The 123,954-nt window shown below is 46.0% G+C and overlaps 1 protein-coding gene across 1 annotated transcript; it reads right to left on the bottom strand.

Annotated features, from left to right (window-relative positions):
* Positions 1–2,391: 2,391 nt before the first annotated feature.
* GAP43 (growth associated protein 43) lies at positions 2,392–73,954 on the bottom strand. Its single transcript, XM_040421737.1, has 3 exons — positions 73,708–73,954; positions 32,064–32,598; positions 2,392–3,281 (listed from the first exon to the last, which is right to left on the bottom strand). The coding sequence occupies exons 1-3, from the start codon at positions 73,735–73,737 to the stop codon at positions 3,193–3,195; spliced, it is 654 nt and encodes a 217-aa protein (XP_040277671.1). The 5' UTR covers positions 73,738–73,954; the 3' UTR covers positions 2,392–3,192.
* Between the last annotated feature and the right edge of the window lie 50,000 nt (positions 73,955–123,954).

Below are 123,954 nucleotides of genomic sequence, written 5' to 3'. Positions count from 1 at the left end.
CCACATTAACAGAAGATGAAAGCATTGCCGTGTGCAAGATCTGCAGGCTGAAAATAAGCCGTGGACACCATAGTTCCATAGCAGCATCAGTTACTGTGGGGAAAATAGAAGTGGCCAACAGCTAGCTCAACAAGAGTGTCCTCCTTCTACCAGTCTCCTTTGTGGTAGCCAGGCTGCATCCACATGCAGTACAGTGTCCTTGTCATCCCTTCATCATCACTTACTGCTTGTCCCACTCAGACTCCTCCTCTCCTACTTCGCTCCGTCATCAGGCATCGATAATGGAATGTTTGGCCAGGAAACAACTTTGATGGGTGTTTTATCTGCTGATGTCCTTGTCATGTTGCTGGCGGTGCAGTTGCTGCCATACCATTTAGTAGAGTCTGCTGCCTTTAGGGTACTGATGGTGTGCTCTTAGCCTCGCTGGAAGATACCTAGCTAGCATTATTTCTCCCAAAAAGGCATCACTTCCTTGTGTTCATGGCGGAGAACACAGGCTGATCCTTGCGTTGGTCGCTGTGCGGCAAGGTGCACGCCACAGTGGACAACTGAAGCAGCTGTTATGGGCAGGGACAGTACATTTCTTTCATGACTGATTGGGTCAGTGTTGAGGAATGTTTTCCTCCAGCTGAAAGGGAGGCCAAATTACATTATTACCAGGAAACACTGTGTACACAGCCTGCCACTAGCATGTATGCACTGGGAGGCTCCCGGAGAGTCAGCCACCACCCACTATATCCAGTGCAATGAGCAGCAGAAGCCGCAGTATCGCAAAGTTCAGTATCATCAACATGATGGAGAAATTTTTCAATGATGGAGACCTCCCGCCTCAATGCCCAGATTCAGTCCTACCTGGACTCTACTCTGTCTCTAGCGCAGGGTTCAGCAACCTTTGGCACCCCAGCTGTTGGGAAACTACAACTCCATTTATTTCTGTGAGAGCTCTGAGATGAGCAGAGCAAGTATGCATTGTAGTTCCACAGCTGGAGTGCCTGAGGTTGCCTACCCCTGCTCTAGCGCATACCTTGTTGTCGAACCCCATGGACTTCTGGGAAGGCAGACTAGAACGGTCCAGTAGGCCTTCTCTCTTCTCTCTTGCACAGCCACCAGTGTCATGTCAGAGATGGTTTTCAGTATGGCAGGGATTGTTGTGACACCTAAACGGACAAAGGTCTCCTCCACCGGTGTTCAAAACATTGCTTTTGCCAAATTAACGAGGCATGGATCATAGAGGATTTATACACACCTCCAGCTAAAACCAATAAATAGATCTGCCCTTGCTAACAGTGCACGATCATGCTTCATGTTCTGCACCATATGACTGCTGCTGCTGCTATCATGCCAATGCCGCTGTCTGCCGGCCTACCATCATGTTTCATACCATATGGCTGCTGCTTATGCTGCCGCTACCGCCACAGCTGCTACTCCCTGCCGCTAATCCACTACTGCTACTACCATTACTCCTACACAGTTGCCACTACTACTATTACTACTACCCCTACACAGCCATACACACATTTACTGCCTTGTCTGTTCCATGCTGTGCTGGCACTACTATTGCAGCCATATGCCACTATTACCATACCCTTTCCACATCCACACTGCACTGCTGCCTCTCACAATTAAAGTGGGAATTTTTCTAGGTTTATTCAGAATTATCCACTCTTTCTTCTGACAATTAACAATTGTGTGCGTTTTATGGGCATATATTCTGACCCCGTTAAGACATCATTTTTGGACACTTGTGCAGAACAAGCCGCTGTTTCTTCTGACATTAACATGTGTGTGTGTATAAACAGGGAAAAGAATTTGCCTCTGTTGAGGCATCATTTTTGGACACTTGGTCTGAACAAGTCACAGTTTTTTTTCCCATAACACCATATGTCTTTAAACACCATCTGGCCAATTTTTGGAAGCTTTGGAATATGAAAAAGCTTAACACATGTGCCGGCACGGTGTGTTTTTAAACACACTGTTCATTAACGCCGTCAAATATGCATTTACCCATATGTATGTCAGCGTCAATTTGACATGATTACCATTGCTGTCATTGTGTTCAAGAACTAAAAGCGGGGTGGGGAAAAAGAGAAAAATATCATTAAAAAAAATTAACAAAAAGAGAGAGTCCTAAGAGATTAGCGAGTGTTATATGCCAATTTCCAGGGCAATTGGAGCAACTTCGATTTGTTCTGAATCAAAAATTTGCCAAATTGGACAGGAAATGAATCCCATAATGGTTCACCTAATGCATCCTAAAGGTGGTTGGCTGGTTGGTCTAGTAGAGGACTCCAATTCACCAATTTTCTGGATCCATTCACCCATCTCTTCTAATAACTTGGTATCAATTTAACATGAAATTTATTGGAACATATTGCACATGACACGGCCCAGAACTGGAGATCAAACTATTTATTACCTCTGTGTTTGCCAAAAACCAGACCATACATTCTCAATGCCTTGCGAGTGACTGTGTTCCTCATTCACAACATATAGGACTAACATCTGAAATACGATAGAAAACATAGGCAGACTTCTCAGATCTCCTGAGGCGTCAGAGTCAAGACAGCGAGCTGGACAAGAAAAATACACGGGTGACTGCCGGATATAGACGCTAATTGGCACATCGCTTTATTTTGGAAAACAAACCGTAGGGAGGGCTAATTAGTTTTGAGAAGTTCATTCCATCACATTGAAGAGGAACAAGAATGTGATAAAATAATAATATCAATAAATGTATAAAAAATAAGAAAACAAAGAAAATGAAAAAAACAAAAGACAAACTTAAGAGACGCTTTTTGAAATTCACTGGATTGATTTGTAACCCATAGAGTAACGGAACATTGCACACAGTGTAACAGAGGGAAAGAGAGAAGAGCGAGGGAGCTGGAAGTAAACTTGGATACAGTGCGAAAGAATTGTCCAAAATGAATCGGATTGGACCATACTGGAAAACTTGCCATAACAACACCAAGAAACACTTAAAATGTTTAAGCCACACTGTTTGACTGAAACTTTCCTGCTTTTTTTTTTTTTTTTTTTTTTTTTTTTACATGTTCTGCCACACAGAGAAAGAAGAAGAGGGAGTGAGGTGGAGGAACCCACGTGAGGAAGAGAGTCGAAAGGTCAAGGAGGAGCCGGGAGGGTAAAACGATGGAGTCCAAGAGGAGAGTAACAGGGGGGATTTCAATGTGTTCAGGCATTTTCTTGGTCCGCCTTGGGCTCTTCACTGGTAGCCTCTTCTTGTTGGGCACTTTCACTAGGTTTGGTTGCTTCTACGTCATCTGGAAAATAAATAAAAGAAAGGTTGTGAGTGGTCAACTCGCAGGATGTTTTTCCTAACATTTTGGATTTCATAAAAAAAATTAAAAAAAAATCCCCTAAATTTTGCTTTAAAAAAAATTACAGTCCGAGCAGATTTGTCAGTGTGTACAGACAATTTAATCACTCAGCACCACGGATAAGGGTCATTAGCATCAACCACCTTGTGGATGATTTACTCTGCTTTCAGATTCCTCTTCTCCTCTCCCCTGTCCTACTGTTAAGGGTAAGAATATTGGAGAGGCTGTCAGAGACTGGTGACATCACTAAGAATGCAGCCTATCCACTCACTAAAGACTGGTGACATCACTGAGTACATACTCTATCCATTCACCAAAGAACAGTGGTGACATCACTGAGAATGCAGCCTAACCTTTCTCTATAGAGTGATGACATCACTGAGAATGCAGCCTATCCATTCACTAGAGATCAGTGCTGACATCACAAGAGTGCAGCCTATCCATTCACTAGAGATCAGCGGTGACATCACTGAGAATGCAGCCTAACCTTTCTCTATAGAGTGATGACATCACTGAGAATGCAGCCTATCCATTCACTAGAGATCAGTGCTGACATCACAGAGAATGCAGCCTATCCATTCACTAGAGATCAGTGGTGACATCACTGAGAATGCAGCCTATCCATTCACTAGAGATCAGTGGTGAGATCAGTAAGAATGCAGCCTATCCATTCACTAGAGATCAGCGCTGACATCTCTGAGAATGCAGCCTATCCATTCACTAGAGATCAGCGCTGACATCACAAGAGTGCAGCCTATCCATTCACTAGAGATCAGCGGTGACATCACTGAGAATGCAGCCTATCCATTCACTAGAGATCAGTGGTGAGATCAGTGAGAATGCAGCCTATCCATTCACTAGAGATCAGCGCTGACATCACAAGAGTGCAGCCTATCCATTCACTAGAGATCAGCAGTGACATCACTGAGAAGGCAGCCTATCCATTCACTAGAGATCAGCACTGACATCACGAGAGTGCAGCCTATCCATCCTCAAAGATCAGCGGTGACATCCCTTTGAATGCAGCCTATCCATTCACTAGAGATCAGTGCTGACATCACGAGAGTGCAGCCTATCCAATCACTAGAGATCAGCGGTGACATCACTGAGAATGCAGCCTATCCATTCACTAGAGATCAGTGCTCACATCACGAGAGTGCAGCCTATCCATTCACTAGAGATTAGTGACATCACTGGGAATGTAGCCTATCTATTCATCAGAGAGCGGTGACATCACTGAGAATGTAGCCTATCCAATCACTAGAGATCAGCGGTGACATCACTGAGAATGTAGCCTATCCATTCACTAGAGATTAGTGACATCACTGAGAATGTAGCCTATCCGTTCACTCATACACTTGACTCATTTCCATGAGTAAATTACACTTCCTGCAGACCTGGAGGCACATATCTCACCGAATTCGGACCATGCGTGAAACAATGTATCAGCACAGTAGAGATGCAACCAATACCGTGGCTCCAGTGGATTCAGATAACATGCCTTCACATACCCAAGCTGAAGGGTGTGAAGCAGGGAAATGATTGGCACTTGCATCATACCAACCGCCCTTCCCGCCTTGAAAATCCACAAATAAGATTACAGCTTCTCCGGGGGAAAGGATTACATTAATCCCGTGTAATCTGCTGTAATGTGGACAACACTACGCAGGGAAAATGAATGCAATCAGCAGAGCAGATTAGGATTTTCCTTCTGGCAATATGGATATTTCAGTAGATCACCAGGTATGTTATAGACACGGAACATACATGTATACTGCCATCCAGAGCAACATACAGAATACACAAAAAATAAAACCTGTATACCATTATCATTGGGGCACACTTTATTATATTTGTATCATTGTGTAGTCATGTCGAATTATTACATGTGTAGAACCATTATTAATACTGTTTGGGAGTGTGGAGTAAGCAGACATTGCTGCACAGGTCTGGCCCCTGGTACGAGCGCACTCACATCAGAAAAAAACTTTATATATATATATATCTATGGCGTCATATGTATTAGTGTCTATAGAGCCAAAGACCCCGTCATAATGGGGTGTCTGCTCGCATTGGGTCTACTGCTCTAGAGATGCTTTTGAACACTTTTCCTCTTCCCCAGGGAATTTCTGGGAGACTAGAAGTAGGTGGCTTCCCAGGAATACAATGGTATTACTAGATGGCAGTGTGTTACCAGAATACAGCGCCACCGATGTGTAATGCTGGGCACAGCAAACCTGGTATTTGTAGAGGTTTCTAAAGTGCCTCCTAAAGCCAAGGAAACCTTTAAACTGTCAATAGTATCTATCATAGTTTATTTGCACAGTTCAGCTCGGTGGAGCCACAAAGAAGGTTACAATTTTCCATCAAATTTTAGAAACATTCTTGGTCCACTGATCAGTGAAATTCACATTATATAGAAAAATATTATTAATATTTTATCAATACAGTAATCAGAGTAAGGCCAGGCTTCCTCCGGCGGGCGGGGGTGGCTGTAGATTTTCTGTAGTGGAAGTGAAGCTTATGTAAGATAACATAATGCAATTAGACAGACATTTGTGCCTAACCTAATTGTTCTCCATTTTTCCACTTGACAAGTTAAAAATACTCTCATTCCCCTCGTTTGTCAGAGGCGATCACCCTGGGACACGCAGAAGAGTGTGGTGTGTGTGTGCAGGACCCTGGGCTGAGGATATAAAGGGCATGACGCCAACAGGGACCCACAAAGCACAGTGTCTAGACAACAGCTGCATGGTTGCTGTGGAAACTACCATCTTTTAGCTGGTGGACCCGATTAAACAATTTTCTAGGAGGACCAGGAAGGAAAAAAAACAAGATCTGTTCCTTCTTGGCCATTTGGGTGCTGGATCTGAGCTCAAAAGCAATACAAATCTACAACAAAAATACAAATCTGCGATAAAACATAAATCTACAACAAAAATGAAAATCTGCAATAATATAGAAAGATCTACAACAAAGATACAAATTTGCAACAAAAATAAAAATCTGCAAAAAATACAAATCTGCAACAAATACAAATCTACAACAAAGATACAAATCTGCACCAAAAATGCAAATCTGCAATAAAAAAAATTCAATTTTGCAATAAAAATGCAAAAATAAAAATTGTTTTCTACAAATATAAGTATTTGCTATTTAATTCATGTATGCTTGCTTGTTTGTTTTCTCCAAGTTGCAAATGACTAAAACCTTATATAAAAAGCTAGGTGCAAAGGTTAGGGCTCATGCACACGAGCGTAATGACTCAGCGCCCATATTGCAGACCGTAAATGGCCGGTCCTCAATATACAGGCAATGGCCGTGTGTACTCCATGGTGCAGATGTGGACCCATTAACTTGAATGTCCTATTTTATTGCGGTATGGAGTCACGGGCCTGAAAGCCCACTGAAGCACTTTGTAGTGCTTCCATGGGCTTCCAATTCATGCTTCCGCCCTGCAAAAGATAGGTGAAGTCCTATATTCAGTCATATCTTGTTGGTCGGGGACCCATTCAAGGTAATGTTTCTGCATCCGCACCACGGAGTGCACGCGGCCAGTGCCTGTAAATTGGGGACCGGCCTTTTACGGTCCGCAATATGGGCACTGAGCCACTACGCTCGTTTGCATGAGCCCTTATTGTGATGGTGAATCCCAGCTCTATGCCATTACTTTATCAGATAGGAACACCCTATCAATTTTTGAAAGGGCCCAGGCAAAGTGCACCACAGTGGTGTGTAAATTGGGAGCCATTTGTAGGATGACTTTCCATAGCCCCCATATTGGCTTCGTAGGTGGAGTTCCCCACTTGGGACCCCTCATACTAGCCAGAGTGGAGCGGTGGCAAGTAGTGATGGACGAACATCGGCCGGGACGATTCGCGAACGCTATCAAATGTTCGCGAACCGCAAGTTTGCGGCGGGCCCCATTCACTTTAATGGCAGGCGAACCTGAAAAACCTTCAGGTCGTAGTTGCAGCCACCAAATACTTACTAGAAGTGCATAAATAGTCCCACGACATGGACAGTGACATACCAGATGGGGATTAATGGCAAAAATTCCCACAAAAAATATTTATTTTAATCAGGGGCCATTTTAATGTGTCTTAAAGGGAAATTCTCAAAAATGTGCCATGCTGGAGCCTAGAAAATTTTTATTTTAGGCCACGGGAGTACAGGCCCCAAACATTAGGCATTCACTGGACAGAAAACATCAAGTGATTATGTGGCTGGAGGTACATTAGATGGCCAGTGGATAACAATTTTACTTCCGGCCAGTGGACTACAGGCCCCAAAAATTATTAATTCACCGTACAGAAAAGAACTATTGATAATGTGGCTGCAGGTACATTAGGGGGTCACCGTATAACAATTTTACTGTTGGCCAGTTAGATTACAGGCCCCAAAAATTATGCATTCACCGTACAGAAAACACCAAGTGATTATGTGGCTGGAGGTATATTAGACGGTCATTGGATATCAATTTTACTGCAGGCCAGTACAAATAGATGTCAAATACATATGTTTAAAAGAACAAAAAATATAAAATTGGATTAAAAACATGGCTAACAAAATCCCCCTTCTTGAAAAAAAAACTAATGAAAATAGTTGAAATTCGATAACACGTGGTCGTCACAGGTGTTGAATTCCTCCGAGGCCCCAAACATTAGGCATTCACCGGACAGAAAAGGCCTTTTATGCCGCTGTATATGCATAAGGCAAGAACCATTCTTTGTTCTGGGTGGTGGCGGATATGTGTGGGCTGGCATGAGGAAACTCAATCAAACGTGGTCGTCACAGGTGTTGAATTCCTCCGAGATCCATGCCTCATTCATTTTTAGAAATGTGAGGTAGTCCACACTGTCGTGAGCTAGGCGAGTGCGCTTATCGGTCACGATCCCCCCCTGCTGCGCTGAACGTCCTTTCGGACAGGACACTCGACGGGGGGCAATCCAAGAGTTCCATGGCAAATTGTGCCAGCTCTGGCCACAGGTCAAGCCTGCACACCCAGTAGTCCAGGGGTTTCTCACTTCTCAGAGCGTCCACATCGGCCGTTAACCCGATGTAGTCGGACACCTGTCGGTCTAGGCGTCCCCTGAGGCTGGATCCGGAGGGCGGCTGTCGATGGGTTGGCTGCAAGAATGATCTCATATCCGAAGTGACCAACACATTTTCAAACCGCACTCTTCTTACAGGGCGGTAGGATTGGTACGCACAACTGTTTTTCTGTGGGTGGAAATTCCTCTGCCAGCGCCCGCAACAGCAGAATGCAGCATCTCTCGCAGCAAGGCCTGGAAATGCTGCATTCTGACAGCCCTCTGTGATGCTGGTAACATGTCCGCCATTTTGTGTTTGTACCGGGCATCTAAGTATGTTGCCACCTAGTACTGGTCCTTGCACTTTATGCTTTTTATACGAGGGTCCCTCTTCAAACACTAGAGCATGAAGGCCCCCATTTGCACTAAATTGGAAGCGGTGGAGCGGCCTGGCTCCTGCTCATCGCCCAGGAGAATGTCGTCCTTGGTCTCCTCCTCTGACTTCTCTTCACCACCATCCTCCTCTGACTTCTCTTCACATTCCTGCTGACTTGTCTCAGATGGAGTAGCCCCCCTGGGAATTCATTCAGCCTTGTGACTTCCTCATCTTCCTGCTCCTCGACGGCTTGATCAATGACACAACGCAATGCACGTTCCAGAAAGAAGGTGTAAGGTACGATGTCACTGATGGCGCCCTGGCTGCGACTGACCAGTTTGGTGATCTCATCAAATGGCCGAGAAGTCTGCATGCGTCGCACATGAGCAGCCACTGGCGCGGTGAAAAAAAAACAAGCTTCCCAGAACCTGTCCTGCCGCAGAGTTCGTACAGGTAGTCGTTAATAGCACGTTTCTGCTGGAGCAACCTATCAAGCCTATACAAGGTGGAGTTCCAGCGCGTCGGGCAGTCATAAATCAGACGTCTGAGGGGCAGGTGGTGTCGCCGCTGAACGTCAGCAAGGCGAGCCATGGCCGTGTAAGATCTAAAATGGTCAGAGATTTTCCTGGCCTGACGCAAGACGTCCTGGAACCAGTGGTATTTGGCAAAGAATCGCTGCACGACTAAGTTCAGGACGTGTGCCATGCACGGCACGTGTGTCCTTTTTCCCTGTTTCAGCGCGCTCAGCAGATTGGCACCGTTGTCGCACACCACTTTGCCAACTGTCAAATTGAGCGGGGTTAGCCACTGATCGGCCTGTGACCGCAGAGCTGAAAGGAGAGCAGGACCGGCGTGGCTCTTGGTTTCCAGGCACAACAGCCGCAGCAAAGCATGGCAACGTGTCACTTGGCACGTCGAATAGTTTCTGGGGAGCTTGGGGGGTGCAGCGGAAGAGGCGGCAGCAGTGGAAAAGGAGTCAGCCAAGGAGGAGACGGAGGGTGGAGTAGGAGGAGGAGAAGAAGAGTCAGGCCTGCATGCAATCCATGGCGGTAACACCAAATCCACATGGGTGCCACGAGTTACATGCTTGACGGCCGTCAGAAGATTCACCCAGTGGGCAGTTATGTAACTTCCCTGCCCGTGTTTGCTAGACCATGTGTCTGTGGTCAGATGTATATTGGCACCGACACTGTGTGCCAGAGATATATTCACTTGCTGCTGAACATGACCATATAGCTCTGGGATGCCCTTCTGGGAGAAATATTTCCTTCCGGGGACCTTCCATTGCTGTGTGCCAATGGCCACAAATTTTCTAAAGGCCTCAGAGTCCACCAGTTTATATGGCAGTAGTTGGCGGGCTAGCAGTTCCGACAAGCCAGCGGTCAGCCGTTGGGCAAGAGGGTTATCCTGCCTTGTTGCCAGATGAACGCGACGATGGCATGGTGGAGTGGAGGACAAATCGGAGGAGAGAGGAGAAGGAGAAGAGGCAGGACATGGAGCGCCGGGAGTGTGGCGTTGTGGGTTCTGATGGCGTTGCTCCCACTGGGCTCGGTGATGGGAGGCCAGGTACCTTGTTAAGGCGGTCATCCCTGGGTGAGTGTTGGGCTTACCGCGACTTATGCGTTGACAGCACAGGCTGCAGATGGCAATACTAGTGTCAGCAGCGGACACGTTAAAAAAAAACCACACTGCGGAGCCATGTGCTGGCGTCCTGGGAGCGCCAGATGTGACTGAGCATGGTGGACGGCTCACTCCAGATACATCTGCAGTCCGCTTTTTGCCTCCTGTGCACTGTGAGCTGTGCCTGCTTCTCCTCCCTATCTGCTGCTCCGTCTCTCCCTCTGAACTTCCCTCCTCTTCCTCTCTTGTGGGCACCCACTTGACGTCCATCGAACCGGCATCATCGTCACCTTCACCACCACTGACATTAGAGATCTCGGAATAGGCAGCAATAGCGGGGACCTCCGTCCTTGGGCTGATCTGGGTATTGTCGTCAGACCGCTGGGTGGCGGCCGTTGCTACCTCCTCTTCCTCATCCGATGCCAAGAAAGGCTGCGCATCGGTAAGGTCTGGGAATGGATAGGAAAATAATTCCTCTGACTCGAGTGGAGGGGCTATGGTGGTGGTGGTGGTGTCTTTAGGGGTGCACACAGCAGACAGTGAGGAGGGTGCAGATACAGAGGATGAGGAGGGTGCAGAAGCGGAAGGCTGAGTGAGCCACTCAACCAACTCTGGTGCGTCCTTTGACGTAATCGCACGCACCTTCTCTAACTTCCCACTCAGGCTCCGGCCTGGTGCACCTGCCCGACCCTACCACCCCTGCGGAATGGCCTGCCTCTTCCTCTGCCTGTCATTTTCAAAATGACCCTGTGACAAAGTCCCTATAGAAGAGCAGTATTTGCGGAAGTAGGTATATCACAGGCCTCAAACAGTATTTTATGGAAGCAGGTATATCACACCCCTCAATCAGTTTTTTTGGGGGCAACAGGTATATCACGCCAATTGCAATTAGTTGTTCCAATAGTGTTTGTCCCTTTATATACCTGCGGTATCGCAGCAGAACCGCACACAACTGCTGCACAATACAAATGCACTATAATATAATTTCTATGTTAGAAAGTATATTATCAGTATATCATACCCCTCTGTGTATCACACCTATCAATAGCACACCTATACCAGTCCTTAAAAGGACTTTTGTGGCCCTATTAGCCAGCGTTTGGTGTCCCTAACTGTCCCTGCTCCACACAGCATCCTCTCCCTACACTGGCAAAAGACTGAATGCAAAATGGCGGCCAGATCGGGTTCTGTTATAGGGTGGCTGCACGTAATACCTCTTGTGTAGCTGCAATTTTTAGAGGGGATCTCCACTTTGGACAATTCCTTTTTTGTTATAAAGTTCCCTTGACAAGTATTACACAATGTCCTGTCACATCAAAGGGATGTCTGTGTAATGCAGGACAGGACGTGTCCTCCAGAGAGAGAGACTCTTTACAGCTTCAGGATATACTGCATGTAAATGACTTCTGCTCAATGAGGGTGGGTCTTGTTGAAACACCTTTTTAACAATTATGTTACATGTCCTTATTAAGGGGTCCCATCGGCAATTAAATACTTGTGGTCCACAGTCTAGATTATGGATGACAAACTCATGGCCCTCCAACTGTGGCGAAACGACAACTCCCAGCATGCCCTGCATGTCCAAGCATGATGGGAGTTGTAGTTCTACAACAGCTGGAGGCTACCACTGCAGCAAATGTTTCTTAGAACCTCATTTTTGGTTCTGTCTACTGAATGGCGGTCAGCACTGGTAGGGGAGGAATGGTGCCGCTCGTATGAGACAAAGACCAGTTATCAAGACCCCCAGCTTAGACAGCACCTTTCAGAAGAATCAACCCTATTATACATGGTAGGATTGATCCTGCTGAGTAAAATGATACTTGCTTGGTAAAAATTCCCAAGAAAAAATACTTTTATTCTTTATACAAGTGAGAGCACCCAGCGGGCAGGATCAGCACTGGAAAGCTGAGGTAGACTGGGGGGCTGGTCTCTATCACTGAGGCCCTCGTTTTCATAAAGAATAAAAGTATTTTTTCTAGGGAAAGTCAAAACCGATTTTCACAAGACAGGTGTCATTTTAATCAGCAGGAACAACCCTAACATATAGTAGGCTTGGTCTAATGGGGCTGATCCTGAGGGTTGGTGCTCTTTAATTGCAAAAGACTTGACTTGCATCACACCTCACCAAATCCTGACAAGGGCAACATCTCTCATGGGGTTACTTGCAGCAGAATATAATCGGATACAATGTATCACTGAGAAGTGAAGGACAATACATCAGAGTCCTGAGTTTACTGCCTTTCCCTAAAGCTTTCCTGCCTGATAACCGTTTGTCATCTGACACGGTGAATAATACTTGAGATACAAAGGCTCATGAAGAACATAAATTCCGAGTGTATGGACATCTGGATAAAACTATGATGGTGGCAGGTGACATGGCAGTGTCCAGTGGTATACCTTCCATGGAGGCGGTCCACATGACTGTTATTGGGTCCGGGAGGAGGGGGCGGCACTGAACTCCTTCTGTTCCCAACATATAAAACACTGCATGTTCAGGCAGCTGCCAGAAGAGGGAGCTCAGTACAAAGAGACTATTGCAGCTTCCATTGCAGTCAATGGTAATTGTATAAAGTCCTATGCTCTGAGCTCCCCCTAGTCGTAGCAGTTTTATGATATACTGTGTGAAGGGAAGCAGGAGATTTATCAGTGTATTTTTGCCATTTGTCTGGTGTAAATACAGTGAGAAATTGTAAGGAATGCACCATCCAGGCTCCTGCGGCGCGATCCTTAGATTCGGCATGGCTTAGCAACCAGCGCAATGCTCTGTTTCTCCCCGCAGTGCGTGTGTGCTGAATGACAGTCCATCTGCCCAGCTGAACAACTATTGGAGCGCCAGGCCACTGGACCAATCAGGTACTGGTCAAGGGACAGTCTTTGTTGGCTCTAGCTGGTTCCTGTATTGCTATTTATTCCCAGTGTTCCTGACCCTGGCTTGTCTTCTGACCACCCTTTGTCTCACACTTTGGTACTGTGCAGCCCGTTTGGTTCTGACCCATTTTGTACTCTGCATTTTGTTGTCTGTATTGTCATTGTTTGTCCTGCACCTATACTAGTGTAGGGACTGTCGCGGTTCTGCCATTTAGGCTTTTACTCTGCAAGTAGGTAGGGAAAGTGGGCTGGGTTCTAGTTCAGGGACTCACTGTCCTCGTCTGTCCCTACCTACAGTCCCGACAGAAATATGGTGTACAGAAGTATTTATGAAGTATCTGTTCTACTATTTCTGACAATAAAGTGGGTGATGCATAGGGCGACTTTCTTATCACAATTTTTATTTATTAAAATTTCTTCCCCTTAATGAGCCAAGTTGTAAAATCATCAGAAATCGGGGGCATTCTACATGGCCTGAGGGTGTTTGATGCATTCATACTGGAAAACTTGGTGGGGTAAGGGGGGCCTATGCTATGTTTTGCTATGGGACCCTATGAGATATGTGTTTTGCCCCTTTTTCTTATGCAGTTTTCCCTGGTGGAAATGGTTCCCAGGATTTTGCCCTTTATATATGTCACCCCCTTCCCCAATCCAGGAGGGGGCACAATTAAGAGAAATTTACCTGTACACAACCCAGTACCTTGGCCAGACACAAGACCTCTCTACACCTGGGAGAGAGCAAAATAACTTTTATATATATATATATATATATATATACACAGGGAGTGCAGAATTATTAGGCAAGTTGTATTTTTGAGGATTAATTTTATTATTGAACATCAACCATGTTCTCAATGAACCCAAAAAACTCATTAATATCAAAGCTGAATATTTTTGGAAGTAGTTTTTAGTTTGTTTTTAGTTTTAGCTATTTTAGGGGGATATCTGTGTGTGCAGGTGACTATTACTGTGCATAATTATTAGGCAACTTAACAAAAAACAAATATATACCCATTTCAATTATTTATTTTTACCAGTGAAACCAATATAACATCTCAACATTCACAAATATACATTTCTGACATTCAAAAACAAAACAAAAACAAATCAGTGACCAATATAGCCACCTTTCTTTGCAAGGACACTCAAAAGCCTGCCATCCATGGATTCTGTCAGTGTTTTGATCTGTTCACCATCAACATTGCGTGCAGCAGCAACCACAGCCTCCCAGACACTGTTCAGAGAGGTGTACTGTTTTCCCTCCTTGTAAATCTCACATTTGATGATGGACCACAGGTTCTCAATGGGGTTCAGATCAGGTGAGCAAGGAGGCCATGTCATTAGATTTTCTTCCTTTATACCCTTTCTTGCCAGCCACGCTGTGGAGTACTTGGACGCATGTGATGGAGCATTGTCCTGCATGAAAATCATGTTTTTCTTGAAGGATGCAGACTTCTTCCTGTACCACTGCTTGAAGAAGGTGTCTTCCAGAAACTGGCAGTAGGACTGGGAGTTGAGCTTGACTCCATCCTCAACCCGAAAAGGCCCCACAAGCTCATCTTTGATGATACCAGCCCAAACCAGTACTCCACCTCCACCTTGCTGGCGTCTGAGTCGGACTGGAGCTCTCTGCCCTTTACCAATCCAGCCACGGGCCCATCAAGACTCACTCTCATTTCATCAGTCCATAAAACCTTAGAAAAATCAGTCTTGAGATATTTCTTGGCCCAGTCTTGACGTTTTAGCTCGTGTGTCTTGTTCAGTGGTGGTCGTCTTTCAGCCTTTCTTACCTTGGCCATGTCTCTGAGTATTGCACACCTTGTGCTTTTGGGCACTCCAGTGATGTTGCAGCTCTGAAATATGGCCAAACTGGTGGCAAGTGGCATCTTAGCAGCTGCACACTTGACTTTTCTCAGTTCATGGGCAGTTATTTTGCACCTTGGTTTTTCCACACGCTTCTTGCGACCCTGTTGACTATTTTGAATGAAACGCTTGATTGTTCGATGATCACGCTTCAGAAGCTTTGCAATTTTAAGAGTGCTGCATCCCTCTGCAAGATATCTCACTATTTTTGACTTTTCTGAGCCTGTCAAGTCCTTCTTTTGACCCATTTTGCCAAAGGAAAGGAAGTTGCCTAATAATTATGCACACCTGATATAGGGTGTTGATGTCATTAGACCACACCCCTTCTCATTACAGAGATGCGCATCACCTAATATGCTTAATTGGTAGTAGGCTTTCGAGCCTATACAGCTTGGAGTAAGACAACATGCATAAAGAGGATGATGTGGTCAAAATACTCATTTGCCTAATAATTCTGCACGCAGTGTATATATATATATATATATATATATATATATATATAGTGCAACCTCCTATATAGAAAGCAGATTGGATATACAGTATATAAAAGGCCCCTTTAAAGCAAGTTTTCTGGTAGTGACTACATATTGGGAAGTTTGGTTGTGACCAGACAGATGATGCATACAGTGTCCCGCCAGCATAGAGCTCCCCCCAGTGGTAGCTGCAGACAGAGAGGTCTTTGCTACTGTACAAACTATTTGTTTTTTTAACGGTCTGTTAAGCGCAGATCACTTCTTTGTTTCCTCGCCGTTCTTCGCTGTTGTAGTTGTCCGTATTCTTCTGGTTGACAGCCGGGTAGGATCTGTTGACAAGTTTGTCTAGAAATATTTCCCGCCCGTAACAACAATTTATCAGCAGCACTGACAAAGTGAGAGTAAATTAAAGGTTTCAAGCATTGTGAAACAGTTAATTTTATCAGATGTGCAAAACGTAAGCTTTGCGGGATGAAAAGATGCAGGATTCAGGGGGAGGGGAGGGATGTCTTGAAAGCAACAGAGGAAACGGAAAGTTCTTTCAATGACAAGGTTCTCATGTTCAGGACAAGTCGCGACAAAGAGCATTGCTCATTCTGGAGGACCTGGCGCATTCCTACATTATATGGAAAGCCTGTTGATTTCAATAAGAATTGTGCAATACTTCTTTTCTCCTGTGGGGGTGCTGCAGTAGAAATGGAAGCCTGCTGGTGACTTCTGCCACAAATTACAGCTCATTACAGGAGATGGCAGTAATAAGATACATTGTCATCAGCTCAGTGTTGGGGGGCCCTTCAAAAAGGGATTGTGAAGAACACTTTTAAAGGAGTTTTCCAGTATTTTACTATTGCTGACCTCTCCTCAGGATAGGTCATCGATATCACATAGAGCTGATCGGCGGGGGTGCCGGGCGTCAGACCTCCGCCGATCTGATACTTATGACCTATCCTGAGGATTGGTCATCAATATTAAAATCCCAGAAAACCCCTTTAAGCAACTTGTATAGACTTTACATTATCTTAAAGGGAAAGTCTAGCCTTGCTACCAGTGATTGTATTGTTCAAATTCATCTACAATGAAAAAAGTGGCATCCTTGCAATGCGCGAAACGCGTCAGCCGGGGTACGCCATGGAGTTTTAACATGTTAAATGAAAAGTTACGTTTTATTCAATGGATTGTCCTATTTTTTCCATAAGATCTTTCCAAATAGTCTTAATTAAAAAATAACCTACTGCCCAGTGTATACAGCTCCTGTGCGTCTCCCTAGTATCAGACCTCAAACACATCCTGTGTAGACTGATTTATACTCCTTTCCTTCCTCTCTCTCTAAGCAAGTGAAAATGAGACGACAGATGGATGGCAATATAACAGAAGTATCTGACTATGCAGCGTCTGTTTGTAGTCTGTTACCATGGAGACAAATAGGTCTGCTTGAAAATATTTTGAATGAGGACTAATTACAAAGTTGCTTCCTTTTTTTATTTTAGATGAATTGGAACAATAAAAACTGGTCCTTCCCCTAAAGTTTATATCATGACCTATATTTCAGTCCCAACCAGAACTTTGCAGCTTGGAAACTTTTAATAATTAAAGGTTTAATGTATCGTGTTATTCAAAGAGCAGGTATAAGCAGAATTGGAAATTCTAATTACTGAGCTGAGTGCTACAAACCATTAGGAAAATGAAGTCCTGTTGTGTAAATGCCACAGGATAAATGTCTGATGTCTGGGGACCCCCCATCCCCCTTCCCTAATCACTAATCCCATGTCCTCTACTTGAATGGAGCAGTGGTCGAGCAAGCTCCCTGCCAATCCAAAGTCTATGGGACTGAGTATGTACGCTGATGCCCCAGAAATCACTTGCACCCTATCCTTTTGATTCTGGGAAAAATTACCTATTATTACATCATGAGCGGAGGACGGACCTGAATGCGGACTGCCATACTGTATTATTATGCCACTGTGATGACGCAGGGTCATGAGATGTATCCACACCATGAGCAGAGGCTGTCAGATAGAATATTGATATCTTGTTGCAAAAGCGGTGATCAGAGACAATTCCTCTTTAACCCCCTAGATGCCAAGGTAAACGGCATCTATGGCATCTAAGGGGTTTAAAAGAGGTGTTGTCATCCCCACTAACACCCCATAAGACGATCGCAGAGCGCCAATGCCAACATATTGCAGTGCATTATAATAGTGGTTCACAAGGTGAGACCAAAAAAATTTAAGTAAAACGTTTGAAAGACCAACAAAACTGTGTTGTTCCCTCTAGTATTAGATGTATATATCTGTATGTAATAATCTCCTGAGCTCCCTCTAGTGGTGGCTGTATATATCTGTATGTAGTAATCTCCTGAGCTCTCTCTAGTGGTGGCTGTATATACCTGTATGTAGTAATCTCCTGAGCTCCCTCTATTGGTGATTGTATATATCTGTATGTAGTAATCTCCTGAGCTCCCTCTAGTGGTGGCTGTATATATCTGTAAGTAGTAATCTCCTGAGCTCCCTCTAGTGGTGGCTGTATATATCTGTATGTAGTATTCTCCTGAGCCCCCTCTAGTGGTGGCTGTATATATCTGTATGTAGCAATCTCCTGAGATCCCTCTAGTGGTGGCTGTATATATCTGTATGCAGTAATCTCCTGAGCTCCTTCTAGTGGTGACTGTATATATCTGTATGTAGTATTCTCCTGAGCCCCCTCTAGTGGTGACTGTATATATCTGTATGTAGTAATCTCCTGAGCTCCCTCTAGTGCTGTCTGTATATATCTGTATGTAGTAATCTCCTGAGCTCCCTCTAGTGGTGGCTGTATATATCTGTAAACTGTAATCTGCTGAGCTCCCTCTAGTGGTGGCTGTATATATGTGTGTGTAGTAAACTCCTGAGCTCTCCCTAGTGGTGGCTGTATATATCTGTATGTAGTAATCTCCTGAGCTCCCTCTAGTGGTGGCTGTGTATATATCTGTATGTAGTAATCTCCTGAGCTCCCTCTAGTGGTGGCTGTATATATCTGTATGTAGTAATCTCCTGAGCTCCCTCTAGTGGTGGCTGTATATATCTGTATGTAGTAATCTCCTGAGCTCCCTCTAGTGGTGGCTGTATATATCTGTATGTAGTAATCTCCTGAGCTCCTTCTAGTGGTGGCTGTATATATCCGTATGTAGTGATCTCCTGAGCTCCCTCTAGTGGTGGCTGTATATATCCGTATGTAGTAATCTCCTGAGCTCCCTCTAGTGGTGGCTGTATATATCTGTATATAGTAATCTCCTGAGCTCCCTCTAGTGGTGGCTGTATATACCTGTATGTAGTAATCTCCTGAGCTCCTTCTAGTGGTGGCTGTATATATCTGTATATAGTAATCTCCTGAGCTCCCTCTAGTATTAGATGTAAATATCTGTATGCAGTAATCTCCTGAGCTCCCTCTAGTGGTGGCTGTATATATCTCTATGTAGTAATCTCCTGAGCTCCCTCTAGTGGTGGCTGTATATATCTGTATGCAGTAATCTCCTGAGCTCCCTCTAGTGGTGGCTGTATATATCTCTATGTAGTAATCTCCTGAACTCCCTCTAGTTGTGGCTGTATATATCTGTATGTAGTAATCTCCTGAGCTTCCTCTAGTGGTGGCTGTATATATCTGTATGTAGTAATCTCCTGAGCTCCCTCTAGTGGTGGCTGTATATATCTGTATGTAGTAATCTCCTGAGCTCCCTCTAGTGGTGGCTGTATATATCTCTATATAGTAATCTCCTGAGCTCCCTCTAGTGGTGGCTGTATATATCTGTATATAGTAATCTCCTGAGCTCCCTCTAGTGGTGGCTGTATATATCTGCATGTAGTAATCTCCTGAGCTCCCTCTAGTGCTAGTGGTGGCTGTATATACCTGCATGTAGTATTATCCTGAGCTCCCTCTAGTGGTAGCTGTATATATCTGTATGTAGTAATCTCCTGAGCTCCCTCTAGTGGTGGCTGTATATATCTGTATGTAGTAATCTCCTGAGGTCCCTTTAGGGGTGGCTGTATATATCTATATGCAGTAATCTCCTGAGCTCCCTTTACTGGTGGCTGTATATATCTGTATGTAGTAATCTCCTGAGCTCCCTCTAGTGGTGGCTGTATATATCTGTATGTAGTAATCTCCTGAGGTCCCTTTAGGGGTGGCTGTATATATCTATATGCAGTAATCTCCTGAGCTCCCTTTACTGGTGGCTGTATACAGGGATGCACCTAGCCTTTTTGCTGCCTTAGGCAAAAACTGAAACAACGCCTTCCCCCCAAATGCCAATTTTTTAACCTAACCGCTTTGCCACAATGAAAGCGCTCATTGTCCATATCCCTTCTGCTGCCCCCCTCTTGTCCCTACTTGGTGCTGCCTGAGGCGATCGCCTCGCCTGACCTCATTGGTGGTGCTCCCCTGGCTGTATATATCTGTATGTAGTAATCTCCTGACCTTCCTCTAGTGGTGGCTGTATATATCTGTATGCAGTAATCTCCTGAGCTCCCTCTAGTTGTGTCTGTATATATCTGTATGTAGTAATCTCCTGAGCTCCCTCTAGTGGTGGCTGTATATATCTGTATGTAGTGATCTCCTGAGCTCCCTCTAGTGGTGGCTGTATATATCTGTATATAGTAATCTCCTGACCTCCCTCTAGTGGTGGCTGTATATATCTGTATGCAGTAATCTCCTGAGCTCCCTCTAGTGGTGGCTGTATAATCTGTATGTAGTAATCTCCTGAACTCCCTCTAGTGGTGGCTGTATATATCTGTATGCAGTAATCTCCTGAGCTCCCTCTAGTTGTGGCTGTATATATCTGTATGTAGTAATTTCCTGAGCTCCCTGTAGTGGTGGCTGTATACATCTGTATATAGTAATCTCCTGAGCTCCCTCTAGTGGTGGCTGTATATATCTGTATGTAGTAATCTCCTGAGCTCTCTCTAGTGGTGGCTGTATATATCTGTATGTAGTAATCTCCTTAGCTCCCTCTAGTGGTGGCTGTATATATCTGTATGCAGTAATCTCCTGAGCTCCCGCTAGTGGTGGCTGTATAATCTGTATGTGTTGAACTCCATCTAGTGGTGACTATAGGCAGATATAATTTTATCATGTGTCACAGGTATATTAAGAAGATAACCAGTGCAAAACCTTGACCCTATTTTGATTAATAAATTTGATATTTGTTTGCTGTCAGTGAATGAGGCCGTAAACCTGCACACAGCTAGTCCTGCTGTCAGCTAAGAAATGGATACAATTGCATCATTCTAGACAAAGCTAAATACATGAGCAGAATGGCAGATCTCTTGACTACAATGTATCAGTCTGGAGTCCAGGTTGTTTATATCACAGAGCATTGTCCAGACTGGATACAATTGTATCCACTTCTCAGCTGACAGCAGGACTAGCTGGGTACAGATTACTGTCTCTGAATGTAAGCAAGAGTGTTCTCATTCACTGACAGCAACCAGAGATCTTTAAAATTGTGAGGAAACCAAATATTTTAGAAAAATGTAAAACTTTTCATTATTCCTTAAATATAAACTGGAAATTCCCTCTCACACTGACATGTGGGCTATTACTAGATACTGGATGCTTGGTAGGAGTATATACAACGTAGTCAACAGTGACAGTGGATGATTTTACTGGAACATTCTGGTAATTAACATCCCAATAACGACCTGATGTGATTAGTTAACGACTCGTACTTCGGAGTATTGATGAAATGTTGTCGATAGCCAGGATGTGTTCATCGCAGATAGCGGATAATGGACTGGACACGAGAACGTGCTCAACAATCTATCCGGGCGATGGTATCACTTCTGTGCTCATCTTCCATTCAATACATTACCAACTCTTAAAGGAACACCCTGCACAGAACTATTACATTGTGTTATGCCTAATGCAGGACCTGAGTGGGCGGAACATGACACAGGAATTCAAACACCAAGGGTAATGCTCACTCAGGACCTGACCTCGGTATAGAGTGTTCCTTTATATCTAGTAGGTAGTCATGATAGATCACCATCACAAAATCACCATATGTTAAGAAACTTAGTAACTTGTGATGTATATGAAGAGCTCCTGCTGCAGAATGTGTGGGCACGGCCGTTCTCTGGTGCATCTAAAGTGAAAAATGGAGCAATTCTGCAAGATAGTCTTATTTATAAATCTCCTAGCGTTTTGTGTCTACAGCTCCTATGCAGACATATGTATTTTCATAGTAACAGACTACAAATAAGCCCGGTGTAGTCTGATCCTGCAGTCATTTTACCCCCAATCTCTTTGGCTTCAGGTCATGTGTATTATACTTCCATAGTAACACGTTATATACCTTAGGGGTCTAGTTAGATTGTCAGGGCATGCTGGGAGTAGTAGTTTTGCTACACCCAGAGAGACACAGTTTGGAAATCACTGGTGGTCTCCAACCTACAGCTCACCAGACGCTGTGAAACTACTACTTTCAGCTGGCATTTTGAGAGTTGTAGTTTCACAAGTTGGAGGTCATTGGCCTATAGCAAGCAGCCCCGCCGGAGCACTTGTTGAAAATACTTATTTACCTCCCCCAAATACAAATTACCTGGCTCAACAGTGGGTTATAAATTAATAAAATCAAGCTCTGGAGTGCCCTCTATTGCCTGGTGTGTGGTACTGCAGAATCACAAAAGTGAAATCCATAATCGTTATCCTGGATTTTTATGTACACTGATTTCCTTCTGCTTCTTCTCCTCTGTAAAGTACAAAGTTCATATTAAACAATACATTGACTGCGCCGCTGAGAGCGCATGAACGTTCCTCCTGTAAAAATAACTCTAATTACTCATGCTGTCACTGATTAATGGCTCCTTGCTCCATTATCAGCTCAGCCTGACGACATTTACCATTGACAAAAATAGTGAAGCGACTCGGAGGAATGGCTGTAAATGCTGTGTTTAGACCAAAATTATTTTCAGCTATTAAAAATCAATGGCATTCATTTTACATGAGAGAACACATAGGATCACAGAGATCTGCACGGAACGTCCTCATAAGAATCTGACGTCTGCAACATCCTAAACTCAGCTTATATAAGCTTATTTCTTCCTAGGATGGTATGAAATTAGAGAGATGGGCAAACCTGAAGACACTACAGGGAACTTATTGGAAATTTCATAATCCAAAGCTGCAGGTATCTAATATACTTTGTGCTGCTAGGCAAACTGTCCCTTCAACCATGGAACTATTAGCTGGTGTACTCCTATTTTTATCAGAAACCTCCTTAAAAAATAAAATAAAATAGTCTGTCCTGATAGGGACATTACTGCTGGTGAGCAAGGGGTGGGTAGGGGTATAATACTGCTGCCACTGCGGAAGCGGTGAGTAGGAGGACAATGCTTCTACCAGTAGAAGAGTGAACCGAAAGGGGGCAATGCTGCTGCCAGTAGAAGAGGGATATAAAGGGGAAAATGCTGCTGTCAGTGACAATTATGCTATCAGTGGGGACTGTTAAGAAGGTGTACAATGCTGCTGCCAGTGGGGAGGGATAGAAGGGGAATAATGCTGCTGCCAAGGACAATGTTGCTGCTAGTGGGGGAGTGGTGGAAATAGAAAAAATTCTACTGTCAGTGGTGGAAGAAGTAAGAGTGACAATGCTGTTGACAGTGAAGGAAGGATTGGAAGGCAATGATGCTTCCAATGGAGAAGGGTTATAAAGGGGGCAATGCTGCTGCCAGTTGGGGAATTGGTAGGAAGAATTGCTATGCTTCTGCCAGGAATAATGATGCTGCCAGTGGAGGAGTTATGGTAAAGAGGACAATGCTACAGTCAGCGGGGTCGGACGAGGAACAATTTTGTAGTCAGTTAGGAGGGGTAGAGAGGGGGGACAATTCTGTTGTCAGTGGAGGGTTAGAACGGGGGACAATTCTGCTGTCAGTGGAGGGTTAGAACGGGGGACAATTCTGCTGTCAGGAGGGGTAAAAAGTGGGGCAATTCTGTCAGTGGGGAGGAGTAGGAAGGGGGAAAATATTGCCAAAAAATGTAAACAAAAAGTTAAAATGACAAAAAACAAATCCATTAAAAAGTACTTTATTATGTCAAAAATATAGAAAATATAAAGTGCACATAATTGCTATCACTGTGTCTGTAATGACCTGAGATAATTTGAATGATGTCTCAGGTCTGAGAATGTTCAGCCCCTTTCCATCACCTGATGTACGTACACACCATAAAGCCGATGGGGGTGCATGGGGGGCTCTGGAGCTAAGCTGTCATACAACTACTGTCACATAGATAAAAAAAAATGTATTCCCCTTACAAATATTTGTTTTAGAAGCTCCTCAATACATTATATGGGACATTAGATGGTGCCATTACAAAATACAACTCGTCCTCAAAAACAAGCCTCTGTGTCAACGGAAAAATAAAAAACGTTGAGAAAATAAATACATAGTAGCCAAAGTTGGCTTGGTCCTGAATGGGTTAAAGGTGATTTCCATAAGACTGGAGAGAACCCACGTGCAGGTTTTGATGGAGTTTTCTTGGGCCAAATCCAGAAGTGGATTCAGCAGAAAGGAGACGTATAAGACTTGCCTTTATCCGGTCCTGTGTGAATCCAGCCGCCTGGACGGCTCTCCTTGGCAGCATTTCATTTACTGTTTTTAATTAACTAAAATTTACCCCTCGGTCCCGGGCAGCGAATTAATAATCAATTCAGGTTTATTAATTATAACTTAATGAAACTGCGCAAAAAGAATCCGACGTAACATGGAGACGGCAAGAATGTATCACTTCTGTCTCACAATGGTCCCAGCTCGTTACATTTTACTGGAGCCCAGACGTGACGGCGGGGGGGCCCAGTACTCGCTACGCCGGCGCCAGCCTTCCCTTAAGTAACCGCCATGAGATAGAGGAGGAGCGGCGAATATCCGTCACACCTCCGTAGATTAACAATAAATAGCGGGAAGAAACAGAAAGTTCCATAAATGATCTGCGTCTACGCCGTGCGCTGGAACAGGAAAAGCTCGGAGCGAAAATGCTGCAATAAAACAAACTCCTCCTGCATAAATATTTACATCCTTCAGTGTGTCCTTCATGGGTTGTGTCACTTCAGCAAATGGCACTTATGACGTAGAGAAAGTTAATACAAGGCACTTACTAATGTATTGTGATTCTCCATATTGCTTGCTTTGCTGGCTGGATTCGTTTTTCAATTACATTATATACTACTTGTTCCCATGGTTACGACCACCGTGCAATCCAGGAGCGATGGTCGCGCACACTATAGAAAAAAGCACCAGCCTATGATTGCCAATCACCAGAGAGGCCGCCACGCTTTCCTATAATGTGGAAGCGCGTGGCCACCGCTGAAGGATTGCAGGGTGGTTGTAACCATGGAAACGAGCAGTGTATAATGTGATGGAAAAATTAATCCAGCCAGTAAAGGAGGCAATATGGAGAATCACAATACATTAGTAAGTGCCTTGTATTAACTTTCTCTACATGATAAATGTAATTTGCTGAAGTGACACAACCCCTTTAAATTTTAAATTTCATCCGAAAAACGGTTCACCACCCCTCCTCTATTGGAGCTGTCTTAAAAATATATTAGGGAATTGCTAAACTAGCAATTCTCCAATGGTTTCCCTGCCAACCTTGGCAGGAGAAACCCAACTATACCCCTGAACTCCCATTCACAGGGTAGTTGCCCCCCGCACCTTTCCTGAAAGACACATCTTGGGCTGTTTGCCGCTGTTGGTTGCCTCCTGGGACTTGTAGTTCTCCTTGGACACACAGAACCGTGCTCTGTACACACCCCAGGCTGCAAACAGAAGTTCACGGTAGTTCAAAGATCTAGGGGCCAAGCTAGGGGATCCCATGCTCTTTATATGTAACACCCCAGAGTGGTGTTACCACTCCTTCACCCTGCTACTGTCTTTATTGGTCTAACCTGTATGTCATCTATATATTTATTTCCAGGTCCATCAACACTGTGCATTTATAGCAATGTTATGTAACTGTTCATGTAATGTGCCTGGTTCACAAACAGGTGGCAGCAAACACGGCAGAGCTGTACTTAGATAGAATGGAACTTACCATTCCATTCTAACCCCCCTCTGGAGATAGGTGGGCTAGTCCTACTTCCTTCAGGAAGGGTGGGGACCAGTTAGAGTCGGTTAAGTTGACCCCCAGCTAGGGGACAGGTGTGCAGGGGCATGTCTCTGCTGGAAGTGCCTATGCCAGCTAGAGCACCTTAAGCTCTGCTGGCCATGGAGGCCAAAGCTTGAAGCCTCAGGAGCCAGGAGGAAAGTTCCCTGGCATCACCTAGAGTCAGACTACAGAAAAGAAGCTGAGTTATACAGCCAGCCTGTCAGTACAGCAGAGTTAGGGAGAAACAGATATAGCAGGGTTGAGTTTGCCTGCCAGTTTAATGACAAAGCCTGAAACTGTTTGGAGAAACGTTTATTCAAGTAAAGCTGCCATTGAACTTCATCTCAAGGTCTGGACTCAAGTTATTTCTTCAAATCCCTCAATTATTCCCCCTATTTATTGCTTCGGAGCCAAAGCTCTGTACACACCCCAGGCTGCAATCCAGGTAGGAGCACCGTGACACACATAAAGAGACATTTTAGGCCGCAACATACCACTCGGCATTTCCTACACCTGGGACGCGTTGTATATAGGACCCTCATACTACTTATGGCGACCCTGCTACAATCTACAGCAGGGATCAACAACCCTCAGCACTCCAGCTGCTGTCAAACTACCACTCCCAACATGCACACTTACTTGGCAGTTCTTACAACTAAAATATATATGGTGTCTTTCCAGGATAGGTGACTGCGGGTGCAGTTCTCCTGGATACCGCTCAAAGGAGTGAAGCACAAGTGAAGAAGGGGAGCAGTAATGAATAAAACTTAACTTTTAATATGTCTATTCTCCCTGGGTAGGGAATAAAAAACCCCTTACAAACAAAAAAACACACAATGACAGACGTAGATCCTGGGCTGGTGTGCCGCAAGTGTTGTCTTGCACACCAAATCAGGTGTCGTCCTCCCTAGGCCTGCGAATGGCGTCGCAAAGGCCCATGGGGGATAGACCGTAAGATCCCTTAATCCTAGTCCCAAGATAGGGTATTAGGACCAAGCTGATAAGAAATGGAAAGGTCTTACCAATTCTTAAAGAGGCCTCACTTGTTGGCCACGTATAGTGGGTTAGTGCAGCAGGTCGGTCGTTCATCAGATGTCCATAGGAAAGAGGATATCCGAAATATCAGTCAGACCTGGTATTAGAGCAGGCTCACCAGAGAAACTTACCCTAGTACCACCCTGCTTGACCTATCCGGCCCTAGTGACCTAACACGGAGTCCGTGCCCCGCAAGGGGTGGCCCCGTCCAGAACCTTGCCCCGATAAGGAGTCCCTATGTGACCCTAAAGCAGGGTGACCAGGGGTGGAGCCCTAAGTATCAAGGCAAGTAGAGGTGTAAAACCCTAATAAATTGCGTGTGCCGCAAAATATGAATAAATGAAAATGAAGGGTGGACAAGCGCAAATGAGTTGCGCGTCCAGTGATCTGTGAGCGTGTCCCAACGCGTTTCATTGATCTAACATATCTTGGTCCGCTTTCATAAGTCTAAGGCCCCATAAATCGTCAGGGGACACGGGGCTTATTATTATGGCTCCTGTCAGTCTACCTATTGCAACTGTATAAGTATATGGGGGTATTACATTGAAGAGCCCCTCAAAGCATGGTAGACAGGTGACAGAATGAGGCATGTGGGATGATATCCATTATTGCTGGAACGGTATATCGTAGGTATCCAGAGTTGTGGGCATGGAGGTTCACCATACCAACCATCACAGGTGCACGAGTGATTTATGGGGCCTTAGACTTATGAAAGCGGACCAAGATATGTTAGATCAATGAAACGCGTTGGGACACGCTCACAGATCACTGGACGCGCAACTCATTTGCGCTTGTCCACCCTTCATTTTCATTTATTCATATTTTGCGACACACGCAATTTATTACGGTTTTACACCTCTACTTGCCTTGATACTTAGGGCTCCACCCCTGGTCACCCTGCTTTAGGGTCACATAGGGACTCCTTATCAGGGCAAGGTTCCGGACGGGGCCACCCCTTGCGGGGCACGGACTCCGTGTTAGGGCCGGATAGGTCAAGCAGGGTGGTACTAGGGTAAGTTTCTCTGGTGAGCCTGCTCTAATACCAGGTCTGACTGATATTTCGGATATCCTCTTTCCTATGGACATCTGATGAACGACCGACCTGCTGCACGTGACCACCTCCTGCACTAACCCACTGTACGTGGCCAACAAGTGAGGCCTCTTTAAGAATTGGTAAGACCTTTCCATTTCTTATCAGCTTGGTCCTAATACCCTATCTTGGGACTAGGATTAAGGGATTTTACGGTCTATCCCCTATGGGCCTTTGCGACGCCATTCGCAGGCCTAGGGAGGACGACACCTGATTTGGTGTGCAAGACAACACTTGCGGCACACCAGCCCAGGATCTACGTCTGTCATTGTGTGTTTTTTTGCTTGTAAGGGTTTTTTTATTCCCTACCCAGGGAGAATAGACATATTAAAAGTTAAGTTTTATTCGTTACTGCTCCCCTTCTTCACTTGCAGTTCTTGCAACTCCCATAGAAGTGAAGGGAGGATTCTGGGAGTTGTAGTTTCAGAACAGCTGGAGTGTCGGGAGTTGCTGATTCCTGGTCTACAGACTGTCAAGAAACAGTTGCTGAAGACATAGGTTACAATTGGTTACTTTGTTACTTTGCAATATTGAAAAATATACAGTAGGTTCCCCGGAGATAAGGTGGGATGTGTGTAAGTGGCCCCCTTGCTTCCTAGCGACACAGCTCTGTAGAGCCCCCGTAGCCCATGCTTCTAAACACAAGGCAGAGCTGTTATAATAATGTGACACAGGAATTGAGCAGTTGTCACCATGACATTAAAGGGTGTGTATACTTCTGCAATCACTGTAATTATTGGGCCTGTATTAAAACATGAACCATCTCTGCAAAGAGTTCTAAACAAAAATGTCCAACCGTTTTTTGTATACAGCTCTTATGCCGTATTATGGCTACAGATCCCAACCCCCCCCCCCCCCCCCCCCCCCAAAAAAAAACCTGCGTGTAGTCTGACCCTGTAGCCATGTGTTTCGTCACCCCTCTGACCCCTGCTCTTAATGTTGTCCATGGAGGTCAGTTTAAACTCCAAATAACTGTCTCTCACCAGCTTTGGTGGCACTACAACTCCCAGCGGGCACTGACAGATAAGGACAGGATCACCCGTGGACATAAAGTAGCACATCGAGAGGATCTATGTATCTGCTGACGCTCATTATGTCTGCTGTGCGGAGAGTCAGGTCGCCTCGCACGAACCCAGATCTGATGTGTGAAAATCAAACGTTTCATCTACATGACACACGGGACAGATCTACAGAAAGTGCAAGTCTTCTATCTAGAAAAGTATAAGCAGCACTGAAGTAATCACATGTATGCAGTGTGCCAGCATTTATCTATCTATTATCTATCTATCTATCTATCTATCTATCTATCTATCTATCTATCTATCTATTATCTATCTATCTATCTATCTATCTATCTAATATCTATCTATCTATCTATCTATCTATCTATCTATCTCATATCTATCTCCTATCTATCTATCTATCTATCTATTATCTATCTATCTATCTATGTATCTATCTATCTATTATCTATCTATCTATCTATCTATCTATCTATCTATCTAATATCTATCTATCTATCTATCTATCTATCTATCTATCTCATATCTATCTCCTATCTATCTATCTATCTATCTATTATCTATCTATCTATCTAATATCTATCTATTATCCATCTATCTATTATCTATCTATTATCTATCTATCTATCTTATATCTATCTATCTATCTATTATCTATCTATTATCTATCTATCTATCTATCATCTATCTATCTATCTATCTATCTCATATCTATCTATCTATTATCTATCTATCTATCTATCTATCTATCTATCTATCTATCTATCTATCTATCTAATATCTATCTATCTCATATCTATCTATCTATCTATCTATCTATCTATCTATCTATCTATCTCATATCTATCTATCTATCTATCTATCTCATATCTATCTATCTATTATCTATCTATTATCTATCTATCTATCTATCTATCTATCTATCTATCTATCTATCTATCTATCTATCTCCTATCTATCTCATATCTATCTATCTATCTATCTATCTATCTATCTATCTATCTATCTATCTATCTATTATCTATCTATCTATCTATCTATTATCTATCTATCTATCTCCTATCTATCTATCTATCTATCTATCTATCTATCTATCTATCTATCTATCTACATGGGTGACAAATAAGTGCAGTTAGTGCCCATGGGGGGCTCATCCAGCTTTTTACAGATTATCCACGGTATACACATTATCATTTCACATTGTTTTGCATTTCTTTTATTTTTCAGCTTTCTTTGAAAATGTCAGTCTTCACTGTAGTTCCGTCATTCCATTCCTGAGGCCAGGTGATCATGAGGAACATTACTAGAGATCTGTGTCCTAGAAGGTGTAATGAGTATCTAGCATCTATTGACCATGTTGTGTGATAATCTCAGAACATTGACGAGTCCAGCTCATGGTATTCGTGACATGAGAGCTCCGAGCCAATAAGGCGGACCCTGGGGGACGGCCAATACAATTCTGATTTGGCAGGAGTCGCGGAGAAGCCAATGTGCTATTAATTAGAAGATAAGGAAGCCTGGAAAGCGCCAGCTGATAATGTGATTAACGAGGACAGCGACCATCACGAGGAACACACACTGGGCTCTGCTGCATTAAAGGGCACCAGTCACCCCTAAAATGTACGGTCCCCTAACCTTAAACAGGGGGATGTAAAGGACACCTCGTATGTAAACGACCCTGAACCGTCCTCATGGGCCCCTTCTGCGTCACAACCCCTCTTCCTCCCTTAATTCTCTCCCTCCCCGAATGTAAAACATCGAAGGGGCTGAAAAGTCCTTCCTAATTCTGAAGTCACCTGATATATCGTATGATCCACACGTCCCAATCATCTCATTATTCATGGGATTGTCCAGTGCAATGGAACTCAGAAGGGGCGGGGTTTGGTGCAAATGTGCCCCAAAGTGGGCGTTTCTGCAAGGTTTTGTGGGTGACCACGGCTGGGGTATAAAATGTCCTGCTAATGGGGATCCTAATGTTGGGAGGTGTATGAGAGCCAATCAGCAGCTCTGAAAAAGGATCATGTGATGCAGTCTGTGACTGTAGGAGTCAGGAGTCCTTGCGCGTATGTCACATGATCTTTATCAGAGCTATTGACCGTAAGGATGAGAGAACCGGGTTCAGAATGGTAGACGAATCCGACTCTTTTCAGGTTTAGTTTTAGGACTAAGGGTTCTTTCACACTGGCGTTAGGCTTGTCCGGAAGGCTGTTACCCCGCGGAAATCCGTACTAACGCTTGCACACATGTGCAACGTGCTGCAGTATTTGTCCGGCATGTTTGCCATGCTGCGGCCGGATATCCGTCCCATCCCTATTATAGTGAACCCCCCCCGGCAGCACACGTGTGCAAGCGTTAGTGCAGATCCGGCAGGCTGTTCCCCCACCGGAACAGCCTGCCGGACAAGCCTAACGCACGTAGCGCCATTTTAGTGCACATGACGGCGGAAGGTCTCACATAACCCCGAGAGGAAGGGGGGTTTTTGCTCTGTTTGACGGACAGCCTGGATGAGCCAATCATGGAGACGGCCTAGCAGAACGAGCAGAAGGCCATTCTGTCCTGGGCTGTGAATGAGGGTGGTTGGTTGTGACGGTGTCTGCCAGCAAAACCATCTTAGGGAGTCAGAGAGAGTCAGAAATCAATCAGGGAGATAACCAAAAGAGATAACAGGTCTTCCTAAAAATTCTGAATCCTCGGAGGCTAGAGGGAGCTTATGTACCAGCTTTCAGGGCAACTGGAGCAACTTCTTTTCAGTCTACACCGATTCCGGGTCTGAACTGGCGAACCAGACCCGAAATTATTCTCTACTGGGTTCGCTTATCTCTAAGACGACAGTGAAATAAAACGTCAGTTAAAACGAATAAACTGTCCATTTTTAACGTACATTTTTTTTCACTGATACCTTTCTGAGAAACGGACGTTAAAAACTGAGCCATTCAATGATATGGGGGCAGTCGGTCAGTAAAAAACGGACAAGATAGAAAATGTTCTATTTTTTTTACATCTGTTAATAACCCTGTATGTAGACGACCATTGTTCTTAAAACTGACGTGTGATGGCCTTTAAAAATACGTCCATCACCTGTCCGTTTTTCACTGTCGTCTGCATGTAGCCTTACTGACTGGCTGAAAGGCCTCATGTGAATCCACAGAACTAATAAGTGACCTTTGATACAATAACTGCAAATTGTTACAAATAATGTGCTAGTTGCCTAGCAACCACTGTCCCTTACCTCCTTTCTTGTCGTCATCTTGACTGCTGTCTGCTGTGTCTTGTTTGGGTTGCTCTTTTGCAGGGGCGGCTTCTGGACTAGCGGCAGGCACATCGGCTTGTTTGGACTCATCCTTTGCTTGGTTGGCGCCTTGACCCGAAGACTTTTCTGTAGCTTCAGACTCCGTTTGCTTCTCCTCTGAAGGTTTTTTTTCTGTGTTTTTGGCCTCTTCCGCTGAACCCGCCTCCTGCTTTTTATCTTCTGAAGAACTATCTGCCTTCTTCTTATCATCTTCAGACAAAGGTCCATCACTGGTGGGTTCCTCTGTTTTTGGAGCCTCGTTTTCTTTCTTTTCGGCGTTCTCCTTAGCATCTTCTTTGTGGTTCTCCAGAGGTTCTCCACTATTCTCATCTCCTTTCTTGTCGCCCTTCAGTTTTTTCCGGATTATATGTCCGCGAAAGCTGGCCTGGATTTTGGTCGCTGCTTTATGAGCTTTGTCCTCTGGCTTGTTTGCATCTTGGTCAATTTTTTGGTCGCCCTCCTCATTTTTTTCCACCTTTGGGAGAAGACAGAGGAGAATTCAATCAGCCTGCCTCACAGCAAACATATCAGGCTCAAGTCACAAAAAATAAATAAAAAATCATTCAAGAATTTTAATATTTTTGAACCTCAGGGATTTTTTTCAACTATTAAATTAAAATAAATGACAATTCTGTACAAAGTGGAATGAATCATTCATGAGCTCCCAGAGCGCCACATTCCAGCGGTTTACTAAACGACACAGGAGTAATGATGTACTGACTACAAACCATTCATATACTTGTCATGTACAGGCGAAAAATAAGTAAAAATATCACAGAGGGGATTTCGAGCTTAGTAAAGATGCCTAATATATACAGTAAGCAGGGGTGTAGCTCTAGGGGGCGCGGAGATAGAGGTCACACCCAGGCACTGGTGCCTGGAGAAGCCAATGGACCTTCTGGTGCATTAGAAGACCCCAGTATTATAAAGAGTACCGGTAAAGCCAAAAGCTTCAAGATCCTCCTTCTATCAAGATTCCAGCCATTAGGAGATGACCAATATGGTCTCTATTACAGTTAAAGGGGTCTTATTAGTTAAAAAGTGAGGGCGTATGGTTGGCCCTATACTTCTTCATCATAAGGCAGTGGCCACTGTGAGTCGTATTCTTAGACAGTGCAAAGTACAACTCTATTAGTAAATCTGCCCCAATGTGTCCACAGAGGGCAGCGATTGGCTGCTGCGGTCACATGACATTTCACTATGGCCAATGCTACTAGAGGGCGATCAAGCAGAATTGGGCACATGTTCCTGCATAGTCATCTCACGTCGTCCTCATCCAAGAAGGAGAGGCAGGGGCTGGCCGAAGAAAGCCTTGTAGCCTGAGTGACTTGTGCCCGCCCCTGGTGCACTTAATTGCTCATTTGCATATGAGTTAAAAGTATTTTTTTCTGTTTCATTGTTTCATTTGAAAAGTAATTCTGCAGAGTCAGTGAACACTTCCAAACGTGATGCCGGAGAAGCTTTACTCTGCTGCTCCCCTTTCAAAGCGTTAGCCTTACACAAAGACTAAGGCAAGGTAACTGCAGCTGCATCCCCCTCCTCCCCCTCCTCCTCATCATCCTCCTCCTTACTGCTCCATTCCTTGGTCTTCAGTTAATGTGCTACAATCCCTGCAGGCAAGGAAAGAGGAGCTGCTGACGGCTTTAGGGCGAAGATGGCGCCACTTAATAAGATATACCGCTAAGTGCTACCAGTTTATGCAGTTGGATTACAATGGTGCAGGATTGTCACAATGTTTCTGTTTGGGGGATCTCATGACTTTTATCTGTTCACAAATCTATTGTGATCTGTTTGGATCTTTACCATCTTGGTTACTTGAATTAAAGAGTTCTACAGGATTGGAGGAACATGGCTGCTTTCTTCCTGAAACAGCGCCACACCTGTCCATGTCTGGTATTGCTGATCAGCTACAATAAAGCAAATGGGGCTGATCTGCAATACCAGGCACAACCTGTGGGCAGCTTCGGCACTATAGGCAGCAAGCAGCCATGTTTTTTAACCACTTTAAGACCTTTGGAGAACTTTAAGGACTACTTTTGAGTGTCGATCAAGCACCATAGTGCTCGGGCTGAACACATTGGGATGCTTGTGTTCTCTACCGAGCACCTGAGCACAATGGAATTCAATGGGAGAACCTGAGCAGTAAACCAGGCACCCCCTGCATTGAAGAGGGGAGGGTGTCTGGTTCATAGGAAAAGGTCAGAAATAGATGGAAACACCACTGAAATGGTTCGGGAACAGCAGGGGGAGGACGTCTGGATGCATCTTGGACTCCCAGGTCGCTGCTGGGAACGATGTTGTCCGAGTAGTACGCCACTTTTACAGACTGACAATAATACGCACAAAACCGAAGATAAAATCGATTTTAGAGGAAACATTCTTTCCTATATATTTACTTGTATATAAAGTGCAAGTGCTGCCAAAAATTACAAGGAGGAGGCACTCCGATACAACCTGTATATCACATAAAGGAGGCCCTCATTCACATTGTGGTACAATAGTTCAGGTAGTGGGACTCCTACACTCATAAAGCCTATGAACTAAGTGAAACGGCTGCCAAAAATTACAAGGAACCGGCACTCCAATACACCCTTTATTACACATAAAGGAGGGCATCAGACACACCCTTAAAAAACTATGATTGATGGCCTGCTGGTGACCCTCAAAAACATTTGGAGCAAGGGCCTGCTAATCTGACCATCTAAAACATTATGGGTGAGGGCCTGCTGCCGCTTTGGTGACTCTAGATAACCTGGGACCGATTGCATGTCCCCGTGACGGCGACGATCCATTCGGATGTCTGCCCTATCAACTTTCTATGTTCTTTTCAACGCCAACCACGGTGACCACGGGTAAGGGGGAATCAGTGTTCGATTCCGGAGAGGGAGCCTGATAAACGGCTACGGCTACCACATCCAAGCAAGACAGCATGCGCGCAAATTACCTATTAGCTATAATTAGGTGAGGGCCTGCAGGTGAGCTGACCCTCTAAAAGATTGTAGGTGAGGCCCCGCAGGTGAGCTGACCATCTAAAAGATTGTAGGTGAGGCCCCGCAGGTGAGCTGACCATCTAAAAGATTGTAGGTGAGGGCCCGCAGGTGAGCTGACCCTCTAAAAGATTGTAGGTAAGGGACTGCTGCTGAGTTGACTATTTAAAAAATTATGGGAGAGTGCCTTAAAGTGTTGAAAGCAGGCTGGGTTGCCTGAATACTTCAGCTAGGAATAATAGAATAGAACTCCGGTTCTATTTTGTTGGTTTTCAGAACTGGGGCCATGATTAAGAGGGACGGCCGGGGGCATCCATATTGTGCCGCTAGAGGTGAAATTCTTGGACCGACGCAAGACGAACCAAAGCAAAAGCATTTGCCAAGAATGTTTTCATTAATCTAAAACGGCGAAGGTTCGAAGACGATCAGATACCGATCGGATACAGTCGTAGTTCCAACCATAAACGATGACGGCCGGTGACCCGGAGGCGTTATTCCCATGCCCCGCCGAGCAGCTTCTGGGAAACCAAAGTCTTTGGGTTCCGGGGGGAGTATGGTTGCAAAGCTGAAACTTAAAGGAATTGACGTAAGGGCACCACCTGGAGTGGAGCCTGCTGCTTAATTTGACTCAACACGGGAAACCTCACCTGGCCCGGAAACGGAAATGATTGACAGATTGATAGCTCTTTCTCGATTCTGTGGGTGGTGGTGCATGGACATTCTTAGTTGGATAGTGAGACTGGATTTGTAGGTGAGGGCCTGCTGGTGAGCTGATTCTCCAAAAAATTATATGCGAGGGCCTGCTGGTGAGCTGACTCTCTAAAAAATTATATGTGAGGGCCTTCAGGTGAGCTGACCCTGTAAAAGATTGTAGGTGAGGGCCTGCTGGTGAGCTGACCCTGTAAAACATTATATGCGAGGGCCTGCTGGTGAGCTGACCTTCTAAAACATTGTAGGTGAGGGCCTGCAGGTGAGCTGACCCTCTAAAACATTATATACGAGGGCCAGCAGCTGAGCTGACTCTGTAAAACATTATATGCGAAGGGCATTATATGCGACGAATAAGCATGTTGATATGATGGTAGAGGAGGAGGAGGATGAGAAAAGGAAGATTCAACCATATACCCTTGTTTGTGATGGAAGGGGTGCAGGGAATACAGTGCATTCTGTACATTATAAACAACACATTTAAAGTGCCTTTATGTTCAGCCGCTTTCCTCTGGTGGAGTCGAGAAGTCAGGGGCAATCCAGGCCTTGTTCATTTTTATAAGAGTCAACCTGTCAGCATTTTCAGTTGACAGGCGGATACGTTTATCTGTTATAATGCCACCAGCAGCGCTAAATACCCGCTCAGACAAAACGCTGGCAGCAGGGCAGGCCAGCACCTCCAAGGTGTAGAGCGCCAGTTCATGCCACGTGTCCAGCTTGGACATCCAGTAGTTGTAAGGCACTGAGGGATCATTGAGGACGCTGACAAGGTGTGCTATTTACTCCTTCACCATCTTTCAAAAACTTTCCCTCCTTGTGACACTAGGCCGCGCATCAGGGTGAGGGTGCTGGCGGGGTGTCATGAAACTGTCCCAGGCTTTGGAGAGTGTTGCTCTGCCTCTGTTGGAACTGCTGTGTGTTCCCCTTGTCTCTCCTCCTCGGTTGGCCAAGGAAATACGGACTCTGCCACCAGCGTTGTAAGATGTAAATTTTTGGAGCAATTTTTCAACAAGGATCTTCTGGTATTGTACCGTTTTGCTCATCCTCTCCACCAGAGGAATGAGAGATGAGAAGTTCTCTTTGTAGCAGGGGTCGAGAAGGGTGAACAACCAGTAATCGGTGTTGTCTAAAATGCGTATAACGCGCGGGTTGCGGGAAAAGCAGCCTAACATGAAGTCAGCCATGTGTGCCAGAGTACCAACAGGCAAGACTTCGCTGTCGTCATCAGGAGGATCACTCTCAATATCCTCATCCTCTTCCTCTTCTTCTGCCCACCCACGCTAAACAGATGGAATTAAACTTCCGTGGGTATTACCCTCTGTAGCGGAGGCAACAGTCTCCTGCTCCTCCTCTTCATCGTCCAATTCGCGCTGAGAAGACAAACTGAGGGTGGTCTGGCTATCACCCTGTGTAATGTCTTCCACCATTTCCACCTCATCCACATCCAAAGTGTCGTCCTTAATTGTGAGCAGCGAGCGTTTGAGTAGACACAGAAGTGGGATGGTTACGCTGATAATAGCGTTATCGCCGCTCACCATCTGTGTTGATTCCTTAAAGTTGTGTAAAACCTCACAGAGGTCAGACATCAATGCCCACTCCTCGCTTGTGAATAGCGGAAGCTGACTGGAAAGGCGACAACCATGTTGCAGCTGGTATTCCACTACTGCGCTCTCCTGCTCACAAAGCCTGGCCAACATGTGGAATGTCGAGTTCCAGCGCGTGCTCACGTCGCACAACAGTCGATGAGCTGGCAATTTCAAGCGCTGCTGCAGCGTTGACAGACCGGCTGAAGCTGTCGATGACTTGCAGAAATGTGCACACATGCCGCGCACCTTCACCAGTAGCTCAGGCAAATTGGGGTAGGTTTTGAGAAACCGCTGAACCACAAAGTTGAACACGTGGGCTAGGCATGCGATGTGTGTGAGCTTGCCGAGCTCCAAAGCCGCCACCAAGTTACGGCCATTATCAGACACAACCATGCCTGGTTGTAGGTTGAGTGGCAAGAGCCACAGCTCAGTCTGGTCTCTTATACCCTGCCATAGCTCTGCGGCGGTGTGCTGTTTGTCCCCTAAGCATATCAGCTTCAGCACGGCCTGTTGCCGCTTCCCCACTGCAGTGCTACACTGCTCCCAGCTACCGACTGATGACTGACTGGTGCTGCACGCGGATAAATCGGAGGTGGAAGTGGAGGAGGTAGAGGAGGAGAAGTGGGGTTTGGAGTCACTAACGTAGGTGCTGGCGGAAACCCTGATCGACGTAGGGCCCGACGTAGCACCTTTGCCATCCCAGGGTACGACTCGCTCCCGGCTCCCGGCCTCCACAACATTTACCCAGTGTGCCGTCAGAGAAATGTAGCGTCCCTGGCCGAATGCACTTGTCCATGTGTCCGTGGTTAAGTGGATCTTCCCAGTAACTGCGTTGGTCAGGGCACGTGTGATGTTTTACAGGATACATGTTGGTGTAAGGCGGGCACGGCACACCTTGAAAAATAGTGGCGGCAGGGGACTGTGTAATGCGGGATGGCCGCTGACATCAGGCTGCGGAAGCCCTCAGTGTCCACAAGCCTAAAGGGCAACATTTCCAGGGCCAGTAATTTGGAAAACTGCACATTTAGTGCTATGGCCTGTGGGTGGGTGGCTGGGTATTTTCGCTTGCGTTCAAAGGCCTGGGGTAAGGATATTTGGATGCTGTGCTGGGACACGGAAGTGGATGTGGTCACTGATAGTTCTTGCGAAGGTCCAGGGTGGGAGGCATCTGGGCCTGCGCCTTCGACAGGGGATTGGCCAGCACATAACACAGGGGAAGAGGAGGCAGTGGTGTGACCCGCAGACACAGATTGTGGACCCAGGCGTTCGTCCCACTTATTACGGTGCTTGGATGCCATGTGGCAGATCATGCTAGGGGTGGTAAGGTTGCTTGTGTTCACGCCCCGACTTATTTTTCGTATGGCACAGGTAGCAAACTGCTATTTTTTTGTCGCACTTTCCTCAAAAAAGCGCAATACTGCGGAGCATCTACCCCTTGGCAAGGGAGATTTCCGAAATGGGGTCCTCCGTGGAACAGTTGCGGGCCTTCTCCTTTTTGCCACCCCACTGCCTCTTCCAGCCTGTTGTGGTGCTGCAGATCCCTCCCCCTCTGCACTGCTGTCCTCGCTCGGCTTTCCACCTTCCCGGGTTGGGTCAGTGACCTCATCATCCACCACCTCCTCTTCCACTTCCTCACTCTGATAATCCTCCTGATTTGTTGACCTAACCACAACCTCAGTGATTGACAACTGTGTCTCATCCTCTTCATCAACCTCTTGAGACAGTAATTGTGGTCGACTCATTGGCAACTGTGTCTCATCATTATCCACCTCATTAAACAGTAATTGCCATTCCCCACCATCATCTTCTTGTGACTGTGGATGCTCAAGAGGTTGGGAATCAGGGCACAATATCTCATGTCCCTCTTCAAGCGTGCTTTGTCGAGAGGGCCAAATCAAGTTATGGCGATGAAAAGAGGTCCTCGTAATATCCGAGTGTGGGATCACTTGTTTGGCCAGACTGTATATGGTGGGAGGAAGGAGGATCAGGGTGAGGATTGTGTTGACCAGACTCCTGGCTACTGAGACTGGACTTGGTGGAAGACAGGGTGGTGCTTAACTGACTGACTGCAATCCAACCGACCACCTGGTCACACTGGTTTGACTTCAAGAGCGTTGTCCTGCACCGCCCTGCAAACTGGGACATGAAGCTAGGTATCGTGGATGAGTGTGATTCTTGTGCTCTGGCAGCAGGCACAGTTTCTCCGTGCCCAGAGCCACGGCCTCTGAGTGCACCATCAGCATCACAGCCACTGCCACGTCCCTTACTGCTTGCCTTCTTCATTTTAAATGTGATATATGCTTAAAAGTATGTCACACGTACAGTAGCGTAGGATTTGGAAGTGTATTAGCAAACAAATTTAAAAATGTATTTGTGATTAGGAAACGTTATACAGGACAGGTACCTGTCACGATCAGTGTGGGGGGGAAACTCCACACTGAACCCAGGAGGGAAGGGGAACAGTAACTAGGCCTGGAAACTAGGGAAGGAACAGGTCACCTCCTAAACAACCCTAATCCAGCCCCTAGCTACCTATCAATATGAATAGACCTTGAAGGTAGGAATATTTATAAGCTGTATACCAAGGCCCTTATATCCCTATAAGGCCCTGGAATGAGGTTAGGACCAGAGACAACCCATTCCTCCCCAGATGTAGTGATGAGCGGCAGGTGCCATATTCGATTTCAACGAAATTCTCGAATATTCGATAGAATATTCGTTTCATATTCGTCGAAATCGAATATTCGTCATTATTCTAGTTATCGCGATTAATATGCGATTTAAATAATCGCTTATTGCGATTTTAACTTAAGGCTACTTTCCTATTGGTTTGATATCTAGAATTAGCGAAGATGACGAATATGACGAATGCATTCGTCATATTCCTCAAAACGAAGATAACGAAGTATTCTCCATCTTCGTTTTAGCTACCTATTCGTCAACTTCGCTAATTCTAGCAATCAAATAGGAAAGTTGACTATAGAGACAGCTGTGTTTAATTCGCTATGCGATTATATTACTTTGCTTTTTAAAAAATAAATTGAATAGTTAAATACTTGATTATTATAATGATTCTATTTATAAAAAAAAAAGAATATAATCGCATAGCGAATTAAACTTAGCTGTCTCTATAGTCAACCTTCCTATTTGATTGCTAGAATTAGCGAAGTTGACGAATATGGAGCTAAAACGAAGATGGAGAATACTTCGTTATCTTCGTTTTGAGGAATATGACGAATACATTCGTCATATTCGCTAATTCTACCAAGCCAACCATAGTAAACCAGGTCCAAGTGGAAATAGCAATTCGATTAATTCAAGTTATAATAATCGAATTTCGATTTTAACTTAGCACTGCTATATTCCATATTAGGCTAGAATTAACGAATATGGAATATAGCAGTGCTAAGTTAAAATCGAAATTCGATTATTATAACTTGAAATAATCGAATTGCGATATCAATGTAATTCTCAAATCCGACAGTACATTCTAGTATGGAGACGTTCCCATGGTGATGGGGACGCTCCATGAGCACGGAAGTCGTCAGAAGCGGCAACGGGCACTGACTGGAGCAGCGAGGAAGCCAGGAATCCTAAGGACAGGTAAGAACTACTTTTGGGAAGGAAGTGGGAAAGAAAAAAATATAACAATAAAAAAAAAACAACGAATATTCTAAATATCGAATTTATAGCACTATATTTGAAATATTAGCGAATTAGCGAAGTGCCGATATTCGCTAACAAAAATTCGACATTCGAATATTCGCGCTCAATACTACCCAGATGGACGAATGGAAGTCTCTGTCTCAGGCCCAGATACAAACAACAGGGAATATAACAAACACAAACAATAAGAAAAGACAAGACTTATCTGAAAGTAGAAAACTGGCAACTCCAGAAACACCACAGAGGACAACCGACCAGCTAGTTAGAAGGCAGGAAGAAAATCTATAAATCGCACCTCCAAGAGTGAGAAGCGGCTACTTATGGGAAAGGTAAATTACCAACAAGCAATACCTGAAGCAACGGGTGTGGCATTCACCAAAACACAGACACAATAAGATCCACAGTGAACTTGTCAATTTAACCCACGAGTTGCTAGTCTCTCCGATCTCCTGGTACCTGCCACGGGAACGTCATTGTTCACAGTGTCTACGGAAAAAGGTACACTGGATGTCACTGATATTTTAGGGATGCGCACACTTTAAACAGGAGATGGGGCGCAGATAATTTAACTGTCATGTTGAGTTATTGTAATCGTCTCGATCACTGGCATTTACAAAATCATTGAGACTTCCAGTAATAACGTCAGAGATCTCCCGACTACAGCTCCACCTAGTGGTAGACCATATATATATATATTTTAAAGGGAATGTCTCACACATATAATTTTAGTGAGCAATGCTGGATTTTTTGAAATTCTGGAGTTGCAGCTGCGGCAGAGACGTAAGTCGCTCTGCTAAACTGTGATATTTGGGCGTGCGACGGGTGTCACGCCCAAAATCGCCGTGTAGCCGAACCATAATTCCAAAAAAAAAAAACATTCAAATGAAAAGACACCCATGATATACATGGCAAGTGTTCAAGATGGGATTAGTTGCAGCTTTATGGCCCAATCCCATGGCACAATCATGTGTATTTTATATGGTTTTATTGTTTACAGTGTTTTACACAAAATTATTTTTAGATTAGAAAAATGAGATTTTTTTTTGCAGCAGTCTCTCTATATAAGGGCTTGTTCACACAAACGTGCCGTGTTTTGCGGTCCGCAAATTGTGGATCCGCAAAACACGGATGCCGCCCGTGTGCCTTCCGCAATTTGCGGAACGGACGGCCCTTTATATAAATGGACAAGAATAGGACATGATCTATAATTTTTGCGGGGCCATGGAACGGAGCAACGGATGCGGACAGCACACAGAGTGCTATCAGCATCTTTTGCGGCCCCATTGAAGAGAATGGCTCAGATGCGGAACCAAACCGCGGTCGTGTGAATAAGCCCTAATAATGATATTATTTCCTGTCGGGGTATCAGGCAATTAGACCTTGCCTTTGGTCTGTATGATCATTAGGATATGTTTTTCACCTCCTACTGTGGTTGGGGGCCATAATTAGGTCTCTTTTTTTGTAAAAACAGAAAAAAAAAATCAGTTCTGTTCTCCCAAAAAAAAATTGATATAATGTGATGCAAAAACTACAGATATTTACAATTATGTCAAGGGAGAACAGAAAGTGCTCTAGTGAAAGGGTTAAATAAAAACCTCTGCAGTTGTCAGACTTGCACCTAGAGGCTCAGTAGGCTTGTGCCTATAGGCAGCTCCGAAAAAGTGTGCCTGCCACATATCTGAGCCTTATGAATCCAGCCTAAGGTGTGGCCGGCATGATAGGCGGAGTCTAAGGCGACAGATACTCTGCGCCTGCAAGCTCCTGAGGCGTCTTGAGGCCGCTTCCTCCCTCCTCCCAGCGCATTGTATCCCCAGCTCTTGTAGAAATTATTCTTAAGTCTGAAAGTGAAAAATAAAACCAAACCAAACCGAGGCGTGAGAATGATTCACAGCGACGAGCCCTCAGTCTTTGTGTTAATTGCAATCAGGCGCAGAAAGTGCAGGCGGCTAATAATAGACGAGCCAGAGATAATAGAGGGGGTCTTGCCACCAATGTTTGAGAAGTGACATCAGGGATATTCCGATAAGCAGCACATGACCAGACCCCAGACCAAACCCCCTAAACTAATACAGGACCCTGGCAAGACCCCCTAAACCTGTGCTGGCTCCCAAAATGCACACTTGCTTGGCTGTTCTCAGAACTTCCATAGAAATGAATGGAGCATGCTGGGAATCGTAGTTTCACCACAGCTGGAGTGCCGGACGTTAGCCATCACTGACCTAACTGAAAGAAACCACAGACCAGACCTCCTAAACTGATACAGACCCCAAACCAGGGTTTCTCAACTCCGGTCCTCGGGACCCACCTGCCGGTTATGTTTTCAGGATTTCCTTGGTATTGAGCAGGTGATATAATTAGTGTCCATGCATCAGGACTTACCACAGGTCTTCATTCTGTGGGATATTCTCAAATCCTGACCGGTAGGTGGGTCCCGAGGACCGGAGTGGAGAAACTCTAACCCTAACCCTAAATAAATTCAGACCCTAGACCGGACCCCCTAAACTAATACTGACTACAGACCTGACCTCCTAAACTGATATGGACCCCAGACCAAACCCCCTAAAGTAATCGAAACCAAAGACCAGACCACCTAAACTAACACAGACCCCAGATCAGACACCCCTAAACTAATAACGACCCGAGACCTGATCCCTGAAAACTAATACATAACGCAGACCAGGACTCCTCAACTAAAACAGACCCAGACCAGACCCCCGAAACGGATACAGACCTCAAACAAGTCCCCTCAACTAATACAGACCCCAGACCAGAAGTCCTAAGCCAATCAGGTCCCAGACCAGACCCCCTAATCAGGCTGAGACCAAAACCAATAAATACAGAGCCTAGACCAAACCTCCTAAACTAATACAGACCCCAAACCAGACCCCCTAAACTAATAGAGACCCCAGCCAGACCTCCTAAATAAATTCAGACCCCAGACCAGATCCCCTCAACTAATTCTGACTACAGACCTGACCTCCTAAACTAATATGGAACCCAGACCAGACCCCCTAGATACAGACACCAGGTAAGACCCCCTAAACTAACACAGAACCCAGATCAGACCCCCTAAACTAATAAAAAAAACAGACCAGACCCCATCAACTAATACAGCACCCAGACCAGAAGCCCTAAGCTAATCAGGACCCGGACCAGACCCCCTAATCAGGCTGAGACCAAAACCAATAAATAAATACAGACCCCAGACCAAACCCCCTAAACTAATACAGACCCCAAACCAGACGGCCTAAACTAATAGAGACCCCAGCCAGACTTCCTAAATAAATTCAGACCCATACCAGATCCCCTAAACTAATACTGACTACAAACCTGACCTCCTAAACTAATATGGACCCCAGACCAGACACCAGGCAAGATCCCCTAAACTAACACAGACCCCATATCAGACCCCCTAAACTAATACAGACTCCAGACCAGACCCCTGTAACTAATTTTAAAAAAAACAGACCAGACCCCCTCAACTAACATACCCAAGACCAGACCCCCTCAACTAATACAGACTCCAGACCAGATGCCATAAGCTTATCAGGCCCAGAATAGAAAACAATAAATAAATACAGACCCCAGATCAGATCCCTAAACTAATCAGGCTTCAGGCCAGACTGCTGAACTGATACAAATCCCAAACCAGACCCCCTGAACTAATCAGGCCCCAGACCATACTCTATAAATAAATTCAGACCCCCAAAACAGACCCCATAAGCTCATACAGACCCCAGACCAGTCTCCCTAAATTAATCAGGCGCCAGACCAGACTGCTGAGCTAATCCAAACCCAAACCAGACCCCCTAAACTAATACAGACCCCAGATCAGACCCCCTAAACTAATGCACACCCCAGACTAGACCCCCTAAACTAATAGAAACCCTAGAATACACCCCTCAAAGAGATACAGACTTCAGATCAGACCCCCTAAATTAATCAGACCAGACCAGATCGCCTTAAACATTAATTTCCCCTTTAATTCTGGTGCATGGAGGGTCCATGGAGTCGTTCTGTCTTCTGTAAGTAAAGCTCCATCCTCATAGAATGAAAAGTTTCTCCACTTTCTAATAAACTCTAGGGGTCATTTACTAATATCGCTGTGCCAGTGTTTGGTGTAAAAAACCGCTGCATGACCCCCAATAGTTTGTCGCTTTCCAGGTGTTAAAGTTGTCAAAAAACTACTCCAGACGTACACCTCGTCATAATGTAGGCGCATCCCCCGGCAGTGTAGGGACTATAAAGGCTGGTGCAGAAAATCTATTTTCGATAAATGATACATTTTCAGGCTGTTTGCTGTCAGTGAATGGGAACATTTCTAATTAAAATCAGCTGACAGTAATATGGCAAGGGCGCTCTGCCACGGCACCGTTGCTGGCACATGGCACAATGCATTGGGGGGCCGTTGTAGGTTTTGTATTGTGGCCAGCCTGGCCAGTTGTCACTTGCATGACTCTTGCCCCATGTCCCCCATCTGTGCACCCACCCTTCATCCTGTTATTCCCCTGGCTTTAGATCCTGGCACTGCTAATTATAAAAGCTGGCGGAACCCATCCTAGGTGACATGGAGCCATCTGTAGCCCTGGAATTCCTGTCTCATCGTAACCTGGCAGCCGGCGCTGGAGATGTCGCCTGTCAGCGACTGTGCAGACGCTGCCGCCGGGTTGTCTCCATAAATCAGTGGCTGTATGAATGTCGGGTATGAATATTAGCCATGTGCTACACGCATTACCACGCTTTCTTTCCTTTTTATTGCTTTTTTTCCAGATTTTTAAAAAATATTATGTTTATGATTAAACACTGCACCAAAACGGCAAAACGTTTTCGTGCATTTACAGTTACAGCTGTGGGTGATCAACACCTGCAACATGCATGCTTCTTCTTAAAGGGCCAGTCCAGTTTTATGTAAATAAAGTATGATGGAAAAGTTCTGCAACTTTCTAACATACTTTGTGTTTGAAGATCTCTGCTTGCTGTGAGCAAATGGGAACCTTCGCGTTTAAGAAGCCCTCCTGACCTAGTCCAGCTGAGCCAAAACCAGGCGTGAAGCCTCCACAGACATAAGGTATAAGGGAAAGATCTGCACCTGTTCTGTGTTTAGAGTCACACCTGGTTTTGGCTTAAAATCACTGATGGATATCACTGATCGAACACTGACTGTGTGAGAATGAGGCTTAATGGAGCAGAGCTGCAATACCAGACACAACCAGTGTGCATGGATGGCGCTGTTTGTAGAAGAAAGCAGCCATCTTTTTCTAATCCTGGACAACCCCTTTAGAGAACTTCTCGTACTCCCATACAAAAACGTGTTGCCTATGACGAGCCAGTATACTGTAAAATATCCGATAGACGTTGAGTTTTACAGTATGTAAATATTCTGCTTGCTCTGGAGTTGCTATGGTAACATTAACATACTAACTCTGCAAAGATATCCTGCTTCATGACCTCCATGTTCCTAAGGGTGCATGCGCAGAAGAGATAATCCATGGAAGCTTCCCTGCCACCACGCCAAGCATCTCTGAGCAGCCCCAAAACGTTTTTCATTCTTACCATATAAAGGACACCCCTTGCCGCTGGCTTTTGGGGTCAACCTCCCTGACCAGGCTCCAAGGAGCCCCAGGGTCTAGACAATTTTCTGCAAGCAGCACAACCTGCCATGGACTCCAGGGTGGGAGCTCTGTCCCACACTGATACATTGTAACAATCTCAATTTGAACTATGTAAACAACAATGTTTCCAATAACTGACAATAATACTGTAAATGACATGGAAGGGAAATAGAGCCGGATGGGCCCTTTAACGACAGGTTTTGTTTGGCCCTGTTGCAGGTTTCATGAGTGGGACGTCCGTGGAGACACAATCTCCTTCTGGTTCTATCGTTAGACCGGCCGCTTTGGACGGGTGTGATCCGGGACGTCCAGGCTTCTTCATGTTACATTTTATGTGGGATATTAGATACAAGATTTTCGGTTGTGAACGAGCGTCCCAGCGGAAGCCAGGCTGTAAATCACCTTCCCCCTGCCTGCTCCCCACATCTGCGGACTTGGCAGGCTCAGATCCCAGGGCAATAATCTGTAGGTGGATCGGCCCGTCCGGAGTCATACAATATACAGCACATATCATATGAGCAGCCATAGATATTGGATGGCTCTGCAGTTAAGGGTTGTGTCATAAAACTATGAGGGCAGGGGAATGGGGCTTCCGTGGTATCTGCCCCAGGTGTTAAATTCCGGGGGGTGAATCAATACACAAGCATTGTGCCTTGGCCAGGGTACTTAAAGGGGAATATTTGCCTTTGGTGGGGAAAGCTTGGCTTCTTCTAAATAAGGGCTCATGCACATGAACCTATTTTCTTTCCGCTTCTGTTTTTTATTTGCGGTCCACAAAAACTCTGCGCATTCCGTTTCCGTAATTTCCGTATTTGTGTTCCACAAAAGAGTAGTGCATGTCTATTATTGTCCTCAAATCACGGTCCGAGGCCCTATTCAAGTGAATGGGTCCGCAAAAAATACATCCGTATTTTGCGGATTCATACTGTAGAAATGCTATGTATGCCCAGCCTGTAGTGCTCATGTGTTTGGTGATTAATAAGTTACTGTTTCCGTTTCCAATCCACAAAAAACGGATATGTTTTGTGGAATAACGGAACGAGAGAGGACTTAAATCAGAGAAAAAAAACCTCAGATATGAAATAACGGATCCGTAAAAAACAGACCGCAAAACAACAACGGTCGTGTGCATGAGCCCTAAGAGTAGTATTATACCCCCCATTGTCATGTCCCAGAAAACAGGGCTAGGGCTTATGCTAATGACCCCCAAAGTGTGGATTTCTGGGAGGTTTTTATGAACGTTCGCCAGTGGATTGGCGGAGCAGCTTGAAATGTCACGTGAATAGAGTGTGGTCATCATAGAGGGGAGTTTCCATTGCTCAGATGACTCCTACACAAAAGGGGGTGTCTACAAAAAGACGACCCATTATAAGGGATATTCCTAAGGCCTCATGCACACGAGCGTTGTGTGTATCCGTGTCCGTTGTTCCGTTTTCCGTGATTTTCTGCGGATCCATTGACTTTCAATGGGTCCGTTGAAAACTCGCGTCCGTGAGCCGTGTTTCCTGTCCGTCAAAAAAATATGACCTGTCCTATTTTTTTGACGGACAATGGTTCATGGACCCATTTAAGTCAATGGGTCCGTGAAAAAACACGGATGCACACAAGATTGTCATCCGCGTCCGTGATCTGTGTCCGTGGCTACTTTCACACAGACGGATCCGCAGATCCGTCTGCATGAAAGCTTTTTCAGATCTGAGTTTTCATTTCGTGAAAACTCAGATCCGACAGTATATTCTAACACAGAGGCGTTCCCATAGTGATGGGAACGCTTCAAGTTAGAATATACTACGAACTGTGTACATGACTGCCCCCTGCTGCCTGGCTGCACCCGATCTCTTACAGGGGGCTGTGATCAGCACAATTAACCCCTCAGGTGCCGCACCTGAGGGGTTAATTGTGTGTATCATAGCCCCCTGTAAGAGATCAGGTGCTGCCAGGCAGGATGGGGCAGACCCCCAGTTTTAAATTCATTGGTGGCCAGTGCGGCCCCCATCCATCCCCTGTATTACATTCATTGGTGGCCAGTGCGGGCCCCCTCCCTCCCCTGTATTTAATTCATTGGTGGCCAGTGCGGCCCCCCTCCCTTCCCTGTATTTAATTAATTTGTGGCCAGTGCGGCCCCCCTCCCTCCCTCCCTTGTATTTAATTCATTGGTGGCCAGTGCGGCCCCCCTCCCTCCCTCCGCCGTATTTAATTCATTTGTGGCCAGTGCGGCCTCCCCTCTCCCCCTCCTAATTAAACCCCCCCATCATTGGTGGTAGCGGAGAGTTCCGATCGGAGTCCCAGTTTAATCGCTGGGACTCTGATCGGTAACCATGGCAACCAGGACGCTACTGCAGTCCTGGCTGCCACGGTTACTTAGCAATTTTAGAAGCATTATACTTACCTGCGATGTCTGTGACCGGCCTGGCGCTCCTCCTACTGGTAAGTGAAAGGTCTGTGCTATAAGCAATGTGCCGCACAGACCTTTCACTTACCAGTAGGAGGAGCTCCCGGCCGGTCACAGACATCGCAGGTAAGTATAATGCTTCTAAAATTGCTAAGTAACCATGGCAGCCAGGACTGCAGTAGCGTCCTGGTTGCCATGGTTACCGATCGGAGTCCCAGCGATTAAATTGGGACTCCGATCGGAACTCTCCGCTGCCACCAATGATGGGGGGGGATTTTAATTAGGAGGGGGGGAGAGGGGAGGCCGCACTGGCCACCAATGAATATAATACTGGGGAGGGAGGGAGGGGGGCCGCACTGGCCACCAATGAGTGTAATACAGGGGAGGGAGGGGGGCCGCACTGGCCACCAATGAATGCAATTCAGGGGAGGGAGGGGGGCCGCACTGGCCACCAATGAAGTAAATACTGGGGAGAGAGGGAGGGGGGCCGCACTGGCCACCAATGAATTTAAAACTGGGGAAGGAGGGGGGTCTGCCCCCTCCTGCCTGGCAGCAGCTGATCTCTTACAGGGGGCTATGATACGCACAATTAACCCCTCAGGTGCGGCACCTGAGGGGTTAATTGTGCGGATCTCAGCCCCCTGTAAGAGATCAGGTGCTGCCAGGCAGCAGGGGGCAGTCATGTACACAGTTCTTTTAGTATATTCTAACTTGAAGCGTCCCCATCACTATGGGAACGCCTCTGTGTTAGAATATACTGTCGGATTTGAGTTTTCACGATATAACTCAAATCCGATGGTATATTTTAACATAGAGGCGTTCCCATGGTGATGGGGATGCTTCAAGTTAAAATATACCATCGGATTGGAGAAAACTCCGATCCGATGGTATATTAATAGGGACTCCTGATTTTACATTGAAAGTCAATGGGGGACGGATCCGTTTGCAATTGCACCATATTGTGTCAATGTCAAACGGATCCGTCCCCATTGACTTGCATTGTAAGTCAGGACGGATCCGTTTGGCTCCGCACGGCCAGGCGGACACCAAAACAATTTTTTTTTTTACTTTCCTTCATGTCCGTGGATCCTCCAAAAATCAAGGAAGACCCACGGAAGAAAAAACGGACACGGATGACGGAACTACGGAACTCGTTTTTGCAGACCGCAGAAAAAAAACGGTCGTGTGCATGAGGCCTAATATACACTTCATTCTCTTTTCTTTCCTCATTTCCTAATGGCTACAGTAACTATGCCGCTTGCTCTGGGGTTGCCATGGTAGCGCCAGCAGACTAAGGCAGCAAGGACTTTTATAAAATTGGAAGTCACGTGACAGGAAGTTCATGCACAGAAGAGTTATTTTGCTTCTGCAACTCTAGCAACCCCAGAGCAAGCGTCGTGCTTGACAGGAGAAAACTACTCAAGGGATTTCTTATTCAGAAAAAATTCCAAATGGGGTGGAATTGGGGGAAAAAATGCAATTCCACCATAGTTTTATGACTTTCATTTTTACGCCTTTCACTATATGGTAAAACCGGCCTGTTCCCTTCATTCTCCAGGTCAGTATGATTACGATACCACATTTGCATAGTTTCTCTTGTGTTTTAATACTGTACAAATAATTAGAATTTATTTTTAATTTTTAATTCTCTTTAAGCTTTTTTAAGTCCCACTAGCGATCTTCAGATTGAAAATCAGTTCCAATCACCTGAATGGGGCTTGCAGAAATCCATGTACTTCAAATGAATGGAACTGAGTTTCAGTTGCAGAATTTTCTGCCACAAAATCTGCCATGTGTGAAGGCGCCCTAAGGGGAGTTCTAGGCTATTACAGAGCATGAACGGCTTCCCTGATCTCCGCGAGCGGACGCCATGTTTAACCCCTTAAGGACTCAAAGACCCAACTAGATGGTTGGGAAGGAGTTAAGATTTGGCCGCCCTGAACACAAGGTGGACATTCAGCCAGATGGCTTGCTTTTATTTTTCTTTCCTTTTTATCTTTTGTTCCCTCTTTTCCTGCTGGAAGACGTTTCATTTAGAGCCCAGATTGCTTTTAAGGTTTCTTTAGTCCTCCCTGGACAGTGGAATATAGATCCAGCTCCACTTCCTAACCAGCTGCCATCAGCAGATAAAGTGGAGAAATCAATGGCTCTATTGTCCCCGGTCACCTGGGACGGGCGGGGGGTGGAGGCGACGATTACTGCACTAGGTAATTTGCTGGACTCTCTCCTGGGCTTGCTATTCAGCATCGGCACTATCATAGCGGCAGCAGAAGGTGCAGCTTTGTTTAAATACGGGAATTTCATCCTAGTAAATTAGACAACACGGACGTGAATCTGACTGATGGCTCAATAGAGATCACGGCGGATCGCTGCCATGAAAGGGCGTGTACATTTACGCTAACAACCTTTCTGTTGCTCCACGACATCTAAAATAAGGCAACTTTGTAGCTAGCCTTGATTGGTGCACACAGCTCCTATGCAGACCTATAGGTCGCCATCATTACAGATCATATGTGTAGTCTGTGCGGTCATTCCTTCTGACCAAGAAAGACCAGAAGAGGTGGACTGACAGTTCTGAAGGATGAGACTGAGGGGCCTGTTTTTAGTCAATAACCATGACAACATATTTCTTCATAAGAGCTGCCGACACAAAATGATAGAAGTCCTCTTTCCTGTTAATGGATTGAATGTAAAGTTCAAAAGGTACACATGGACAAAAGGGAGACCACATCGGGTAAGATCCAGAAGAAGGACCCATCAGGTTCTAAAGCCATCAGCCATAATAGGGCTAATCAGGTCAGACAATGGACACCCGAAAATATAGATCATTACTCATGGCGAGCATTAATTCTGGGGCATATTTCACATGCAATTTATCATTCATTCTGTAAAACTCATGGTAGAGGGCGCTCCAGACTACACATCCAGACTGCTGTTATAGGGGGCGCTCCAGACTACACATCCAGACTGCTGTTATAGGGGGCGCTCCAGACTACACATCCAGACTGCTGTTATAGGGGGCGCTCCAGACTACACATCCAGATTGCTGTTATAGGGGGCGCTCCAGACTACACATCCAGACTACACATCCAGACTGCTGTTATAGGGGGCGCTCCAGACCACACATCCAGACTGCTGTTATAGGGGGCGCTCCAGACTACACATCCAGACTGCTGTTATAGGGGGCGCTCCAGACTACACATTCAGACTGGTGCTATAGGGGGCGCTCCATACTATACATCCAGACTGCTGTTATAGGGGGCGCTCCAGACTACACATCCAGACTGCTGTTATAGGGGGCGCTCCAGACTACACATCCAGACTGCTGTTATAGGGGGTGCTCCAGACTACACATCCAGACTGCTGTTATAGGGGGCGCTCCAGACCACACATCCAGACTGCTGTTATAGGGGGCGCTCCAGACTACACATTCAGACTGCTGTTATAGGGGGCACTCCAGACTACACATCCAGACAGCTGTTATAGGGGGCGCTCTATACTACACATCCAGACTGCTGTTATAGGGGGCGCTCCAGACTACACATCCAGACTGCTGTTATAGGGGGCGCTCCAGACTACACATTCAGACTGCTGTTATAGGGGCGCTCCAGACTACACATCCAGACTGCTGTTATAGGGGCGCTCCAGACTACACATTCAGACTGCTGTTATAGGGGGCGCTCCAGACTACACATCCAGACTGCTGTTATAGGGGGCGCTCCAGACCACACATCCAGACTGCTGTTATAGGGGGCGCTCCAGACTACACATCCAGACTGCTGTTATAGGGGGCGCTCCAGACCACACATCCAGACTGCTGTTATAGGGGGCGCTCCAGACTACACATTCAGACTGCTGTTATAGGGGGCACTCCAGACAACACATCCAGACAGCTGTTATAGGGGGCGCTCTATACTACACATCCAGACTGCTGTTATAGGGGGCGCTCCAGACTACACATCCAGACTGCTGTTATAGGGGGCGCTCCAGACTACACATTCAGACTGCTGTTATAGGGGCGCTCCAGACTACACATCCAGACTGCTGTTATAGGGGCGCTCCAGACTACACATTCAGACTGCTGTTATAGGGGGCGCTCCAGACTACACATCCAGACTGCTGTTATAGGGGGCGCTCCAGACCACACATCCAGACTGCTGTTATAGGGGGCGCTCCAGACTACACATCCAGACTGCTGTTATAGGGGGCGCTCCAGACTACACATCCAGACTGCTGTTATAGGGGGCGCTCCAGACCACACATCCAGACTGCTGTTATAGGGCGCGCTCCAGATTACACATCCAGACTGCTGTTATAGGGGGCGCTCCAGACTACACATCCAGACTGCTGTTATAGGGGGCGCTCCAGACTACACCTCCAGACTGCTGTTATAGGGGGCGCTCCAGACTACACATACAGACTGCTGTTATAGGGGGCGCTCCAGACTACACATCCAGACTGCTGTTATAGGGGGCGCTCCAGACTACACATCCAGACTGCTGTTATAGGGGGCTCTCCAGACTACACATCCAGACTGCTGATATAGGGGGCACTCCAGACTACACATCCAGACTGCTGTTATAGGGGGCACTCCAGACTACACATCCAGACTGCGGTTATAGGGGGCGCTCCAGACTACACATCCAGACTGCTGTTATAGGGGGAGCTCCAGACTACACATCCAGACTGCTGTTATAGGGGGCGCTCCAGACTACACATCCAGACTGCGGTTATAGGGGGCGCTCCAGACTACACATCCAGACTGCTGTTATAGGGGGCTCTCCAGACTACACATCCAGACTGCGGTTATAGGGGGCGCTCCAGACTACACATCCAGACTGCTGTTATAGGGGGCTCTCCAGACTACACATCCAGACTGCTGTTATAGGGGGCGCTCCAGACTACACATCCAGACTGCTGTTATAGGGGGCTCTTCAGACTACACATCCAGACTGCTGATATAGGGGGCACTCCAGACTACACATCCAGACTGCTGTTATAGGGGGCGCTCCAGACTACACATCCAGACTGCTGTTATAGAGGGCGCTCTAGACTACACATCCAGACTGCTGTTATAGGGGGAGCTCCAGACTACACATCCAAACTGCTGTTATAGGGGGCGCTCCAGACTACACATCCAGACTGCTGTTATAGGGGGCGCTCCAGACTACACATCCAGACTGCTGTTATAGGGGGTGCTCCAGACCACACATTCAGACTGCTGTTATAGGGGGCGCTCCAGACTACACATCCAGACTGCTGTTATAGGGGGCGCTCCAGACTACACATCCAGACTGCTGTTATAGGGGGCGCTCCAGACTACACATCCAGACTGCTGTTATAGGGGGAGCTCCAGACTACACATCCAGACTGCTGTTATAGGGGGCGCTCCAGACTACACATCCAGACTGCTGTTATAGAGGGCGCTCCAGACTACACATCCAGACTGCTGTTATAGGGGGAGCTCCAGACTACACATCCAGACTGCTGTTATAGGGGGCGCTCCAGACTACACATTCAGACTGCTGTTATAGGGGGTGCTCCAGACCACACATCCAGACTGCTGTTATAGGGGGCGCTCCAGACTACACATCCAGACTGCTGTTATAGGGGGCACTCCAGACTACACATCCAGACTGCTGTTATAGGATGCGCTCCAGACCACACATTCAGACTGCTGTTATAGGGGGTGCTCCAGACTACACCTCCAGACTGCTGTTATAGGGGGTGCTCCAGACTACACATCCAGACTGCTGTTATAGGGGGCGCTCCAGACTACACATTCAGGCTGCTTTTATAGAGGGCGCTCCAGACTACACATCCAGACTGCTGTTATAGGATGCGCTCCAGACTACAAATCCAGACTGCTGTTATAGGGGCTCTCCAGACCACACATCCAGACTGCTGTTATAGGGGGCGCTCCAGACTACACATCCAGACTGCTGTTATAGGGGGCGCTCCAGACTACACATCCAGACTGCTGTTATAGGGGGCGCTCCAGACTACACATCCAGACTGCTGTTATAGGGGGCGCTCCAGACCACACATCCAGACTGCTGTTATAGGGGGCGCTCCAGACTACACATCCAGACTGCTGTTATAGGGGGCGCTCCAGACCACACATTCAGACTGCTGTTATAGGGGGTGCTCCAGACTACACATCCAGACTGCTGTTATAGGGGGTGCTCCAGACTGCTGTTATAGGGGGCGCTCCAGACTACACATCCAGACTGCTGTTATAGGGGATGCTCCAGACTACACATCCAGACTGCTGTTATAGGGGGCGCTCCAGACTACACATCCAGACTGCTGTTATAGGGGGCGCTCCAGACTACACATCCAGACTGCTGTTATAGGGAACGCTCCAGACCACACATTCAGACTGCTGTTATAGGGGGTGCTCCAGACTACACATCCAGACTGCTGTTATAGGGGGTGCTCCAGACTGCTGTTATAGGGGGCGCTCCAGACTACACATCCAGACTGCTGTTATAGGGGATGCTCCAGACTACACATCCAGACTGCTGTTATAGGGGGCGCTCCAGACCACACATCCAGACTGCTGTTATAGTGAGCGCTCCAGACTACACCTCCAGACTGCTGTTATAGGGGGCGCTCCAGACTACACCTCCAGACTGCTGTTATAGGGGGCACTCCAGACTACACCTCCAGACTGCTATTATAGGGGGCGCTCCAGACTATACATCCAGACTGCTGTTATAGGTGGTGCTCCAGACTGCTGTTATAGGGGGCGCTCCAGACTACACATTCAGATTACTGTTATAGGGGGCGCTCCAGACTACACATTCAGACTGCTGTTATAGGGGGCGCTCCAGACTACACATCCACACTGCTGTTATAGGGGGCGCTCCAGACTACACATTCAGACTTCTGTTATAGGGGGCGCTCTAGACAACACATCCACACTGCTGTTATAGGATGCGCTCCAGACTACACATCCAGACTGCTGTTATAGGGGGCGCTCCAGACTACACATCCAGACTGCTGTTATAGGGGGCGCTCCAGACTACACATCCAGACTGCTGTTATAGGGGGCGCTCCAGACTACACATCCAGACTGCTGTTATAGGGGGCGCTGCAGACTACACATCCAGACTGCTGTTATAGGGGCGCTCCAGACTACACATCCAGACTGCTGTTATAGGGGGCGCTCCAGACTACTTATCCAGATTACTGTTATAGGGGGCGCTCCAGACTACACATTCAGACTGCTGTTATAGGGGACGCTCCAGACTATACATCCAGACTGCTGTTATAGGGGGCACTGCAGACTATACATCCAGATTACTGTTATAGGGGGCGCTCCAGACTACACATTCAGACTGCTGTTATAGGGGGTGCTCCAGACTACACCTCCAGACTGCTGTTATAGGGGGTGCTCCAGACTACACATCCAGACTGGTGTTATAGGGGGCGCTCCAGACTACACATCCATACTGCTGTTATAGGGGGCGCTCCAGACTACACATCCAGACTGCTATTATAGGGGGTGCTCCAGACTACACATCCAGACTGCTGTTATAGGGGGCGCTCCAGACTACACATTCAGACTGCTGTTATAGGGTCGCTCCAGACTACACATTCAGACTGCTGTTATAGGGGGCACTGCAGACTATACATCCAGATTACTGTTATAGGGGGCGCTCCAGACTATACATCCAGACTGCTGTTATAGGGGGCACTGCAGACTATACATCCAGATTACTGTTATAGGGGGCGCTCCAGACTACACATCCAGACTGCTGTTATAGGGGGCTCTCCAGACTACACATCCAGACTGCTGATATAGGGGGCACTCCAGACTACACATCCAGACTGCTGTTATAGGGGGCACTCCAGACTACACATCCAGACTGCGGTTATAGGGGGCGCTCCAGACTACACATCCAGACTGCTGTTATAGGGGGAGCTCCAGACTACACATCCAGACTGCTGTTATAGGGGGCGCTCCAGACTACACATCCAGACTGCGGTTATAGGGGGCGCTCCAGACTACACATCCAGACTGCTGTTATAGGGGGCTCTCCAGACTACACATCCAGACTGCGGTTATAGGGGGCACTCCAGACTACACATCCAGACTGCTGTTATAGGGGGCTCTCCAGACTACACATCCAGACTGCTGTTATAGGGGGCGCTCCAGACTACACATCCAGACTGCTGTTATAGGGGGCTCTTCAGACTACACATCCAGACTGCTGATATAGGGGGCACTCCAGACTACACATCCAGACTGCTGTTATAGGGGGCGCTCCAGACTACACATCCAGACTGCTGTTATAGAGGGCGCTCTAGACTACACATCCAGACTGCTGTTATAGGGGGAGCTCCAGACTACACATCCAAACTGCTGTTATAGGGGGCGCTCCAGACTACACATCCAGACTGCTGTTATAGGGGGTGCTCCAGACCACACATTCAGACTGCTGTTATAGGGGGCGCTCCAGACTACACATCCAGACTGCTGTTATAGGGGGCGCTCCAGACTACACATCCAGACTGCTGTTATAGGGGGCGCTCCAGACTACACATCCAGACTGCTGTTATAGGGGGAGCTCCAGACTACACATCCAGACTGCTGTTATAGGGGGCGCTCCAGACTACACATCCAGACTGCTGTTATAGAGGGCGCTCCAGACTACACATCCAGACTGCTGTTATAGGGGGAGCTCCAGACTACACATCCAGACTGCTGTTATAGGGGGCGCTCCAGACTACTCATTCAGACTGCTGTTATAGGGGGTGCTCCAGACCACACATCCAGACTGCTGTTATAGGGGGCGCTCCAGACTACACATCCAGACTGCTGTTATAGGGGGCACTCCAGACTACACATCCAGACTGCTGTTATAGGATGCGCTCCAGACCACACATTCAGACTGCTGTTATAGGGGGTGCTCCAGACTACACCTCCAGACTGCTGTTATAGGGGGTGCTCCAGACTACACATCCAGACTGCTGTTATAGGGGGCGCTCCAGACTACACATTCAGGCTGCTTTTATAGAGGGCGCTCCAGACTACACATCCAGACTGCTGTTATAGGATGCGCTCCAGACTACAAATCCAGACTGCTGTTATAGGGGCTCTCCAGACCACACATCCAGACTGCTGTTATAGGGGGCGCTCCAGACTACACATCCAGACTGCTGTTATAGGGGGCGCTCCAGACTACACATCCAGACTGCTGTTATAGGGGGCGCTCCAGACTACACATCCAGACTGCTGTTATAGGGGGCGCTCCAGACCACACATCCAGACTGCTGTTATAGGGGGCGCTCCAGACTACACATCCAGACTGCTGTTATAGGGGGCGCTCCAGACCACACATTCAGACTGCTGTTATAGGGGGTGCTCCAGACTACACATCCAGACTGCTGTTATAGGGGGTGCTCCAGACTGCTGTTATAGGGGGCGCTCCAGACTACACATCCAGACTGCTGTTATAGGGGATGCTCCAGACTACACATCCAGACTGCTGTTATAGGGGGCGCTCCAGACTACACATCCAGACTGCTGTTATAGGGGGCGCTCCAGACTACACATCCAGACTGCTGTTATAGGGAACGCTCCAGACCACACATTCAGACTGCTGTTATAGGGGGTGCTCCAGACTACACATCCAGACTGCTGTTATAGGGGGTGCTCCAGACTGCTGTTATAGGGGGCGCTCCAGACTACACATCCAGACTGCTGTTATAGGGGGCGCTCCAGACCACACATCCAGACTGCTGTTATAGTGAGCGCTCCAGACTACACCTCCAGACTGCTGTTATAGGGGGCGCTCCAGACTACACCTCCAGACTGCTGTTATAGGGGGCACTCCAGACTACACCTCCAGACTGCTATTATAGGGGGCGCTCCAGACTATACATCCAGACTGCTGTTATAGGTGGTGCTCCAGACTGCTGTTATAGGGGGCGCTCCAGACTACACATTCAGATTACTGTTATAGGGGGCGCTCCAGACTACACATTCAGACTGCTGTTATAGGGGGCGCTCCAGACTACACATCCACACTGCTGTTATAGGGGGCGCTCCAGACTACACATTCAGACTTCTGTTATAGGGGGCGCTCTAGACAACACATCCACACTGCTGTTATAGGATGCGCTCCAGACTACACATCCAGACTGCTGTTATAGGGGGCGCTCCAGACTACACATCCAGACTGCTGTTATAGGGGGCGCTCCAGACTACACATCCAGACTGCTGTTATAGGGGGCGCTCCAGACTACACATCCAGACTGCTGTTATAGGGGGCGCTGCAGACTACACATCCAGACAGCTGTTATAGGGGCGCTCCAGACTACACATCCAGACTGCTGTTATAGGGGGCGCTCCAGACTACTTATCCAGATTACTGTTATAGGGGGCGCTCCAGACTACACATTCAGACTGCTGTTATAGGGGACGCTCCAGACTATACATCCAGACTGCTGTTATAGGGGGCACTGCAGACTATACATCCAGATTACTGTTATAGGGGGCGCTCCAGACTACACATTCAGACTGCTGTTATAGGGGGTGCTCCAGACTACACCTCCAGACTGCTGTTATAGGGGGTGCTCCAGACTACACATCCAGACTGGTGTTATAGGGGGCGCTCCAGACTACACATCCATACTGCTGTTATAGGGGGCGCTCCAGACTACACATCCAGACTGCTATTATAGGGGGTGCTCCAGACTACACATCCAGACTGCTGTTATAGGGGGCGCTCCAGACTACACATTCAGACTGCTGTTATAGGGTCGCTCCAGACTACACATTCAGACTGCTGTTATAGGGGGCACTGCAGACTATACATCCAGATTACTGTTATAGGGGGCGCTCCAGACTATACATCCAGACTGCTGTTATAGGGGGCACTGCAGACTATACATCCAGATTACTGTTATAGGGGGCGCTCCAGACTACACATTCAGACTGCTGTTATAGGGGGTGCTCCAGACTACACCTCCAGACTGCTGTTATAGGGGGTGCTCCAGACTACACATCCAGACTGCTGTTATAGGGGGCGCTCCAGACTACACATCCAGACTGCTGTTATAGGGGGCGCTCCAGACTACACATCCAGACTGCTATTATAGGGGGTGCTCCAGACTACACATCCAGACTGCTGTTATAGGGGGCGCTCCAGACTACACATCCAGACTGCTATTATAGGGGGTGCTCCAGACTACACATCCAGACTGCTGTTATAGGGGGTGCTCCAGACTACACATCCAGACTACTGTTATAGGGGGCGCTCCAGACTACACATCCAGACTGCTGTTATAGGGGGTGCTCCAGACTACACATCCAGACTGCTGTTATAGGGGGCGCTCCAGACTACACATCCAGACTGCTGTTATAGGGGGCGCTCCAGACTACACATCCAGACTGCTGTTATAGGGGGCGCTCCAGACTACACATCCAGACTGCTATTATAGGGGGTGCTCCAGACTACACATCCAGACTGCGGTTATAGGGGGCGCTCCAGACTACACATCCAGACTGCTGTTATAGGGGGCGCTCCAGACTACACATCCAGACTGCTGTTATAGGGGGCGCTCCAGACTACACATCCAGACTGCTGTTATAGGGGGCGCTCCAGACTATACATCCAGACTGCTGTTATAGGGGGTGCTCCAGACTACACATCCAGTCTGCTGTTATAGGGGGCGCTCCACACCAGGGCCGATCCTACACGGGGTGCAGTGGGTGCCCCGCACCCCAGCGCTGTCACCCGAAAGGCGCCGAGCGCAGGGCCGGACTGGCCTGCCGGGATAGCGGGAAATTTCCCGGTGGGCCGGCAAGCCTGAGTGCCGCAAGGCCGCGGCCCTGGTGACAAGTGGGGGCGGCCGCGGCCGGCGGCAGGGCAGAGCAGGAGATGAGCGCCTCCATTGCGGAAGCGCTCATCTCCATAGTCATCTGTATTGCCGTCCTCAGGACGGCAATACAGATGTCTGTGCTGCGGCAGAGGAGGGAGAGGTGTGTCCCCTCCTGTTCCTCTGATAGGCTGCCGGCTTAGTGCTGGCAGCCTATCAGAGGCCGGTGCAGGCGGCGCGATGACGTCATCGCGTCGCCTGAGCCGTATAGCGAGGGACACAGACGGAAGAGGCGGCCTGCATCGCATCGCATTGCTGGAGGTAAGTATAAGTGTATTATTTTTTTTATTTTTTTTATATAGGTACAATACTGGGCTGGCACATGATAAGGGGGGCTACTGGGCTGGCACATAAGGGGGGCTACTGGGCTGGCACATAAGGGGGGACTACTGGGCTGGCACATGATAAGGGGGGCTACTGGGCTGGCACATGATAAGGGGGGACTACTGGGCTGGCACATGATAAGGGGGGACTACTGGGCTGGCACATGATAAGGGGGGACTACTGGGCTGGCACATGATAAGGGGGGACTACTGGGCTGGCACATGATAAGGGGGGCTACTGGCACATGATATGGGGGGCTACTGGCACATGATATGGGGGCACTCTGGCTATTGGCACATGATAATGGGGGGGATCTGGCTACTGGCACATGATATGGGGGGGGGGGGCTCTGGCTACTGGCACATGATAAGGGGGGGGGGCTCTGGCTACTGGCACATGATAAGGGGGGGCACTCTGGCTACTGGCACATGATATGGGGGCACTCTGGCTACTGGCACATGATAATGGGGGGGATCTGGCTACTGGCACATGATATGGGGGGGGGGGCTCTGGCTACTGGCACATGATAAGGGGGGGGGCTCTGGCTACTGGCACATGATATGGGGGGCTACTGGCACATGATAAGGGGGGCTACTGGCACATGATAAGGGGGCTACTGGCACATGATAAGGGGGTCTACTGGCACATGATAAGGGGGGCTACTGGCACATAGGGGGGCTACTGGCACATAAGGGGGGCTACTGGCACATGATATGGGGGGCTCTGGCTACTGGCACATGATATGGGGGGGCTCTGGCTACTGGCACATGACATTTATTTTGACTTGTCAAAGTCGTTGACTAAGTTATTGTCAAAGCAAATTGGTGGGGCTGAAGTTGTTGCCATAGAAACATTGTAAAGGGGAGGAGTTAGTAAGATAACCACGCCCATGTGGGGGCGCCAGAAATATTTCTGCACCCAGGCGCCTGTGACCCTAGGATCGGCCCTGCTCCAGACCACACATCCACACTGCTGTTATAGGGGGTCGCTCCAGACTACACATCCACACTGCTGTTATAGGGGGCTCTCCAGACTACACATCCAGACTGCTGTTATAGGGGGTCGCTCCAGACTACACATCCACACTGCTGTTATAGGGGGCTCTCCAGACTACACATCCAGACTGCTGTTATAGGGGACGCTCCAGACTGAACCTCCAGACTGCTGTTATAGGGGGCGCTCCAGACTACACATCCAGACTGCTGTTATAGGGGGCACTCCAGACCACACATCCAGACTGCTGTTATAGGGGGCGCTCCAGACTACACATTCAGATTACTGTTATAGGGGGCGCTCCAGACTACACATCCAGACTGCTGTTATAGGGGGCGCTCCAGACTACACATCCAGACTGCTGTTATAGGGGGTGCTCCAGACTACACATCCAGACTTCTGTTATAGGGGCGCTCCAGACTACACATCCAGACTGCTGTTATAGGGGGCGCTCCAGACTACACATCCAGACTGCTGTTATAGGGGGCGCTCCAGACTACACATTCAGATTACTGTTATAGGGGGCGCTCCAGACTACACTTCCAGACAGCTGTTATAGGGGCGCTCCAGACTACACATCCAGACTGCTGTTATAGGGGGCGCTCCAGACTACACATTCAGACTGGTGTTATATAGGGCGCTCCAGACTACACATCCAGACTGCTGTTATAGGGGGCGCTCCAGACTACACATCCAGACTGCTGTTATAGGGGGCACTCCAGACCACACATCCAGACTGCTGTTATAGGGGGCGCTCCAGACTACACATTCAGATTACTGTTATAGGGGGCGCTCCAGACTACACATCCAGACTGCTGTTATAGGGGGCGCTCCAGACTACACATCCAGACTGCTGTTATAGGGGGTGCTCCAGACTACACATCCAGACTTCTGTTATAGGGGCGCTCCAGACTACACATCCAGACTGCTGTTATAGGGGGCGCTCCAGACTACACATCCAGACTGCTGTTATAGGGGGCGCTCCAGACTACACATTCAGATTACTGTTATAGGGGGCGCTCCAGACTACACTTCCAGACAGCTGTTATAGGGGCGCTCCAGACTACACATCCAGACTGCTGTTATAGGGGGCGCTCCAGACTACACATTCAGACTGGTGTTATATAGGGCGCTCCAGACTACACATCCAGACTGCTGTTATAGGGGGCGCTCCAGACTACACATCCAGACTGCTGTTATAGGGGGCGCTCCAGACTACACATCCAGACTGCTGTTATAGGGGGCGCTCCAGACTACACATTCAGACTGGTGCTATAGGGGGCGCTCCATACTATACATCCAGACTGCTGTTATAGGGGGCGCTCCAGACTACACATCCAGACTGCTGTTATAGGGGGCGCTCCAGACTACACATCCAGACTGCTGTTATATAGGGCGCTCCAGACTACACATCCAGACTGCTGTTATAGGGGGCGCTCCAGACTACACATCCAGACTGCTGTTATAGGGGGCGCTCCAGACTACACATCCAGACTGGTGTTATAGGTGGTGCTCCAGACTACACATCCAGACTACACATCCAGACTGCTGTTATAGGGGGTGCTCCAGACTACACATCCAGACTACACATCCAGACTGCTGTTATAGGGGGCGCTCCAGACTACACATCCAGACTACACATCCAGACTGCTGTTATAGGGGGCGCTCCAGACTAGACATCCAGACTGCTGTTATTTTTTCTTCATGACACCTTTCCTCCCAGAGTGACGGAGGCTGATCGGACTTAATGTACAAGATCCAGGACCCAGATGTCAGCATTGACACGGACTGTGGATAAACCGTCTCACATCAGCTTTTGGGGATTATGTGTTATATGCAAACCTGCTCCAGATTTTCTGCTGACTACTGAAATGTTAATGCCAGGAGTGGAAGGAAGCATCAAAGACGATGTCCCACGCTCATATTTATTCATCACAGACAAAAAGAAACGCGCTGCTCTCGTCCTGCGCTCTAATGTTCCTTTAATCTCCACCACAGTCTCTAAAGAAGTCCCTAGAGGAATTTACTGAACGTCTCTATGGAAAAAAGGTGACAGATATTTCCAAAGCATCCAGCTGTCACTGGCAGTTTCCCTGCCATCTAAATTAAAATGCTACAAAATGGTGGTCATATCTTAAAGATCATATGCCAGCATGATCAACCCTATGAAGCCAGGCATGATGCCTCATAAGGTTGATCCTGCTGATTAAAATGATACCAGTCTTGTGAAAATTGGTTGTGGTGTTCCCGAGAAGAAAGTTTTACTCTTAATACAAGTAAAGGCTTCAGTGCACCAAGGAGGTGGGGCCTAAACATATCCACTCCCTAGCTTTCCAGTGCTGACCCCGCCCCCTCGGGGCCCTGAAGTATAAAACCTTTTTTCCAGGGAACACCAGAACCGTAACCTCTATTAGCTACCCTTGCTCTAAGACACCATATCACAAACATCATACAGTCTTACACCCATCAAAGGGAATATCCAACTCTTATAATGCCCCCCAAAATGTCCGGGCCCCTCATACTGGTCATACTTACCACACTCCCCGTCACCCACATCGCTCCTGATGCCAGCATGGCCGCCGCTCCATCTCCCCTGCAAAATCTGCAGAGTATCACAGTAGCAACAGAGCAAATTGACTCCGGTCCTAATAAGCCCCTATAGCTGTCGCCGGCCTCTACATAACTTCGGGGTATCCACTGACTGTCTAAATGTAAGACCGCTCCCTTTGCCGGCTTAAATTTTGACTATTTTCTACGCCTAGGCCCGTCCCCTTCCCCGCCCATGCCACGTCCACTTTCTTAGACCTGGCGTGAGCAGGAAAAAGTCGCAGATTGCGCGCAAATGTCGTCTGCGCCAGAAATACGCCTAATATAGGCGTATTTATGATAGTAAATGACCCCCTATGACCTTTGACTGCCACTCTGCCCCAACATGCACTACACTGGCATCCTTTTATATGGCTGGGTGGACTATGGGGCCCCAAGGTGTTCAGGACCTTCTGTGGTCGCCACCTCAGCAACTTCTGTCACCACTTCCTAAAAATTAAGGCCCTGAAGATTTAAATAACTAATTCAGCTCTGCTACATCAGTGTCTGGTGCAGGATAGGAATGTGGGTGACACAACACAGGGTTGGATTTATTGATTCTGTAAAACGCAGCAATTAACAACTTCAATTAGAGGCGGCGATGTCGGCTCAATAGGAGAGTTAAAAGCCTTCCCTGTGTAAGATGACATCTGACCCCCAGCCACAGCAGATTCCAGTGACAGAACATGTGTCAGATCAGCTCCATGTTACACAAAAGGACCTAAGGGGGACTGCTAGGTTCACGTAGGGTTCAGTTTCCATAGCTTCCTCTATGAACCAACCATCATGGGTTAATCTAATTCCCCACAAGACCATGTACTGTAGAGCCCCCTCAACAGGTTCAACCTTCTGTACATACAGTATAGCACTGGAGGTGGTTTTTTGGAAGGCCCATGTCTATTAGAGAGTTCGTACTGGGTGGTCCTCAGGACCCTCATCCATTAGCCAACTGTAAAAGCAGCTATAAAGCATATTTGGAGGAGACTGACATCAATGCAATGCATGGACATCCCATTGACTTCAAAGGACACTGTGTAATACTTCATTTCCCCTGTGGTGGCGCTGCAGGGAAAGTCAACACTTACTATTAGGTTTTCCTACTGATCACAGCTGATCACTGGGGATCTCAGAATCAGGACAACCTGTGATCAATTTATAGTATGGAGACCCTTCTAACAAAAAGGGACTGTGCAAAGGCTCTTTTAAGGATACTTTTCTTTACTTGTACATATGGCAATGCTATATCTTGCCTTATACTCCAATCATGAATTATGGGATTTCATCACGGGAGTTATAGGCATTCGTGGCACACAGCTGAATTGTGAATGCAGCTCTGGATGTGACTGGAGAGATTAAAACATGACATACAGTAACACTAATGCAAATTGCCTATATTAACCAAACGTATAAGGGATATAAAAATGGATGCTAGAAGCTAATTGGTTGCAATGCTCAGGCTGATCTTTCCTTTGGATAGATCCTGCCAGTGTCTGATCTCTGTATTATTATCTACGGCTTCCCACTTACCCACATTTGCAAAAAAATAAAAAATCAGCATGTGTAGTACCCCAGAGCAGGCACTACCATTCCTTCACCCTGGTACTGTCTCTTATGGCTAACAATAATGTAATCTGTGTATTTATTCCAGGTCCTCCTATACTGTGCATTACTAGTATTGCGATGAAACTCTTATGTTCATGTAATGTGCCTGGAAGAGAGTGGGAGAGATATCTTTAGATATAATGGAACATAGCAGTTCATTCTCCCCCTTTTGGGCAGAGGTGGGCTAGTCCTGTTTCCTACCAAGGGAGGGGTTAAAAAGATAATTGTTGTTTAGTCTAGTCGGGTCTCGAGTTGGAAGCACAGTCAAGATGGTGCAGTGAGGGGAAAGCCTTCTGCAGCAAGAGTCTCCCAAGGGAAGCAGCTCATAGAGCACCCTGACACCTTACAGATACAGACAGAGTATTACGAGGGGGGTTAACAGCCAAAGGCACCCCACTCAAAGGTAACAGAACTGTCATAAAGTCCAGCTACCACACTGAAGCCTGAGTTTAGCACAGCAGAGAAGGATAGAGCAAGGTATCCAAGTTTGCCAGCCAGTTTACCCCAAAACCTGCTGGAACCAAGAGAAAAGATCAAATGTCTGAATGCAAGTTTTTTCAAGCTGTTGAACTTCATAAAGTCTGGACTCAACTTATTCTCCACCTCCTACAACTCTCCCCTTTATTGCTTCAGAGCCTAACACTGGGGGCCAACGGTATCCAGGTAGGAGCACCGTGACACACACGCAGCATCACCACCTATCTGTAGACAGCCCTGTTTCAGGGTTCTTGCCCTTCATCAGTATTTGGCAGCCAACCAGTACCCAGCTCTGCAATGATGAGGGGAAAACCCCCCAAAACCATTCTGTCTACAGACATCTCATGTTCAGTGTTAGATGCGTTAGTGGCACTGCTCAAAAATCCAACCATTTTGGACAAATTTACTTAAATAATAGATGATTTTGATGATGGAATTTCTGTAGATCCTACAATTTGCTTACTAGGAAATATTGAAAGGGCGAGGTAAATGATTGCAAAGGCAGCCTCTTCCTACAGGAACGTGGTGGTCTTAGCCGGTGGACACATAAATCTGTGACACTTCTAAAAACTTTTTTTGGTTGGATTTTCAAAAATATTCAACTTCGAGATCTGATGGAAAGTTAGGATTAGACTTTTATTGTTATTTTTTTTTGTTGTTAAAGGGGTTCTCTGCTTTTCACAATCCTTACTTGTTAGAAGGATCCTTTGACAATAAGCTGATTATATTGTGTCCTCCTGCTGGGACAATCTGCAATCAGCTGTGATCTGTAAGGTATCTTGGCGGTAAGTGTTCACTTTCCCTGCAGCACCCCCGCTGGAGAAATAAGGTATTACACAGTGTCCATTAATACCAATTTGTTCTCTGTGTGATACAGAACAGCCCAGGTCCTCTGGAGCCACAGACCCTCCAACCACTCTCCACTATGGCCATGATATGAGGATGATGAACAGAGGGCCCCTCCCCCTCTATTAACCCAGTATTCCCTGTTAGGGTGTATGACAATGGGTTTTCTAATCGTGACAACCCCTTTAAGCAGTGTCGGACTGGGCAGGCTCTGATACCATAGTGGGCCCCAAAGGTCCAGAGAAGAAAAAAACATTTGGAGCTGCCTTTGGAGACAATAAATTGCCACTAGGGTCTAAACACATTGAATCAAATCCTATTAGACTTTATTGATGATATGGGGGTTGGGCCCCAAGTGTTCCTTTTGTGATTGCTTTCCATCTATCTGAAAATCCAATTAGATCCAAATGAAGTGAGATGTACTTACCTTGTTTAAAGGGAGTGTCCAGCACTAGAAAGACATGGCTACAGTCTTCCAGAAACAGTGCCACACCTCTTCACAGGTTGGTGGTGGTACTGCAGCTATCCCTATTCATTTGAGGTGGCTAAGCTTCAATACCATACACTACCCAAGAACAGGTGTGGCAGTAGTAAAAAGGCAGCCCTGTTTTTCTAATCCAGTTCAACCCCTTTAAGTCTAACTTACCTCCTTCTACTCCTCAGCCTCCATCTCTTGTGGATAACACCTTCACAAGAGAAATGCCATTCAAGTACACATCAATCCCATAGACATCTAGACATCTAGTCATGGGATCTGCTAATATTTATGGCCACCATAACAGAGGATCGCCTGCTGGCCAAATCATCAGGAATTCTCTAGGACAGCAGGAGAAGGAAGGTCATCGGTTGGGAAACCAAGAACCCAAAAAATAGTCACTGATACCTAGTGTATGAATATGTCTGTAAACTGGAGTTCCTCTAAGGCCTTGTTCACATCACAGTTTCTCCTTTCCGTTCTCCGGCTCCATTGAGGAGCAGGAGAACGGAAAGGACGGATTCTGCAGATAACTGAGACCTAAATGAGCGTAACGGAGCCTAAAGACCCCATAGACTATAATAGGGTCCGTTCGGTGTCCGCTCAGAACATACAGAATCCATCCTTTCCATTCTCCTGCTCCTCAACGGAGCCGGAGAACGGAAAGGAGAAATGGTGATGTGAACGAGGCCTTAACCAAATAAGTTACCAAATAATCTACAGATGTAGCAGAGCTAAATATGACATCTAGGAACGGAGATATGGGTGAGATTATTAGCTCCTCTGCAGGATCAATTACAACTACATCATATCCTTCAAGTCATTGCTCAGCTTTGTAAACAACCCTATATAGCAAAAATAGAAACCTAGCTAAGCCAGCCTCACATCTACAACTAGTTCTTTCAGGACAAAAGCCCTTTATCAGAGCAAAGCAGATAAAAAAAACATCTTATGTAGTTGAGAGGCCTTTGGGAGAACTCTGGGTGGGTACTATTTCTATTATGGAGACCAATTAATATATGTGATGACTATTGTAGGCTAGGCAATGGTCCTTTTGGTTTCTGGAAAAAATATATGTAAATTAGCATATCTAACATCTACTGGCTTTGAAAAGCATGCAATATTATATGGGGCAGAAGGTCCAAAGGTTTTCTTTAGGCTCCAGGGCTACCCCTGAATTCCTATAACCACATCCCAGCTAATGACCAAAGTGACTGTGCAATGGTTGGGTGCTGAGATCTCATCCTACAGAAGGAGGTGCAAATTAGGACATGGAAATCTAATGGCAAAACAAATGGAAGAATAGGACTTTCAACTAAAAAGTTACCCAGCCATGACCAATTTAGGCCAAGGGTGCATACAGTTGGCTGATCACTGATGGATCGACCAAGCTTTGTTATGGCCATTGGCCAATGAAGATAATGAGCTTGGTGCGTATGGGAACTAATGACAAGGAATCCATGCTTGGTTGAAGTTTTCTGAAAACCTTGTCTGCATTAGCTGACTGGAGAGACAGACAGGTAAGGGAGGCTTCTTGACCACAAGTGGAAACACCATCTAACCACCTGTGACCAGGTATCTGATCAGTAAGGGTCTGAAGGCTTAAGACCCCCACCCTGAGTCCTGCCACTCCATTCAACCCTGTGGGACAGTAAAGAAGTACAAGTACAGCTCTCCGTTATCTCTGACAGTCCAATCAAGATGAGTGGAGCAGCAGAACACATGCATAAACATTGATCCATTAACTCAGGCGACCCCATTCTTTGTGGGGGTCCAAGTACTTGGACAACTGCCTATCGTATATTTATCACCTGTCTTGTGGATAGGTGATACATTTTTATGGTGATACAACTCCTTTAGGCTTCCATTTCTATGGTCAGATTCTTGCATGAGCATGGCACAGTAGGCAGCTGTCATCGCACCACAGTCTTGGCTACTTATGGTGCCACTGTTCTTTATGTATCAATGATCCCAAAGTTTGGGACCTGGTTGTGATTGTTACCTGTGTCAGGGACTAGCTGTAGGAGTTGCAGATGTGGTAGTTGCACCAGGGTCCTGGTACCTAATAGCATCCAAAGTTCCTCTGCCACATTTGAAGAAACCAGTATTATGGGCCATGTGATAGATGGGACACTGTTACAGATTTAGCATTGGGGCCTACGAACTTCAAGCTACACCTCTGACTTTCTTAACTCTTCTAGTTGGGCAAAAAGAACAACTATGATGCCCTATAAGAAAACTTGGAATGCCATACTCTGCCACCATGAGCAGTGGTTACGTTGAGGACAAAGGATAATTATGACTATGGTCTTTATTCCACCCTCTGTCCTCACTTCCAAAGTCTTAGCACTTAGCTTCTCTGCTCCATACTGTACTCTGAATACTCTTTAGCACTATAGGTGGCCCTGCCAGCCACAATGTCTACTATGGTGGTGGTTTGACCCATGATGCTATTATCATCGACCCTTGACACACAATGGATGAATCAACTTGGCATCTCAAAAAGAGTCCTCTGCCACCAGTATGCCCACTGTGGATAGAATCAGCTAATTAGGTGAATCTGAAAGACCTATTCTCTCATCATCTACTGTACACTCTTGACTTGCATTGACATTGTTCCCCTAGGTTCCTAAACGTGTGATGCATTTGGATGTAGCAGAGTTAAGTCTGTCACTGTTCTATTTTTTTTAGTGCCTTATAGTAAGGATGAGGCAGCAGGCTACCAGCAATCATGGTGATGAGCACCTCTCCTCTGCTATGCCTCATGTCTTTATATCGATAAGCACCTGCATCTTAATTATTTCATGATCTCAGTCTTTTCCTGTATGTTCAATGTTCTCTGCAGACCGCCTAGTGGTAATGTGAAGGTCCACATGATGAGCATAAACTCTGTCAATCATCTCCTTATCGTTGACCTTTCCATTAAAATTTCACGATTGACTGCAGAACCTTCAAGTATCCAAGATCCAAGAGAATAATCCGGAAATCCCACTGTCACATTGAATCTTCTGGTCTCCTGGCAGCTCACCCAGACAGGAACATGAGGTAGGAATATATTCGAAGCTGAAAGACATCTTCATTCATCACGTGCCACCACCACCAGTTGACAGAGTCCCATTTCATCTGATGTTGAGTTAAGGTTTTGTGACTGAGGCAAAAAATTTAAATAAAATTAACGTCCTGCTCCAAAAACCTCCATCAGCAAATTGCACTGTGTAGAGCCTCATCCACGTGTCTTGCCATGCCTTGAAGCCTTTAATCCTTCTCTGCTGTACGTCTTTGCCAGTAATGGAGAATTCAGCTGGAGCATGGAGACAGTAATGAAGTTCTCACTGAATCCCAAATGAGTAGGAAGATTTTTCCACATTTAACTACTTCCATCTATCATCTTCCCTCCCGTCCAGCTATGTTCAGAAATCGGAAGATTTGTCGTCACGGAGAAGCTCTGGGTCAACTAAAACCTTCATTTCCATGTTGATTTTGGAATATTCCATTCATCCCAGCATAAAATGTCCCATCGATCCATTCAGTTCTTGACCCAATCAATGGTTCGTCCACATCCTTCGAGCTGCTTAGTTGGCCTCCATCCATTTGTAGAGTAAATCTCTCTTAATCGTTCAGGTCACTATAATACCTTGCACTTGTAAATGGCTTAACGCTTAGTCGGGATGATGCTCCGCGTAAGAAGCTTTACATTGCAACATGTTGATTGACACGACACGAATGGAACAATAAAGTATCACTGTGCCGGCACCTCCTACAAATGCAGCATGGCTAAGAAGACTAAGAACCCCATTGTGGCTGCAGAAATAGGTGTGGCATCATCCTATAGTAGCCTGCAGCCCACCTTACACCTTGGAGATCCTCTACCGACCAATCACGGTGGAGGACTACGAAGAATATATTGACTTTAATCGACCGTTGACTATGGACAATTCATTTGCATGGTCAATGAAGGCTAGAGAGGGATTGACCGAAGGACAGGTGCCTATCATAGGAGCCAGTGACTGTCTCCTTCATTCCCAGTGGGATATCGAGGCAGCTAAATTTTAATTTCCGAGATCACAAGAAGCAATTATCATCAGAGCCGCGAAGATCATCTATGACGGCGGTCTACCCAATCCTATGACTGATAGCTCCAAAACTGAGAAGATGAAGACTCCAGCCCAATATACAAGCGCACATATAAGTATATTGTAGCGTTTATGCCTCACGAGCTGGCAATTTACCTATCTGTCTTATCTAAGATACCTATAGAAAGCTGTAGACACAATGAGCACCTCCACCATCCCTGTAATTACAGACCGGAGCTCATTAAATGACAGGAGCATCCCAACATGCAGTACACCATAAAAGCCGGCTCAGATTTTCATCCTCTCCTTCTCACATCCCCCCAGCGCTCGCTAACCCCACCCTATCATGGTCTTCTTCACTCCCTATTCTACAAGTGATACACGTTGTCAGCCACACCTTTAACCCCTCTGTAGCCACCGGGGATGGATGACAGCCATGGAAAATGTTGAAAATAACCCTGTGGAGCAATCGGGGAATTAAATCCCACATGTACATGTAATTAGCCATGGCGATATAGCAGTGCAGCTCAGGCTTCAGACCTGTCACTCAAAATCAATACTATGTATCTGCATATATCTTATATTGATACATTGTATAAGCAGTGGCGACCCTAAGGTATAAAATCTATCACCACAATCTACCTCATTAGTGGAGATATCATCCTGACATCCTTCTCTACAATCCCTGGAATGGAATGAAGGCTTCATTTCAGGGGTGTAGCCCAAGTCACATAGATAGATACCACACTTGTTACACATCAAACCAAGCATACTGTACATTGAATTCAAAATCATAGGCAACATTAGAACATTTGATGCTTCCCATGAATTTTTTGGACATTTATGGTCACCTGTACATGTCCCCCACCCTGGCTGTTAACAAGTCTCCCGGAATGTGCTAGGGGCGGGGTCCCCTACATCTCCCAGCTCCTTTCCAGCTCTTCCAGAGGCTAGGATTGGGATTTAGAGGATAAAACCATTGAAATCCTATTTCTTTCTTGATCAATCCCCGCAGTTAATTGTTTTAGCATCAACCTCAGTGTTCTCGATCGTAAAACAACAGGTTTAATCCTCTGCCACACGCCTGTAATACCCCAGCACAGCCATTCCTATATCCGGCTAGTTGACACAATGTAGAATGTTACAATGTATCACAGACAAGAAAGCCCCCATTGACAGAACAGCCAGGTGTGGATGGATGCTCTACTTAGAGAAGACCCCACCATGGCCATCTGCCCACGCCAAGGTGCTGCCTACACCTGAGGCAAGCATTTTCTATTGTGATATGAGGCTGGGGGTCCATGACTATCCCACCACCTCTGCCACCCACTCTTCTCCTCTGGATGCAAGGATTAAGGGATTTACCTGTTTTGTTCTTCTCATACAGCACAGCATGGTTGAATTTGTTGGTCTACTTTCCTCTTTCCTTTCTGTCTCCTTCTTTCCTTCCTCTCTTGCTCTCGCTCTTCGGTCTCCCCCTCTCTCACACACACATAGACAGGCACACACTCTCACACATGCAGCAGTAGGGGGGTTCACAGAGACTGGAGGGTCTGCTCCCTTGCTCTCATCACATGCATGCACGCCCAGTCTCCCTGTATCTTCAGCAGACTTGTTCACTGGCTCTCAATGACTGCTCGCCTCCTCCGTCTCTCCTTTTCCCACCCCTCCTCATCCTTGTCAGCCGCCTCCTCCCAATCCCTGGTCATGAATATTTAAACACCTACAATCTGTACCCAATTACCCACGACTTTCCCTGTGCAGGAGAAGCAGAGGGGGCATTTTGTACCTCCACCCTTCCATCTCTTTATGTGCTTATGTCATCTAGTGCCCCCCACCCTCAGTACTATGCATCTCCAGGCAGAGGGGAGAGGAGCAGGGTGTGTTCTGCACAGACCCCAGACCACAGCATCCATTGTTCAGGTGATGAGGACCAGTGGTGAGATCATCCAGTATGACATCACAGGAGGCAAGAGATGTCTGAATCTCACCCCAAGGGGATGCAGGGCATGTGTCCTATCTCCCCACATCACAATCAACTGGTTATATTACTGTATGCCTCAGAGGTGGAGAGACTGATAGATAAAAGATGGTAGAAGATAGATAGATGATAGATAGATAGATAGATAGATAGATAGATAGATAGATAGATAGATAGATAGGAGATAGATAGATAGATAATAGATAGATAGATAGATAGATAGATAGAGATAGATAGATAGATAGATAGATAGATAGATAGATAGATAGATAGATAGATAGATAGATAGGAGATAGATAGATAGATAGATAGATAGGGGATAGACAGACATATAATTCATCAATAGATAAATATAGAGATACTAAAGGTAAAATGTATCTCTAGTCTATAGATAATGTGCACATCAAGGGCTGTATATACAGTGTATAGATGTATAATGTGAGAAGTAATGTAATGTATGTACACAGTGACTGCACCAGCAGAATAGTGAGTGCAGCTCTGGAGTATAATACAGGATGTAACTCAGGATCAGTACAGGATAAGTAATGTATGTACACAGTGACTGCACCAGCAGAATAGTGAGTGCAGCTCTGGAGTATAATACAGGATGTAACTCAGGATCAGTACAGGATCAGTAATGTATGTACACAGTGACTGCACCAGCAGAATAGTGAGTGCAGCTCTGGAGTATAATACAGGATGTAACTCAGGATCAGTACAGGATAAGTAATGTATGTACACAGTGACTGCACCAGCAGAATAGTGAGTGCAGCTCTGGAGTATAATACAAGATGAAACTAAAGATCAGTACAGGATAAGTAATGTATGTACACAGTGACTGCACCAGCAGAATAGTGAGTGCAGCTCTGGAGTATAATACAGGATGTAACTCAGGATCAGTACAGGATCAGTAATGTATGTACACAGTGACTGCACCAGCAGAATAGTGAGTGCAGCTCTGGAGTATAATACAGGATGTAACTCAGGATCAGTACAGGATAAGTAATGTATGTACACAGTGACTGCACCAGCAGAATAGTGAGTGCAGCTCTGGAGTATAATACAGGATGTAACTCAGGATCAGTACGGGATAAGTAATGTATGTATACAGTGACTGCACCAGCAGAATAGTGAGTGCAGCTCTGGAGTATAATACAGGATGTAACTCAGGATCAGTACAGGATAAGTAATGTATGTACACAGTGACTGCACCAGCAGAATAGTGAGTGCAGCTCTGGAGTATAATACAGGATGTAACTCAGGATCAGTACAGGATAAGTAATGTATGTATACAGTGACTGCACCAGCAGAATAGTGAGTGCAGCTCTGGAGTATAATGCAGGATGTAACTCAGGATCAGTACAGGATAAGTAATGTATGTACACAGTGACTGCACCAGCAGAATAGTGAGTGCAGCTCTGGATTATAATACAGGATGTAACTCAGGATCAGTACAGGATAAGTAATGTATGTACACAGTGACTGCACCAGCAGAATAGTGAGTGCAGCTCTGGAGTGTAATACAGGATGTAACTCAGGATCAGTACAGGATAAGTAATGTATGTACACAGTGACTCCACCAGCAGAATAGTAAGTGCAGCTCTGGAGTATAATACAGGATGTAACTCAGGATCAGTACAGGATAAGTAATGTATGTACACAGTGACTGCACCAGCAGAATAGTGAGTGTAGCTCTGGAGTATAATACAGGATGTAACTCAGGATCAGTACAGGATAAGTAATGTATGTACACAGTGACTGCACCAGCAGAATAGTGAGTGCAGCTCTGGAGTATAATACAGGATGTAACTCAGGATCAGTACAGGATAAGTAATGTATGTACACAGTGACTGCACCAGCAGAATAGTCAGTGCAGCTCTGGAGTATAATACAGGATGTAACTCAGGATCAGTACAGGATAAGTAATGTATGTACACAGTGACTGCACCAGCAGAATAGTGAGTGCAGCTCTGGAGTATAATACAGGATGTAACTCAGGGTCAGTACAGGATAAGTAATGTATGTTCACAGTGACTGCACCAGCAGAATAGTGAATGCAGCTCTGGAGTATAATACAGGATGTAACTCAGGATCAGTACAGGATAAGTAATGTATGTGCACAGTGACTGCACCAGCAGAATAGTGAGTGCAGCTCTGGAGTATAATACAGGATGTAACTCAGGAACAGTACAGGATAAGTAATGTATGTACACAGTGACTGCACCAGCAGAATAGTGAGTGCAGCTCTGGAGTATAATACAGGATGTAACTCAGGAACAGTACAGGATAAGTAATGTATGTACACAGTGACTGCACCAGCAGAATAGTGAGTGCAGCTCTGGAGTATAATACAGGATGTAACTCAGGATCAGTACAGGATAAGTAATGTATGTGCACAGTGACTGCACCAGTAGAAAAGTCAGTGCAGCTCTGGAGTATAATATAGGATGTAACTCAGGGTCAGTACAGGATAAGTAATGTATGTACACAGTGACTCCACCAGCAGAATAGTGAGTGCAGCTCTGGAGTATAATACAGGATGTAACTCAGGATCAGTACAGGATAAGTAATGTATGTGCACAGTGACTGCACCAGTAGAAAAGTCAGTGCAGCTCTGGAGTATAATACAGGATGTAACTCAGGGTCAGTACAGGATAAGTAATGTATGTACACAGTGACTCCACCAGTAGAAAAGTCAGTGCAGCTCTGGAGTATAATACAGGATGTAACTCAGGGTCAGTACAGGATAGGTAATGTATGTACACATTATTTTGAGTCTGATATGAGGTCTGATGGGGATCTGAGGAAGTGATATGGGGGTCTGAAGATCTGATATAGGGGTCTGATCTGAGGTGTGATATGGGCGTCTGATCTGAGGTCTTATATGGGGGTCTGAGGATCTGATAAGGGGGTCTGAGGATCTAATATGGGGGTCTGATCTGAGGTCTTTTCTGAGGAATTGATATGGGGTTTTGACATGGAGGTCTAAAGAGGGTTTGATCTCAGGTCTGATATGGGGTTCTGAGAATCTGATATGGGGGTCTGAAGATCTAATATAGGGGTCTGATCTGATGTGTGATATGGGCGTCTGATCTGAGGTCTTATATGGGGTTCTGAGGATCTGATAAGGGGGTCTGAGGATCTGATATGGGTGTATGAAGATCTGATATGGGGGTCTGATCTGAGGTCTTATCTAAAGGAATTGATATGGGGTTTTGACATGGAGGTCTAAAGAGGGTTTGATCTCAGGTCTGATATGGGGTTCTGAGAATCTGATACGGGGGTCTGAGGATCTGATATGGGTGTCTGAAGATCTGATATGGAGGTCTGATCTGAGGATCTGATATGGGGTTCTGAAGATCTGATATAGGGGTCTGATCTGAGGTGTGATATGGGCGTCTGATCTGAGGTCTTATATGGGGGTCTGAGGATCTGATAAGGGGGTCTGAGGATCTGATATGGGGGTCTGATCTGAGGTCTTTTCTGAGGAATTGATATGGGGTTTTGACATGGAGGTCTAAAGAGGGTTTGATCTCAGGTCTGATATGGGGTTCTGAGAATCTGATATGGGGGTCTGAAGATCTAATATAGGGGTCTGATCTGATGTGTGATATGGGCGTCTGATCTGAGGTCTTATATGGGGTTCTGAGGATCTGATAAGGGGGTCTGAGGATCTGATATGGGTGTATGAAGATCTGATATGGGGGTCTGATCTGAGGTCTTATCTAAAGGAATTGATATGGGGTTTTGACATGGAGGTCTAAAGAGGGGTTGTTCTCAGGTCTGATATGGGGTTCTGAGAATCTGATATGGGGGTCTGAGGATCTGATATGGAGGTTTAATCTGAGGTCTAATATGGGGGTTTGATCTGAGATCTGATATGGGAGTCTGACATGAAGGTCTAAAGCAGCGGTGCACAACCTTTTCTGGTTTCGGGCCACATTGTCACACTGAACTAATTCCAAGGGCCGAAAATAAAACTTAAAGTGGTACTAACAACTGAAATATTGTACTTATGGCATATTGAACATACAGTACATACCATAAATGTGTAGATACACTTCCAGGACTCCCATCTAATGGGAGAATACATGAAAGATACATGTGAGCAGCCATAAAACATAGACATAACATGTCTGTTACCAGATGGTTGGGGGCCACACAGAATGGTATCGAGGGCCGCATGCAGCACTTGGACCGCAGGTTGTGCACCCCTGGTCTAAATAGTTTGATCTGTGGTCTGATATGGGGTTCCGAGAATCTGATATGGGGGTCTGAGGATATAATTTTGGGGTTCGATCTGAGGATATGATATGGGGGTCTGATCTGAGGATATGATATGGGGGTCTGATCTGAGGATATGATATGGGGATCTGATCTGAGATCTGATATGGGGGTCTGAGGATATAATTTTGGGGTTCGATCTGAGGATATGATATGGGGGTCTGATCTGAGGATATGATATGGGGGTCTGATCTGAGATCTGATATGGGGGTCTGAGCTGAGGATCTGATATGGGAGTCTGACATGGAGGTTTAAAGAGGGTTTGATCTCAAGTCTGATATGGGGTTCCGAGGATCTGATATGGGGGTCTGAGGATCTGATATGGAGGTCTCATCTCAGGTCTAATATGGGGGTCTGATGTGAGATCTGATATGGGGGCCTGATCTGAGGATCTGATATGGAGGTCTGACATGGAGGTGTACAGGGGGTCTAATCGGAGGTCTGATATGGGGGTCTGAGGATCTGATATGGGAGTCTGATTTAAGGATCTGATATGGGCATCTGATCTGAGGATCTGATATGGGGGTCTGACATTGAGGTCCAAAGAGGGTTTGATCTCAAATAAGGTCTGATATGGGGTTCCGAGGATCTGATATGGGGGTCTGAGGATCTGATATGGAGGTCTCATCTCAGGTCTAATATGGGGGTCTGATGTGAGATCTGATATGGGGGCCTGATCTGAGGATCTGATATGGAGGTCTGACATGGAGGTGTACAGGGGGTCTAATCGGAGGTCTGATATGGGGGTCTGAGGATCTGATATGGGAGTCTGATTTAAGGATCTGATATGGGCATCTGATCTGAGGATCTGATATGGGGGTCTGACATTGAGGTCCAAAGAGGGTTTGATCTCAAATAAGGTCTGATATGGGGTTCCGAGGATCTGATATGGGGGTCTTAAGATCTGATACGGAGGTCTGATCTGAGGTCTAATGACGGTGTCTGATCTGATATCTGATATGGGGGTCTGATTTGAGGATCTGATATGGCGGTTTGATTTGAGGATCTAATATGGGGGTCTGATCTGAGGATCTGATATGGAGTCTCATCTGAAGATCTGATATGGGGTCTGATCTAAAAGGTAAGGTATTTTTTTTACTGGCACACATTATAAGGGTTTTTGTTGTACTGGCACACATTATAAGGTGGAATTTTTGTACTGGCACAGATTATAAGGGGAATTATTACTACTGGGGGTCTACGGGGAACATTATCACTAGTATGGGCACAATGGGGGCACTGTTAACACTAAGTGCACTGTGGCAAATAATCATTTCCATTGGTGTGACTTTGGGGAGCACTATTACTGTGGGGACTACCCTGGTACAGTATGAGCTTAGCACAATTCTTTTTGGGGGACATTATGTTTACACTATTAGTGTCAGGGGCACTATTTTCTGGCATATTATGGATGTCCAGCTCCCAAGAGAATAGCTTGTAGACTAAAAGCTTGGATCCTAAGGTGTGTCTGCACCCTGGTGAAACCTGGAAGTTTGCTGGGCACAGTTATTTTTTAGAGCAATGTGTGCCAATATTTAATAAAGGGGCACTATTTGTGTGGTACTACTGTAGTATTCTCAGGGGGATTATCTGTTTCTGCAGTATAGTATTGGGGAGCACATAGGCCTCAGTATTGGGGTGTCGAGAAGGTGGGAGGATGATGGAAAAGTAGGAAACTAAGATGTCTATTTGTCAAAACTCTATAGAGACAAGAGATGGCTGAAAGAAATCATCATGGTGGTCTGGTCTGAATGAAGATGGGGAACGAGAATGTCTATGTCACTGGATGTAAGAGGTATTTGGTGCCGTATAACCCTGCATGTTTGGTAGTGCTATATGTAATGTTTTCCAAGTATTTCTTTAATAGTAGAGAGGGAGGGAAGGGGGTAGATTGAAAATTTGGCATGGGGGGGGGGGTGTGTGTTACCATTTCAATTTTTACCTTAAACTGCAGAAAGGCTGCCCCAAGCTGAATTCTTGTATCAAGGCCCATGAGCCTTTAGTTACACCCCTGGTCAGTATAAGTAATGTAATGTATGTAACAGGGGCTAGGGTCTCAAAAGTTCTGGGGCCCAAGCCCAAATGCATATGGCCCAATTCTTTAAGTCGACCAACTGTCCCCCCCCCCCCCCTCCCCTGCAAACACTAGCACTGAAGACATTTTACTGTACTTGCTATACCTCTCACATCCAGGGCCTCCCAGGTGACGTCTCCTCTGATGTAGATCTTCTCTGTTATCATCTTCTCTATTAAGTCTGGATTTCTCTCAGCCGCCTCGTCTCTACAGAGTGTGACACACAGACATCTTAGCTTCCTCACTTTTCTGTACCTCCAAATACTATCCTGAATAAAAATGAGTGGCCCCCATAGTAATAGTACTCCTCATAGTCCCACCAATAGTAATTCCCTTCTAGAATACATACAATAAAGCTCTTTACAGACCCCTCAGTAGTAATAAGGCCCCCATAGTGCTCTTAGTAGAAATAATGCATATCTATAAGTCCCTCCTATAGAGCCCCCAGTAGTAATAAGAACGCCTATAATGTCTCCTGGATTTGAAATGCCCCCCAGTGCCCCTAGTATTTATAATCAGGCGAGCACCCAGGAATTTTGTCTAGGGGGGGTCCGAAAGGCAAAAAAATGTGGCACGTGTAGTGTGCTGTGTCAATTCTTTTGCCTGCCCATTTTTCAAAGCCCCCTTTATATTTAAAAATGCAGGGGGGGCGTACTGTGTTGCGCTGATTATTTTACTTGGCGATTCTAAAAGCTCTGTAGGAATAGAAGAATGCGGCGCGCCCATTATTACAAGCCCCTCCTACATATAATAGGCCACTCCCAGCAAACACTGTACAGCTGACATTCTATAGTTGCGGCCGGTCTCTACACATCATATGGAGAGGGGGGGTCTGTCCTGGCTGCACTGCCTGCTTATACAACAAGCTACAGCCAGGAAGCTCCTCCGCTCTCCTCCCTCCCCAGATCCTGCTCAAGGCCTGTGGTTCCCCCCACCATCTGCCACCCGCCCGTGGCCTGCTGCCCCCTTTCGTCGTCCTCACCCAGCTCTGAATCCTCCTTCTGCAAATGGCAAGGGGGGAGGAGCCGGAGCATCTCCTCTCCTACATAGCGCCCCCTACCTCTTACATTCAGTGATGTCACCTTTGTTGTAGACGTTCTCTTTCCTCATCTTCTCCATTCAGACCAGACCGCCATGATGATTCTTCAGCCATCTCCCGTCTCTGCAGAGATTAACAAACAGACATTAGTTTCCCACATTTCCATCATCTTCACATCTTCTGAACACCCTTTCCTGTCACCCCCAATACTATACTAGTACCACACAGATAGTGCCCCCAATACTGTGCCCGCTGTGCCCCCAATACTATACTGCAGAAACAGTCCCCCTGAAAATACTACTACCACACAGATAGTGCCCCCTTCAACAATTATTGGCACACAGTGCTCTAAAAATAACTGCGCCCAGACACTAATAGTATAAAGATAATGTCCCCCAAAAATAATTGTGCTAAGCCGATACTGTGCCAGGGTGCCCCCCAAAGTAACAGGGCTCCCCAAAATCCTACCAATAGAAATAATTCTCTGCCAGAACACACTTAGTAGTAATAATGCCCCTATAGTGCCCTAGTAATCATGTTCCTCATAGCCCCCCAGTAGTAGTAAAGCTCCGCATAATACCCCCTAGTAGTAATAATTCTCCCTATAATATGACAGTACATGAAATACCCCCGCTTAGTGCCCGGAGTTGAGCTAATGTCCCCATAATGTATGCCAGTATAAAATACCCCTATATAGTGCCCCAGTAAATGCCCTCATAGTGCTCCTCTCCCCCTTCCCCATAGTGTCCCCCATAATGTGCCAGTAAAAAATGCCCCCTTAGTGCCACCAGATGCCATAATGCCCCCCATAATGTGCCAATAAGAATAAAGGCCCCTTTAGAGCCCCCACTTCCCCATAGTGCCCCCAAATAATGCTCCCATAGTGCCACCAGATGCCACATAGTGCCATTCTCCCCTATAGTGCCCCCCATAATGTGTCAATAAAAAAAAGCCCCTTTAGACTCCCCAAATTCCCCTATAGTGCTCCTCTCCCCCATGGTGCCCCCCCATAATGTGCCAGTAAAAAATGCCCTAATAGTGCTCCACTCCCCCATAGTGCTGCTCTCCCCTATATGTGCCAGTAAGAAATAAACCCAGAGTGCCACCCCCAAAAAAAATTGGGCTGTAAAAATTGTCAGATGCCCCCATAGTGCCAGCTCCCCCCCTCCAAAAAAAAAAACCCAAAACCCCCCCCCCCCCAAAAAAAACTGATACTTACCTCCATCAGCAGCGATGTGAAGCAGGGCTCTTCCGGCCTGTGTCCCTGCTGTGTGCTGCCCGGCTCAGGCGGCGCGATGATGCAGGCCTATCAGAAGAACAGGGGAGGGACACGCCTTTCCCCCCCCTGCCGCAGCACAGGATGAATATGGAGATGAGCGCTCATCTCCTACTGCCCCCCCCCCCGGCCCCCCCACCGCTGCCGCAATTACATCCAGGGCCGCGCCGCCTGTGGTGATTGGCGGTGCGGCCCTGAAGGATAAAAAAATAATAATTGGCTGGTTGTTCTAGGGGGGGTCCAGACCCGCTGGACCTCCCCCTGTAGGTGCGCCACTGGTTATAATGCCCCCTACTGTTATAATGCTCACCCTGAAGTGCCCCAGTATTTATATCGCCCCCCTACTGTTATAATGCTCACCCTGAAGTGCCCCCAGTATTTATATTGTCCCCTACTGTTATAATGCTCACCCTAAAGTGCCCCAGTATTTATATCGCCCCCCTACTGTTATAATGCTCACCCTGAAGTGCCCCCAGTATTTATATTGTCCCCTACTGTTATAATGCCCCTACTGTTATAATGCTCACCCTGAAGTGCCCCCAGTATTTATATTGTCCCCTACTGTTATAATGCTCACCCTGAAGTGCCCCTAGTATTTATATTGTCCCCTACTGTTATAATGCTCGCCCTGAAGAGCCTCCAGTATTTATAGTCCTCAGTTTAGTGTCCTCAGAAATTATAATTCCTCCGCCCCTCCACCATACAGTCCCATGTAAATAACATAATTTCTCTCCCTCCGCCATAGAGTCCCATGTAAATACCATCACACCATCTCTCCAGCCCCCTCCAATATACAGTCCCACGTTAATAACATCACCTCCTCCCCGGCCGCCTTTAACATACAGTCCTGTGTAAAGAACATCACCGCCTCCCCAGCCACCGTCAACATACAGTCCCATCACCCCCTTAATATTCTGTCCCATGTAAATAACATCACTCCGCCAGACACCTTCAACATACAGTCCCATGTAAATAAAATCACTCTCTCCCCAGCCACCTCCAACATGCAGTCCCATTTAAATAACATTAACCCTCAACAATCAGTCCCATGTAAATAATATTACTCCCTCCCACAGCTGCCTCCAACATATGGTCCCATGTAAATAACATCACCCTGCCCCAGCCACCTCCAACATGCATTCCCATGTAAATAATATCACCCCCTCAACTTTCAGTCCCATGTAAATAACATCACTCCACCCCACTGTCCCATGTAAATAACTTCCCTCTCTTCAGCCCTAACATACAGTCCCAGTTAAATAACTACAACTCCCAGCATTGCTCTGCCTCTCCCTTCACTTACCTCTCCTCATGTAGCAGACATCACCACAGCTTCTTCCCAGGAATTCTCTTCACTGCTGAGCTGTCCACTCCTCTCCTGCACTGGTCACATGATGGTGACATCATCGCAGGTCCTTTTCAGCTACTGCATTTAGAACTGATCACATGACCTGTGAGGTCATTACAGGTCCTTCAGCTCTTGCAGGGCATTAGATTCAATTGTATTGCCTTTCTGAGGATGGCAATACAGTTGGATCTATCTGGCAGGCAGTACATTCGGGGCCTGGGACAAAACATTAGGGGCCAAGGCCCCGAATGTTTTAACCTAGCAATGCCCCTGGTATGTAAACAGTAACTGCACCAGCAGAATAGTGAGTTCAGCTCTGGAGTGTAATACAGGATGTAACTCAGGATCAGTACAGGATAAGTAATGTATGTACACAGTGACTGCACCAGGAGAATAGTGAGTGCAGCTCTGGAGTATAATACAGGATGTAACTCAGGATCAGTACAGGATAAGTAATGTATGTACACAGTGACTGCACCAGCAGAATAGTAAGTTCAGCTCTGGAGTATAATACAGGATATAACTGAGGATAAGTAATGTAATGTATGTACACAGTGACTGCACCAGCAGAATAGTGAGTGCAGCTCTGGAGTATAATACAGGATGTAACTCAGGATCAGTACAGGGTAAGTAATGTATGTACACAGTGACTGCACCAGCAGAATAGTGAGTGCAGCTCTGGAGTATAATACAGGCTGTAACTCAGGATCAGTACAGGATAAGTAATGTATGTACACAGTGACTCCACCAGCAGAATAGTGAGTGCAGCTCTGGAGTATAATACAGGATGTAACTCAGGATCAGTACAGGATAAGTAATGTATGTACACAGTGACTGCACCAGCAGAATAGTGAGTGCAGCTCTGGAGTATAATACAGGATGTAACTCAGGATCAGTACAGGGTAAGTAATGTATGTACACAGTGACTGCACCAGCAGAATAGTGAGTGCAGCTCTGGAGTATAATACAGGCTGTAACTCAGGATCAGTACAGGATAAGTAATGTATGTACACAGTGACTCCACCAGCAGAATAGTGAGTGCAGCTCTGGAGTATAATACAGGATGTAACTCAGGATCAGTACAGGATAAGTAATGTATGTACACAGTGACTGCACCAGCAGAATAGTGAGTGCAGCTCTGGAGTATAATACAGGATGTAACTCAGGATCAGTACAGGATAAGTAATGTATGTACACAATGACTGCACTAGCAGAATAGTGATAGCAGCTCTAGAGTATAATACAGGATGTAACTCAGGATCAGTACAGGATAAGTAATGTATGTACACAGTGACTGCACCAGAAGAATAGTGAGTGCAGCTCTGGAGTATAATACAGGATGTAACTCAGGATCAGTACAGGGTAAGTAATGTATGTACACAGTGACTGCACCAGCAGAAGAGTGAGTGCAGCTCTGGAGGATAATACAGGATGTAACTCAGGATCAGTACAGGGTAAGTAATGTATGTACACAGTGACTGCACCAGCAGAATAGTGAGTGCAGCTCTGGAGTTTAATACAGGATGCAACTCAGGATAAGTAATGTATGTACACAGTGACTGCACCAGCAGAATAGTGAGTGCAGCTCTGGAGTATAATACAGGATGTAACTCAGGATCAGTACAGGATAAGTAATGTAATGTATTCATACAGTGACTGCTCCAGCAGAATAGTGAGTGCAGCTCTGGAGTATAATACAGGATGTAACTCAGGATCAGTACAGGATAAGTAATGTATGTACACAGTGACTGCACCAGCAGAATAGTGAGTGCAGCTCTGGAGTATAATACAGGATGTAACCCAGGATCAGTACAGGATAAGTAATGTATGTACACAGTGACTGCACCAGCAGAATAGTGAGTGCAGCTCTGCAGTATAATACAGGATGTAACTCAGGATCAGTACAGGATAAGTGATGTATGTACACGGTGACTCCACCAGCAGAATAGTGAGTGCAGCTCTGGAGTATAATACAGGATGTAACTCAGGATCAGTTCAGGATAAGTAATGTATGTACACAGTGACTGCACCAGCAGAATAGTGAGTGCAGCTCTGGAGGATAATACAGGATGTAACTCAGGATCAGTACAGGATAGGTAATGCAATTTATGTACATTATAGTGAGCACAGCTCTGGAGTGTACTATAGAATGTAATTCAGCTTCAGTAGAACATATTTAATAAAGATTACATATGTTAAGCTATTTCTCAATTTGTATTGCAGAAAGGTTATCTGAGTGACTGCAGCAGAAGATGGATGAGGAAAGGCGTTGCTCCTTTTCCAGTATATTTGCAAAAGTAGAAATAGTCCCTTAGTCCCTGCTTGAGTCTCAATGACATTCTCATTACAGGACGACATCAAGACCCCAAGGAAAACGATTCAGCTCTCTCATTGTAGTCAGTCGTGATTGACAGGCCGCCGGCCATATTAAGACATTAACACTTTATACCCATAGGAATAATGATGGCAGGGAGACTTCTTGTGGTGGGACCATGACTAGGATGTAGGACTGTCCTGTAGTGTAGTCATCGGCCGCGGGTCAGAGGTTCTTCACAGTACAGTATGGAGTCAGAAAGAACGGGATTCCAAGAATCTCTCTGAGCTTCAGTCTGTCAGGTTTTCCAGCTGGTGATGACTGTATGATCATGAAAGCACGATGAAGACTGTGACGATGAGCATTACATGATACTGATTAGATGGTGATGACTGTATGATGACGACCATATTGTGGTGACTGTGTGATGATTGTATGGTGATGATGACTATAGAGTGTTGACTGTATGATGAAGACCATATGGTGGCAACTGTGTGATAATTGCATGAGATGACTTTACGTTGATGGCTGTATGATGATGGCCATATAGTGAATATTGTATGATGATGCCTGGTGGTAACAGCGCGATAACTATATGAGATTATTTTATGTTGACAGCTGTATGATGATGATTATTTACTGATTACTGTATCGTAATTATGATAATGGCCATGCGATGATGGCTATATGATGATGGTCATATAGTGAATATTGTATGGTGACGACTGATGGTGGCCATATGATGATGACAGTGTGATGACTATACGGAAATAGCTGTATGATGATATCCATATGGTGATTACTGCATGACGAGTTTGATGATGACTGTGTGATGTCAAAAAGACTATTAAAAAAATCATACTTTTGTTGACACAAAACAGAAACAGAGTTGCGGGACTCCTGAACTACGAGTTCTCTCCCTAAGCAGTTTACCAGAGAGGACGGCACAAGCAGCGGATCATTATAATACCGTACAGTTACACAATATAATGGCTTGCTTGCAGATGGAAGGTCAGGGGGGTGATCACTTAAATGGCTCTGACATGTTCTAATGGCCGGTGTACCGATACAATGGTGTCTCGTCGTAAAGCCGGGGTCGGGATGAGTCTGGTTATAATGTTCAGAAACTTGTTATGATTTTAATTTACTAACATTTCCCGTCAGTAAATTGTGACTCTGTGTTCCGAGCCGGAGAAGATCTCACCACTGGTGTCAAGTGGAGAAAATGAGACCATACTACAGAGAATAACAGATCCTACAGTCCCCTTAAGGGGGCTGTCCCCATGAAAAAATATCTGGACTAATGCACCCCATGATTATAATAGTATCAATGCAAAAAATCCCTGCTCTCCAGTGTCATTTTTACTCTTTTTAGCTTCTTTACTCAACTCTCTGCAGCTCTGGTCTCTTCACTTTCCGGTGGGCAGGTAGCAGCTCATCCCAGGAGTGCACTGCTGTCAGCTCTTGTTAAACCGTAGCACTATGGTATGCAATGCCGCCCCACACACACTGAATTTCCTTCTCCACCCTCTAGAGGGAGATATAGCTATACATTTCTACAAAAATAGAGCTAGGGACAAATGAGTGAAAGGTGTCTGGGCCGCTCCACCACAGTATGAGATCAGAACTGAGAGGAGGAAGCTACTGAGCATGTGTGTCCACCACTGAATGCAGGAGAAGGTGGACTGCAATTTCTGCCACAGGAGAAACAGGAGGGGGCACTGCCAAAGAGGAAAATGTAATGTACATACATTTTTTTATTCAACAGCATATATTTCAAGAGCTACTTATAATTAGGCCCCAGGAGACAGGACATCCTATATATTGATCATAGCAACCTTATAATGTACCCTGCACAAGGACCCCCTTTATTAATAAACACTGTGTCGAATAAACAATGTAGCCAAAATTGGAATTGCCCTTCACTTCTCCAAGAAAGCTACAAGTCCCTATATGAAAATAAAAAAATAAAAAATCTAGATGCCCTGTATGGTGTGTTCAAGGTGCCCCACTCTGGTACATTAGACAACGAGACAATTAACTTTTGTTTAAATCAAGTTTTTGTAGTACAAATATATTTTTGACATTTTTGGTTATTTTTTTAATTGGCTTTGTCATTATATATATATTTTTTTAAATCTTGAAATGTCGTTTTCATACTGAATCTTAGAAAAAGCTGACAGTTTCTGTTTCTGTAGAGATCAGTTCTTTGCAGTCATCTCATTATCACTACAGGCAGGATTACAATGACAGGCTTACTACTCCTATTCTGTAGCGATTAGTTATCAGCAGTCATATCGTTATCATCTCAGACAGGATTACAATCACAGCTAAGATTCCTCCTCCTCACTGCAAAATGACTACTGAGCCTCCTAAACTGACACTTCCTATTCTGTGTGCGATCATCATCTTATTCCCATCCCAGGCAGGATTACAATAAAGGTAGCACCTCTATATAGATAACATAGCATCCACTATTCACAATTGGTGATGTCACATCTTATTGACTCTACCTCCCTGCACACTACTAAACTAAGCTTCATAATAGGCTGACACCTCCTGTTCTGTAGAGATCATTTCTCATCAGTCATCTCATTATCATCACAGGCAGGATTACAGTGCCAGGCAACACCTCTAAATAGATAACACAGGATCAAACATTCACAGTAGGTGATGTCACAGCTCATCTACTCCCCCTCCCTGCACTATAACCTCTGTATAGGTCACAGAGCATGCACCCAACATTCTCTTGAACATCTCCTGTCCATTGTGGCATATTGTCCATGCGGCTGCTGTAAAGCATCTCAGGAAACATGGCCACCACAGTCATGTATGGAAAAAAATGAAATTTTAAAAAATTAGCATTAGAAAAATATTATGGTCCAAGCATTTTTTTTTTCACTATCGCATTACAAGAACTATAATAGACACATGCCTTGAGCAGCCCTGGAGGCCTTTAATGAAAAGCTATCAGCAGATTGCACTTGCGTTGTGGGGCGCCAATGATGGTTAAAGGGACGGAATTAGAAGTTTATCAGGGCGCCAACTGTTGAGCACATAGGGACATGCAATCCAAGGATATGTATCTACATCATATTGTGTTAAAGTGCATCTATCAGAATGATCAATCCCATTAAACCAGGTATACTATCTGTTAGGCTTGATCCTGCTGATTCAAATGATACCTGTCTTGTGAAAATCAGATGTGGCATTCATGAGAAAACAGACTTTTATTCCATATGGCAATAATGGCTTCAGTCTACTGAGGGGCGTGTCCAGTAATAGAAAGCTAAGGTGCACTGAGGAGTCAGGCCCCGCCCCTCAGTGCCCTGAAGCCCTCATTAGAAGTCTTTTTTCTCGGGAACGCCACAACTGATTTTCACAAGACAGGTGTCATTTTAATCAGCAGGATCAACCCTACCAGGCAGTATGTCATGGTTAATAAGGTTAAATCCCGCCAATACTGGGGATAATGGGGCGTTATTGGCAACATGATGAGAACCACATTTACTAATTTAGGGTGTATTCATCGAGACTACAGCCACGGGTTCTCAGGGCCAGGAAGGGGTTGTAAAGACTGCCACCAATCACACTGATGAGGAGCATGTGTCCCCCGTGTTGCCATTATATCAATTTATGAAGCATCGGGGGAGGAATTACAAGCCCATTCATTGTGGGGACATTGTGCAGGTGACGAGCAGCTGCGGCTTGTAGTGACAGAGCGACTGTACCGGCCTGACAGCTCCGCACGAAGCCTCTGTAGACTCAGCCTAACGAGGAGATAATTGATTAGACATGACCCCTCATTCGGAGCTCGCCTTAGAAATATTATTTCTGAATTATCTTTATGGCGCAGGCCTTTTCGCTGGTAGAGCAGCAACAGATGCATCCATCAGTGACAGCCTGCCTTCCCGACAGACAGCAAAGGAAGAAATCAGGGGATAACGCTGGATACTGAGGGACGAAGGCGAACTATGAGGCTGAGCTGCAGTACCACACACAACCTGTACACAGGGGTGGTGCAGGTTTTTTTTTAAAAAGGGGGGAAATAACGGACATTTTTTCTAACCCCTGCTCATCTATTTTTGGAAGTCCCATGGCACTGAATGGAGATGTGTATCTTGCTCTTCGTTCTTGAGATAGAAGCAGATCCAATTATTGGGACCTGCACCTATCGGACTTCAATGGTCTATACTATCGACGTGCCATAAATGTCCACATGGAAATATCCTTTTAAGATGGAGTACCTCTTTAAGAAAATTCCTTCCAAACTTATATCCTCAGCTCAAGGGAGTAACTAAAATTCATTGTGCTTTATGGCAAAGTTGAGAGTGAACTGCATTACCACGGAGCCTACAAATCCCATTCCTTATAAGAGCTAGGAGTAATGAAGACAATGGACGCCCAAGAAATCACAAGAGCTTACAATCTAAAGAATCTCCGCCACTGACCACTCTTTGGCCATAGCTATGTTGTTTCACTTGTTATCAAGTGCAGCTCTTCTTTCAATTTACATTGGCTACATTTTGAATACTTGCTTCCTGGAAACAGTCAACAAGTTGCTACTGACTGACCTGATTTTTTGGCTTAAGCATTTTGAGTGCATAATCGTGTCCGGAATGTGATGAATTCATAAAAAACCTTCTACAGGGCATCTCATGAAAGCATATACAGTTGCAAGAAAAAGTATGTGAACCCTTTGGAATGATATGGATTTCTGCACAAATTGGTCATAAAATGTGATCTGATCTTCATCTAAGTCACAACAATAGACAATCACAGTCGGCTTAAACTAATAACACACAAAGAGTTAAATGTTACCCTGTTTTTATTGAACACACCATGTAAACATTCACAGTGCAGGTGGAAAAAGTATGCGAACCCCTAGACTAACGACATCTCCAAGAGATAATTGGAGTGAGGTGTCAGCCAACTGGAGTCCGATCAATGAGATGAGATTGGAGGTGTTGGTTACAGCTGCCCTGCCCTATAAAAAACACACACCAGTTCTGGGTTTGCTTTTCACAAGAAGCGTTGCCTGATGTGAATGATGCCTCGCACAAAAGAGCTCTCAGAAGACCTACGATTAAGAATTGTTGACTTGCATAAAGCTGGAAAGGGTTATAAAAGTATCTCCAAAAGCCTTGATGTTCATCAGTCCACGGTAAGACAAATTGTCTATAAATGGAGAAAGTTCAGCACTGCTGCTACTCTCCTTAGGAGTGGCTGTCCTGTAAAGATGACTGCAAGAGCACAGCGCAGACTGCTCAATGAGGTGAAGAAGAATCCTAGAGTGTCAGCTAAAGACTTACAAAAGTCTCTGGCATATGCTAACATCCCTGTTAGCGAATCTACGATACGTAAAACCCTAAACAAGAATGGATTTCATGGGAGGATACCACAGAGGAAGCCACTGCTGTCCAAAAAAAACATTGCTGCACGTTTACAGTTTGCATAAGAGCACCTGGATGTTCCACAGCAGTACTGGCAAAATATTCTGTGGACAGATGAAACCAAAGTGGAGTTGTTTGGAAGAAACGCACAACACTATGAGTGGAGAAAAAGAGGCACAGCACACCAACATCAAAACCTCATCCCAACTGTGAAGTATGGTGGTGGGGGCGTCATGGTTTGGGGCTGCTTTGCTGCGTCAGGGCCTGGACGGATTGCTATCATTGAAGAAAAAATGAATTCACAAGTTTATCAAGACATTTTGCAGGAGAACTTAAGGCCATCTGTCCACCAGCTGAAGCTCAACAGAAGATGGGTGTTGCAACAGGACAATGACGCAAAGCATAGAAGTAATTCCACAACAGAACGGCTTAAACAGAAGAAAATCCGCCTTCTGGAGTGGCCCAGTCAGAGTCCTGACCTCAACCCGATTGAGATGCTGTGGCATGACATCAAGAAAGCGATTCACACCAGACATCCCAAGAATATTACTGAACTGAAACAGTTCTGTAAAGAGGAATGGTGAAGAATTACTCCTGACCGTTGTGCACGTCTGATCTGCAACTACAGGAAACGTTTGGTGGAAGTTATTGCTGCCAAAGGAGGTTCAACCAGTTATTAAATCCAAGGGTTCACATACTTTCTCCACCTGCACTGTGAATGTTTACATGGTGTGTTCAATAAAAACATGGTAACATTTAATTATTTGTGTTATTACTTTAAGCCGACTGTGATTGACTATTGTTGTGACTTAGATGAAGATCAGATCACATTTTATGACCAATTTGTGCAGAAATCCATATCATTCCAAAGGGTTCACATACTTTTTCTTGCAACTGTATAAGTAGATGGATGTTTGTATATTAAATAAACTCATTGAAAGATCAGTCAACAGGCGGTGACCTACTTATTGATGGTTTCCAAATAAAGATATATATTTTTTTAAAGTAAAATATTGCAAAACAAAGTGCTTTATCCATGGGATGTGTCTGTCTGCACCTCACTATTGAAATGCATGGGGCTGAGCTGCAGTACTGACACGGGAGAAGAGTGGCGCTGTCTCTGGAAGGAAGCAGCCATGTTGTTCTAATCTCACAGCACCCCTTTCAGCTTCAGCAGCTGGAGTTAAGAGGGGATTTGTACTTCTCAAAAGAAAACCAGTTCATGAGCAGCAGTTCCTCGGCATAGTTAAGAGGAGCGGACATGGTGCCTGTAGGAAGCCCTGAGGTTCTGGACGCTCAATGGTATTGATCTGTCAATCGTTACAATTACGGAAGGAAAACAAATCTCTTCAGATGACGGTCACGTCTCATATCCCGCCGTGACTCAGGTTACACTGCGGCTTGTTAACGCTTGGGTTCACCTATAGTCAACCTACACACACGTCTCCGGACTTACATTAAGAGTAGTTCCCTGGTGTATACCTATTACTGAAATACAGACTGATGTCAATACACTCTTCCAGCATCCTCGGGGCAATGGCGGAGCTATCGCGCTTTTCTGAACAGGACGGGGCACAGAGGACGAGGTTACAACAGTTAGTTCTGGAGCCATAAGGACACATAAGAGTAGGAACCCTGCCATAATAGTTCTAGGAGTTCTGCAATAGTTGAAAGGACCCTGTTATAGTTAGGGAGCTGTGATAGTTGGAGGGACAATATGATAGTTGGAGTTGCTCTTCAAAAGTTGATGGGACCATGGAATAGTTGGAGAAGACCTCTGATAGTTGGATGAGATTGGCGATAATTGGAAGAGCCAAGGGATAGTTGGAGGATTCCTGTGATAGTTGAAAGAGTCTTATGATAGTTGGATGAGTCCTGTGATAGAGGAGCCTTGTGATAGTAGGTAGATCTCTGTGACAGCTGAAGGAGTCCTATGATAGTTGGAGGAGTCCTGTTATAGTTAGAGGAGTGCTGTGATAATAGGAAGATCTCTGTGATAGTTGGAGGAGTCCTGTTATAGTTAGAGGAGTCCTGTGATAATAGGAAGATATCTGTGATAGCTGATGGAGTCCTGTGAAAGTTGGAAGTGCTCTGTAATAGTTGGAGGTATCCTGTTATAGTTGGAGGGACTCTGTGAAATAGTGTTTCAGCTGAAAAACAAGGCAGATTCTGCTAATTTGCATGTCTTTCCAATATGCCCAAGTTTATGCAAATGAGTCTACATGACAAAACAGTATAGAAAGGTTATTATTGAATATAATGTTAGGACAATTAGAAAACTGAAAATCTTTATGCAGCCCTCCTAAACAGTGAGAGAAGAGTTAACTGGCATCCCAAAAAAAAATAATATTCTATTTTTGTCACCCTAATGATAATGATCTAGGGGCGCAGGTCCCCCAAGCCATCCAACTCAAATCAAGCAACTTTGAGGGTCGCTAGCTTTCTCCTTTTGGATAGAGAGCTGGTCTTGTATGTCTCATACTGCACAAGGCTGCCATTGTAAGGTATGCTGACTGTACCTATCTCATAGATAGGTTGTTGGCTTGCACATACCTGGCTTTTCTCATATAGCCTTTGTGTGATTGTTCTTAAAGGTAATGAAATTGCGCCCGCAATACGTGCATATAATTACATAGCTGATTTTTACAATCGTGAATTTATGGTGGATATTCAAAAAAAAATTGCGAAATATTGCAAATTCAAATATTGCATGTGCCGCTCAACACGACTGGAGTCAAACAACTAAACCATGGCCAATGACAAAGAGGACAACACATTGGTAACTGCCAATCATAAGGGTAAATTATCAGTAGCATAAAGAAGTTTCCTTTCTGAGGAATCTTCCCTACACTGTTACAAACAATAATCTGTGTAAGGAAAGCTACAGTAGCTCTGGATTTGCTACAGTCTCCAAAAATAATGAATTGTATTTCTAGATTAGGCTACTTTCACACTAGTGTTTTTACTGGATCCGGCAGGGTTCAGCGAAAACGCTTCCGTTACAGATAATATAACCATCTGCGTCCGCTATGAACGGATCCGGTTGTATTATCTGTAACATAGGCAAGACAGATCCGTCATGAACTCCACTGAAAGTCAATGGGGGTCGAATCTGTTTTCTATTGGGGCAGAGAAAACGGATCCCGCATGACCCCCAATGCAAGTCAATGGGGACGGATCCGTTTTCTCTGCCACAGGATGGAAAGCCAAATACAACATGTTGCGGTTTGCTCTCCGGTATGAGAACGGAACAGAATGCATTTGGAGCGCTCCGTTCAGTTCAGTTTTGTCCCCATTGACAATGAATGGGGACAAAACTGAAGCGTTTTTTTTTTTCCCAGTATTGGGCCCCTATGACGGATCTCAATACCGGAAAACTTAAACGCTAGTGTGAAAGTAGCCTTAGGTTCATTCTGCTGCACAAATAAATCCACGGAAATATGTTTTCTGGGTGAACACAAGATAAAGGGCTCAGATCAGCGTCTCTCGGCTGCACATACCACCTGGTAGACACTGGGACACACTGGGATTCTCGTGTAGGAAACTGTTTATAACATCCCTGAATATTGAGCGGCGTCTCTCTGCGCAGACATCAATGTGTTCCACAGGGGGCGGCTGGAAACACATCGAGCGGCAGACACATTGTATCGAGGGATTAACAGGGAGGAGGGAGCAGAAGTGGGGCACCGGAATAATTACTGCCACAGAACAATAAAAAAGTCATTGTCCCCCAAAAATAAAAAATCCTCAGCAGCCGAGGTTGCCATTTCCTGAAGGCTATACAGATTGCAGGCTCTGCGTGTGTAAAGCTGGACACGTACACTACACGTATGTGGGGTGAACCTGCTGACTTCCTCAGAACTGGCCGACAGTATGAGGAACTCTGACTCTCCCCTGTGACCTGTGCTGGAAGAGATAAGGATTAGGCAGATGGGTTTCAGCATGTCTGATCTTTTTGTTCTTGGGAGATTATCCTGCAGCTTACTCTACTGTCCCAGAGAGGAACACATGCATGCTTGGCCAACAAATATCGTATGTGCATGACCGGTCTACCTGACTGCAGGTAATGTACAGCAGCTATTCCATTCATGACACAGACCAGATACATGGATAGATAGATAGATATGAGATAGAGAGATATGAGATAGATAAATATATATGAGATAGATAGATTACATTACTGCTATGCTTACTATATGAAAATTAGAAGTTCTTTGTGCACAGTTTTGATCAAAATTGCATTAGGCCCATCTACCAGCAACAAGGTGGCATTCAACTTTGTTTTTTGCATTGTACATTTTGGGGAATGGCTACCCCCTTTTGGACAGGGCAATCCCAGCCCAAGGTTTCTGATCAGAGTATCATATAGCTGGATTATACATTACCCTGTAGGCCAATAGCCCAGGAGAGGCAAGTCTTATAATGTGGGTCCCATCTGTTAGAAGCCATCTTGTCACTGGTAGACGGGCCCGACAAAAATGTGCGCAAAGAGCTACTAATGTTTATATAGTAAGTATAGCAGTAATGCAATGTACATTTATTCATGTTTCCAGTGTGTGCGTGTGTCTATGTGCATAAAGCAGTGTGCTGCTACTAATAGACTAAGACAGACAGGTAGATATGGGAGGAAACACCTTGAAGTGTGGTGCACACTACATAGTATGGCTCTCAGGGCCGTCTTTAATATTGATTGGAACCTGGGCAAGAATTTACTTGGGTCCCCTGGATCCCGCCTTCCCACACCCTAGCATGCAATCACCAGAACTAAGACATTTAGCTGTTGTGGTTCTGGTGACTATAGTGTCCCTTAATATAGAGAAGAAAAAAGAATCAGCACAAAAGTATCAAATACAATGGCTGTATCATTATTCAAAAAATTTAAAAAGCACAACTTCTGACACAAATATATAGTATTTTGCAGATTACTTTTTTTTTTTATACAATGTGCAGATAGTACTGTACTACTAACCCCTCCATCCACCCCTACATCCAGGGTAATACAGCACCACATACCTCTTACATCCAGGGTAATACAGCACCACATACCTCTTACATCCAGGGTAATACAGCGCCTCATACCTCTTACATCCAGGGTAATACAGCACCACATACCTCTTACATCCAGGGTAATACAGTGCCCCATACCTCTTACATCCAGGGTAATACAGTGCCCCATACCTCTTACATCCAGGGTAATACAGCGCCCCATACCTCTTACATCCAGGGTAATACAGCGCCTCATACCTCTTACATCCAGGGTAATACAGCGCCTCATACCTCTTACATCCAGGGTAATACAGCGCCTCATACCTCTTACATCCAGGGTGATACAGTGCCTCATACCTCTTACATACAGGGTAATACAGCGCCCCATACCTCTTACATCCAGGGTAATACAGCGCCCCATACCTCTTACATCCAGGGTAATACAGGGCCTCATACCTCTTACATCCAGGGTAATACAGCGCACATACCTCTTACATCCAGGGTAATACAGCGCCCCATACCTCTTACATCCAGGGTAATACAGCGCACATACCTCTTACATCCAGGGTAATACAGCGCTTCATACCTCTTACATCCAGGGTAATACAGTGCCTCATACCTCTTACATCCAGGGTAATACAGCGCCTCATACCTCTTACATTCAGGGTAATACAGCGCACATACCTCTTACATCCAGGGTAATACAGCGCCTCATACCTCTTACATCCAGGGTGATACAGCGCCTCATACCTCTTACATTCAGGGTAATACAGAGCCCCATACCTCTTACATTCAGGGTAATACAGCGCACATACCTCTTACATCCAGGGTAATACAGCGCCTCATACCTCTTACATCCAGGGTAATACAGCGCCCATACCTCTTACATTCAGGGTAAAACAGCGCTCATACCTCTTACATACAGGGTAATACAGCGCCCCCTACCTCTTACATCCAGGGTAATACAGCGCCTCATACCTCTTACATCCAGGGTAATACAGCGCCTCATACCTCTTACATTCAGGGTAATACAGCGCACATACCTCTTACATCCAGGGTAATACAGCGCCTCATACCTCTTACATTCAGGGTAATACAGCGCCTCATACCTCTTACATCCAGGGTAATACAGCGCCTCATACCTCTTACATCCAGGGTTATACAGCACCTCATACCTCTTACATCCAGGGTAATACAGCGCCCCATACCTCTTACATTCAGGGTAATACAGCGCACATACCTCTTACATCCAGGTTAATACAGCGCCTCATACCTCTTACATTCAGGGTAAAACAGCGCACATACCTCTTACATCCAGGGTAATACAGCCTCATACCTCTTACATACAGGGTAATACAGCGCCCCATACCTCTTACATCCAGGGTAATACAGCGCCTCATACCTCTTACATTCAGGGTAATACAGCGCCTCATACCTCTTACATACAGGGTAATACAGCGCCTCATACCTCTTACATCCAGGGTAATACAGCGCACATACCTCTTACATCCAGGGTAATACAGAGCCCCGTACCTCTTACATCCAGGGTAATACAGCGCCCATACCTCTTACATCCAGGGTAATACAGAGCCCCATACCTATTACATCCAGGGTAATACAGCGCCCCATACCTCTTACATCCAGGGTAATACAGCGCCTCATACCTCTTACATCCAGGGTAATACAGCGCCCCATACCTCTTACATCCAGGGTAATACAGCGCCCCGTACCTCTTACATCTAGTGACGCCTCTTTGATGTAGATGTTCTCTTTCCTCATCTTCTCCTTTCTGACCTTCAGACCAGACACCATTTTTCAGCCATTTCTCGTCTCTGCAGTTTGACAAACAAAATCTTAGTTTACTACTTTTCCATCATCCTCCCATCTTCTGGACAAATCATCCTACCACCCCCAATACTGTGCCGCTGTGCTCCCCAATACTATACTGCAGAAACAGATAAGCCGCCTGATAATAGTAGTACCATGCAGATAGTGCTCTTTAATAATTATTGGCACACAGTGCCCTAAAATAACTGCGCCCAGCAAATAGTGCCCCTGACACTAATAGTGTAAACATAACGTCCCCCAAAAATAATTGTGGTAAGCTGATACTGTGCCAAGGTGCCCCCACAGTAATAGTGCTCCCAAAAGTCCAACCAATAGGAATAATTCTCTGCTAGAGCACACATGGTAGTAATAGTGCTCCTACAGGGCCCCCAACATAACCCCACTGTGCCCCAGAAGTAATAATGCTCCCATAGTGCCCATACTAGTAATCATGTTCCCCATAGACCCCCAGTAGTAATAAAGCCCATCATAATGCCCCCCAGTAGTAATAATTCTCCTTATAATGTGCCAGTGCAAAAAATACCCACTTTTAATGCCCCCAGTTGAGCTAATGTCCCCATAGTGCCCCTATAATGTGCCAGTATAAAATACCCCTATATAATGCCCCCAGTAAATGCCCCCATAGTGCTCCTCTCCCCCCTTCTTCCTAGTGCCCCCATAATGTACCAGTATAAAATGCCCCATATACACTCACCTAAAGAATTATTAGTGCCCCCATACTAATACGGTGTTGGACCCCCTTTTGCCTTCAGAACTGCCTTAATTCTACGTGGCATTGATTCCACAAGGTGCTGATAGCATTCTTTAGAAATGTTGGCCCATATTGATAGGATAGCGTCTTGCAGTTGATGGAGATTTGAGGGATGCTCATCCAGGGCACGAAGCTCCCGTTCCACCACATCCCAAAGATGCTCTATTGGGTTGAGATCTGGTGACTGTGGGGCCATTTTAGTCCAGTGAACTCATTGTCATGTTCAAGAAACCAATGTGAAATGATTGGAGCTTTGTGACATGGGGCATTATCCTGCTGGAAGCAGCCATCAGAGGATGGGTACATGTTCTCATTCTGTTTACCCCAAATTCGGACTCTACCATTTGAATGTCTGAACAGAAATCGAGACTCATCAGACCAGGCAACATTTTTCCAGTCTTCAACAGTCCAATTTTGGTGAGCTCGTGCAGATTGTAGCCTCTTTTTCCTATTTGTAGTGGAGATGAGTGGTACCCGGTGGGGTCTTCTGCTGTTGTAGCCCATCCAACTCAAGGTTGTGCGTGTTGTGGCTTCACAAATGCTTTGCTGCAGACCTCGGTTGTAACGAGTGGTTATTTCAGCCAACGTTGCTCTTCTATCAGCTTGAATCAGTCGGCCCATTCTCCTCTGACCTCTAGCATCCACAAGGCATTGTCACCAGGGCCTCGCTGCCTGCCTCACTTTGCCTAATTGACGGTGCGGCCCTGCTAGCGCCCCCTGGAATTTTGCGACCGGGGAAACGCCCTCCCCCCACGATGCACCACTGGCTAGAGGGGCTCAAGAGGCAGCTGCCTTGGGCCCCCTAAGAGCAACTCGGCCCGAGGCAGCTGACCCTTTTGCCCAGCGTTAAAGACGGCCCTGATGGCTCTGTGTAGAGCATCTGGCTCGATCACATTTTGTCCCACTTGGATCTTTAGCTTTACATCTAACCACATTTCCGCTCTGCAGTAACGGTTTTATCTCGCTTCTGCTTTTCACGCTCCATAAAGCTGTGGCCGCTGTGCCGGTAGTATAACGGTTCAGCACAACAATAATGGAAGAATAAGGCTGGTCAGACGGGAGGACAAACCTCATGTATTGGAAGGTACCGGGATCCTCAGGGGCGGCCCAGCCTCACAGAACCGCACTGATCTGTGTTCCCAGACATTGAGCCCCCAAAATTATTAAATCCCTCCATTTATGTTTCAATCCCTCACCAATTTCAGTATCTCTGCTTGCTGTCAATTAGGTATGCCGAGAATTCATAATATATTACAGTCAATTATAATACCATAGTATAAAATAATATAGTATAATATACACTGCGTGCAGAATTATTAGGCAAATGAGTATTTTGACCACATCATCCTCTTTATGCATGTTGTCTTACTCCAAGCTGTATAGGCTCGAAAGCCTACTACCAATTAAGCATATTAGGTGATGTGCATCTCTGTAATGAGAAGGGGTGTGGTCTAATGACATCAACACCCTATATTAGGTGTGCATAATTATTAGGCAACTTCCTTTCCTTTGGCAAAATGGGTCAAAAGAAGGACTTGACAGGCTCAGAAAAGTCAAAAATAGTGAGATATCTTGCAGAGGGATGCAGCACTCTTAAAATTGCAAAGCTTCTGAAGCGTGATCATCGAACAATCAAGCGTTTCATTCAAAATAGTCAACAGGGTCGCAAGAAGCGTGTGGAAAAACCAAGGCGCAAAATAACTGCCCATGAACTGAGAAAAGTCAAGCGTGCAGCTGCCAAGATGCCACTTGCCACCAGTTTGGCCATATTTCAGAGCTGCAACATCACTGGAGTGCCCAAAAGCACAAGGTGTGCAATACTCAAAGACATGGCCAAGGTAAGAAAGGCTGAAAGACGACCACCACTGAACAAGACACACAAGCTGAAACGTCAAGACTGGGCCAAGAAATATCTCAAGACTGATTTTTCTAAGGTTTTATGGACTGATGAAATGAGAGTGAGTCTTGATGGGCCAGATGGATGGGCCCGTGGCTGGATTGGTAAAGGGCAGAGAGCTCCAGTCCGACTCAGACGCCAGCAAGGTGGAGGTGGAGTACTGGTTTGGGCTGGTATCATCAAAGATGAGCTTGTGGGGCCTTTTCGGGTTGAGGATGGAGTCAAGCTCAACTCCCAGTCCTACTGCCAGTTTCTGGAAGACACCTTCTTCAAGCAGTGGTACAGGAAGAAGTCTGCATCCTTCAAGAAAAACATGATTTTCATGCAGGACAATGCTCCATCACACGCGTCCAAGTACTCCACAGCGTGGCTGGCAAGAAAGGGTATAAAAGAAGAAAATCTAATGACATGGCCTCCTTGTTCACCTGATCTGAACCCCATTGAGACCTGTGGTCCATCATCAAATGTGAGATTTACAAGGAGGGAAAACAGTACACCTCTCTGAACAGTGTCTGGGAGGCTGTGGTTGCTGCTGCACGCAATGTTGATGGTGAACAGATCAAAACACTGACAGAATCCATGGATGGCAGGCTTTTGAGTGTCCTTGCAAAGAAAGGTGGCTATATTGGTCACTGATTTGTTTTTGTTTTGTTTTTGAATGTCAGAAATGTATATTTGTGAATGTTGAGATGTTATATTGGTTTCACTGGTAAAAATAAATAATTGAAATGGGTATATATTTGTTTTTTGTTAAGTTGCCTAATAATTATGCACAGTAATAGTCACCTGCACACACAGATATCCCCCTAAAATAGCTAAAACTAAAAACAAACTAAAAACTACTTCCAAAAATATTCAGCTTTGATATTAATGAGTTTTTTGGGTTCATTGAGAACATGGTTGTTGTTCAATAATAAAATTAATACTCAAAAATACAACTTGCCTAATAATTCTGCACTCCCTGTAGTAGAATACAATGTAGTATATAATATATTATAAAGTGTAATATAAAGTAGTATAGTATAATATAACATAGTAAAATGTTGCATAATAGGATAGCACAATATAAGATAGTATAAAATAATATAGTAGAATATAATGTAGTATAAAATATTATACAGTGTAACATAAAATAGTTTAATATAATAAAATGTTGCAGAATATAAATAGCGCAGTATAACATAACTATATATAGCATAATATAGTATAATATAATGTAGTATAATATAATAAAGTATAATATAATGTAACAATATTATTGCATAACAAAATATAGTATAACATAATATAGTATCAGATATTACATTATTATATAACACAGTATAATGTAAAATAATTTTCCTCGGAGCTGTTCTCCAATATACGATGACGGCGGACATCTTTCGGGGAAATGACACATCGCCATACCGTGAGGCATCCAGTCTTCTTAGAAAGCACAAGGTATTGATTTTCATCTAAAGGCGTGTGATGTCATCAACACTCAGGATGGCAAGAAGCCAGCAGGGTTCTATCTATTATACAGGATGGTGTCTTCTGTATGGACGAGAGACAAGAAACACTGCTGTATGTCGATTTTTCTTTTTTGCAGGGGAGGGAGAGTTACAGATCACATCTATAATGGCCTAATGCAGTCATATACTTAATACAATCTGAGTCACCCGTGCCAGTAACGTGATATCATACTGTACATGGGGTGCAAAGGTTAAGTATGACATCACTGAGGGTGGACATGACATCACTGAGAGTGGGGGTCTGATTTTTGAGACACCCACCAGCCAAAGGAATGAAAGGACAGAGGCTGATGTTGTTTTGTGGTCATTTAAGTGGATTGGTGGGGGTCCCAGCAGTTGGACCCCCAGCGATCAGCAAGTGATACCATCACACACCTTTGTGGGAAAACACCTTTAACTAAATTTAAAAAGGTGGAGACATGAGGATGGACCTTGTACATATCGCCTACTAGAGCTTATAGATGTCATAGAGGGGATTTCCCCCCACCCAGGGAACCTACCTCAATCAGCCACTGCAAAGACTACTATCCACTTAGGTGGACTTGGCATGGCCGTGTCAACATGGTTGTCTATTCATTTGGATGGGTGCTGCAGGGGCCCATGCCACATCTGGGACCCAGACCCAACCTGAGTATTGCAGCCACATACTGTACAGAAAAGGTGGAAAGACACACATGGACATGGTCCTCTCCACTGAATTCTATGGGTCATGGAGACAGTCAAGCCCGTGACCCTTTAAACTTCAAAAGTGAGAGCCCCAGTTGGCCACCTTTTTGTGGCTGAATAGGATAACCATAAGATCAGCAGGGAAGGTGGGCAGTGGAGGCCCTCTAGGTCTCAATCTGGTCCTGACTGTGTAATTGTCACGGACGTACCGAGACATATGGACGTCCCCGCGACAGTGGGTGACAGAAGATCTGTGAGACTGGCAACACGTGCCTTGATCTGAAAGGTTTCCTTGTGGATCAATAGGTGTCTATCTTGTATCTGATACTGGCCACACCTCTAACCTCCAGGTGTTGCTTATGTGGTCATTTAATTTTCCTTATTTATAGTTGCTTCTCCCACAATGCTGTGCGGTTTATAGCTTCTGTGGTCTGCTGGTGTTTGGTTCTCGGCTGAGTTCCTGTTGCTGCCATAGCTACTGGAAAGTTAAGTGTTTCCTTTCCCTTTTTGCATTTTGTTTTGGTTTATCTGTGTGTTGTTTTTCCCCTGCCCTTTGTTGTAGGCCTGAGGGAGACTCCTGGTCGTCCTTCCTTTCTGGAGGAACAGAATCACCTGTCACTATCGCCAAGATATTATAGTGTGAGTGAGGACTCTAGGTACTCCTGCGTATAAACTCACCTACCTTTGGGGTCTGTTCATACTGATAGTCAGTCAGGACTGTGACTAGGGATTTGACTAGGTGGTGTCCTTCTTTCTTCCCTTGCTTTCAGGCCTTGTTTCTTGTTCCCTCTCCTTCTTCGTCCGGTGTGGTGTCTTCCTCCCCCACACGGGCATGACAGTAATACTCCATTTGTCCTCAAGGGGTCACCTTCCCCTGATGTTATCCCAGTTGGACTTCTGACGATCAGATGATCTCTAGGGAAACTTGGATCAAAGAACACACCCCTTGAGCTGCAGCAGGAAGGGCATACAGTGGCCAGGTTTGGGGTGGTCTCAACTCTACACTGGGTCCCCCAGACACTATTGAGGGATGGTAAGACATGGTGCACCCCAATGGAAAATAAGTCCAGAGACTCAGGGTCTGCAGTTAACAAGTGTGCATCTTTATTGTAGAAACTCAAGTGCAAAACAATAGAGGCAGTGCACTGATCTGGCTTCTCCCGTCTCCTGGGTCGGTGGCTCAGAATCTCGTTCTCAGCATCTTATTCTGGAAGAGTCTCTCCTACTAGACACTGGTCCCTATCTGCAGACAACTAAGGGTCTGACTGCTCTTCTTATATATAGTTTCTAGTTGAACTAGAACCTTCTAGTGGGAGGGGTGGAGTGAAGAAGCACAGCCTAAACAGAAACATTGTTACAATTTTAGTCTGTCATAGGCTTGTATAGAGTTTCAATGCAAGTATATGGGAAGGACTAAGCAGGTTTTTCAGACATAAATAAGTCTTCAGACAAACCAGATATTCAGACGCTTCCTGCATTTGTTTTTCTCTCCAAAACTTTGCATAATTAGAAGGTAGTTGGCTGGCTGTGCATTAACCCCTTCCACATTTCATTGCAGCAATAGTGTAATAATAGTGTAATTAAACAGGATATATAACCATAAACATATAAATGCAGTTCAGCAATATGAAACAGTATAAGTGCACACAACAGTATAAATCACAGTACAAGTTAACCCTGCACAGTGCAATAAGGTACGTAAACCATGGCTTTGCATAATAGCAATAGGGGCAAATGTCTACAAATGTACAGGGTCCAAAGTACCTTTGCTCTAGGGCACTACAGACACACCGCTTGAGCTGTGAGAGGACAACCCTCTAAGCTGCGATAGGGAGAGAGCTGTAGCAGAATGAATACACCTCATGAGCTGTGATAGGGAGAGAGCTGCAGATGAAAGGACATACCCACTGAGCTGTGATAGTGAGACAGCTTCAGCAGAAAGGACACACATCCTGAGCTGTGATGAGGAGATATCTGTATCATAAAGGACACTCCCCCAACTTTGATAGGAAGAGAGCTGCAGCAGGAAGGACACACCTCCTGAGCTGTGTCTATGATAGGGACAGAACTGCAGCAGACAGGACACGCCCCCTGAGCTGTGACAGGGAGAGAGCTGCGACAGAAAGGACACCCGCTCAGTTTTCATCTTGAAGAGCATGTAAGAGAGCAATTGGAGCAATGAATGGGTGGAATGGATCCATGTGGGGTACTGGGCTGGTTCTAGCTTTGTTAGAAAGAGATTTCCATCCGATTTTCATCTTTTACATTAATCTTGACATAACCCCTTTAAGGCCATTATCATTATTACACAAAAAACAGATGTAGCAAACATTACCTTGACATGTAACGCATTAAATACATAGTTGCAGAAAACTTTAAATTGACACTTAATGTAACAAAATCCAATGAAAAGGTCCAGTTAAAGCTTTCTGCAGCTCTGCATTTGACACTAACATTTACTACACGTGCAGATTTCTATATTTTTAGGATGATTTGGTAATTTTCCTGCAGGGTTCATGTTTTCACCCTTCTCATCTTTGATTTCAAGTCTCTGAAATGTTTGACATCAAATCGGATTCTGCCCTTCTTGGCGGTTTTTGGCCCCGTCGACGCCTTTCTTTATCGATGAGCATGTCCCTTCTATTGCCCGTACGATGGCTGCAGATATCATTAAATAAAAGCAGGAACAACACGGGACTAAATCCTTCTAAAATAAGACTTCGCCTGCTTTGCATCAGCAGCCGTGTGAGCCCAGGAGTCGGAGCGGAGCCCAGCAGCCGGGTTCCTGGCAAGGGACCAAACTGGCGGAGACACAAATATCTCCCCTCTCTCCCCCCCCCCCCCCCTACACACACTTGCATTTCTCTAATTAGGGATTTTAATTAGAGTTTCGCTGCTTTTTTAGTGCAATGTGGAGCCGGTAACAGATCTGCCAATGAGGAAAGAGACGCAAAAGTGTTTTTAATGGTTAGTGAGGCTTGAATTGGTTTAACCTTTTCTCATCTGTAGAGAATGACAGGAACTTGTTCTCCGTATTTCAGGATCTAATTAGCATCCGCAGTTTAAGTATAGTAAACTTGTATTACTCTTTAGGGGGAAGGGAGACTCCTATCCAACCCCTTTACATTAAAAATTGTGTGTGTTACTTTAAGAAGTTCATTTTATTTGTCATAGGGCATGAATAGCTGTCATAGAAGAGAATCAAATTTTTCCTAAACTTCGGATCGAATTCAACACGAATTATCATGCTATAAAAATATTTTTAGATATAATAGTAATTATTGTATTTATTATTATTATTATTATTATTATTATTATTATCCTAAGAAATGATTTAATATTGAAAGCTGTACCCCACTAATTTAGGAAACACTTATACCTAGTGCATATCCTGTGGGGCGGAGCATAACACATGAATTTTCCCATTGGTGCTCTTTAAATCCTTAGTCATGCTCCACCCCCGCAGACCTAGCACAGAGTTTGAATTTACCTACCGTGGATTTTCTACCACCAGCACCAGCAGTTCTGTCCCTATGACACTGGCCGACCTGTCACATGTGCTCCTGGCAGCTGAAGGCATCTGTGTTAGTCCCATGGTCCTATGTGCCTGCATTGCTGAGAAAAATGAAGTTTTAATATATGCACATGAGCATCTTGGAGCAATGGGGGCGTTACCGTTACACCTAGAGGCTCTGCTCTTTCTGCAGCTGCCGCGCCCTTTGCACTTTGATTGACAGGACCAGGCGTTATAATGTTTTAAGTGCCTGGCCCGTTCAATCAAAGATCAGAGGGTGCGGCAGTTGCAGAGAGAGCTGAGCCTCTAGGTGTAACGGTAACGCCCCCGTTGCTCTAATTTGCATATATTAAAATATTATTTTTCTCAGCAATGCGAGCACATATGAACATGGAACTAACACAGATGTCCTCAGCTGCCGAGCGCACATGTAAGCGTCATAGGTACAGAACTGCTGACAGATGCCCTTTAAGAAGTCTAGAAGAGGGGTGATATATTCCTCTATTAACAGAGTTTGATCTCTAACTATCTGAACAGATGGATTTTTAGAAAAGACATTTTTAATCACTCAAGGGCTTTGATGTAAAGGGGTTGTCCAGGGGCCGTAGCTAAAGGCTCATGGGCCCTGGTGCAAGAGTTCAGCTTGGGCCCCCCTTCACTCAGCGCTGGTGCACCTAGCTTTTCAAAAATTTATACGCCCCCCCATGCCAAATTCTCAACTAAACCCCTTCCCTCCAGTCCTACGGTTAAAGGGGCTTTCCTCTTATTACTACTGATGACCTATCCTCAGCATAGGTCATCAATATCAGATCGGCAGGGTCCCCCAGCACCCCCGCCGATCAGCTGTTTTATATGAGAGCTGCTTTCTCTGCTCTGTTCACCCGCTCGCCGTAGCATTTGCAGTGATGAGCAGGTAAACAGAGCAGAGAAGGCAGCGCTCGTACGGAAAAAAAGCGGTCAACCCCTTTAAAGACATACTTGGAAAACATGACATACAGCGTTACAGAACATACAGGGTCATACAGCCCCACATATGTACCTCTTCCATCCAGTGATGTCTCCTCTGATGTAGATATTCTCCTCTCAGACCAGACCGCCATGGTGACTTCTTTCAGCCACGCCTCGTCTCTGCAGACATCTTACTTTCCAACTTTTCCATCATCCTCCTCACCTTCTCAACACCCCATCCTGCCCCCCAATACTGTGCCCGCTGTGCCCCCAATGTTATCCTGCAGAAACAGTCCCCCTGAAAATACTGGTACCACACAACCCTAAATGAGACCCCCATCACAGACCAAACCCCCTTTAGACCATGTCAGACCTAAGTTTTAGACCTCAGACCAGACCCCCCCATTAGACCTCCATGTAAGACCCAAACCCAATATCAGACCTCAGATAAGACCAACATAGACCTCTAGACCCCCAATCAGACCCCCCATTAGACCTCCAGACCCCCAATCAGACGTCTATACCCCCATTAGACCTCTCCAGACCCCCAGTCAGACCTCTTCAGACCCCCAATCAGATGGCTATACCCCATTAGACCTCTCCAGACCCCCAGTCAGACCTCCAGATTCCCAGTCAGAGCTCCAGACCCCCCATTAGACCTCTCCAGACCACCAGTCAGACATTTAGACCCCTATTAGACCTCTTAAGACCCCCAGTCAGACCTCCAGACCCCCCAGTCAGACCACTCTAGACCCCCAGTGAGACCACTCCAGACCCCCAATGAGACCTCCAGAACCCCCATCAGGCCTCTCCAGACCCCCTGTGAGACCAATTCAGCCCCCCAGTAAGACCAATTCAGATCCCCAGTAAGACCTCCAGACTCCCCATTAAACCTCTCCAGAGCCCCAATAAGACCTCCATATCAGACCTCAGATCAGACTGTAAAATAATTTAAAAAAACGTACTGTATGTCTTCTGCCGCCACTCTCTCCCTGTCCTGGCTCTCTTTTCAGGGCCCGCGCTGCACAGCCACCTGACCTCCTGCATCGTCAGGTCAGAGTGCGCTCTGTACGTCCTGACGCTGCAGGCAGATAGGACACAGCAGCGCGGGACCTGAGGAGAGTAAGCAGGAGGAGGGGTAAGTACAGCGCTCACAGCGCTTCACCCCCGCCTCCTCCTCTTGCATACCAGTGAGAGCTTCCATTATGGAAGCGCTCACTAGTATTCCCTTTATAAGATGCACTTATTGATCCCCATTGATCAGCAGTGATCACTGGGATTACTTAGCAGCAAGTGTTCAGTTTCCCTACAGCACCACCACAGGTGAAATGAAGTATTGCATAGTGTCCACTGAAATCAACGGACTGTCTCTGTGATGTATGGGCATGCTGGATCTTCCAGAAGAAGAGCACTCTCTGTAGCTGCATTTCGTTCTGGATGTATATATTGAGGGATTTTCATGTGACATTAACTCTTTATTTGCCTGAGGGCGCCTATCACCACTCTATCATGGGATCAGCCATGGCCTCATTGAGCTTCATCTGCAGTATGGCATGAATGAGATGACGAATAATGAACTGCAGACACAATGTGTTGCCATGGTAACAACTCCATTTATTTTGGGCGAGTTCTAAAGCTATTCTCTCGTAATAATAATCATTCTGTGCCGATGGACGGCATTATGTGAAATGTTGCTAGAACAATTGTTAATTAATTCTCCTCCATGTGACACAGAACTGACGATACCACCGAACTAATGGAGGATGGAAATAGTTAGGGGTCTGAGAACTATCGCAATGGCATGTTCAATATATGGTTGCCACCTGCACAGGAAATAACTCTGTACGAGGGCGTGCAACAATGGATGGATGGGCTGTGACAACCAACGTCCAGGACCTAAGCAAGGTAGTGGGCTGCAAGAAGAACACGTTGGGTCTCGTAGATCAGGTATTAGTTTGGGAATGGAGTAGGTGTCTCTGCTCCTGGAAAAGCTGGAAATAGATGGACTCCATAGAAATTTTTGATTGTCCACCCAGGCTCTTTTCCAGCTCCATGTGAACGGTGAAATGCTAAAGTTGCATTTAAAAAATTTACTTCCAGGATGGTCTGATAGTTGATCTTCATCAGATATAATGGGCCCCAAGAGATACACTGTGTTGCCATTGGAGTCCAATATACAGTGACGACAAAACTTCAAAATCAGACAAGACTGCAAAATAAATTCTGACCCCAGACCAGACCCACTAATAAATCCAGATCAAAAACTGGATGCAAAAATCTATTCAGACCTCATCACCAAATAGCAAAATTAATATAGACCCTAAAATATATTCAACCCCCTGACCAGACACCAGCATTAATTCAGACCCCAAACCAGACTGCAGACTGAATCTAGACCCCAGACTATACCCCTTGATTTATTGAACCTCTTTGGGTTACAACAGCACACAGGGCCATGGCACTAACTAGCACCAGGACGTTGATGGCTCCACTGCACATAATGTCCAGACACAACCAAGAACCAAGATCAGGCACCTTCATATGTGGCTCCAGTTCTGATGCTCATGAGCCCACTGCAGGCACTAATATTGGTTCCTCTGTGGAATGGAGCAGCCAACTAGCTTTAGTTCCCCTCAGGCATCATTAAGTTATGGCAGTGGTTGGCAGTTGACTGGTTGACCTTGCTTGGACCATCTTTAGTAGGTGCTAACCACTGCATACCAGGAACACCCTACAAGAACAGCCATTTTGGAGATACTCAGACCCAGTTTGTCTAGCCATCACAAGTTGGCCCTCGTCAAAGTCACTTAGATCATTACGTTTCCTACTTCCAAATCAACTGACCTTTCCCTTGCTGCCTAATGTATCCCACTCTGGACAGGCACCGTTGTCATGAGATCATCAAGGTAATCCTCATTTTTTTGAGTCACTATAAGACTAAATTTATAATTTAGGGGGCATTTTTGATTGTTTTTGGTCTTGTTGACTTTTTTGGAGCATATTTTATAGCCTTCTAGAGCATGAAGTTGTCTGAAGACTCTGAATACAAAACTGCAGATATGAGAACTCTTCTTGAGCTGGAACATCGACATTAAGATCTGGAATCCTGATTGTGGTCCTACTGATGGGTATAAGAGCAGAGATAGGAAAGTTCTGGGAAATTCCCATGTACTTTAATTGCTTTCTTACTCACAGAAGGAGACACATATGACAAGAGAGTGAAGGACTCAGCCGTAATCGCTGCCCAGAATAATTCTCTGGCACATGGGCTGGAATCCTACCAGCCAGGTGTTATCTACAGGATCAAAAAATCCCAGGAAAGTCTTGAGATGAGCACAGAAATTAGTGGAGTAGGTCCCGATCACAAAGACATCAATTTAGCTTCAAGCTAAGCTGCCACACATTTCTAAAACTCTGGGTGTAAGCGCTTCCATCTCACCTGATAACTGCTGTCCTGGAAATGAGAAGATGAGCAGCTAAAGTGGAGTTACAATTTAAAGATGGTCAAATGATAAAAAATGTCTTCACTTATGATGCATGTCAGAAAAAAACCCTGATGTCCTGCTCCCCATGACAGAGCCTCCTGATGTCTTACTTCCCAAGTCATAGTGCCCAGATGTCCTGATCATGTCAGATCCTCCAGATGTCCCTTTCCCCATGTCAGAGCCTCCAGATGTCCTGATCATGTCAGATCCTCCAGATGTCCCTTTACCCATGTCAGAGCCCCCAGATGTCCTGATCATGTCAGATCCTCCAGATGTCCCTTTCCCCATGTCAGAGCCTCCAGATGTCCTGATCATGTCAGAGCCCCCAGATGTCCTGCTTCTCATGTCTGAACCCCCTGATGTCCTGCTCCCCATGACAGAGCCTCCTGATGTCTTACCTCCCAAGTCATAGTGCCCAGATGTCCTGCTCCCCAAGTCAGATTCTCCAGATGTCCTGATCATGTCAGAGCCCCCAGTTGTCCTGATCATGTCAGATCCTCCAGATGCCCCTTTCCCCATGTCAGAGCCCCCTGATGTCCTGCTCCACATGTCAGAGCCTCCAGATCTCCTGCTTCTCATGTCTGTGCCCCCAGATGTCCTGCTTCTCATGTCTGAGCCCCCTGATGTCCTGCTTCTCATGTCTGAGCCCCTGATGTCCTGCTTCACATGTCAGAGCCCCCAGATGTCCCGCTCCCCATGTCAGAGCCCCTAGATGTCCTGTCTCTCATGTCTGAGCCTCCAGATCTCCTGCTTCTCATGTCTGTGCCCCCTGATGTCCTGCTTCACATGTCAGAGCCCCCAGATGTCCTGTCTCTCATGTCTGAGCCTCCAGATCTCCTGCTTCTCATGTCTGTGCCCCCTGATGTCCTGCTTCACATGTCAGAGCCCCCAGATGTTCTGCTTCCCATGTCAGAGCCCCAAAATATCCCACTCCTCATGTCAGAGCCAGTGGTGTAACTACCGGGGAAGCAGCTGCTTCGGGGCCCGGGCTGCCAAGGGGGCCCGGCGTCGTGTGTGACAGTTTATTTTCAAGTTCGTTAAATATCGATGTCTTACTGTTCAGGGCCCCTTCACAGCAGCTGACCAGGCGCCCTCGCTAATGTGATCTAATCTTACTGTCTCCTAAAATTCTTCTGATGTGTCTTGGATTCGAACCTACAACCTCCAATGTCTGAGTGTATCAGAGGCAAAGCATTTACCCTCACAACCATAAAGGCTGCAATACAACTGAACGTTTTTTGAAAAAATATAAGACTACTGTTATAGCTGGCTAAGTGTACATCTATACACATGACAGCTGCCCTAACACACCCAGCACTGCTACATCTAATACACATGACAGCTGCACCAGCACACTCAGCTCTACTATATCTCTATATATGACAGCTGCCCCAGCAAAGCCAGCTCTGCTACATCTATACACATGACAGCTGCCCCAACACACCCAGCACTGCTATATCTCTATATGACAGCTGTCCCAGCAAACCCAGCTCTGCTACATGTATACACATGACAGCTGCCAAAACACACCCAGCACTGCTACATCTAATACACATGACAGCTGCACCAGCACACTCAGCTCTACTATATCTCTATATATGACAGCTGCCCCAGCAAACCCAGCACTGCTACATCTATACACATGACAGCTGCACCAGCACACTCAGCTCTACTATATCTCTATATATGACAGTTGCTCCAGCAAACCCAGCTCTGCTACATCTATACACATGACAGCTGCCCAAACACACCCAGCACTGCTACATCTAATACACATGACAGCTGCACCAGCACACTCAGCACTACTATATCTCTATATATGACAGCTGCCCCAGCAAACCCAGCTCTGCTACATCTATACACATGACAGCTGCCCCATCACACACAGCACTGCTATATCTCTATATGACAGCTGTCCCAGCACACTCAGCTCTGCTATATCTCTATATATGAACAGCTGTCATGTGTATAGATGTACACTTAGCCAGCTATAACAGTAGAAGTCTCATATTTTTTCAATCAGCAGCAAGGCATCTCTTATGGTCTTGTGGTTAGATGCTTTGCCTCTGAAATACAAGCACTGACTCCATATATGGGCATACAGGGCGGGACACAGGAAGAGGCTGCATCGCATCACTGACATGGAGGTAAGTAGAGGTGTTTATTATTATTTTTTAATACCCGACTGTTACTGCCATGGGGGGAGCGGGGGGGCACCTGATACTGGCACATGGGGGGGGGAGAGGCATCTGATACTGGCACATGGGGGGGGGGAGAGGGGTTGGCACCTTGGCACCTGATACTGGCACCTGGGGGGGAGAGAGGCACCTGATACTGGCACATGGGGGGGAGAGGGGTTGGCACCTGATACTGGCACCTGGGGGGGAGGGGGGGGTTGGCATCTGATACTGGCACATGGGGGGGGGAGAGGCACCTGATACTGGCACATGGGGGGAGGCACCTGATACTGGCACCTGGGGGGGAGGGGGGGTTGGCACCTGATACTGGCACATGGGGGGGAGAGGCACCTGATACTGGCACATGGGGGAGACACCTGATACTGGCACCTGGGGGGGGAGAGAGGCACCTGATACTGGCACATGGGGGGAGGCACCTGATACTGGCACTTGGGGGGGGAGGGGGGGTTGGCACCCTGATACTGGCACATGGGGGGGGGAGAGGCACCTGATACTGGCACATGGGGGGGGGAGGGGTTGGCACCTGATACTGGCACCTGGGGAGGGGGGGGGGTTGGCACCTGATACTGGCACATGGGGGGGGAGGGAGAGAGGCACTTGATACTGGCACTTTTTTTGTGGGGGAGAGATGGCACTATGATACTGGGACATGTGGGGGAGGAGGAGAGAGGCACTTGATACTGGCACATGATGGGGGGGGCATTTATAGGGACACTTACTGGCACATTATTGGGGGGCATTATGGGGGACACTAGGCCGGCAGCCTATCAGAGGCCAGACACTGAGGGGCATCTACTGGGGCACTATATATGAGGCATTTTATACTGGTACATTATGGGGGGCACTAGCAGGAAGGGGGGAGAGGAGCACTATGGGGGAATTTACTGGGGGCACTATATAGGGGTATTTTATACTGGTACATTATGGGGACATTAGCTCAACTGGGGGCATTAAAAGGGGGTATTTTTGCACTGTCACATTATAAGGAGAATTATTACTACTGGGGGGTGGGCATTATAGTGGGCTTTATTACTCCCCCATGGTATGACCCCCTAGTAGCAGCACCAGCCTCTCCCTGCTCTGCTATCCCTCTGCCCCTTCTCCAAATCCTTATTATGAAATCTTTCTCATTAGGATAAAACACAACATCAGCTCCGCCGAGCCCCCGGCCAAAGTGTGGAAGTGGCGTCCGAGATCCCCAAGGGCCAAGTCAAGTAACTGTAAGTTTTCATGTGAAATATGTTTATGTTATACACATATAGCATCCACTGTGCCCGACAATATACAGTATACCGCTACACTGTGCCAAAGGAGTGGGGTTTACACAGGAGGAGGGAGGTGCGAAGCGCGCTGGGTGGGCCCTTACAAATATTTGCTGTGGGGCCCAGTCACTTCTAGTTACGCCCCTGGTCAGAGCCTCCTGATGTCCTGCTCCCCATGTCAGAGCACTTTGATATCCCTCTCCCCATGTCAGAGCCCCCAGATGTCCAACTCTCCATGTCAGAGCCCCCTGATGTCCCTCTCCCAATGTCTGAGCCCCCTGATTTCCTTCTCCTCTTAGTATATTATGGCCAGGCTCAGGCAGATGCATAGCTATAGGGGAGCCAAAATAATCAGTTGCACCCAAGCTTACAAATTATAAAGCATGATGGAAAAAGCAGTAATACAATCAAATAATACAAATATTACATGTTTGCGAGCGCCCACAGCTGCTGCATCGAGTTTGCTTTTGCACTGCAGTCACAGCAAATGTGCCCCTGCCGTTTCATTTCACTTTCTCAGTAAGTGCTTATTATCTTAATCCTGGGCCCTGATGCCTGAAGTCGTACAACCGACAAACTTGTAGGTCCTTCAGGAGGTGGCCACGCTATATATATTATAATGTGAGATTCAGGGGTCTCTAGGACCAAAGCGTGGCTTTGTGTGCACCTCTCTGACTGTATTATTCTTTTATAAAACATACATTTTATTAATTCCTCTTTAAAATTCTTTGGGGCTCTAAGTGAAAAAGATTAGAATTCCTCAGAGTTAGAGAGGTAGGGATGTGTATTTTTCATTTCAATTGTATCACTCTTTCAGATACACTATATTCTGGCGGGATGCCTGATACTTTCTCAGGTCATTCCTCCTTTCCTTGCCTGAACGGCCCCAAAGGCCTGTCTACCAAGAAGAAGACAGTAGCAAAAATGTTATGTGGTCGTTGCATGGGGGCATTATTTGAAGTGCTCTTCTCAACAAATAAACTTGGAAATCCTTCTTCGTATGAAGAGCTGTATGGTGGTATTATCTGCTCACTGTGTAGTGGCATCATTTCAGTGACATACGGCAGTATTATTTAAGTACTGTATGACAGTATTTTTGAAGTACTGCATAGTGGTATTATTTGAGCTCTATATGGTGGTATTATTTCAGGACTATATGAAGGCATTCATTGCCCATTGTGACCAACAACGTCAGCAACCAACATTTCCAGTGCCCTTTTCTCACACAAGGAAGTCAAAGTGCAGTCTGGAAATTCTTGTTATTCAAAGAGTAGTGGTGATAGGATTTGAGCACTGCTTGTGGTATTATTTGATCACTGTTTGTGGTATTATTTGAGCACTGCTGGTGGTATTATTTGAGCACTGCTTGTGGTATTATTTGAGTATTTTATGGTGGCACAGTATTATTGGAGCACTATATGGGTACTATATGAGCACTGTATGTTAGTATTATTAGACCCTCGTTTGTTGGTATTAATTGAGCACTGTATGGTGGCATTATTTATTGGTATTACTATGTGGTGGTATTATTTGAGTATTGTATGGTGGTATTTACTTAGACATTGTATAGTACTGCTACTTAGGCACTGTATAGCACATTACTTCTGCAGTGTATGGTGGCGGCACTCTATAGTGAATAGAAGAGTTATTTGGCCACCACGGTGTATGACGCTGATAATTAGGTACTGTACGGCATAGGAGGTGGTACCAAACAGTGCACCGTCCACCATAAGGCCACCCCGTCTGCTATTTGTTTCCACCATTGCCACACAGTTATGTTCAGTAACTCCAGTTGTCCATGGTCTATTGCGTCTCAGGTGGTTGAAAAAGATGGGTGCAGGGGTGCGGAAGGTAAGTTGTAGGATTTATATATTACCAGCAATACCAGAAAATTATGGATAAAAAAGTTCTGCTTCTCCAGTTCCTGGTAGATCCAAGTGCAAATAATTCTTGGAAATTGTCTTGTGTGGGTAATCCTGGTGACATATGTTAACTATACAGTGAGATTTGCCATCGTGCTAGACCATCTGGAAGAAGGTAGGTGTAGGAGGGTAGATCCCTGCACTGTACATGAGAGCTAATTAACCCTTTTCGGAAGCATAATTACTAGAGACACACATGGAGAAGACATGGTGGAGACGTAATCTGACATTGGGGGGAGGGGGGGGGGGCACACTGACCCACAAGAGCATCAGAGGATCCTCCAGAGGCTCAGGCTTGTCTAGCAGAAGAAGCTCTCATTTGGAGGGGACGTTGGATCATTGTTTCCCGGGTTCCATTTCTTATGGGAGGATTCACAAATAACTATTAGATATTGTTAGACGTCAGGCAGTGGAGCCCGTAGTCCACTAGGGGCCACAGTTCACTATAATAACGGTGCTATAATCACATGTGCAAATCTCCAAATCATCACATTCTAGTTTTGTTTCAAAAATTAACTTCATAAGAGGAAATGCAAATAGTAAATTCAGCCATTCCGGTGTTTTTGCCCATCCGGCATATTTCAGAATAAGAAACCATTCTAGGGAGAATCAAGGCAACCTCCTTCTCTTCTGGACAATTTAGCCAAAAAATGCCAGACGAAAAGGAAAACCGAAAATGACAGGTGAAGCTAATAAGATACTAAAAAGCGGACACCTGCAGCATTCACTGTATACAAAAGTGTAGGGATCAAATGTATGGACATGTGACAGCTCTGGATGCAGCTCTCACTCCTGAAGGTGTTGATGGCAATGCAGCCCAGAGCAGGATGACACGCAGGATGAGGATGGCCCCTAAACCTTTAATCCACAAGGGAGCACAATGTTTCATGGTTACATACACAATCACTTGGTTTGAAAGTTGCTTTCACCGATGGGTATAGAGCTTGGTGGTTACAGTAGAATGTCACACACAGAGCTTAGTGGTTACAGTTCTCCGATAGGCACATAGCTTGGTGGTTATAATCCCCAGGGGGGAACATGACTTAATATTTACCATTCTCTTATAGGCACACAGATTAGTGGTTACAGTCCTCATGCAGACCTTTAGCTTAGTGGTTACAGTTCTCTGATAGGCACATAGCTTGGTGGTTATAATCCCCAGGGAAAAACATGACTTAATATTTACCATTTGATGTGAAGGACTAGCTCCTCTGACCCGATTTACGCCACTGTCTTTTTAGTCTGCGCCCTTTCTTTTTTAGATCCCTGATGGTTTCATCAAAGCAATTCGCTTTCTGTTTTTTGGTTGCTAATTTGATGCGCCATGGGGCGATATTGTCACATGTTTCATAAACCATGTTGTTGTACTGGGTTACTAGGGTGTTGGGGTCCATTGGACTGTGAAGCAGATTTGTAAAATCCAGGTTGGCAGTTATCCTCTCCGGTGTTAATTTATTCAGGGGACGGTATCAGATTTTTTCCTTAGGGTGATGTTTAATGACAAATTGTATTATGTGGTGGTCTGACCATACAACAGGAGTAACTGTTATGTTGCTAATGACCAATCCTAGGTGGAACAGTAAGTCTAGGGTGTGTCCTCCTCTGTGGGTAGCAGATTTTACAACTTGTGTGAAGCCTAGTCCACCCATGAGGTTTATTAGTTCAATTGCATCTTGTGAAAGAGTGCCATCAGCCCAGACGTTGAAGTCACCAAGGATAATCCATCTTGGGTAAGACAGTGTCAATGTGGCCAGCAACTCCGGGGGGATGGTAAACCACTAAAATTCTGATGCCTTTACCCGCTGGGATGTGGGCGCCTATGCATTCAAATGACTTAGTTGGGCCAACATTCAGGGCTCTGAGCTGCAGGGTTGTTTGACCACAGATTGCTACACCCCCTCCTCTGTGGTCTTGTCTTCCCTCACTTAGGACCTAGTAATTGTTTGGGACGGTGGCTTCCATTTGCATAAATCCAAGTTTCGGTGATATGCGAAAAATCGCATGTTTGAATAAGCTCTGCTATAATGGCTGCCTTATTGTTTACAGAGCGGGCATTGCAGAGCGATGCTGTGATTGAATAAGGCTTAGTAATGGTGACTGGTTTACTGCAGGGGTGTTACTACATCTGAGACTAGGGACATGGCAGCCATCGCTATTTTTGATCTCTGATTGCTTGCTTCTCTTAATGGCTACACTTCTCTATAGGGCCACATCTTAATGGTTACACTTCTCTAATGGGCCACATCTTAATGGTTACACTTCTCTAATGGGTCACATCTTAATTGTTACACTTCTCTGGTGGACCACATGTTAATGGTTACACTTCTCTGGTGAACCACATCTTAATGGTTACACTTCTCTAATGGACCACATCTTAATGGTTACACATCACTGGTGGGCCACATCTTAATGGTTACGCTTCTCTAATGGGCCACATCTTAATGGTTACACTTCTCTAATGGGCCACATCTTAATGGTTACACTTCTCTGGTGGGCCACATCTTAATGGTTACATTTCTCTAATGGGCCACATCTTAATTGTTACACTTCTCTGGTGGACCACATGTTAATGGTTACACTTCTCTGGTGAACCACATCTTAATGGTTACACTTCTCTAATGGACCACATCTTAATGGTTACACATCACTGGTGGGCCACATCTTAATGGTTACGCTTCTCTAATGGGCCACATCTTAATGGTTACACTTCTCTAATGGGCCACATCTTAATGGTTACACTTCTCTGGTGGGCCACATCTTAATTGTTACACTTCTCTGGTGGACCACATGTTAATGGTTACACTTCTCTGGTGAACCACATGTTAATGGTTGCACTTCTCTAGGGGACCACATCTTAATGGTTACACTTCTCTAATGGTAGACAAAAAAATGGGTTAAGCAGCACTCCAGGTCCCAATCTGGGGACAGTTGCCAGTAGAAAAATAGATAAGTCGGTGCCCGCGGATGGGGATCCTAGCTGGGGGTCCCATAAAGTTCCAAATAAATAGAAAATCCACAGCACTCCTCAGTTTTGGTGAAAAAGCCGGTTACTTTATTGGTAACAGCAGCATATAGAAAGCAATGTTTCAACCATCGCTGAGATGGTTGAAACGTTGCTTTCTATATGCTGCTGTTACCAATAAAGTAACCGGCTTTTTCACCAGAACTGAGGAGTGCTGTGGATTTTCTATTTATTTGTAACTTCTCTAATGGGCCACATCTTAATGGTTACACTTCTATAATGGACCACATCTTAATGGTTACACTTCACTGGTGGGCCACATCTTAATGGTTACGCTTCTCTAGTGGACCACAAGCAACTCAGCAGTGCAATTGAAAGCAGAGCACACACTGGAAGCAGTCTGCCACTACTTGCAGAATCACCATGTCACTGCCACTCTTAATGACATATACTGACAAAGCCCAGGACTGGACTGCAGACCTCCTCCTGGACTTAGCTAAAGTGACAGGTTACTGCCCGTTTTGTGCTCACTACGGGACATCCTAGTGTAGTATACGGGAGTTGTAATACCCGTTACTACCAAAGGTCACTTGGTGTGCTGTTGTCCCTTCTTAATTATGGAAAGTTGTTGTATATCAGTTTTGTAAAATGCAATGTAATGTGTGTATTTCCCTGTTGCTATGAAACTTGCAAGTACAGGCCGGCTAGGGGTGTCATTCCAGCTCTTAGGCATTAGAGGGAGCTAGGGAGCCCTAGTTTATATAAGGGCCAGACAAGGAAGGGAAAGTCAGTGTAACCTGATCTAGTGTGGAGTGCAGAAGTCAGTCTAGACCACAGCTCAGAAGTTTCTAGAGCCTGAGGAAGTTTCCAGAAGCTGAGAGAGACAGAGGCAAAGATCAGGAAAGCAAGAGGTACTCAGAAAGACAGAGGAGGTACTGATTAAAGCTATAGCCAAGGATATAAAGCCAGAACTAGGTTAATGGGCCTTGGTGAAGATATGCTATATTCCAGGATCAGACAGAATTAGAGTGCTAGCTCCTGTGCTGCAAGTCCTGTGTTCAACACTCTGTAATTACCCTGCTGTAACTGAATTGCCTGCATCGACCGAATTGCAAAATCGACTGTATGCTGAGGAACTGCGTTTCCAATATTGTCTCTGCCTGCAACCTACTAAAGTTGAAGTTCTGTTTAACACCGCGTTTCCTCAAATTATTTCCTGCATCCGCAAACGGCGTGCCACCGTTTACTTGGCACTGGCGTCACGAACTATTCCTACCTATACCTGCCCTTGCAGAGAGTCAGCTGTACCAGGTTAGTGTATATTGCACTACTACACCCAGAAACACCTACTACGCACAACTTGAGTACACTGCACCTCTCTTTTGGCGTCACGAACAGGATACGCACGCTTTCTAGTGCAAGAAGCGTGTACTTTGTGCCTTATACAAGTGCCCTGTGACCAAAGTGACAATTTTCCTGTTTAATGAAAGTGGACTTTGTGGACTGAAAATCGTACCCAAAGTGTTCCAAAAACCTCTAAAAAGCGCTGTGCAGGGTTGCGCTACCCAGAGGAAGAAAATCGCCGCATTGGATTGTGGTTTTGTGGACTTTAAACATTCCTGCTTGCTGTCAGTGAACAGACAGCGTTTGTACCTAAAGATGGCCGCTGAGCTGGCTGAATTTACTGCTGCGTCACCTTCATCCCGAAAAGGCGGGAAAAATTGGCGCCTTTCTGAGGAAAAAGCGGGAAGAAGGTCAAGGGCAGGCGCCACGGCTTATCTGGACATTTGCATGTCTGCCAGCATGGACACCGCCTTCCATATACTGGAATACCTGGGGGGCGGCTCCCCAGTGCAGTGGGAGGAGCTGGCTACTCTAATTGACGCGACCCTATCGCTCTCCTCAGAAGGATCGAGCATGTTGGATTGTGAGCAGAGTGTTGCTGCAGCGTCCGCACCTGTAATTGAAAAGATGACCGACACCGGTGTAGAGCCAGAGGAGGCTCCACCTGCCTACGCTCCGGGACCGGAGCAACCCGCCTGCCGCACCAGGGAGAAAGAACCCGAGCCCTACTATGGCTCATGGAGGGACTTTTTTCAGCCATCGTTCAAATGGTCTTCCCTGATGGCGGAGATCCGAGAGGCCGCTATTAAGCGGAACATAAAGACTAAGATCGTGTATGAGGAATTGACCAAGACCATCCACGAGAAGCATACACACACCCAACCCCGCTTGGAAAGGAGAAAGGGAGTGGTGCTGTCGTTTGACAAATCCCGTGGCTACGGGTTTATTCAAGACTATCTGACTGGCAGAGACCTCTATGTGAATCGAAGGTCTGTCAAGAGAGACTACCTCCCTTCGTACCAGCACAGCCTCCGCGAGGGAGAGGAAGTGGAGTACACCCCTGCCGAGGGCCTGCGAGGCCCCTATGCGACTGCTGTGACCCGTCCGAAGCGAGGACCTGAGGATTGGGAGGCAGAAGAAGGAGAAGACTACTCTGGCTGCGAGCGAGAACCGGAACGCTCTCCAGAGCCGGCCCATCATGCCTTTCAGGAGCGGAGCTCCTTCATCGGGCCGAACGTCTTCTGGCAGCCAACCGTGTTGGAGAAATGGGTGAGCCCCTATCCTTCCCCCGAGCTGCCTCGTCGGGAGAAGACAATATCTGAGCTGGAACAGTTAAAAGGACTTAGTGCTACCTTTGAGAACATCCGGATGGGACGGAGACCAGAACCTGCAGAGGCCGAGTCCGCGTCATCGGTGACTGTACCTGCGCCGGCGGCGCCAGCAGAGGACAGCGACTCCGACACAGACAGCATCGGTGAGCAGATCGTCCGGCTGGAGGAGAAGTTGCGGGAGTTGCGTAAGACCTACACCGCCAGGATCCAGACACCGCCGAGGAAGGATGAGGTAAGGGTGCCTGTCACCACCCGTAAACCGCCTTCTGTTGCCACCGCTCCGTCAGTGCCCCAGACCGGACCCGCGATTGCCGTGAATTGCTGCACCCAGAGCACCGGACCGCTTGCTGCGGCGGTGCCAAACATGTCACACCCTGCAGTGATTATGCCAGGGCCGGCACGGCCCATCAGAGGGTTCACCCCTAGGCCTATGGGGCCAATACCTATTAGGGGCCCCTTTACCCTGCAGCTGCCCCCTGATACTGTTATGTGGGCACATCCTCCTGTAGAGGACTACTACAGACGATACCTGCCAGCAGAGCCAAGCAGCTACAATATGCCACTGTGATCAGCCTGCTAGGCCTTTGATTTATTTCTTCAGAAGGTGATGTTAACCCTTCCAGGACAGGAGTCCTATGTTGCTGGTCCTTTGTTGCAGCTGCCAGTTTGTCCACGGCTCAGTGGTAGGTGTTGACCACTGAAATCACAAAGTCAGCAAGGCCACGTTTGTTTCCAGGACCTCCTGCCTGCTTTTGTTACCCCACACCCAGTTGTGCCTGTTCCTTGTTGCACCTTTTACCCTTCACCCCCTTTTCAGGTTGATCAGGGGTGTTACAGCACTTGTCTTTGTTGTCCATTGTATTGTGCAACCAGTTACCAAGGAACCGTGCCCGGAGACAGACTCAAAAGTACCTGAGCCTCTGAGATTCTTACTCTTTTAAAAGTATTGTGCCCAGAGATGGACTCCACCGCATGAGAGCCTCTGTGATTTAATATGGAAATAACCTGGGTACGGACTCATGTTTGTTATTTGAGCCTCCAAGAACTTTTATACCGTTTTCTACTGTTTTATCATGGACTTATTCATTGTCATGGACTATCCTGGTTATATTGTTACGCTGTGCCAGGTCAGCGCCACCGTTCCATTCATTATCCTGAGAGAAGAGAACGACGCCCCTTGTCACTACCCTGCACCTTTGCCAATTGGACCTGATGTAAATGCAGTTGAATTGCATATATGTATGCCTGCATGTCTCTTTTTCTATTTCAGGTAGAGAT

The sequence above is a fragment of the Bufo bufo genome, chromosome 3, assembly GCF_905171765.1.
Source record: "Bufo bufo chromosome 3, aBufBuf1.1, whole genome shotgun sequence".
Lineage (NCBI taxonomy): Eukaryota > Metazoa > Chordata > Amphibia > Anura > Bufonidae > Bufo > Bufo bufo.
This window is presented reverse-complemented; position numbering and strand designations above follow the sequence as displayed.

What these genes read in the sequence shown, in the direction of transcription:
- GAP43 (XM_040421737.1), bottom strand. Translation starts at nt 73,737, where the DNA reads ATGCTGTGCTGTATGAGAAGAACAAAACAG. An exon ending in GTATGAGAAGAACAAAACAG is followed by an intron (nt 32,599 to 73,707) that starts GTAAATCCCTTA and finishes CTTCTCCCAAAG; the next exon opens with GTGGAAAAAAATGAGGAGGG. An exon ending in AGATGACGACAAGAAAGGAG is followed by an intron (nt 3,282 to 32,063) that starts GTAAGGGACAGT and finishes TTTATTTTCCAG; the next exon opens with ATGACGTAGAAGCAACCAAA.